This window comes from Abrus precatorius, unplaced genomic scaffold (genome assembly GCF_003935025.1).
Source record: "Abrus precatorius isolate BTA unplaced genomic scaffold, Abrus_2018 Scaffold10, whole genome shotgun sequence".
NCBI lineage: Eukaryota > Viridiplantae > Streptophyta > Magnoliopsida > Fabales > Fabaceae > Abrus > Abrus precatorius.
Window position 1 is genome coordinate 9,789,675 of NW_020874292.1, and position 144,179 is coordinate 9,933,853.

At 32.3% G+C, this 144,179-nt stretch overlaps 4 protein-coding genes and 1 pseudogene across 19 annotated transcripts; 2 read left to right on the forward strand and 3 right to left on the reverse strand.

Annotated features, from left to right (window-relative positions):
• Positions 1–4,308: 4,308 nt before the first annotated feature.
• On the reverse strand, positions 4,309–18,480 carry LOC113866261 (protein MICRORCHIDIA 6). Of its 8 annotated transcripts, XM_027501180.1 has the most exons (21): positions 18,048–18,358; positions 16,889–17,036; positions 16,661–16,816; positions 16,284–16,358; positions 16,140–16,174; positions 15,820–15,898; positions 15,590–15,679; positions 15,440–15,515; positions 14,886–14,964; positions 14,124–14,252; positions 8,377–8,475; positions 8,179–8,280; positions 7,957–8,103; positions 7,724–7,816; positions 6,533–6,584; positions 6,321–6,432; positions 5,933–6,135; positions 5,742–5,848; positions 5,293–5,372; positions 5,025–5,067; positions 4,309–4,635 (listed from the first exon to the last, which is right to left on the reverse strand). In XM_027501180.1, the coding sequence occupies exons 2-21, from the start codon at positions 17,025–17,027 to the stop codon at positions 4,537–4,539; spliced, it is 1,995 nt and encodes a 664-aa protein (XP_027356981.1). In that variant the 5' UTR covers positions 17,028–17,036; positions 18,048–18,358; the 3' UTR covers positions 4,309–4,536. The 8 variants fall into 8 exon arrangements, 7 of the variants coding, with proteins under 7 accessions (XP_027356981.1, XP_027356952.1, XP_027356960.1 ...); XM_027501151.1 differs by having other exon boundaries at positions 16,661–17,035; positions 18,286–18,480; XM_027501159.1 differs by having other exon boundaries at positions 16,661–17,035; positions 18,303–18,438.
• A 5,996-nt stretch (positions 18,481–24,476) lies between these two features.
• LOC113851200 lies at positions 24,477–32,588 on the reverse strand (annotated as a pseudogene).
• Positions 32,589–47,123: 14,535 nt separating this feature from the next.
• On the forward strand, positions 47,124–68,262 carry LOC113871970 (proteasome subunit alpha type-6). Of its 5 annotated transcripts, XM_027509103.1 has the most exons (12): positions 47,124–47,275; positions 47,675–47,722; positions 48,175–48,282; positions 49,761–49,857; positions 55,559–55,653; positions 55,732–55,813; positions 55,974–56,070; positions 56,733–56,791; positions 56,945–57,027; positions 66,205–66,300; positions 67,573–67,632; positions 67,875–68,262. In XM_027509103.1, exons 4-12 carry the CDS (start codon positions 49,782–49,784, stop codon positions 67,965–67,967), a joined length of 741 nt encoding a protein of 246 aa, XP_027364904.1. In that variant the 5' UTR covers positions 47,124–47,275; positions 47,675–47,722; positions 48,175–48,282; positions 49,761–49,781; the 3' UTR covers positions 67,968–68,262. The 5 variants fall into 5 exon arrangements, with proteins under 5 accessions (XP_027364904.1, XP_027364898.1, XP_027364879.1 ...); XM_027509097.1 differs by lacking the exon at positions 47,675–47,722 and having other exon boundaries at positions 47,148–47,275; XM_027509078.1 differs by lacking the exon at positions 47,675–47,722 and having other exon boundaries at positions 47,158–47,275; positions 66,205–66,303; positions 67,875–68,095.
• Positions 68,263–69,144: 882 nt separating this feature from the next.
• LOC113851211 (homeobox protein knotted-1-like 6) lies at positions 69,145–78,585 on the reverse strand. Its single transcript, XM_027481686.1, has 5 exons — positions 78,358–78,585; positions 77,731–77,844; positions 77,245–77,386; positions 69,519–69,757; positions 69,145–69,297 (listed from the first exon to the last, which is right to left on the reverse strand). Exons 1-5 carry the CDS (start codon positions 78,583–78,585, stop codon positions 69,145–69,147), a joined length of 876 nt encoding a protein of 291 aa, XP_027337487.1.
• A 22,342-nt stretch (positions 78,586–100,927) lies between these two features.
• Positions 100,928–109,388, forward strand: LOC113874415. 5 transcript variants are annotated; one of them, XM_027512648.1, is made up of 14 exons: positions 100,978–101,424; positions 101,885–102,017; positions 102,442–102,578; positions 102,979–103,180; positions 103,457–103,695; positions 103,791–103,902; positions 104,045–104,186; positions 104,396–104,538; positions 104,736–104,905; positions 105,620–105,916; positions 106,010–106,065; positions 106,699–106,913; positions 108,063–108,866; positions 109,005–109,388. In XM_027512648.1, the coding sequence occupies exons 1-14, from the start codon at positions 101,218–101,220 to the stop codon at positions 109,220–109,222; spliced, it is 3,075 nt and encodes a 1,024-aa protein (XP_027368449.1). In that variant the 5' UTR covers positions 100,978–101,217; the 3' UTR covers positions 109,223–109,388. The 5 variants fall into 5 exon arrangements, with proteins under 5 accessions (XP_027368441.1, XP_027368449.1, XP_027368454.1 ...); XM_027512640.1 differs by having other exon boundaries at positions 100,928–101,424; positions 108,063–109,380; XM_027512653.1 differs by lacking the exon at positions 102,442–102,578 and having other exon boundaries at positions 108,063–109,380.
• The last annotated feature ends 34,791 nt before the right edge of the window (positions 109,389–144,179 follow it).

Consider the following 144,179-nt stretch of genomic DNA (forward strand, 5'->3'; position numbering starts at 1 on the left):
ATTTTATATTTCTACAAATGTGGCATTAACTCAACCTAACGTAGCACATATCTTTTATTCTGCGGGCAGCTCGACCAACGTGCCCGGTCTGGACACCACCCTGCCCGTTGCCCGTAGTCACAGTCCCCTACCATAGCAAGTGGGCAAGTGGGTGTGGCAATGGCTCTAATGTTTAGCCCTAGAAACACCCTATAAAAAGCTCTCTTTCTCTTCTCATCTTCTGCTTCTGTTCTCTCTTTGTAGATACATCTTCAAGTTTATTCACAGAGTTCTTCTACATGTGATACTTTGCTTTCTTCACACATTTATTTGTTTTATTTTCTTAGCCAACAAGTGGTTGAACAAATTAAGTGATGGTTCTTCTTCGTTTAGCTATGGATCAATTAGTTATTTATATGTGTTGAAAAATGAAAATATGTGTATTTGTATATATGATTTCTTTTTTTTTTTATCTTCATTTTATTTTCTTCTGGTAGTGCAAAACACTTCCATCCGCATGCGATACATGGTGGGCATGACGGCCATATTTTGCACAGATCGATTGTTGAGAGCTTGAAAACACCAGTTGTGTGTTAAAAGCTGCTTCTATTAAGAGGTTTATGGGGTGTGGTTCTCTCCAAAGTTTGCATAAATCTCTTTGAAACTGGAAGCATACATTGTTTTGTTCTCTACCTCCAAATTCTTTGTTGTTAAATGAGGTTTCATTTGTATGAAAACTTGTATCTAGTTAGGCAGTTTAACGTAGGTAGGATTTCTGGTGAAAAATGCATAAAAAGTCTAATTGTTATGGCCGGCACCTTTTCTTAGTAAGCAAAAGGGCATAGATTTGACAATTGAAAAGGACCCAGAAAAGGAACAAAAAGTATATTCCATTATCTGTATTATAACTATTTTTATTGGTAGGTTATTTGATCAACGATAACGAAATTCATGCATCTGTATTTCTAGATTAAACATCTAGTTTTTAGTCTTTATAAAAACTAAGTGGGTGTATTATTTATTTATTTTTAATAAAGTATACCCTTTCAATCAACAATAAAAATAAAATATATTCTGCATTCTAGTGGACTCTTTCCGATTCTCTAATTAGATAAACCTCATTGAAGGTTTTGTAAAAGTAAAAACTATATGGGTGGATCCATATGTGCGATGGATATAAGATATCGGCCATGTTTCTAAAGCCCTAATTAATTGGACTCATCGGGTGAAGATTGACTAGTGAAATCCCATTTCAGCCTTAGACTAGGCAATTTTTAGCATAAAGTATTTCAGCTTAATAAATAAAAATTGTATTTTGGTGAATCAGCAGCTCCATTTGTTTGTTTCAATTACGATTAAAGAAAAGAGAGATCATAATAAAAAGATGGGATTTAATAATATTATTAAATTATTCAAATGATAGAAATAGTTATCCGTCCAAAAATCATTAATAATGCAAATCTGATATGATTGAATCTCGCTTTATAATTGAATAAAAGTTATATGTAATTTCAACATAATCAACATATTTTACAATCACCTTAAAAATTAAATTACATTTATAGAGACCGTGTGAAAATCGAATTTTACTTTTTGCTATATTGACGAGCGTTTGATGAGTTCCTCCCCATAGCACAGCGGTCCAGTAGTAACGCACCTCTTCATACTTATCAATTCTTTTTAATGTTTGTGTTAGGATCCAGTTTAAGTGTTCAAACTTCATTTTTTTTTAATAAAATTCACATTCTTGTTTTTTTCTTTTATTATTATTATTATTATTATTACATGAAAATTAGTTTTTATAAATAGAATAATATATATTAATATATTTTTATGTATTTTTTTACAATATTATTTAAAAATTATTTTAATTATAAATTATAAAGTAATTATTATTAAAGGTTTTAGATAACAGAGTTTTAGGTTATTGTTAGTTAGTAACGGATAACACTCTTTTACCATTAAGTTCACTCTCTTTCATATTTTTTGATGCAACTCAACTCATATTCAAATGAAACATAAGAGCATATATATTTTGAGTGAATTAACTTCATAAAATTTTATATTAAAAATAAGATTAATAAATACTTTATTGTATTACTTTATTTTAACTGATAATATATTTTTAAAATATGAGTAAATATTAAATTTTTGAATAACATATATACAAATGTTTAGAATTTTGATATACATGTTTATGAAAATAAATAAGATAATTAAATAGTTGGATTGATCAAACTTGCATTTTATAAAAATTTATAAGTAATATAAATATTAAATGTTTAATACCCAATACACCTTGTGCTCATGCATAAGTCATTACAAAATAATGACTTATATATAAATTTGAAGTAGTCTCACTCTTTATACAACATGTATTAAGAAAAATTGGACAAATTTCAAGGTTATTTAACAAATATATATATATATATATATATATATATATATATCCAAAATACTACATTGTATTTTATTTTATTTCTAAAAAAACTTCTTTCAATCAAATTAAATAAAAAAATTATACATCTACAACAACAAAAATACTAATCACACTCTTTATTATTAGTTAAAATTTATTAAAAGCTAAAAAGTATGAGAAAAAATTAATTTAAAAGTAAACAAGAGTAAAATTAATATTTTTTTTAGTTTTTAATAAAATTTATCCAATATTAAAAACTGTGTTACTAACATTACTTATGGACAAATCATCTCTATGCTTCTCAGCTTAGTTTAAATATTTAAATCATGACATTTTAAGACCATACCAATTTAAAATAAATTGAAATAGATAACAAAAGTTCATGGATTTAGCTTTTTTCTTTGAGGGACTGTTTACGGTGAAAATTGTAACTAATAAACAAATAAATTTAAGAATAATCTAGGACTGAATTTTAGATCTTTTTTGACTCATTTTAAGTGTGTTATTAATATGATAATAAAAGTAACAGCGTGCGGCAAGAAATTAAATAGAAGTAGAAGAATAATAAAGTAATGCTTAATTAAACTAAATATAAAAAGATTACAGAAGCAAACTTTACGTGAATTAAGTTGCAGAATTATAATTAAACAAACGAGATGGAAACTGGAAACAAATTGCAGAAAGTAACGTATGACTTTCGCAGTGAACAACAACAACTGTGAATCTCTTGGTAGCTAGTATTTGACTCGATGCAGAATTTCAGCGTGCAAATAATTTTAGGTGTAGTGTTTGAAGCAAAAAATTGTCCTTCGTAATGTAAAGTTTAGTATTATTTATAGGCAGATACATCTCAACTGCTCTTCTCCTTTTGTGGGTCTCTTGATAAGAGTTTTCTGCACATACTTGTCTTTAACCGCTACCGCTCATTATCCATAACTGCTCATGATCGTGCCTTCTCCATAACTGTTGTCGCCTACTATTGGTTCTCCATATTTCTGACCTTAAACTGGTGGTAACCGCTGGTAACTACTGCTTTGGTAATAGCTTTAAATCTTATAGTTCTTTTGATATGTCTCTTTACTTTTTGAGCTTCACCCTGTTTCTTGGAATTAAAATAAATTTTTTTGTCAATTTTTATTTCGACAAATTTTAAGGAAAATTTGTAAGCTCCACTCTGTCTTGTCTCTTGGACTTAGAATAATTTTTCTTGTAAATTCCTGTTTCGTGAACTTCATCTTTGTCTCGTGAACTTAAAAGAATTTTTTTTGTCAATTCTTTTTTTGACAAGTTTTAGAAAAAATCCGTAAGTTCCATTATATTTCGTAAACTTAAAATAATTTCTCTTATCAATTTCTATTTTAATAAGTTTTAAGAAAAATCTATAAACTTCATTTTCTTTTTTGACTAGTTCTAGATGTTTTCAATTTAAGAATCAAAAATCCTCAAAATACAATCCTTTTTTTTTTACAAAAATTAAGCTCCTCTTTCAATCCTTCAAAATTCCTCAAAATATAACCCTTTTTCTAACAAAAAAATGAAGTTCTTCTAATATCTTTATAAAAACATGTCAAAAAATAATTTCTTTGACAAAATCTTAAGACTTAGATATTTTCACAGGTTCATAACTCATCGTATACAAACCTGAGGTTTTCTTTGATTTTAATAAAAAAAAATGTCCATGTCACTGATTTTTCAGGTATATTTCTCCTCAAAAAGATATAATTTATCTCCTACTATGAAAGTCTAGTAAAGATCTTTGTAACTTTGAAAAATTTTCCTTTCCTCAGACTCGTGAGACATTTTGAAAGGCATCGTCCTGTAATCTTTGTGCCAGCTTTTGCTGGTAGTTAGAACACAACACGTACACGAGCACATTATAAAACAATTCAATAAAAAAGCCATAGATATTGACAACAAATGATGAATTTCTTATAGCTCATAATTCACAGAATTTTACATGTACAAAAGGAATATCTCAGCTGTGGCTCACTTCCATATAAATATAGGATAAATGAAAACCTTGGACTTCGACCTTATGATCCTTTATCCTGGTAAGCCGCAGACTGCAAGTGATTAAGCTATACATACAACATCGTTTCTACAAACGAAAGAATTGAGCAAGAGTTACAGCTACACAGCTACTCGTTTTTCACGTCCACGTCTAGGGACCTCAATTCAGCCAAAAGCCGATTATACTCGCGTTGAGTTTCTTGTATTTTACTTCTAAGATTCATCACCTGTACCAACACAATAATTTCTTTCAAATAGGTCACCAAGCACAAGAGAACAGATTCTCATCGAAGGTTATCTAACTTTCGGGATACAAATCCTTAACCATGCAATTTTCCAATAAAGGTTTTGGTTTCTATTTTCTTTTCTTTTGTTTTACTTTTGGGGATTTTGTCTTGGGGATAGTGGAAGTTATAATACTTTCATAGGTTTGGTTATCAAAGATATAAAGAAACGAGAAAAAAAAAAAGGCAATTAACTTTTAATGCCTCATACAACAATCCCGGAACTCAAATAATTATCATATGCAATAAATGCACAAAAACTGCTCTCTAAAACTTAGGCAATAGGAATATGCAAAGTAATTAACCAAGCTTTATCACTTCGTGCAAATTACCTTGACCTTAAGTTGTTCTTCTGTCTTTTCAAATTCTGAACACCTGAAGGGAAAAGAAGAGGACAAATACGAATAATTCAAAAGTGGAGGTAACAACTGAGTTTGGTAGATATTGACAAGATCAAAATGAGAAATAAAAACAATAAAACTTGCATATAATTTGTGTTTGCCAGCAAGAGTTGACCAAGATTGAAGCCAATCCAACTTGCTGAACGGCATTCCATACTATTAAAAAACATCAGTGGCAGCAAATTAGTAAAATACTCACTTTGCATGCAGTTTCTTGTTTTCTTGCATCAAGTTTGTAGTCTCTCGGTCTACCACTTGGTCTGCCTGATTTGCAATGGTCTACATAAAATTCAAGGGTGAAGGTGGCGTTAAAACACTTTCAATGATCTACAATGGCAGAATATGAAGTCCAGGAAATCAAATAAATTAATAGAATCATTAAATGAGTAGTTACTCCAGAATAGTAGAAAAATAAATCTCTAAACCAAACAATGATGGCAACAGGAAAAAATGGAGCAAATGTGTCACTGTTGGAAATAAATTTGACTAGAAATAAATGACTATTGTTTGATTATAAAGTTAATTTACAGAATCTTTGCTAAGCAAATTAACAACTAAAATGATTTAGAACACATTCATTGAAAAATATGCCAGGGAATGATATGTACGAACAAAATTTAACATAACGAACAAGAAACTTATACAGACTTGTTTATTCTGACTGAAACAAACACCAGTTACATTCTCTTCCCTTGCATGTTTTTTCATATTCTGAAGGTCTACCAGTTCATGTGTCTTCCTCTTACTATGAGAACCTGAACCACAATAAACAAACATTAGTTAGGTGAAATTGGTTTTGCTAATGAATAAAGATATTTTTTTATCACAAAAGCAGTTACCATGCTCAGATCTTATTTGCCGGTTTGCTGAGGGTTCAGAATTTACATATACTACTTTTCTATTGTCAACAGGGGATGAACTTTTGTTCAGTATGACTGGTTTTTCTATGCCAGGGGGTATCGGGAGTGATGGATGCAGTGGGGTAAATGGACCAGGAAGCTTCTTCTTTTCTTGATATCCGATTAATGTACAACGGCAATCCCTGCAGAAATTCAAAACGAATCCTAGACATGTCAGATATTAATGCTTAAAATCAAAAAATATTTTTAAATAATACATGTATCTTGCTTAGCACACTACTACTTAAAAATGCAAACCAAATATGCGCATGTTTCAAAAAGTAAAACAGGACAAACAAGAACGGAGATCGTAAAACTACAGATATACCAGTATTCCCATGTCATTTCCTTCAATCGCCCTTCAAGTTTTTGAAACAGGGAAGTTCTCTCAAAATCTTGTTTGTTATGAGTTGGCTCAACAAAATCTGCTTGCAGGATACCTAACACAATAGTAGCTGTTAGGCATCCAGAGTCTGCAGGCCCAGTATATCTCTAAAATATGAAACGGAACTTAACATCGCACAGTAACTTGTTACTCACCAACAACTCCTCTACCCCTACTGTCCAAATAGTTTACAACCTGCCAAAATGGCTGGCATATTGAAAAGGTAGCAACAGTGTTAGAGAGAAGAGGAAAAGATAGATGCACTTACATGGTAAATAAATGTTAAAGCAACTGAGAATAAACAAAAAATAACTTTAAATGTTTAATTAATATCTGATTCTGCAAACTTTTAGAAGAATTTATTCAAAATGAGAGAAGGCAATTATGAAGAGGATAAGGAATTCTCTAGAGGAGAAAAATCATAGAATATAGTAATTTCTGCAATTTGACAAACCTGAACTTTCCATTCTTGATAGCATAAATTTAATAAATTTTTATTATAATAAAATTCCTATAACAAGCTACATATGTCATAGAATAAAACCATTATGTACCGCATCAATGTTCACAAGGACAACAACATTCAACTAAATTGATACAGCTAAATTTAGATTCTCCTTGCCAAGTGCATGGCAAACACTAGTTCGTACTTCATAATAATATTTTACCAGGGATATGCTGAAACATATTGATTCATTTATCCAGTGCAATATCAAATAGATGAATTTTGCTGAGTCAGTTCACATTATGCAATAACACGAGATCAATTCCATTCTTTTTCCATGCCTAAAAAGGTAAACATATCAGACTACCTTCCTTGTCATTTTACTAATGTACTTGGGTAAGCAGTTGCAAACTTGATATTGAACGATCTTGATTTTGTAAAATTGATTTCAATTAACATTGACTTGGAAGCGAATTAATTTGTTTCAAAAGCAAGGTTTTGGTAAAGCCTTGGTATAAGATTCTCTCCCCCAGTGCAAAAATCACATTCTTTTGCTTCTACTCAAACTTAATTTCAGAAGAAAACTTGATTTTATTTTAAACAACCAAACTCAGAATCAGTCTTCAAACATGTTGGGGAGCTCAAATACTCCCCCAAAATGCTAGACATTGAGCAAGGTAAATGGAAAATTGGCAATCATATGAATACTTGATCCACCACCCCTCCCTCTTTCCCAACCCTAGAAATGAAAACAAAGGAAAGGTATCTGCTTTACACAAAACATAAAATTTTACCCGGCCAAAAGTTTCAATTTTCAACAGAATTAACCAATTAATAAATCATAATATAATAAAAAAAAAATTGCCTCCAACTAGGAATATTAGAGTATTTGGGTAATAACCAGTATAAGCCGATTTTTGTGATATAGGTTGAAACCATGGATATTGACATGAGGAGCTTCCTTAAGAAATCCAATTGTTGTCACAACTGTTGCCTGCAAGGATAATCCAAATAAAATAAAAAAAGTGGGAGAACTATGTATGGCTAGCAGAACATAAATTTTCTCTATAGACAAGATAAAAATTTCAGTCACTTGATATATAATTAAAAATATTTCAAAAGTTAGACAACAACCTCTACAGATCTGCCAGCTTGTGGTTTATACAAAATATATTCAGGATACTTAAGATCATCAGCAATATTGTGTGGTTTCACAACTTGCCCTCGCAATATAATTTGAAAATTTTCTGGTACACGCAAGTACAATATGGACAAATAAACCTGGAAACATGAAAATATTAGACTATAGAAAATTCAACCTTTTACAGTCACCATAATTTTCTAAATCAAGCATACATGTAAAGAGTAACGAAACCGATTAGCAATGTGCTCCTCATTGACTTTCTTCCAGCCCTGTTTTGAATCAATCTTTGTGATATCCCCCGCAATACGAATATCCTACAAATAAGAAGATACCCCTCATAAGCAACAAAGCATGATTTCAGAACAGAGTAAAGTAAAAAAAGGAAAACCAATCAAAATAAAAAATACAACCTGAGGATCTGTATCAAAGTCTAATTCCAAATTCCCATCATCATTGCACCACAAATTATATATAATAACTTTAGTACCGTGAGGTCCAATATCCTCAAACTGCAAGGGACAAAATATTTGAAGGGAGTAAGAAAAAGCTATCAACACATCAAGATAGCAATTAATATTATGAAAAAATTAGTACACTATACTGATTATTACCTATCACCTCTCAGCACAATGATAAAAATATCAGGTTAGCTAGCAGATAAAATCCACAGAAAGAATTAGTAACTTGATTATAGGGTCAGGCCCTCCAAGTCTCAAGGATGTATATGATATGAGGAGGTTACTATAAAGACCAAAAGAAACCTCAACCATACTGATACATGACACATTTAACACCCACCCACACACATACAAACGAGAGACTGAATTAAAGATCAAATTATCTCAGTATTATGGGACACTAATTGTAATGGAGTAGGGTGTAATATTTCATAGATCTTAGGTAACTATTATTCATGGCTATTAGCATTGCTAAGTTGTTACACAATGGTCTAGGGCTCTAGGGTTTTATTGAGCAAGGGTTAATGTTATTTAGGTGTTAACAGGCTTTATTTCAATGTCCAAATTTCCAAATACTTTTTAGCAGCAGCAGTCTCAATCCTCAAAGGATTAGGATGTTTTTCCAGAAATGTAATATAAGGTTGTAATGTTTCTTTTGCATAGTTGTTGGTCTTATGAATTATGGAAGCAGATTGCTCTATTCTGGGTTTGAATGCAATCAAACCCTAGTTATGCTTGCATTATTTTTCTTAACTGCCCAGAGGAAAGATTTCTTTAGAAGAGATCAGTAAAATGTCACCCCGTGACAGCCCCAAGTGATTATTGCTTCAATTTTCCCTAATACCCACCTTATCTCACATTCTAGTTTTATACATACTGTTCCCAGCACCCAAACAGCCAAGATACATATTGATCCCTTCACTATGTTATATAACCTTAACCTGTATTGCCTTTATCCAAAAAGAGTAGCTTTCTAATTCTCTAATGTCTACCCCTAACCTATAAAACCCCAATGGTTCCAGTGTCCTACATCAGTTGTGCTGTAGGCATCATGCATATGCCTCCATATTACCCACGTTGTTTGTTTGGTCCTCTATCCATCTCAACCCAGAGAAATAATTTCAAATCAAGGATGCAAGGAGCACTCATAAGTCATGACCATTAAAATAGAAGGCTTGTGAATCAGAAGTGACACTGCCCTAATAAAGCTACCGTTGAGGAATGGAACCATGGAACTAATGACAACCACCTTAATGCTATTTATAACTAAAGAAACCATGTATTATCATTTGAGTATGGCAAGTTCATTTCAGCGGGGGTTGGGATGCTAATAAGAGGGGTGAGAAATAAGAGAAGGGAATTAGTTGTGAATGTTACTATTTTTTTTTTTAGCAGGGCAATTGGCAAAAGGGACACTAACATCAGAGAGCCTAAAAAATTTCTTGTACTGGTTGGCCGTCTCCAGGTAGAGAATCAGTTCAAAGTCCCTTCAACAAAATGGATTAGTGGAGAGGAATATAAACACTTGGAGTTCATAGCTACTCGAGCTCCTCAAAATGGATACATGACAATATGCATTAGAGGAGCAAATGGCAAAACTTTCCATTACAGTTCGTGGTTCAAAGAAGGGATCAATCTCAGAGATTGTAGTTGGAATTCAGAGGACAAATCAGAATCATGATAAGGGGGACCCATGGACCCAAAATGGAATTTTATACTTCTAACAACACTAACAATCCTTCAAGGTGGCTTAAACGATGTGACAAATCTTTCCTTCATCAAAGAAAACTGAAGTAGGCAAAGTAGGCTTAGCCACTTTTCATCTTTAGAGTGAGGTGCAACTATGGTCTCATCAGATGGTGTAAGAGACGAAACTTGAGTAAGAGACAAAACTTGAGTGAGAGCGTTTTAAGAAGTGTTGTAATGTCAAATTTGGACCACCATCACCATTAGATAGTTTAAGGAGTATCAGTGTGACTTATAGTCACTCCTGGCCAATGTTGTTAAAATCACAATTTAAATTTTACGATCTCAAACCCTTTGCACGATCTTAATCGGATTTGGGATCGCTAATATGCAAGATCGGATGAGATCCTGATCTTTTCTCTCAGGATCGCAAGATCGGCGATCCGATCCGATCACAGGCGCATGTTTTTTGGGTCGATTTCTGGGTTGGGCTTCTAGGGGTTGGATTTCCAAGTCGAGTTTTTCTGACCCGGTTTTAAAAAACCTATCTAGGTTATTTTTCCCCAAATTTTTTCCCACTCTCTTCTTCTCTCGTCCGCGTGTGACCCAATCTCTCTTCCGTGACACCCATCCTTTCATTTTGTCAACATTTAACCGTGCTACCACTGGAAAACTTCTCGACACCCAATCTCTCATCTTCTCTATATTTGGGTTTTGATTTTGCAACGTCTACATTCTCTAGGCGTTGTGTTCGCGTTCCTTGGGCGTGGGTATTCTCTATGTTGGTGGTTCGCATTTTCTATTTTGGTGTTTCTTGAGCTGCTGTTTGCCTGTTTCAATTGGTGGTTCATATTTTCTGGGTGTTTTCAGTTTTGTTTCGCATTTGGCAGTAGAGATGAATTTTTATGTCTTGTTATTAATACACCTTTCAATATAAATCTGTGAGTGAGGTTAATTTAAATAAACATTTTAATAGTTTTATTACCTAAAAATAATTTTATTAAAATTAATTTTCAACTTTATTAATAATATATTATATTATATATTAAAATAAAATAGTGTAATAAGACATTAACTTATATGTAAAATGGTATAAAATTAATTTTTCTAATAATTTTTTAAAAATTAATGAATATCATATTTTATAAAAAAACCTATTAAATATTATAAGCATCTAAGTTTCACCTATTTAACTATAAATCCAAACACTGTTAACTAGAGTTAATACTTTAGTATTATTTATTGCAAAGTATTATAAGTTGGATAACTTGTTGATCTTTTTAATTTTTAAAAGAATGTTCTTCTATTTATTTTCTATTATGTGTTCTCTCACCTCAGCATGGATATTTTAACTAATTATGTGTTATATTGAATCTTAAATCTAAGACTTTTTAAGTTTATATTTAACTAAATTAGGTAATTTAGACATTAACTTTTTATCTATGTAATTTTCTCTGTTTATATATATGTTTTAAGTATAATTTTACACATTTAGAAGGATCTTATGATCTCACGATTTACGATTTTTTACCCCTCTTCCGATCCTAAGTAAGATCCCGATCTTGACAACATTGCTCCTGGCAAACTTTTAATCTTAAACCTCACCAACTAGTGGACCTCTTTTACTAGGTTGGTAGAAGAGATTAGAATTGACATTGAGCTGCATCAGCCAAGGAACCTCAAAATAGCTATGATAATGGTTCAAGCATTATAACACAAATCAAGGGTTTCTCAAGAAACCCTAACCTTGCTAACCACCAAAACGAATAGCAATATTCATTTTTCAGCTAACAAGACTTCCAGTTCTAATATGAAGGAAGGCAGCCAGACAACAAAATCAATTGGGAGTAGCAATGGAGTAGCCTCTTCCACATCATTTTTCAAATCACAAAGGTGAAAATGGCAAAAAGGAGGGGTAAAGGACTATGCTATAACTATGATGAATCCTATTCAGTTGGACACAAATGTAGAAGATTGTTATGGATAGAAGTTCCTGGTGATGAGAGTGAATTCCAAGAAAGTAAGACATGAGTGAATCAGAAGCATATCCAGAATTTGAGCTTAAGGACAAGCTCAAAGTTGGGCAGGGTAGTGATGATGTGGACGCATTTGTAGTTCAGAAACGATAAAAGCATTATAACAAGAATAAATGAAACATAATTAGAAGTTTAGTTGTTTCATTTCTTAGTTGAGATCATATCATTAAAGATTCTTATCACAATTTGGGATTCATTTCCTTTTATTAGATAAGATCATATCATTACTATGATCTAGGATGTATTTCCTTTTATTAGCTATATCATTTAGATTTATTTTCTTTGTATAACAGTCTTCTAAGGGAACTGACAATCTCAATAAAAGACAAGCAATTATACTCAAAATTAGTTACTTCAAAAGAGGCTCTATCAAGGACAAGTTTATTTCCCCAAATTTCATATTCACTATAAGTCGAAAGAAGAATTCTTCGGCGTCTAGACCTAGGACTAGGTCCTAGTGAAGTTCATAACAAGTGCGGTTTTAGTTCCTGGAATATTGTAATTTTGATAAGTAAATATTTGGAAGTTGTAAACATCATGTGTCTTCAAGAAACTAAATGGGTTAGAGAAAAAACTAAAGAGCTAAACATTACAAGTTTTAAGCTTTGGTACATAGGGAAAGTTAGATGAAAGAACAGCGTGTTATTGTGGGATAAGAATTAAAAGAAAAGCATTTTCTACAATACCTATGTCTAAGCTATTCACACTGCCCAGCCCACACCTTGCAAAATGTAGACAAAATGCCAAACCTAAAAAAGGCCCACAAAATGTGCAACTAGAAAAAAAAATCAGAACAAAGATGCATGATAATAAATAAAACAGAGTCAAAATACAAGTGAGAATGGAGAGAGAGGGGTTCATATTCAAACACCCAGCACCCATTTGCAAGATGAACTCACAGGCACAGCAACCACCAACCAGGAGCAATTCAAACTTACAGGTGCAACAACAACCAACACTGAAGAAATAGAGGCACATAAGAGAACCCAGTACCCAGCCAGTCACACTCGTGAAGATTTGAAGGAGAAAGTGTAAAGAAAAGGAGAGAAATGTTGCAGGAAAATAGCCTAGACATGCAGGTCTTAGGTTATATAAACCAGGTCATAAGAATGTCAGGTGGGTCAATCGGGTTATTTTACGAAAAAATTAATTTTTTTTTAAAAATCAGGTTCATTTTCAGAACGCTGGAATTGCACAATTCCACAATTTTACGGGTATGATCATGTGATCCCAATGATCATACAAAACTACGTCAAATCCTAGGATCAGGATCACCCGGCAAGGAGAAAATTGCAAAATTGTACAACCTTACAAGTATAACTGTGATTTTGACTACCATAAAACAACCACCACCAAGCCTTATCTCACAAGTATAATTGCAATTTTGAATGTGATTTTGACTACCATGATCTCAACAAATAAATTTACATATAACAACAGAACAGTTGCAACTTGGCATTCTATAGCAGTCCCAAGACACACCTGATTTGAGGGAACAGGAAAAAAGACAAAAAAGAGAAGCCTAATGTTAGGCACGCAGCCGAAGTAGAGGAGAATGGGGAGCGGAAGGTGTGGAGAGTTTATTCCAGAAGGAATAGATGCAGCTAGAATAGATATTATAAATAGATAAGAAAAGAGATCAGAAAGGTGTGCTGTTAGGGAGAGGACCCTGCATTCTGCAAGGTGACTGATCTACTTGTATTCTTTCTCACTGTTGTGATTGAATAACAGAATTCTTGCTCTTCTTCCCTAATTCTTTTCCTTCGACTGTCATTCCATCACTTGGTTATCTCACCTAATCTTCCAAAGAACCTCACCAAGGACCCTAACAAAAAACAGGTCTCAAAACAAACTATCATGATACTAGGACATATTCTCTACAACAGGTGAAAGAAGACTATATATGCCAATCATTTGGTATATGCTGAAAAAGTCAGTCAATTATCATGGATAAAAAGGGAAGATGTAGAAACTGACTTGTTTCAGAAGATCTGCTTCCGATGTATATGGTGACCAAGTCAACAACAAGGATAAATTAGCCACAAAATGCTCATTGCCATTTAATATTTCCAATGATTCAGTTGATGTATTAAACTCATAATTCACCTGAAATTCAAAAGATTAGTTAAATTGAAACTACTAGAACCTTCACTTCAGAAAAGTTATCAGGAGATGGAGAGTATAAACGGTGTATTGAATCATCATTGTCAAATGTCAAGGAGCAACTCTTCCAAAAGCTTAAGCTGTTAAGTGAAGGCTCATAATGGTTCATATATCTAACATGCTGCCTCACATATTTGGGCTAGAAGCATGAAGCCATGAGCAATCCACCAGGCCCACCATCTTATTGTGCTAAAATTCAACTTCATTTAGAAGAATGAGGGCATCAAGGATCAAATTCTTAACCACTTGGTCTTCAAGGGTTTAATACCATGTCATGAAGATATGCTAAGATATCTAGCACAACATTGATATGTTGATAATATAAAAATTAACAAAAAGAAATGCAGAAATCTACTGCCAATCAAAAGAGAAGGAAAACTAATCACATGATAATTGCCTATTATCAATTCTCTAGAACCACCATACCAGTAAGAATTTCAAGTTTTATGGAATCAAATTAGCAGAGAAGAAAAGTAGCAATTGAAGTCACTGCACAAAGTTGGGTGACAATATCCGGAGAAGTAGCATTTAAACCATAAAACTTTCATGTAGTTAAAAAAGAGAGACGCCACTTACCATGGGCACTACTATTCTGTCAAGATGTGTTCGTGTCAAATACGTATATGACAGAAGTCCAATACTTTGAGTCAAAATCCTGATCAAGATACAAAAGTAAGGAACACAAAAAAGAATAACAATTTCACTTTTCCCCAATAACTTCACATATTGTTGGCTTGTCAGAAAACCTCCCTACATTACTGTCATGTGAATAAAGGGAGCAACAGTTGCTAGAAACTATAATGTATAAAAAGGTATCAGCTTTATGGTAATTTTCTGGGTTTTCATCATGACCCGCCATCCACCATTGATAACATTGGTTCTATCACATTTCTCCAAGGCTATTAAAAAGAAATGGGAAGTTATTCAGTTATTCCTATCAGAAAATCAATGTAAAAATTAAGTTCCAAATTAACATTAACAAAATAAATACGTTTGAGTGGATATGGCCTTCAGAATATAATTTAATAATCACACCTAAGAGGATAAAACAGTGATTGTCAATACAGCAGGAGACTCATTGCTTTAACCAACTTCAGTACCCAGTCATATATTCAAATGTTGACCCATACCGATTATTCAAATGGCGACTGAACACTATGACATCTGCACCAAGCCTCATACTACTGGTTTTGAAGCCATTTCCATCTGGAACACCAAATTAAAATATAAATATGAAAGGGAATACCAAAATGATAGAAGAAGAAAGTCACAATCCATACACCGTCCAATAGCAAACTGTGACTTCTTATCTGAAAATCCAAAACTCATGCAACGACGCATTGCCTCTGGATCCATTCCACCACCATCATCTGATTCCCAAGTGTCAATACCAATAAAAATATTGAATCATTGTATACAGTGCAAATATGTTCCCATACAAGATTCAGGCTAGGAATTTACAACAACAACTATCAACTACCAATATTTATGAGTTCCAGAATCACTATACCTTGAATCAACAATGCTGGACTTCCATCCCTTGGATTTGAAGTTTTATCTACAATGACAAATGTAGCCCCATTTTGGATCTATCCTAAGAACAAATGTCAACAATGCAATACAAAATAGGAACAAAAATCAAAAGTAAAATATGAATTCATGGCTTCAAAGATGGAAAGAGAATAAAACAGTAGTGAAAATAGACATTAATGTTTTATGACCATGTATAGTTGGTAATAGAATAGCTTAGAATGCTGCAGATAAAGAAATAAAATGGCAGTCTCATATTATATTTTAAAAATCATGTACTTCAAAATCTGAAATAATCACCTCATCAACTGCATTATCCAGAAGCTCAGCTACGGCTGCAAACAGAAACAAAGAACAAGATCATCTCATGAAAATTATCACAATGACAGTCAATTAAAGTAGTCATAAAGAAGAGGCAAGATTATATAGATGATAAGAACATACCACCAAATGCCCACTTATGTGATGTGGCATTTGAGTGAAGGAACATGGGGTGTACATGTAGATAGTTTTTAGCATCTGCAACCCAAGAAGAATTACAGAGATAAGAAGTCCAGAATGGACAAAATTCTTTGTCCCTACAGGCTACAAGCTGAGTATCTAGCGTGTGAGATCTGAAAACTATAAACTTTTCAAAAGACAGGTGAGAAGAAAAATCTTTTAACATTCAAGATGTATTTATATAAACATGTTTATTATCAAAAAAGGAATAAAAAACCTTGTTTATAGAACATTGTGTAGGGCATTTACAACCATAGAAACAATTTATTAAGTTATATTAATTTCACAATACACACATATATATGAATAGATTGGATTACTTTGGACTGTGACTTTAGAACCAAGCCTGTCATCATAGTTTCCAGCTTTCCAAAACTGCCTACAAATGGGTGCTGCACATATGGGTGAGGCGTATGAAATGCCCGTGTCATCAATTGGCGACAATCCCTGCTCCAACACACTGGAGTTACTATGACCTGTACTTGGACCAGTAGAACTTATATTTTCTTCAGAATCTGGTCCAGTAGCATGACTTCGAGATCTCTTCCGCTTGGCTAGTTGACCTTTGTGAGTCTCATTATGTTGCTCTGAATCCATAATAAAATCTGCCTCCAACTTAACAGGTTTGAAACCACCTTTTTCACTTTCATCATCACTAGATAAATCCACAATTTCTGTAGGACCCATATTTAAACCTATAATCAGAGTAAATTATAAAATTGGGTTAACATGATGAATCATGAAACAATAATGCAACAAAAAGCAACTAAAAAGAGCAAGCTGATTCAAACAATAACACATAAACTACATGTTTAGTACACACAAGACTTTAGGCACAGCTTGAGGTTGAAAAGGAACTCATGTCACCAGACAATATTTAGAAGCCTAGACACGATCCGTAAATGGTATGCAGACATGCATTTTAAAACAAGCATGAAGGAAAAGGGATTCATACATCATAGATATGTAACTACAACGCTTGCCTTCATCATATTTTGATATAGGAATGCAATGCTCATCAATCGACAACACCCAACATCATCATATCGAGATCCCACAAATATTACAGAGTGAACCCAAAATAATGAGAATATCCAGAAATCTTACATAGTTATTATAAGCAAGAAATTGAATGCAAAATATCTATCATTTTCATATTCAATAAAAAATTTATTATTATACTTTTTTTTCCAAAAATCATTGAAAAATTAAAAGGTGGCAATCTCAAATCCCTAGTATAGCATGCCTATACATCTTCCAGCCATGTTATATATGAACATTTCATTTTAGTACAAGAGTAAGTTCGGTTCAGTTACAAAGGTTAAGTCAAGTGTTAAAAAAAGAAACTAGTCCAGCAAATTAAGCTAGCTTAATTCTTCAAACTAAATTGCTAATTTAAGTGTCAAACAGATGTGATTATAAACAGAAAAACAAAACAGTTAACCCAATTATCTTTTCTTATCTTGAGAAAAAAATCATAAAATTAATTAATTAATTAGCACCAAACATGCACCCGAGAGATCATTTCTAATGGCAACGGCAATTTTCTGACGCTCTCATTACAAAATCACCAACACATCGCTCCAATACGTAAGGAAATGGGGAAAATGAACACCAAGAAAGAATGGTAGCAACAACCAAGAAAGAATGGTAGCAACAACTAAGGAGAAAAATACAATAAATAAATGCCTGAACTACGGTGATTACGGGCTTAAAGAGTCCTAAATGACAAGGAGCAGAGAGTGCATGATGGAATGAAAGACGCTGCTCGAGGGTTAGGGTTTTGCAGCAAAACGCAGAGCAACGTTCGTGGCATACCAGAAACAAAAAAAGAAAAGAAAAAAAAGTAAGGGAGAGGGGGAACAATTAGAATGATGATTGGAGTGGCAGAAAGGAAGAGTGTAGAAAATGAAGAAATAAACAAGTTGGAGTGTGTGTCAGCAACCTCTCCCTCTACCCTACCGATTCCGATGGACCTTTCTTTTTTTACTTGGTAAAACGAATAAAAGATGCTTTGAGCGTGTGTAGTCTGGATCGCTAGCTAGCAGAGAGTAGAGGGCAGGGTCTATGAAGTTGTTTATGTATCCATGGTCAGGTTAATGATATTTTCTGCCATTTCTAAAACTTAATGTTAAGCACTAACAAAATAGATGGGTTCAAAATCATATATAGTTTAGGCTCTGGTAGCAAATGTAAATAAAAAAGTAATCAAACAAGATGAAATTATAATATTAAAGATAAATAAAAATACTAATAATAATTTATAATAGGATTTTAAGATTACTTGTCGAAAATGTAGTCGTTATATTTGATTTTTGAATTTTATGTGTAAGTCATATACCCTAGGTATAACTCTCAAGGTAAATTGTGAAGTTAATTACATAATATTCACATACTATAAAGGAGATTTAATCAAATATTAATCCTAATTCCTTTTTATTATGGCTTTTAGGTTAAGTCTTACACTTTTTTTTAAGTAGATCAATATTAAGTGTCCAAAATTTATTAACAATTAATCATATTATTAGTGGTATTAAGTATCTTCAAATGAATCATAACATTAATTCATTTTAAATAAAAAAAAATTACATTTGATTGTAACCTATAATAATTTATAAAAACATTCTAACAAAGCATGCTTAGCCATATGTTGATAGTAGAGTCTCTTAGGGTTATTTAAAAAGAGGAGTTTTAGGAAAAGAGATGGAAGGTCAAATAGCGATTCACATCAAATCTACCAAATATTACTTGTTCTACGATAAAATTCATCGAAGATTTAGTTCTACAACAAAGTTTTTCCTAAGATATTATCAACTATCTATAAGAAAAAGAAAAAGAAGAGAAACAAACGGTAAATATAACTTCAAACTTCTAGAAACTTACTTCAGATCCTTCAAAATAGACGTATAATCTCAGATCTGATGAGAAATTTAAATTTATGAGGGTTTAGTATGAGAGAAAATTGTGATATATGACCTTGAATCTTTCTAGAATCTTTGAGAAGTGTAAAGAAATAAAATTTTCATGAAAGGCCCTCTATTTATAGGCAAAATTCAAAAAAAAATTTGTTACTGTTCACCGCCTTATTGTTCACATCAGATTTACTGTTCACTTTTTTTAAAAAAATAATTTCAAACTCTATATAAATCTATTCTAATACCAAATAATCTTTCAATTAATATTTAAGAAGTACAAAATATTACAGATCACTCAATAATAAATTACAGGCTTGACAATCATAACTAAATAAAAATATAAATGAAACACAATAAATAAAAGAACTAATTTCAAATTTTCACTATTTTGTTAGGTCTTATAATTCTTTGATTTTATTATATTAAAAATCTCCTTTAAAATTCTTAGAATTTTAAATTTTTTAAAATTTAATATCCAAACTATAAATTTTAACCCATAGAATTGTAAATTCTTTTAAAAAATGAATTACTCACTTAAAATATCTCATCTAAATACACTTTTAGTGTTTTGGTGGGTCTTTATTTTGTTTGTACTTTGGTTGTGTTTTGATATCTTAAATGATTTTAAATGTTAATGACATGAATTTGTTTTGTTGATAATAAATTGGTTGTTATTAATGAACATACTTGGTCATGTAAGTATACTTCAGCTTTTTTAATTTTGATATTAGATATTGCTTGTTACAATTTAGTCATGAAATTTGATGCCACAAAGGGCTTGGAAAATTTTGATGAGAAATATTTTATGCAAACAACTTGGTTAGTGAATCTTGCCTTCTCTTCCTTATTTTGGCATCTACTTCTTTCAAAGAAATATTTAAAATTTTAAATAGTAAGGTTTCTGTTGATTTTCTAATCAAGATATAATGCTTATAAGAAAAATAATCTTTATGGAAGAAAATGAGAAAATGATTCTGACTTAACAAATTTTCTTACACAAGTTACACATAGCTTTTGGAATCACTCTAATATTTAAAAAATATAATTTCATTGTATATGTATCTATATGTGTAATAATATTTGTTTTTTCACTTAATTTATTGAAGTCATTCACGGTAAAAAAAAAATCATATTTTTTTAATAAATTACAAATTATACCTTTAGAGTCATTTTATAAAGAATTTATTAACTATTAGTATGTGATAAGATTGTTGGCTAGGGCTTTGAGTAAGCCTAAGTTGTGAATTAGATTTTGGATGCAATATCTGTTATGAACATGCATTGAAAATTGAAAAATATTAAAATTACAAGGAAAACACTATATGCTTTTAGCAAAGAATAAGAAGACAATAGTAAAAGTTAGAGTTAGAACTTAAAGAGATTGGACTTAATAATTTTAGTATAAAATACACATTGTATACACAATAATTATGATAATAAGTGATTGTCGCAACCGGGCGATCGCAACGGTACGACGAATGACAAACTTGTTCCAAAATATCAGAGGAGTCGCCACCAAAGTTTATTTTTAAGAAAAACCTTGGAAAAACTTAAATATAATACGATCTTTGAAACCAAAAAATGAGTTCGGAAGTCATTTACGTGTAGGGAAAGTATTAGCACCCTACAACGTCCGTTTAAAAAACGGTTACCTAAAATTAATTGTACAAAATTATTCTAATTTTGAAAAATATTTATTTAACCCCTAAACATTAATTATTTTATTTTAGAAGAAGAAATATTATTTATTGAAATATTATTCGGGTTATTTTAAAAAATATTTTGACTTGACGGGTACGGTTCCCGCTCCTACGTATCCCCGGATGCAATGGGGAACTCAAAGCCACGTAGTTCTATCTAAAAATTATGAAATTAGTTGATTATAATTAAGTTTAGTAAAAGAAAAATTTATTTTAGAATTAAAATCATTTTTCAAAAAAATTATAATGTTTAGGATACAAGATAATGCAATTATACATGTACCCTACGAAAAAACAATACAGAAAGTGAAGGAAGATCACACAACTATACTGCAAATCATTAAGAAATATTTTATTCGTAAATGGAGTATTTGAATTTTAATTTTGATTATGATTAATATTGAAAGAAATTTAAGATAGCGTAAGCTATACATAAACTTCTTATAATTTATTAGACTATCGAAGGCAATGTAAATTACACATCGATATTATAAAAATTTATAAAATGAATAAATTATAGTAATTTAATTTATCAAAATTTGAAACATGACTTAAAAAAATAAAATAAAAATTTTATTTGAATTGATTAAAGAAGATACTCATTTAATAAAAAACATTAAAAATTTTATTTGATAGATTTATATTATATAAAACCTAAGGTAACGTTGTTACACATAGATTTTGACAATTTATAACGCATAAAGGTAGAGTCGCTACACATTAGCATTATAAATTATTTCTTAATAAAATAATTTAGATTTAAATTAGTTGATTGATTTGTAAATTAGTATTTAGAAGAGAAATACATCTTGCGTTATTATTAAAGTGATTAACTAATTAATTAATGACAATATGTGATAAGTTAATATTGCATAAAGTCTTGGTAACGTAGGTACACATAGACTTTATCAATTTATAATACATGACGATAGAGAAGCTATACGTTAGTATTATAAATTGATACAATTATATTATTATTTATTAATTAATTATAAAAAAAAATAAGTAATTTAGTATTCACAATATAAAATAAAATAATCATAAATATAAAATTAAATCGCATTAATATGATACAAATATACAATAAATAAAATAAAAGATAACGATCCTAAAAAAGAAGATATAAATAATGAAATATAAAAAAGGAACTAATTTAAAAAAAATCAACTCATATAGGATATTGTAAAGTAAACGGTATCAAGAGATTTTAAATAAATAAAATAAAATAAAATAATTTAAACAAAGTTAACATAAAAAAATAAAATAAATAATAAAAACTCATTCATTAAATAAATTAATAATTATCATAATAACAAATAATAATGATGATGAATAAATAAATAAAACTAAAACAATAAATTATATGTTGAACTAAATAATGATAAAAATAAAATAAATAACAAAATTTGGACAAAAAAATAATAAAAAAATAAAAAAAAGGATAAAATGGTCTCAAATTTTAAATTTTCAGATTTGAGATGGAAGGACTTTAGGGTTAGGGGTGTGCTTTTCTCCAAGAAAAACAAAAAAAAGGTTATGAAAGGGTGGAGGTGAGGTTAATGGAGGCCATGGTTTTGAGTGGTGAAGGTTATTGAGAGTAAAAGGAAGAGGAATGAGACAATGTAGGGAAAGAGTTTTTTTTTATGGTGAGTTTTGTGTTTGTGGATGATAATAGATGGAGGAATGGGTGGAGAGGTGGTGAGACATGGATATTTGAAATGGTGGTTTAAAATATTTTTTTATCATTTGAGATTGATTTGATATAGGAAATGTTTATTCAAAATATAAATATATATAAAGAAGAAAAATGTGTAAAATGTATGATGAAGCTTACTTGATGTTCTTGAAAATTTTTGCTTACCTCTTGTTCTTCCTCCTTTCCACTAACCTTTCTTTCTCTCTATTTTCTCTTTTTCTCTCCCCGTTTTAGAATGCCTCCTCTCAAAAAATTTTTAGCCTCCTCTCATGTCTCCTTCTGCTCCATGGTCCTTTTTTCCTTTTATTGTTAGGGTTTTCACCAAAAGGCCCAAAATTCTGAATTTTTCCTTTTTTATGTATAAAGTAACATTGGTTCAAGAATTTAATTATTTGTCATATTCTATTTTCCTTTTAAAAATTAATTCTGAAATTTTTCTATTTTATTAAGACAAATTTTTGTTTTTTTTTTTTAAACCTTTTGATTCCATTCTTCTTTTGTAATATTAAAATTCAATTTTTTTTATTTTTTATTTTTTCATTTTTATTTTTATTTAAAAAATAATAATAAAAATTTAAATCAAAATTTTAGTGTTCACAGTTGCCCCTCTTTACTCAGTTTTTATCAAAAAATATGTATGAACAAGTTTCATATTAAAGTGATAAAAATTGAGTAAAGAAGTTAACTAATTTTGGTTTAAAAATGATAAGATACATAAAAAAAGAGTCAACATCAGAAGCTATTAGAGAAATCATGATTTTTGATGGTTTGTGCTTAACAAATAATAACAAGAATTATGAGACAACATTATGCTTTGACTAAAAACTAAGATTGCCCGGCAGATAATGGACTTTAGCCAAAAATAAAAGTTGCACGTAAAGTAAATCAAGTTCTAAACTTTTTACAATAAAGTAAAAAGAACCAGCCAGGTTCTGGGGTTTTGACAAAGAAGTGAAATGTGCTAGTTAGATGCTGAGTTTTTTGAGAGAAAAGTAAAATGTGTCATTTAGGTTCTGGACTTTGATAGAAAAGTGAAAGGTGTCAGTCAAGTTCTGAGACTTTAACAGAAAAGTGAAATGTGCCAGACAGGTTCTGGGCTTTGACAGAAGAGTGAAATGTACTAGGCAGGTTCTAGGCTTTGACAGAAAAGTAAAATGTGCCAGTCAGGTTCTGGGTGTTGACAGAAAAGTGAAAAATGTGCCAGTCAGGTTCTTGGCTTTGACAGAAAATAAAATGTGCCAGTCAGGTTCTGGACGTTGACAGAAAAGCGAAAAATGCCAATCAGATTCTGGGCTTTGACAGAAAAGTAAAATGTGCCAGTCAGGTTCTGGGCTTTGAGAGAATGCGAAAGATGCTGTCAAGTTTTAGGCTTCGATAAAAACATAAAGGGACCAGGACAAGAAAGGTAAAAACAAAGACAGAAAAATAAAAGGTTGATCATGTTCTGGATTGCAAAAGAAAATAAAAGGATAGTCATCATCTGAACTTTAATAGTAAGAGTAAGACAGAAAAATAAAGACATCAATCAACTTCTGAATTTTGATGAAAAGTAAAGAACTCAGTTATATCATAGTCTTGGACTGCACATAAAGATTGTAAAGCAGATAATGAATTTAAATTAAACTTCACAAGGTGATAATAGATAAAAACAAATGCATGCTAATGTAATGATGCGATTGCATAAACTGGATGAATGTTAACAGTTGGAATGAAATTTATTGAATGATGAGGTCCAACGCAATAATAAGACTTATTAAATCAAAACAAGCTTTGTCCTTTTTATTTTATTTTATTATTTTTATTTTTATTTTTTTTCGGGGATGATAATTCTTCCAACCTTATCGAAACATGCACATCAAGGTTCATGAATGAGTAACTTCTTTAGTCAGGATCAATTCTTTCATGAAATTTGAGCTAGGTAAGACATCAATCAAATTGAACTGCCATCTATTTTTGCATCGTCAAGAGGAGTCAACTTCTTCTGTCATGCTAAACTTATCAGGAGATTCATCAAACTTATTGTGTGAATTTTTAAGCTTCCAACTGTAATCATATTTTCTTATTACCCTTTTAACAATTTGCATGTTTCCTTTTAGTATATAATTATTGGAATGACAATAAAAATTCTATTGAAGAAGTTGAGTAAACAAAGTGGTGTATATAAGCTGAATGGAAGGTGACTAAAGACAAAGATAAATATTTTTGGAACATAGGAATGACTGTAATAAAGAAATGGTGAATTTACAAAGAAGACTTATGACATGAGTAACGAAAAAATACATCAAAGGATCGAAATGACTATGAAAATAGTGAAATATTATGCCGATTAAGTGACGTCTTCCATATGAATAGTGCTAATCTCTCATGTAAATTGATCATCCATTAACAAAACTGCCAAAATGAAATTACCCCAGTAAGGTATTTTGAATCCATCTTTCGTTTGACTCAACTTTAACCTCTCAAAATTTGCCCCAGTTTAGTATTTCAGTCGATCATATTTCTCGATTTGAAGCCCTTTCTTGCGACTGAAGTTAGTGCCCCTCTGAACCGCCCTTTTAGGTTTTCAGTTCAGTGTAGTATTTATTTGACCTTAACTTTTGCCTGAGCCGCTCTTTCGAGTTTTCAGCTCACCAGGTCGCTCTAACTTTTGCCTAGGTCGCCCTTTCGGATTTTCAACCTAGCGAGCTCTTTTCTTTTCTTTTTTTTTAAATTATTTTTTCCTCTTTTTTAATTATTATATATATATATTTTAAGCATAGTATTTTTTTACAGCATCAGAATTGATGGGGTTTGGAAGATCTTGTCCATCCATGTTTGTGAGGATTAGAGCCCCTCCTGAGAAAGTCTTTTTCACCACATATGGTCCTTCATAATTCGGGGACCACTTGCCACGATAATCTTTATGCGTTGGCAAAATCTTTTTAACTACCATATCTCCCTCACTGAATTCTCTCGGGCGAACCTTTTTATCGAAAGCCTTCTTCATCCTCCTCTGGTATAGTTGACCGTGACATAACGCATTCAAGCGTTTTCCTTCAATGAGATTCAATTGATCAAAACGAGATTGCACCCATTCTGCTTCTTCCAATTTGGTCTCCATTATTATCCTTAAAGAGGGAATTTCGACTTCAATAGGAAGTACTGCTTCCATTCCATATACCAAAGAGTATGGAGTTGCCCCAGTTGAAGTACGAACCGAAGTTCGGTATCCATGCAAGGCAAATGGCAGCATTTCATGCCAATCCCTGTATGTCACTACCATCTTTTGGATGATCTTTTTAATATTTTTATTGGCTGCTTCAACTGCTCCATTCATCTTTGGGCGATAGGGAGAGGAATTATGATGTCGAATCTTGAAGTTGTCACACAATTCTTTCATCATTTTGTTGTTCAAATTAGTGCCATTGTCTGTTATCAACTTGCTTGGGAGGCCATACCGACAGATCAAATCCTTTTTAATGAATCTCACCACCATATTTCGGGTCACACTAGCATACGAGGCAGCCTCAACCTATTTTGTGAAATAGTCAATAGCAACTAAAATGAAGCGGTGACCATTAGAGGCTTTAGGCTCAATGGGTCCAATTACATCAATTCCCCATATTGAAAAAGGCCAGGGCGATGATAAGACATTCAAATTTGTTGGAGGAACATTAATATTGTCAGCATATGTCTGACATTTATGACATGTCTTTACATAACGAAAGCAATCGGCCTCCATTGTCAACCAGTAATATCCCGCTCGTAGAATCTTCTTTGCCATAGCATGTCCATTGGCATGAGTCCCAAATGAGCCCTCATGAATCTCTTCCATGATCTTTTGTGCCTCTGAAGCATCTACACATCTAAGAAGAACCATATCATGATTCCTTTTGTAGAGCACATCTCTGTTTAGAAAGAAACTCATTGTTAACCTCCTCAACGTCTTTTTGTCATTTTCAGCAGCATTTAATGGATATTCTTGGTGTTTGAGGAAATTTTTAATGTCATTATACCAAGGTTTACCATCAGGTTCTTCTTCAACCATTTGACAATAGGCAGGATGATCAAGCTGTTGCATCTTTATGAATGACATGTCTTCCTTTTGACTTACTACAAACATTGATGACAAAGTGGCTAAAGCATCGGCTAATTGATTCTCCTCACGAGGAATATGTTGGAAAGTAATTTCGTCGAAATACTCCACCAATTCCTTGATATAGGCTTGATAAGGGATCAATTTGGCATCTCGGGTTTCCCATTCACCTTTCAGCTGGTGAATAACCAAAGCTGAGTCACCATATACCTCGAGAATTTTAATCTTTGACTCTATAGCTGCTTGAATTCCCATAGCACATGCTTCATATTCAGCTACATTATTCGTACAATCAAGTAATAATCTAGCCGTGACTGGGATATATTGCCTCTCTGGGGAAATCAGTATAGCACCAATCCCGTGTCCGAGTGCATTAGAAGCACCATCAAACATCATAACCCATTCGCCTTTTACTGAAGATTCTTTCTCGTTAAACAGCGTCATTATATTTTCATCAGGAAATTCATACTGTATTGACTGGTAATTATTCACCGGTTGATGAGCTAGAAAATCTGCGAGAGCACTGCCTTTGATTGTCTTTTGAGTAACATACAAAATATCATATTCTAACAATAGGACCTGCCAACAAGCAATCCTTCCAGTAAGGGCTGGTTTCTCAAAGATGTATTTGATTGGGTCCATTTTTTACACCAACCAAGTAGTGTGACTCAACATATATTGCCTCAATCTACGAGCTACCCAAGCCAAGGCACAACAAGTTCACTCTAACAAAGAGTATCTAGCTTCATAATCGGTGAATTTTTTGCTCAAGTAATAAATGGCGTCCTCTTTCCGACCCGATTCATCATGTTGACCTAAAACACATCCCATGGATGCTTCTAACACTGTCAAATACATAATGAGCGGCCTCCCTGACACTAGCGGCACTAATATCGGAGGATTTTGTAAATACTGCTTTATCTTCTCAAAAGCTTCTTGACAATCTTCATTCCATTCCATCGGCTAATTTTTCCGTAGCAACTTAAAAATTGGTTCACAAGTGGCAGTTAGTTGGCATATGAATCGAGCAATATAATTCATTCTCCTCAAAAATCCGCAAACCTCCTTTTCAGTGCTAGGAGGCGGCATTTCCATGATTGCTTTTGCCTTGTCAGGATCAACCTCTATTCCCTTTTGACTTACTATGAATCCCAACAATTTGCCTGATTTCACCCCAAAGGTACATTTGGCAGGGTTCAAGCGTAATTTGAATTTCCTCAACCGCTCAAACAACTTGTGTAAATTCATAACATGGTCTTCTTCGGTTCTTGATTTGGCAATCATATCATCCACATAGACTTCAACCTCCTTATGCATCATATCATGAAATAATGTCACCATCGCCCTTTGATATGTTGCCCCGGCATTTTTCAAACCGAAAGGCATGACCTTGTAGCAAAAGGTGCCCCAAGGTGTAATGAATGTGGTTTTCTCCATATCCTCTTCAGCCATTTTGATCTGATTATAACCCGAGTAACCATCCATAAAAGAGAAAAATGAATGTTGAGCTGTATTATCTACTAGCATATCAATGTGAGGCAATGGAAAATCATCTTTAGGGCTGGCTCTATTTAGATCCCGATAGTCAACACACATCCGAACCTTTCCATCTTTCTTGGGAACTGGCACAATGTTAGCAACCCATTGAGGGTATTTGGCCACAGCAAGAAAACCTGCATCAAATTGCTTCTTGACCTCCTCTCTAATCTTCAATGACATCTCAGGCTTCATTCTCTTTAATTTCTGCTTAACTGGGAAACACTCTGGTTTTAGTGGCAATTTATGCTCGACTATGTCAACATCTAGACCTGGCATATCTTGATAAGACCATGCAAAGACATCATTATAATCATGCAAGAGTTTAATCAGCTTGTCGTGCTCTTGTATTTTCATGAGGGTGCCTATTTTGATTTCTCTCTTATCATCCTCAGTCCCTAAATTGATTGTCTCAGTGGGTTCATCATGAGGTTGGATCTCTTTCACTTCTTGATCAACCAATCTTAGAAATTCTGAGGGTAAATCAACATCACTATCATCTTCGACAACTTGATTAATGGGACAATCAAAATTAGTGGATGAGATATTAGCACTGTTACTTTCAGACATGTCACTTTCGAATCTGCATTGTGCGAGAGTTGAGACAGAAAAAAAATAAACGACAAGATTCAACTGATAAAGAGAAAGACACGAAAGATTACTGAGAATTCAAATCGCATTTCATTTAAATATACTTAAAAGGAAACATGTGTCCTAATTTACAAAAAGAAATCATATATCAGCGTTTTCAAAAAGTAATGATATCCTAAAGCTTTGAAACAAAACAATAGGATTAACTTCAAGGATTACTTTGAATAGCTATTAAAAATCACAGGTAAATCAATGATCTCCCAATTGCCAACTTCTGTGTTTGGCGGGCAAGTACGGACTAGGTCCACAACCTCTTCTTCAGGTGTATCCACATCAGCAGCAGCAGCCACTGAGTTTTGAAACTCAAATCCAGCACTATAGAAGCTTTTCAGAAGATCACAAATGGGGACCCCTTCAGTCTTAGGCTCTCTACCTTCCAACCTGGATAATCTTCTTTCTTTCTTTTCCTCCATGACTCTTCTCTTATCAGCTTTAGTGGGCATGTATCCCAACCCAAATCTATCCTTATTCTCATGGAGCTGTAACCAGTTTGTTGCTTTCGATATGACTTGCCCTAAAATGTATCCATACTGACAACCTCCATCGAGCATGACTTTAGCAGTCATTATGGATGTATTAGACAATCAAGGTTTTAAGATTGGAGCTCCTTCTCCAACATAAGTAGCATTTGCAATCTCTAAAGCCTGAAAAGAGGTCTCAGAGCTTCTTCAGCAGCTTCAATATAAGGAGTGGACGAAGACTTACTCACCAACACATCTTCTTCACCAGAGACAATCACCAACTTATTATCAATGATAAACTTCAGTTTCTGATGCAATGTGGATGGTACAACTCCTGCAGAATGAATCCAATGCCTCCCCAAAAGACAGCTGTAAGCTGGCGCGATGTCCATTACTTGAAACAAAATCTGAAAAGTGCAAGGACCGATTTGGATTGGGATTTCAATTTCTCCAATGACCTCTCTTCTTGTTCCATCAAAAGCTCTTACTATCATGGCATTGGGTTTCATATGCGACCCATCATAAGGTAATTTTGACAATGTTGCTTTTGGCATCACATTCAGAGAAGACCCATTGTCAATAAGCACTCTAGCAATAATGTGATCTCGACATTTCACAGAAATATGCAGTGCTTTATTGTGCCCCATTCCTTCGGCAGGTACTTCATCATCAGCGAAGGTGAGATAATTGTTTGAAACAATATTACCAACAATGCCTCCAAACTTGTCGGTAGTGATATCATGGCTGACATGAGCCTCATTCAACACTTTCAAAAGAGTCCTCCTATGTGGCTCAGAGTTCAACAACAGCGATAAAAGAGATATCCGTGCTGGAGTTCTGTTTAATTGTTCCACAACTTGATATTCACTTTGCCGAATAAATTTCAAAAACTCACAAGCTTCTTCATCTGACACCGTTTTCTTTATTTCAGGCATTTTCTCTTCGTCGGCGTCTTCAAACTCGCCCACTTTGGCTTTCCCTTTTGAGGATCTCTCTATCTCTTTTGTTCGTTCCTTTCTCAGCTCCTCAGGTGTGTAAATACGACCGCTACGGGTCATCCCACCAACACCAGCAATGTTTGAGACGGCGACAGTATCAGAATTGACACCTTGTGTTTGGTTTTCCTTAAAATTGCCAACGTAAACCCCTGCATCATACTTCCATGGTATTGCTTTGTTGTCCTTGTAAGTGAATGGAGCCGGTACTTGTATAGTGATGGGTCTAGGTCCGTTGGTAGTTGGGGTATTCATACATTTGGTGTAATGAATGACCAAAGGTTTCGGGAAAGCTGAGGATTGCCCATCGACAGTCAAAACTTCATTTTTTTCTTTAGGGTGTCCAATTTGGACCAGATGCTTGTCCATCAAGATTTGTAGAACATGCTTGAATTCTTCACAATCTTCAATGGAGTGGTCTGCATCAGGGTGCAAATCACATATATTTCCTTCATGTACAAAACCCTTGATTAAGTCAGTCTTGCACAGCTCATCAACAATAATCTTAAGAGGAGTGGTAACCTTTTCAACTTTCCTCTTTGAAACATATGTAGACTCTTCCTCGACGGCATTTACCGATGATCCTCCATGCCTGGGTAGGGGATTACTCCTAATGTTAGGATTATCCTCCTTGAAATTTAGCCATTTGGCATTAATTAGGTCTTGCACTTTGAACTTTAATGCCCTACAATTCTCTGTTGAATGACCAATGCCACCAGCATGATACTCGCACTTAGCGTTTGGGTCATACCCTCTTGGATAGGGCGGTTCTACAGGTTTCATTGGGCAGGGTACAACTAATGAACTTTGGAATAGGCGAGGTAGTAACTCAGTGTAGGACATGGGGATTGGGTCGAATTGAACTTGCTTCCTTTCCTGATTGTTTTGGGGTCTTATTTGGTTGGGATTTGGATTTTGGTTCCAATGCTGGGGTGGTCTCATGGTGGTGCTATGGGAAAAGTAGGCAGAGCAGGTTGGTAGGGTCGCGGCTGATAAGATTGGAGACTTGGATTTTGTGAAACAACATTGACATATGGGTAAGACATTTGAGGGACAGGAAATGTGGGTTGGAATTGGAAAGGTGCAGGATTAGGTCTGATGAAAGGAACTTCTCTTGGGTGAAAGGCTATAGCATTAGTCTCTCCCTCCTTCTTTCTTCCTGGACCATTTGTAAATTTCTTCAAACTGGAGGGTCCGCCCGAATTGTGAAATATCTTACCACTCCTCATTCCTCCTTCCACTCTTTCTCTGATAATCACAATATCAGAGAAGTTTGACGAAACACTTCCAATCATTCTATCATAGAAAGGTGATTGAACAGTATCAATAAACATAGCCACCATTTCTTTTTCAGACAAAGGGGACTCCACTTGAGCTGCAACTTCTCTCCATCTCTGGGCATATTCTTTAAAAGTCTCATCCTCCTTCTTTAACATATTCTGCAGTTGTAATCTATCAGGAGCCATATCAATGTTGTACTTATATTGCTTTAGGAAAGCATCAGCCAAGTCTTTCCAACTACGAATACAAGTACGCTCAAGATGCATATACCAACTCAAAGCTCCTCCAATTAAACTGTCTTGAAAAAAATGAATTAGCAGCTTATCATCATGGGCATGTGATGCCATCTTTCTACAGTACATGATTAGATGATTCTTTGGGCATGTTGTTCCTTTGTACTTATCAAAATCAGGTACTTTGAATTTTGGAGGAACTATCACATCTGGGACTAAACAAAGATCTGCAGCTTCCCCAATGCCATAGCTGCTCCCCTCGATAGCTCTCAATCTTTCTTCCAATATTTGTAATTTTTCTCTGGATTGGAAGTGCTTCTCTGAGTAATTGGGCTGGGGTTCTTCTAAGGTCTTATGGGAATGGAATGGTGATATGGCTGGGTTTCCATTAAGGCTAGGATTAGTGATTTGTGGTTGGTGGTGGATCGGTTGGTTTGGGGTAGGTATAATGTGGGGTATATGAGCTTCTTGGGGATGGGTATTTTGAGGGTAAGCATATGATGGGATGGATGTTTGGGTTGGTTGGATTTGTGGATCTGAAGGTTGTGCAGGATTGGGTTGATTTAATGGTTGGCCAGTGTTTTGTGGGTTCTCAGCTATTGGTGGCGTATAACCTTGGGGAAGGCCATATGGGGGAAATTGGACATCTTGTTGATTAAAAGCTTGTTGTGGAGGCCTTTCTACATGCAAGGTCAAAGGCACCATTGTTTCATGAGGAGGAAAATTTTGGGACGGTCCTTGTGTAGGGGTAAAACCTGGTGGTTAGGTAGGAGTGGGTTGTGCTGGAGGTGCTTGAATAGGGGTCCCCTCTGTGGTTCTTCTCTCTAAAGACTTCAGTGCCTCTAGGATTTGTGCCATTTGTTCTTTCAACTGATTAACATCGTTCCTCAGTTCTTCATTGTGCTCCTCTAACTCATCCATGATCCTTGCTTGAGCGCGAGTTCTATAAGGATGCTTTAGAAAACGTTTCCCCGTTATATTTGTTTAATTTTTTGATATAGTTTGTAGTCAAAAAAAGAATTAATCAAAATGAAAAATGCACTAAAAAAAAAAAAACCAAAGATTAAAGAATCATCACAGTTGTTGAGCGTCTTCAAGTCTTTAATGGAAATTAATGTAGGATCCTCGTCAAATGAAACACACCAAAATATAATCCATAATCAAAGTACATCAGAATTTGATTCAAAATACATCTTCTTTTTCCTACCCATACATAGTCTACCCATACCCCAAATCATTACATCACCCCTTCCTAGCCCTAGCTATCATTCCTTTCATCTCTGAGACCAACCAGTTGCAATGGCTAAGGAAATCTTTAATTTCTTGAGGTATCGTGTAGAAAAAAGTAGCTGTCTCAGCCTTTGACAACATATACGGGACATCATCAATCGCGGCATTAGCTAATGATGAAAGTTGTATGAAGCGCTTGATCCAATACTCAATGAGCTTATCTCCTTCTTCTATCTGACCATCTTTCACTTTCACAATAGCTTCATACTCTTTCATGATTCTGATCACTTCCCATTTTTCAGCATTAATTTCAGCCTCGCATGCCATGACAATTTCCTTTATCTGTTCTTCCATATTTTGCACTCGTGTTTGGAGTTCATTGGCTTGAGTCAAAGCTTCTTCTCGATCTCTTTTTGCTTTGTACAATGTACCTTTCAATTGTCGTTTCTCATATAAAGCTGCATTTCGCTCCTTCACCCTCAATCCCAATTCCTTGCTTGCAGCCTCAAGGCAACGTTGAACTTTGGCTGCATGGCTTTGCACAGACTTCTGCTTCTTACAAACCTCTTCATAGGCTTGCTATTTTTCACTATTTTCTCTTTTCAAAATGGTGCAAGTTTGGCGGCTCTCTCGAAGCTCCCTTTCTACCCTCACATTCTTCTCAATCATTTTAGCCAGTCTTACCTTTAATTCTTTTACTTCTTCATTCTCAAAGGGTTCTGGATTAGATGGCTCACTTTCTTGGGAGGTACCTGGATCTTTGAATGGTAACTTAATCTCTTGGACTCTTTCTTTAACCCATTGACGGTAACTTGCTTTCGCTGCACAACTTCTCACGCCTAGCTCTTTTCCTTTTCGAACAATTCTTGCCCAAGCATTCCTTGCTTTTTGGATAAGCTCCGTGAAATTTCCATCTTCATAATAGACAACAAAAGGAACCAATAATTCCTCAGCAGGTGGTCCCATCATAGGATAAGCAAGCTGACGTTGCCCCATAATTGGATTATAATTTATACAACCCCGAGTACCCATAAGAGGAACATTTGGATAATTGCCGCAATGATAAATAATGGCCGTCGACTGTTGCCATGGAGTGTGCCACCTGATGTGTCCTTCATTCAAACTAGCTAGGTGATTAGCCCACTCTTGACCATTTTTTTGCCCAATTTGAAATCTCAGCAAATCAGCGATCGGACACTTGATCTCACTTGGCCTTTTAAAGACATGAGCTGTGAGCCATATATAAAGCATAGGTAGACAACATATAATCTTCTTTCCTTTCCTTTCATGGCAGAAACTCAGTGTACAATAAACATCAGCTAGTATTGCAGAAACAAGATTTTCAGATCGATTTTTGCATGCAAGAAACACATCTATCGCTGCTAAATCCACAAAGTTGTCATGCCTTGGAAAGAGGACAATGCCATAAATGGTGAGTGCTAGGACATCCATGAAAGTTTCCCAATGTTCTTTTTCTACCAAATTATGCATGTGTCGTTCAAGAAAATCTCTTGTGAATCCCCTATTCTGATGTCTTTCTTGATAAGCTTGTTGCAACTCTGCTGGATGGATCCTTAAGACATTGGCAATAGTTGGTAGAGATGCATGATGTTCCATAGGGCGATATGGCTGTTGACCCTCCAAAGGCAAGTCTAGAATTTGCTCAAATTCCTCTAAGGTCGGAGCTAACTGAAAATCCTGAAAAGTGAAGCACCTCAATGGGGAATCATAATACTGGGCTAAAGCTGTTATGGCATCTTCTTGCACATTCACTTCCATCAATCTCAAAATATTTCCATATCTCCTCACTAAAGTAAGTTGTTGGACTGTCTTCAGCTTCTTTCCTAACCCTCTCAGACTAGCCGTGTCAGCCATTTTAACTCTCAGATGCAATTTCCTCCTCAGCTCAACTGATCTCACATCACTGCTACTTGATCCCACATTAATTTGCATTTTCTTGAATACTCAAACAATTTTGTGATTCTCAACCTATGAATAAAAAGAAAATGATGAGAAATTATTTCAAATTTTGTATTTGTTTCATTAACATAGGATCCTAGTAGCCATAAGGATTAATATTGATTCTAAACAGATAAATGTCCATATAAGAATCAACATTAATCCTAAATGAATCAATAATCTACTAGGATTTTTATTAATGAAACAAATATGTGATGACTATGATAATGCGAGAACAATATGAATCACCACCCTTTTTAAGTTTTTTTTTTTTAGTTTTTTCTCTTGATAAATCTAAATTGATACTTATAAGGGTAATGCTTCACATGACAATGCAATTATGTAAGAAATTATGCAAATTGTCATCCTTAACCTTATTTCAAAATTGATTTTAAATTTATTACAAGTGTCGCAAGGATGGCAATAAGCATGATATTCAAATAAATGATATGCAATGATAAATGAAATGATGATGATGTAAGAAAAAATTAATTAAGAGAATCATGTGAATTACTAGTCCTTATATTATTCCAAAAAAAAAAATCTTCTCCTTTTTTATTTAAAAACTTTAAGGCACTAATAATTCACATAATTTCTAAAAGAATAAATAAGGAAAGAATACCCCCTTTTGTGTCCTATTTCAGGTCACCTAAAGGGTCTAACTTAAAGATCTACAACTTTCTTTTACGTGTAAAAACTCACAAAAGGTGGCTTGTAATCCTAAAAGGTCACTAGAGTTAAGATCCAATCCTTGATGTTGACCACAACAGTAGGGAGTCTACTAGATGCGGGACATCAAGAAAAGGTCAAACTCTAGCTAGGGTTTTCACAATAGCCAAATAGGACGTGAATCCAAAATGACACCGCTACATAACCCCTCTAATCCTAAGCATACTCAGACCCGGGTATAGGGCCCCGCTCAAAGTGTGTGATAAATGTGTAAGTGGTAGTGTATGAGGGAGCATACAAACCTTATCAACTCAACAAAAATAAAAAGTTGCAAAAATTAAACAACACAAGAATATACAAATTATCAATAGTCATCTACCCTAGGATTAATAACAATATCAATATGAGCATACAATGAGATTACGCAATTCATACACGAAATACATGCACGAATAAAAGAAACACCACAATTGACTCAAATAAATAAAAAAGAAAGGGATTAAACAAATAGAAACAAAATAAGACAAATTCGCACGATCAATTATCAAAGGCTTGACTCTCTAAAATATTTCTCCAGTGGAGTCGCCATCTGTCGCAACCGGGCGATCGCAACGGTACGACGGATGACAAACTTGCTCCAAGATATCAGAGGAGTCGCCACCAAAGTTTATTTTTAAGAAAAACCTTGGAAAAACTTAAATATAATACGATCTTTGAAACCAAAAAATGAGTTCGGAAGTCATTTACGTGTAGGGAAGGTATTAGCACCCTACAATGTCCGTTTAAAAAACGGTTACCTAAAATTAATTGTACAAAATTATTCTAATTTTGAAAAATATTTATTTAACCCCTAAACATTAATTATTTTATTTTAGAAGAAGAAATATTATTTATTGAAATATTATTCGGGTTATTTTAAAAAATATTTTGACTTGACAGGTACGGTTCCCGCTCCTACGTATCCCCGGATGCAATGAGGAACTCAAAGTCACGTAGTTCTATCTAAAAATTATGAAATTAGTTGATTATAATTAAGTTTAGTAAAAGCAAAATTTATTTTAGAATTAAAATCATTTTTCGTAAAAATTATAATGTTTAGGATACAAGATAATGCAGTTATACATGTACCCTACGAGAAAACAATACAGAAAGTGAAGGAAGATCACACAACTATACTGCAAATCATTAAGAAATATTTTATTCGTAAATGGAGTATTTGAATTTTAATTTTGATTATGATTAATATTGAAAGAAATTTAAGATAGCGTAAGCTATACATAAACTTCTTATAATTTATTAGACTATCGAAGGCAATGTAAATTACACATCAATATTATAAAAATTTATAAAATGAATAAATTATAGTAATTTAATTTATAAAAATTTGAAACATGACTTAAGAAAATATAAAAAAAATAATTTTATTTGAATTGATTAAAGAAGATACTCATTTAATAAAAAACATTAAAAATTTTATTTGATAGATTTATATTATATAAAACCTAAGGTAACGTTGGTACACATAGATTTTGACAATTTATAACGCATAAAGGTAGAGTCGGTACACATTAGCATTATAAATTATTTCTTAATAAAATAATTTAGATTTAAATTAGTTGATTGATTTGTAAATTAGTATTTAGAAGAGAAATACATCTTGCGTGATTATTAAAGTGATTAACTAATTAATTAATGACAATATGTGATAAGTTAATATTGCATAAAGTCTTGGTAACGTAAGTACACATAGACTTTATCAATTTATAATACATGACGATAGAGAAGCTATACGTTAGTATTATAAATTGATACAATTATATTATTATTTATTAATTAATTATAAAAAAATAAGTAATTTAGTATTCACAATATAAAATAAAATAATCATAAATATAAAATTAAATCGAATTAATATGATACAAATATACAATAAATAAAATAAAAGATAACGATCCTAAAAATGAAGATATAAATAATGAAATATAAAAAAGTAAATAATTTAAAAAAAATCAACTCAGATATGATATTGTAAAGTAAATGGTATCAAGAGATTTTAAATAAATAAAATAAAATAAAATAATTTAAACAAAGTTAACATAAAAAAAATAAAAAAAATAATAAAAACTCATTCATTAAATAAATTAATAATTATCATAATAACAAATAATAATGATGATGAATAAATAAATAAAACTAAAACAATAAATTATATGTTGAACTAAATAATGATAAAAATAAAATAAATAAAAAAATTCGGACAAAAAAATAATAAAAAAATAAAAAAAGGATAAAATGGTCTCAAATTTTAAATTTTCAGATTTGAGATGGAAGGACTTTAGGGTTAGGGGTGTGCTTTTCTCCAAGAAAAATAAAAAAAAGGTTATGAAAGGGTGGAGGTGAGGTTAATGGAGGCCATGGTTTTGAGTGGTGAAGGTTATTGAGAGCAAAAGGAAGAGGAATGAGACAATGTAGGGAAAGAGTTTTTTTTTATGGTGAGTTTTGTGTTTGTGGATGATGATAGATAGAGGAATGGGTGGAGAGGTGGTGAGACATGGATATTTGAAATAGTGGTTTAAAATATTTTTTTATCATTTGAGATTGATTTGATATAGGAAATGTTTATTCAAAATATAAATATGTATAAAGAAGAAAAATGTGTAAAATGTATGATGAAGCTTACTTGATGTTCTTGAAAATTTTTGCTTGCCTCTTGTTCTTCCTCCTTTCCACTAACCTTTCTTTCTCTCTATTTTCTCTTTTTCTCTCCCCGTTTTAGAATGCCTCCTCTCAAAAATTTTTTAGCCTCCTCTCATGTCTCCCCCTGCTCCATGGTCCTTTTTTCCTTTTATTGTTAGGGTTTTCACCAAAAGGCCCAAAATTTTGAATTTTTCCTTTTTTATGTATAAAGTAACATTGGTTTAAGAATTTAATTATTTGTCATATTCTATTTTCCTTTTAAAAATTAATTCTGAAATTTTTCTATTTTATTAAGACAAATTTTTGTTTTTTTTTGTTTTTTTTTTAAACCTTTTGATTCCATTCTTCTTTTGTAATATTAAAATTCAGTTTTTTTTATTTTTTATTTTTTCATTTTTATTTTTATTTAAAAAAATAATAATAAAAATTTAAATCAAAATTTTAGTGTTCACAGTTGCCCCTCTTTACTCAGTTTTTATCAAAAAATATATATGAACAAGTTTCATATTAAAGTGATAAAAATTGAGTAAAGAAGTGAACTAATTTTGGTTTAAAAATGATAAGATACATAAAAAAAGAGTCAACATCAGAAGCTATTAGAGAAATCATGATTTTTGATGGTTTGTACTTAACAAATAATAACAAGAATTATGAGACAACATTATGCTTTGACTAAAAACTAAGATTGCCCGGCACTTACCTTATGATATTAAAAAATCATAAGAGTTAGCTCAATAGTTTAGAGTTGTAAAATATGTAGATTAAGTATAGGGATTGTGAATGACTTAAGGTAATTCTTTTGCAGTTGAGATTCTCACAATTGAATTTGATTACTTAGACTAGACCCTAAAGGTTATCTTAGTTAATATAACTTGTTTAATGTTGATATTAACTACTATCCATTTTAAGATATAAATGGGTTCACATGCAAAGCATAAGCCTTTAGAAATAAAGTAAGTTGATTAAATTTAAGTTACATCATGCATAACATGTATGTTATTCTTAATAAGTGGTGTTGGAAAAATTAATAATTTTTATAACTTTATATTAATTTATCTCCTTTTTCATGTCTTTTCTATATGATATGTATTTCACTTCTTTAGTGAATGACTGAAATGATGACATGTCATTATTTTAGCTTGAGGCCAGTTGTCAAATTTGTTAAAGATAACTGTTATTGTATACCTCGATAAAACAATCAAGCTCCTTTGCATGCAATATCACCTTTTCATTGCCTAGAAACAAAATTGGACCACAAACATTCCTACTTATGATTCCTATAAAATATACATTTGTTGTATTGAGGGACTTGATTACTAAACTTATGGCTTCTCTGACTTTGTTGTCATCATTTTTTTCTAGAACTCTAGTGTCATCTTTTGCCTTGAGGGGAAGAATGGTTACTCCCCAATCTTGGTCTCCTCCAAGCTCTTCTAAGTGGAATGTAAAAAATTAGCTTTAAGTTTTAAGGAAGACAATCTCCTTCTCTTATTGGTTGGTAAGTGCTTATGATAAACGATGATTCCTTTTTTACTGTAACTAAAAGACTAAGAAAGAGTCACTTTTTTCCCTTATAAAGTTATCTTATATGAACTTAAGGGTGGGTGTATTATAATTGTGCTTTGTTTTATAGGTCTAATTTTATATCTTCTTCAACTTTGATGATGTATTTTTTAACCGCATATTTGATGATCAATTGAGTATTCCTTTATTCGAGTATATTTCAAAGCAAAAAAAAACCATTTGCTTCTCTTCATTTGACAATCCAAAAGTGTCATTAAAGAAATATTTTTCTTTTGATAATTACTTTAGTATAATAACAATTATCACCCATTTGAATCAAATAACCATGAAATGAAATGAACACATTCAAATAACTACAAAATAAACATATTTAAAATAGGACATATTAATTCAACTTGAACATTTAGAAAAATCATAGTTAACATGGCATTTAATCTTAACTTAGTTGTTGTATAATATCAATAACTCCATTGATTGGTTTTCAATTTGTTGGAAGACTATAACTAGGGGTGTCAATGGGACTAACCAAGTACTTATAGCTTAAGTTTGACTTAAAAAAAAAAATAATGCTCAAACTTCACTCATTTACTTAACACAAGTTAAATTTAAGGTTTGAACTTATAAAGTTTTAAAGTTTAGTCTTTATTTCATTATCTTGTTGATTTTTTACAAGTTTTGAATTTTTTATTAATTTAATGTTTAATAAATATTTTTATGCTAAAAAATAAATTAGTAATAAAATATAATTTTATCTATATAAAAATGACTTAAGGTTAAAAATAAAATATTGTTTGTCATGAAATTAGTATATTTTTTAAAAAAACATATGGTCACTTGTTAAAAATACAACTTTTAAAAATTTAAATTAAGCAACATGTATATGTACGTGTGCAACTGTATACATTAAAGATAACAATGTATTTGTTGGACATGAAGTATAACTTTTCTAAAAAGTCTTATGATAATTGCAATGCTTTTCTGCTTTGTCAAAAGTGTTTTCTAAGCTCTTTATTTTGTTTGTTTGTTTTATTTTTTTACTAAAATTGCACTTGGTGTATAAAATGTGTAGAAAGGTATTTTTGTATCTTTATATAAGCTATAATGCAATATATACATTTTAAACATCTATATATTTGTTGAACACAATGTATGTGGCACTCTTAATATATTATTCAATTATTTGTAATTTATATCTAATTTAAAAATTTAAATAAATTTCTTTGCAATTATAATATGAAAATTTCAACAAAAATTTAAAACTTTCACTCATATTATTAAATTTATAAAAATTCAATAATATTAAAATATATATATATATAAATAAATATTTACTACCATATGTAACTTGTTAAGTAAAATTACACTAGAACAGTAAAAAAAATATATGTATAGAATATCATTCGAAATACAAAAGTTTAATATTTACAAACCATAATCTAAAAAACAAAAATTTACGTTAGGACTTCATTTAAATAATTATAAAATCAAAATACTCTAAGTCTTAATGAGTAATCTATCTTCATATCAAAATATTGATAATACAATCTTGGTCGATATTCTCAAATCAGCCTTCTATCTCTTCTATTTGTTGGTGTCAAGTCTTCATCAAAGAAATCTCCGGCATCTGCAACAAGGTTGTCATTTATTCTCAGGTAAAACGTGTAACATCCTTTTTTTATTCAAATAATTTCCTAATTTAAATATACAAATGTCAATACAATGAAATTAAAATAAGTGAAAAATATAGATAATTTTGAAAATATTTTTTTTGTATGTAAAATCTAAATCAATGAAAATGAGTAAAATTTAAAATTTCTTATATGTAAATCTTGTTCATAGTAGAATCAAAAATATATTTTTGAGATTTCAAATTTACAATTAAAGTAAAGCTAAAATTTCATATTAACGATTAATTACTAAAACACTGCACATGTATTTTGAATCATCATTTAAAATAATTACACATTATAATTAACTTTGAATAGAAATTCAATCAATATTATTACAATCTTCCCAATAAATTAAATTCTTTAGAGCAGTTTCTTTCCTACAATCCATTGCGAGTATGATCCTATGACAGATTAATCTTCTTTATCTCTTCATTTTTATCACTTAAAAATATTAGTAAGGGTGAGAGTATCCTCTGCTCCATTAAACTTTCATTTAATTAAAATAGTTGAAATAATATAAAAGATTATTATTTCATATAACATACATCAAGATAAAACAAATTTATAAAACAATACTAAGCAGATAGAGATCATTCATACATATCATTTCACAATCAAGCATTTAATCTTTTGAATTCTTGTCACTTTGTTCATTTCAATTTTTAATTATTCACCAAATAAGAGTACTCTATATACTCATAGACTCCTAAATCGCTATCAACATACTTTTTCTAGTTATGATGGACTTACGCTAGCATGGATAGTCGCCGTTAACTACCATACATGGATATAACGTGTGCTTTATTAGGCATTCATAACAAAGATATAATCCTGAGTTTAGGTCAAAAATAAATGTGAAGCCTATAAATGCTTTCGCTACCAATTATGTATACATAAGCTATTAGCATTCATTATCCTCATTTTCCAAATCACATCCTGACTCTATACCTCCAGTGTATCTATAAATTATTCATACAAAAACTTAACAGTGGCACACACAAAGGTCATACTATTTACACTAATTAATATTGTCCTAATACCTATATTATAATCACACTAATCAATATATCATAACATGTGTATTGTAATTGCATCCATCGTCGATGTATTACAACACATATACTTTAACACACTAATTTTTTTCTTTACTTTTCACTTATAACATATTTTCCTTCATCTCTTTCTCATCATTCTATTAAATAAGACCTGTCTAAATATACACACATTCAAACTTACTCCAATTCATACATATGTAATAAAATATCTTATATCATTCAAACATAGTCAAACCATTTGCATCAATCTTATACAACAATCAACCTTCTTAATTCAACTTACAATTATAAAACATAAAACATATCAACACAAACCCAATACAATGCACTGAGGTCGAACACTTGCAGACTTAGATCAATTGTGCATTTTATAAATAGTTTGCCAGAGATTGTACTCTCTTAGTCTTAATAAAAATCATTTATCTTGAGGTTTAATCTTTTTCCTAACACACTTATTATTCTCAATAATAATTCACACTCAAACTGTTTATGCATAATAATCACTAATAAAGTTATAGAACTTCTTAAAAATTGGTTTTCTTCATAATTCTTATTATGAAACTTTACTCAGGTAGTAATGAAAATACATGTAAGTTTTACATCTTCATAAATCCATTTTTCCACTATAAACTTCAAGAAAATATTATAGATCCGTCATCTAAGTAAGAGAATTTAAATTTCTAAGTCAAAAACCTATAAATAGTAATTAGGGTTTGGGATCAACTCTCCTTACCTGGAAATAAATCTCTGAAACTAAGTTCTTTATGAGCTCTAAAGAAAAGCTCCAAGTTTTATCAGAGGCACTACCTAAAGACTATCGTTCTTCCTAACATCACATAGTAGAGTACTATTATAAAAGAGAGAATAGGGAAATGAGAGCGAGATTTGAGAACTAAACTCTGGAAACTTACTTAGATTTGAGTGAAATCAACGTTCAAGCTCAAATATGAGAGAGATTCAGGGTTAAAGGAGGCTTTCTCTAAGAAAGGAGAGGGAGAAAACGAAGAGAATAAAGAGGGAGAGATGATTTTAGTGAAAAATAAAATTTCTTAACATGAACTCTCTTAAATACCCTCCAAACCTGCGCTTTCTCGCTTAAGTGAGTAGACTCTCGCTTGAGCGAACTCCTCCTTACTTGAGCAAGAAAAATAGATAATATTTTTCTAACCTTTTTCAAATATTCTTACTTAGGTGAGCGGTATTCTCGCTTAAGCGAGAATAGGTCCAGAGAGCTGTGAGACATATTTTTCACTTGAGCAAGAAAGTCTATACCAAAATTCTTATTTTTTCAAAAATAAAGAAAATAAAAATAAGGGTGTTATAAAACAAATTGATTTTTCAAGATGATCGTGATCGTGGAAAGAATAAACAAAATTTATAGCATTTGGCATTTGGATTGTCCCTTAATATATGTACAGGCCAGGGTGTGGTGGATTCTACCACTAATAAGGTATGAAAAGAGAATATTGTACCCTATAGTGATTTTTATTGTAATAACATTACAGTTCCAAATTTATTATCTCTTACAAATTTATAGTGGCAAATTCCTTACCCCTCACTAAATACATAATTTAACCTACTTTTTATAGTGTACTCAGTTAATTTAAAAGGTGTCTTAGAAGTGTTCATCCTTGTTCTTTGAAAATATTAGTAAGGATGATCTTTCTTCTCACCACTAAAACATAATTAATTCAATAATTTCATAACACACATGCTTAAGGTAACACATCAATCAACTTATAATAACAATCACATCAATAATATTTTCATATGTATACAATACAACATTTTTCGTATATTGTGATTACATTCGTTAATACTCCTAGTATTCTTGGGCCATTATCTCAATCATTTACTACCCCTGGGACCCCTTGAGGTCTTCTACATGTATAGATAGTCGCTAATTAGCCGTAATAACTTAGATACAACGTGTGTCAACACAGCCTCTTTAAGCAAAAATATGGTCAGAAGTTTAGGTCAGGAAATAAGTGTGAAGAATGTGATGTTTTTGTATTCATTAATTATTATGCGCAACCAACAAAAATATTCACCATCCTGAATTTCTCCAAGAATTCCAAAATCGCCTATCTTTCACACTCCGATGTATTTCTATAACTATCCATTTATGTTCTTATTATTTTTCATAATAACACAATTTTCATCCTTTTCCTTGCTTAGCATAAAATCATTCAATCATGCCGAAGGTCAAACACTTTGGATTCAATTCAAATCGTATATTTTCAATATAGCATATATTTCATGTCAAGCAAGAACAATGAAAACATACTTCATCCACTTCAACTTAAATATTTTACCAACAATCTCATTTAAAAATATATTTCAAAACAAAAGAGCATATAATCACACACATGAACCCAAAAATATTTTCAATAATTCATGTAGAAGTGTACTACACACCTTCATGAGCACAATATATATATATATAACGTTTTAATGATGGAATAAAGCTCTCATTACCTTGATGAGAAGATTTTGTAAAGAGTTTTGTGAAAGATATCGTTCAACGACCAAGTTCTTTCTATATATTTAAAGTAGAGCAAATTTAAGAAGAGAGAAAATAGAGAAATAGAATTAAAGAAAATTGAGCTCTAAGGAACTTATTAGAAGTCAAACGAGAAAGATGTTTGAGCTCGAATTCAAAGTTCAAGAGAGATTTCTTTAAGAAAGGAAAGAGAGAGTTCAGAGAGAAAAGTGAGAAGTGTTTGCTTGAATTATAATGCAAGTTTTAGAACATAAATTTTCTTAAATACCATTTTTGGTATGTAAATTCTCGTTTAAGTGAGTGAACTCTCGATTGAGCAAGACACACTCTCACTTAGGCAAGAACACTAGACCTAAATTTTTATACAAGTTTATGATAATCTTGTTAGTGAGATCCCTTCTCGCCTTAGCAAAATATGATCTAGAGAGCTCCTCACTTTCTTGGGCCTTCTCGCTTAAGTGTGAAGATAATTGAGGCGATATTATCCATTTTTGCTTATGTGAGACTCATCTCGCCTGAGTGAAAATGTCTTAAAATATCTGATTCAAAAAATTCAGTCTCGTTTGAGTAAAACATATCTTGTTTGTGTGAGATCTCCCTGCAACTTTTAAGGTTTAAATTTTTTTATTTTAAAAGCAAAATGTAAGAAATTGCAATAATAATAATAATAATAATAATAATAATAATAATAATAATAATAATAAGGGTGTTACAATGTATAACATTTTAAAAAGTCTTATGATAAACACAATGCTTTTACTTCGACAAAAGTATTTTTTAAGCTCATCCTTCCGTTTCTTTACCAAAATTGTGTTTGACGTATAAAATGTGTAAAAATATACATTTGTCTTGTCAAAGAGGTATGATTTTATAATCTATATATAATTTTTTTCTTTAATTAACAAATACTTTAGTACAAATTGTCTATGAGAACTCTTTGCTATTATTTTATATAGATTGTTGGTTCTTTTGCATTGTCTTTCAAATTAGGAGATATTTTATCTGAAACACTTGATAAATTAAACTAATCAAATAATAATACAAAATTTATCCAAAGTTTAATAATTTTCACATGTTAAAAATTTATAAACATTTGTATAAGATTTTAATTGTCATGGTTATGACAAATAATAATAATGGACTCAAGGAATAAGTTTTGTGAACTTTGTTTTAAAAGTTTTTACTAACATTAAATTTTATTAATCTAATTATTAATATAATATTAATACATGTTAGATTTTAGAAAAAAAAAGATTTTAAGTATGTAATTATACAACTTACATTTATTAAATTAAGTTGCTTGGTGGAATTTAATCTACTTATTAAATTTTTTTAAACTAATGATTAAATTAATAAAATTAATTATTTATAAAAAATTATCAAATAAATTAAGTTAAAAAGTGAAAAAACTACACTCTTAAAGTAAGTAATCACTTTCTTATTATTAAAATATAAGATTGAACAATAAATAATATAGTTTTATTAATTTCAACTTTTATTACTTAGTTTAAGCATATAAAAATAATTTTTATTAAAAAAATATTTCTTACATGATAAATATAAAAATGTATTAAATATTTTTGTAATAAAAGTTTATTATTGGTAGATACTGAAATTTAATCTTTAAGTTAACATTTTACAAATATAAAATATTTACAACTAAACATAAAATTGTTTTATTTTATTTATATATTTTAATAATACAATTTTTTAATAAAAAATTACTTTTACAAGCTTAAAATCGTTTATAATTTTATATTAGAATTTTTTAGTCCATTTTTCTTATATTAGATTAAGTATCTTTTTTGTTTAATAGTTTTATATTAATTTTTTTGTTACAAAAATTTAAGCAAATTAAGTTTTGAGAACTTGTCACTCGAAGTCTTCGTAGGTAGAAATTTTTTCATATTAGATTGTAAATATAAAAATTTGCAATCTGTTTTTCTTTTGAAATTGTAAGTTAATAAACCCCGTTTCCCCCATAACCCTTTGTTCTGCGTTGAACTCTGTCTCTGAGACTCTCCCTACCTTCGTCGCTTTCACTTGGAGCATATACCTGTTCGGCTAGAGCAACAAGATCCGAAGGTTCTCATCCCCTCTCCTTTTCTTGCTTTTACTATTGAATCCAATGATAGGCTTTGATGCTGAAATCGTTGTCTTTTGGTAGTTTTTTTTATGGTATAATTACATCTTTCTCTTGCCTCAGTCTTCTGGTCATATACTGGGATTGGAAAATATGTCAAAGTATTGCTGTGTGTTACTCGTATTAGTATTTTATATTAATTTGTCTCTTTTATAGATTTTCCATTTCTTAAAATATTGAGATCTAATTTTTAAGTTTTACTTGTTGCTGCCATATGCAGAAGCTTGTGTAATTATCCACTTATATTGTACATTAGATGGCTAGGTTTGTATTTTCTCCTCCATTTTCACTCTTATAGGTTTTGTGCTTTTATTTTCTAAATATTATATTTTTTTTTACAGTTGTGGTCTCATTTCTCACCTTTGAAGTCTCTTTGGTTGTTTGTTTCTGTAAGTATGGTTATTAGTCCCATTGTTGTTCATTTTAACCGGATTGCTGAGCTCAATTCTATCCTATCCAAACCCAAATTGAAAACTGGATTTTAAAGCCGGATTACTGCACTGGCAATTCATCTTGTTAACCAGTTTGTATTTCTTGTTTTGTTTTCAAATGGATGGATGACCCAAGAATCCGGTTTAAATCCAAATGACTATCATTTGAATCCTCCTTTCTCTAATCTGCATGACTGTTGACTAACATCCGAATTGTGAAACCTAATTACCAAATCTCTGCCTCTGTATTACTGCTGCTCTCAGCATTCGTGAACCCTAATCCTCAATCTGTCATCTCTCTGTTTTGCTTATTTGTTCGTTGTTCTTTCTCTGATTCTCTCTTTTTCTCTGCATTTGGAGATGGAGATGTATAGTAATGTGAATGGCTCTAATTCTTTTTCCTTACTCAGATCTGTTGTCATTTTCTTTGCGGAGAGGTCAAGCATAGCATATTAAATTTAAGTATACTCCAGTCGTGAGTTTGGGTTCATTTTCAAAGATAATCTTCATTGCACGAGGTAACATAACTATTATAATCTTCTCTATTTTATTTGGTTAATACTACTCTGTTCATATGGTCTGAATCTGCTTTATATTTTCTCCGTTCAATTTGCTGCTTTCCATCTCCCACAGAAACTCAGTTTTATTTAGCCTGCAGAAAGAAATTTTCACTTGGATTTTGAGTACTCTGGAACTTGTGTTTGAATCCTATTGAAAAGGGGAGGTAATAAAAAATTGTAATATAAAGGATTTGGTGCTAGTATCATACAGCTTGGATAATTTCTACATAATTTCATGGGTTCAATAGTGGTGCTACTTGGAGATGTTATTGCAGCTGTCAGATACAACAATATTTCATGATCAAGCAAACAATAGTATCAAACATGAACATATCTTCTAGCTTCCCCAAAGCCTCCAAATTAATAAATGATCTAAATAAACATAGAACTTGTTCAGACTTCAGAGTACATTGTGTGCTTCCATTAGAAAACAAAGCCCAGTACTACAATAAAAGATAACTGCTACGCCAATAATAGAAGAATTTGTATAAAATTGGCTTTTCCAGAAAAGGATTTATGACTCTAAATTTTGCCTAAATTAAATATTAGGATTCACTTAATAACAATTTTGATAATTCACCTAATAGAGCTTAAACTTCCTATTAGGTAAGTATTGAAGCTTTCTCGAGCACATGGAGTAAATTTTGAAGATTCTTGAAGAAGCCATTCTGCATAAATAGTCCTGTGCCTAAATTTACCAGTAAACCAAATGAAAGAATATGTATTACTTGTTTGATTTTTCTGTTTAATGCTAGCAATTCAGCAGAAACATTTGAAGACAAAGCTCTAGCCTCAATTAGATATAAACTGCTTCCTGGAGACTCTAGAGGTGTCCTAATATTAACCCATGGAATTAAAGATTATCTTTCAGCCACTTAAAAACACCATTTGCTATGGGCCTGCAAGTTCAGCATTGGTGAGGGCTAAAACATTAACCAATCCCTTGACTTGTTACTTGTTGTAATTATTTCCAAATCTTGTAATTTGGTATTCATTGTTTAGTTTCTGCTTGCTCAGTATATGATAACTAATATGTAGATCTGTTCTTTGTTTTTACTCTTGCATATGTAATTCTTCTTACTGGTTTGCTTGTGCTAATTGCTGTACAGCCTGTACTACTATACTTTGTGTCCCAGTGCTTAATCTGCAGGCTTTATTGTTTTAAATCTGCAATTTTTGACATGCATATCTAATTCATTTAGCTTGATTTTGTACTTATTCTAATTATCTTCAAGTCTTGTAATTTGCTATTCATTGTTTAGTTTTTGTTTGCTCAGTGTATAATAACTAACATGTAATCTGTTATCTGTATTTTACTCTTGCATATATTATTCTTCTGACTTGATTTGCTTGTGATAATTGCTGTACTGCTGTGCTTTCTGTGTCTCTGCTTAATCTGCAAGCTATGTTGTTCTAAATCTGCATGCTTGCTTTAGTCCATCAGCCATTGAGAAAAGATGAGTCGAGGAAGTGGAGGTGGATACGATCGTCACATCACTATTTTCTCCCCAGAGGGGCGTCTCTTTCAAGTGGGTATGTAACTCAGATTTCCACTTTTAGTGTAACCCTCTCACAATGGTGACATTTTATTTAATCAGTCAAATACGGTCTAGATCTTTTACATTCTGGACCGACCCAGCTTGATTAACATTTTAGTATGACAAAAAAACTAAGTATTGTTAGTTTTTGTTCTTACAAAAAAAATATAAATATTCAAGATATTGTTGCTATGGAAATTTGATAACCCAACTGGGCTAGTGGTATTGTTCGTAATCTAATTTGGTCGAGTTTTTTTTTTTTTTTCCTTGTTGGATTGGGCATTAGGAAGGTGGAAATCAGAAAAGTTCAGGACACGTTAACATGAATCTAAATTATGTCACTTAAGTAGTGTAGCATTTAGCATGCAAACTAAATGGAATGGGAAAGTGATAGAACTAGGTACAAAAAGAATGCAATATTATTGAATTTCTGGAACAACAGAATACATGCACTAATGTTCTGAGCATTATTCGAGTAGTTCTCAGTCTACTCCCAAGGTTACTTTTTACAAAAAAACAAGATCCCCTGATTATCTTTATTTCTTCTATTTATAATGTCCTAAGTTGTAACGGTTTTTAGTTGAAAACTATCCAACTGTCTCTTGGGCTCTTGGGTTCTGCTCCCCTACAACTGATCCCTTCCTTCTCCTATACACCTTCAAGGGATGATCTCTAACAATACTCCCCCCTAGGACTTGCACCTTGTCCTCAAGGTGGGTAACAGAAAAATTCTCCTTAATGCTTTGCCAACTTTCCCAGCTATTTTCAAATTCAGGAAGCCCCTGCCATGTGATTAAAACTTGCCACAAGTCTGACTTCAGGCAACGAACATCTAGAACATCTTCAGGTTGAGTTATCAATTCATAATCCGCTTGAAGCATAGTAGGAAGAGGATGGGCTTGTGCTGGAGGTGTGACCGCTTTTTTAAGGAGAGAAATGTGAAACATAGGATGAACCTTACTCCCATCTGGTAATTCCAATCTATACGCCACAGCACCAATTCGATCCAAAACCTTAAAAGGGCCATAATAACGAGGGCTCAATTTCTGATTCACCTTGGTAGCCAAAGATTTCATCTTATATGGTTGAATTTTCAGATAAACAAAATCACCAATCTGAAATTCAAGGAACCGTCTGTGCTTATTGGCTTGAGAACGCGTATAATCTTGGGCTTTCAACAAATTAGCTCGTAACTCACTCAATAATTCATCTCTGTCTTGAGTCATTTGATTAACCTCTTCCACTCTCGAAGGAATAGTGGTACCCTTCCACAAGATAGGAGGATCTTGGCCATATAAAGCTTTAAAAGGTGTCATTCTAGTGGAAGCATTGTAATTTGTGTTAAACCAGTATTCTGCCCAACTGAGAAAATCTGGCCATTGTTTTGGTTTATGGCCTGTCATACATCTCAGGTAAGTTTCAATACACCTATTCATCACTTCCGTTTGACCATCCGATTGCGGATGGTACGCTGTGCTAAATCGGAGCTGAGTTCCAACACTCTTAAACAACTCTTTCCAAAACTGACTCATGAACAATTGGTCCCTATCTGACGCAACAGAGCTAGGAAAGTCATGCAGCTTCACCACTCCTGTCATAAAGACAACAACGACATACTGAGCTGTATAAGGGTGACCAAGGGGAAAAAAATGAGAAAATTTAGTAAGCCTATCAACCACCACAAAGATAGTGTCTTTCCCTTTTGATTTTGGTAACCCGCTGATAAAATCCATTGAAATATCAGAACAAACCTGTGTAGGGACAGGTAACGGTTGAAGTAAACCTGCTGGAGATAAGGCCTCATACTTATTCCTTTGACAAACATCACAAGCTGTCACAAAATCCTTTATATCCTTGCGCATCCCTTCCCAATAAACCACTGTCGCCAACCTTTTGTAGGTACGAAAATAGCCCGAATGACCACTTACTGCCGACGCATGAAAGTCAGCTAGAAGTTGTGGAATCTCTGTTGACCCTTTTGGTAACCACCAATCTGCCCTGAAAATAAAGTCTTCCTCCTCTTAGTTCATACCCCTTGTGCGAATTAGGATCAACTATCAAATCATGCCGAAGCTGTTGTAGTTTTGCATCTTGTAATATCTCTGCGTCCCAATCCTCCAACTCCTGAAATTGTAAGACAGTCACAGCAGCAAAATATGTTTGTCGGGACAGGGCGTCCGCTGCTGCATTTTCCTTGCCAGGCCTATACTGGATTTCGAAATCATAACCAATGAGCTTAGAAACCCATTTAAATTGCTCTTCACTCATAAGTCGCTGCTTTGTCAAAAAACTTTAAACTCCGCTGATCCGATTGGATGACGAAATGGCTTCCTAACAAATAATGTCTCCATCGTTGCACAGCCTGTACTACTGCCATTAACTCTCTTTCATATACTGACTTTTGTTTGCTTCGTGCAGATAAAGCCTTGCTCCAATAAGCAAGAGGACGACCCTCTTGAAGTAAGACAGCTCCTAAACCACGGCTAGAGGCATCAGTCTCCACCACAAAAGTTTTAGTAAAATCTGGAACAGCCAATATAGGTAAAGAAGTAAGAGCTTGTTTCAGGTCGTCAAAGGCAGTTTGAGCTTCTGCATTCCAAGAAAAACCACCCTTTTGAAGCAGCTGGGTTAGGGATTTAATACGTCTACCATATCCCTGCACAAACCATCTATAATAACCCGTAAGCCCCAAAAATCCACGTAACTCCTTCACATCTTTAGGAACTGGCCATTCCTGCATAGCGGCAATTTTCTTAGGATCTGCTGCCACTCCCTGTCCAGAAATCACATGTCCTAGATACTCTAGGCTGGTTTGGCCAAAAGAACACTTCTCCTTATTAACCTTCAAAGAATGCTCCTGTAGTATGCGTAACACTTGCCTAGTGTGATCGATATGGCATTCCAAACTTGGGCTGTAGATGAGAATATCATCAAAAAATACCAATACAAATCTGTGTTAAAAAGGCTTCAGTACCTCATTCATCAAGGCTTGAAATGTGGAAGGAGCATTAGTTAATCCGAATGGCATCACAAGGAATTCATAATGGCCTTCATGAGTCCTAAAAGCTGATTTTTCAATATCTTCTTCCCGCATTTGAATTTGATGATATCCCGACTTTAAGTCCAACTTAGTGAAAATAGTAGCACCACCCAGTTCATCTAATAATTCCTCAATAATAGGAATCGGAAATTTGTTGGGAGTAGTTATCTTGTTGAGGGCCCGATAATCCACACAAAATCTACAACTGCCATTCTTCTTCCGTACCAATATGATGGGACTAGAATAAGGACTAATACTAGGCCTTATAACCCCTGCTGTCAACATTTCATTTACCAACTTTTCAATCTCCGTTTTTTGGTAATGAGGATATTTATAAGGTCTGATATTCGGAATCACAGATCCTTCCTTTAAATGAATAGCATGATCTTGTCTTCTAAATGGTGGTAAACCTACTGGAGTTTCAAAAATAGTTGGAAATTGATGTAAAAGTTGTAAACATTTCTATAGGAATCTCATTGCTATCCTGAACTGTTTGTTCCAGTGAAAAGCAATCCACCAAAAACCCTTCTTCTTCTTGCTGCAATAATCGAAACATAGTCTTGGAAGATGCTGATGATCGGCATAAAGTTGGATCTCCCTTCAAAATTTTTTCCTCACCGTCTACCTTAAACCTGTAGAAAGTTCTTCAAAGTTAGCTTTAATGTCTCCCAAACCGGCCAACCAATCTAACCCCAGCACCAAATCCGCTCCTCCTAAACCAAACACATAGAATTTTTGTTTGATCTCCATATCCGCCAATTTGAGCAACAATCCTTCACATACTCCTTGACATTTAATTCTGTGGCCATCTCCAACTTCCACGAAATAAGAAGAAGTTTCAGTGACTACTAAATTCAATTCCTGCACTAATTGGGTAGATACAAAATTGTGGAAAGCTCCACAATCTATCAGAATTACCACCTGTTTTTCTTTTACTGTGCCCGTATCTTTAGAGATCTCTTAGTTGTTAACCCCACTATGCTATGCAGGGACAGTTGAATATCTTGCTCATCAACCAGGGTGTTACCCTCATTGGGAGCATCTTCTTAGGGTCCTCGATCCTCCTCCAATATCATCATTTGAAATTGTTTATTTTTACAAATGTGATTAGGCCCGAATTTTTCATCACATTTGAAACATTCCCCTTTCTTCAACTTTTCTTGCATTTCAGCATCAGTTAATCGTTTGAATCCCCTTGTTCTAACTCGTCCTTCTCCCCCTTAATTACTACCACTATTGCTCACAGCCCCTTCATTGCCTCTGCCTTGAATCCTGGACCCTTGAGCTATTGCAAATGACCCTCCTGATCCCAAGCTTCGATAGGAATTTGCAGTCTTACTCCCACTTAAAAACCCTGTTCTTCCCAATGCTGAGTTCTTCTCTTCCACCAACATGGCTTTCTTGATGATTGCTGATAACGATTGCGGCTCATATAACTTCACCTCTGCACTGACATCCCCACGCATGCCATTCAAGAAAACTTCCATCAAATAATTTTCATCCATACCTGTCATTGCTCCCGCATATCTCTCAAATTGACTTACAAATTCTGCAATTGATCCCTCTTGTTTCAGTCGCAATAAGGCTGCGAACGGATTCGGAGCTGTGGTAGGTTGAAATCGCTCCATTACTGAGTTACGAAATTGATCCCATCCGGGGTTAGGGTTACACCCTTCCCACCAATGGAACCAACTAAGAGCGTCATTTTCTAATGCCAAAACCACCATATTCATGCGATCTACTGCACCCACTTCTCGAATTCGAAAATACCTTTCTATTTTTTGGATCCACCCGTACACGTCCTCACCCACAAATAGAGGAACGTCAATTGTGCGCCAATTTGCACTTGTCCTGCCAACGCTATTCCCTTGCTCACCTTCCGATCTTGAACAGCGCGACATTCCTTCCTCTTCTTGTCTAGGTTCTGAACGCTGCAATAGCGTATTCAACATTTTTTCCAATCTTTGAAATCGCAAATCTTGTGCTTCTAAACGTTTCTCCAATGTCTCAAATTTCTGAGCTTGCATTTGCAAATCCCCTTCTCTTTGCGATATTATTGTTTTCTCCAAGGCGTCGATCCTACTATCCATTCTTGTATTTGCCATTATTCAATTCCCACGGCACTTGGATGTTGCTCTGGATACCAATTGACAGAACTAGGTACAGAAAGAATGCAATATTATTGAATTTCTGGAACAACAGAATACATGCACTAATGTTCTGAGAATTATTCGAGTAGTTCTCAGTCTACTCCCAAGGTTACTTTTTACAAAAAAACAAGATCCCTTGATTATCTTTATTTCTTCTATTTATAATGTCCTAAGTTGTAACGGTTTTTAGTTGAAAACTATCCAACTGTCTCTTGGGCTCTTGGGTTTTGCTCCCCTACAACTGATCCCTTCCTTCTCTTATACACCTTCAAGGGACGATCTCTAACAGAAAGACTCTTTGTTCTACATGTAAATGAACCACTTTTTTAACCTGTCTACCAAACCCTGCCTTATCCTTGGCCCACTCCTCCCCTCCAAATAAAAAGTGATATGCCTTGATCATTGTACCCTAAATTTCCTTGGAGTTGTTTCACTTGTTTGGAAATGAGTTCACTAGTGTTTTAGGTTGTAGTGTATTAAGTTGTGGATTTTTTTAATGCACACAGAGTATGCTTTCAAGGCTGTTAAGGCTGCTGGGATCACCTCCATTGGTGTTCGAGGAAAGGATTCTATTTGTGTTGTTACTCAGAAAAAGGTTCCGGTGAGTACTGAAAGTTGGTTCTTTGATTTTTTTTCTTGTACTTTGTGCTGGCTGTTTAAGTTGGGATGTTTAATGCAGGATAAGCTTCTGGATCAGACAAGTGTTACACATCTCTTTCCCATCACAAAGTATCTTGGTTTATTGGCGACTGGCATGACGGGTATGTTTTTTGTTGCATCTCTTCATGATTTCTTTGTTGTAGATGTTTGTGAAATTTAATTTTATACCTTTTTAGTCAAGATATACTGCTGTTTTATAACTAAACTATCTTGACACTATAAATTCAACTTGCTTTATCCCATTGGAATACCTCTTTCCAGCTGATGCTAGGACACTGGTTCAACAAGCAAGAAATGAAGCTGCAGAGTTTCGCTTTACGTATGGATATGAGATGCCTGTGGATGTATTGGCTAAATGGTAAGTGATTCAGTTTTTAAAAGCTATGTTACCTCTGCAATTATTACTAGCTGCTTATTACTGTTTCATTTGTTTTTTGGTTTCAATTTCATTATTGGGTGTGGATGCAATATCTTATCTCTGGGTAATGTGTTCTGTTTGTTAGAATTCAGTTCTACAATCTTTGAAAGCATTGTTGGACAGTCATTACAACTTTACTAGCTCAAACATTCTAAATTGTGATGTTATTTTTGTCGATGTTATATGTTTTTGTTTTGAAGTAGCTAGTAATTAATATGGGTTCCGTGAGAAAATAACTTCTGGCATGTTTTGTTTGATGTACAAGAGTAGAGAGCTTAGTTCATTGCTGTATTAGTTTTCTTAATGCTTATTGTGTAATGTTTTTGAGACAGGTCCCCCTCCTCAAAAGGAAAATAAAGCCACCAAATCCCGGTGGCAAAGTAGGACATATTGCCTACAATTGAGCACCGTGAATGTGCTCCTAGGCCACTTCCATGACACATTATCTTTGTTTGCAATAACCTCATTATAATAATTCATTGTTGAATCTGACTGTAATTTTGACTTTTATCAAAGGCTACATTTGGCTTAAAATAATTTAGGCTTTTACAATTTGTCAATAACATCTTGTGTCTGACTTCTGTTATCTTTTACACTGACAGGATTGCAGACAAATCACAAGTCTATACTCAACATGCTTATATGCGACCACTTGGAGTTGGTATGTTTCTTATTTAGCCTTTTCACTGCTTAAAAGATCACGTAATTAGTTTTATATGATAAAACAATATTTCCTATTTCAATTGCTTTTTTTTTTTTTAATTATTGATGGTTTTTCCTCTTTCTATGATTTCAAATCTATGGCGCTGTTAAGTTGCTATGGTTTTGGGTATTGATGATGAATATGGGCCTCAGCTTTACAAATGTGATCCGGCTGGTCATTACTTTGGTCACAAGGTACACAGAAGATGCTCTCTGACCTTGGTTGAATTTATATTTCTGCAGTGACTAGTGTCTGATATTTAATATTAGAAGATGAAGGCATGTGATAAATTCAATTCTGTAAAAATTTAATATGTTATGCAATGAAAGGTATTATCTGTCATCATAAAATAATAGAGGAGGTTGGGGATGACCAAAGCAAGATTGTCTGCTTTTACTTTGTGTAAGTGGTTTATTTTGTTTTTTTTAATTACTAGAGTAAGATTGTATGCTTTGAGCTAACTGAGATAAATTATTATAATATTATTGATTGATGGGAGAAATAATGTTTATCCCTTGTTAAAAGGGGGAAATTGCTATAAGGGGTTGAATTTTGGTGGGGATTGGGGATGATGGAGATAGTTGGATCTAACTTTTTATCATTTTTGAAATTGATAGCAGCCTTGAAGTCAAGGTAGTCAAAATTGAGATCCTATACGCATTAGGCTGCAACATGCAATGACCTATGGAGTTGGTTGTCCCATCTTTTATCAATGACATTCCATAGATGGAGATAACTAATCGATAAAAAAATTAAATTAATTTTCAAACAAAGATAAGCAAAATTATAAATTCAATTTAACTTCATAATCTATTTACTTTTTTTTTTTTAACTGTCATTGGAGGCCTTTGCTATCTTCTCTTTAGCTCGGTTCATTTCCTCATAAATAAACCTCATAGCTAGTATCTGATCCAAATCAACCAACCGTATAACTTTGATTAGAGGATAAACACCCTTTAAGCAAACAGTGCCTTTCTAGAAATTTTTATCCATAATCACATCTTCAATAAACTTTCCATCTGTCGATTTAGCAAACTGGCTAATCTTTTGTTGATTAAATGTGAATATTATAACCAATGCTTCCTTATGCTCTTGAAGGCATCACAAAGTAAGGTATGATGTGGCAAAGTAAGTGATGATTGATCTCTCTTTCCTTTGTAAAGTATTGTAATAAAGAAATTAGAGAAGTCCTTGAGTAAATGTAAGTAGTAATTTTTTCCCCTTTGAGATTGTCTGTTGATGTATGGGTAACTTTGTCAAATCCTCCAATATCAAATCTATGTAGTGAGCAGCACATTGTGTCTAATACAATTTTTTCTTTTTTTCCATCAACAGTTCACCTGCAGCCTTGTTTGCTGCATTGTCTTTAACAATTTCGACCACATTATCTTCACCAACCTCCTCTTCAATGTCATCCATTATCTTAAACAGTTTGTCAAATGTTTTAAATATATGAGATGCATCAATTGAAGTAAAAAAAACTGTACCCATAGAATGGTTCAACAAAAAATTCAATATAGTTCTCTTTTTGTTGGTCCAGCCATCTGTCATTATTGTGCATCTTATATTCCTCCTTTGTTCTCCTGTCACATGATGCTTTAAATTCTTAAACTTTGATTTCATGATAGGAAGGTTGCTTGAATTCAACACAATATTTTGCAACAAATTCCAACATCTTATGAAATTTCTCACTCCTTCTCACATTGGATGATATGACGTTGTTGTAGGAAAAAGAAGCAATATCTTGACATGCTTCCTCTTTCAAATTCTTTGAATATGTTATTGAGAGTGACTTGATTACTTACTCCTTTCTTCTTAAAAATATTCCACTGCTCTCAGCTTCAATCCTTTTTCTTTTTTCATCATCATCACCTTCTACAAGCTCTTTGAGGTTGCTGTTTGATTTCTTGATTAATTTTTCCTGTAATGAGGACAAAACTGGCCACATTTCTTTCTTCACTTGATCACTAATAGAAGTACAAGCACCCATATCTTTTTGTGTTTCAACCAAATGATGTTTCAAACGATAAACCCTACCACTTATGATTTTTCAACAATATTTGCATTGTATTTTTGTGCATCTCCATCCATTGATATTCCATGCTGCAACGCCTCATCACTCTTAATTCAAGGTGCATTTTTTTGCACAATAGAACTTGTAACAACCGCACCAATAGGGTTGCTTACTGAAATAGTAGAAGCACTACCAATGGTTGGACTTGGAACCACTCTCCTTTCCAGTTGTCCTCTCCTGCTTGTAGGTACACCTCTCCCACTTGTAGACATTTTGAAGGAAGACAAAAGGAACAAAACAAGAATGCTTCTATTGAAACAGAGGCTGAGGAAGCAACACAACTAACTCCACTATTCAATAACCACCTAGTTGTGGTCATGTCAAAAAATGATGGAGAAAGAGGCAATTTGAAGGAGAAAATGGCACAAAAAGAGAATGGACTTGTGCAGTGCCGAGGACAAAGTCAAAGTGATAGGAGTTAGGGTCCTAACCCTAATATCTTTGTAAATACTAACTCAGAAAAGGCCAAGCCTTGGCTGGTTTACTCTAGGAAAAAGAAAGCAGTTAATAATGACAGCTAGCAATTAGGAGTTATTTTTTGGTTTCAAGCCCCAGCTATAAATAGTAGCTGGGAGAGTTAGTCAGGGGTCTGTTTTGAAAGTTAGTTTCTAAACTTGGCAGGAAAATTCTGAGGAGCATTGCTCTGGGGTACAGGATTGTACACTGAAAATTCATTAATTCAATAAAGAATTAATAAAGATTGTATTTTCTTCCCTCTTTTCTTGTGAACATAACACTGATCTGACCTACCGGATTCGGTTGGGGAAGAAACAGAGAAGTGTGGATTAGCAAGAATTTCAAGATAATGAAGCGTGGTGCAAACGAAGGTCATCACAGTGACGTTTTTGAGGAAAAAATGAATTCCTTGGAGGAAAGATTAGATGTTTTCATGGAGACGATGATTGGGAGGATGGGAGGCCTTGAAGATTTGATACGAGACTATATTGCCAAACACGACGACTCGTTGGGTTGAAATTTGGGTCAGAACAATTCTTGCGCTGACGAACAGGAAGCATTGCATAACGTAGATGCAAACACGTTGACTGAGTTTCGCTTGATGGCAAAAAAGGTGGAACTGCCTTCGTTCAATGGGGTTGACCCAAGGGGATGGATCACAAGGGCTGATACCTATTTTGAGGTTTAAGGAATGTCAGACTCCAATAAGATGCTCACAAGATTGAGCATGGAGGGTGGAACGATCCACTGGTTCCAGACTTGGCTTGATTCCGAGGCTATTCCCAATTGGGAATCCTTCAAGAACGTACTGTGATTGCGTTTTAGAGGGGGGTGTTTGGATGATCCCTTTGAAGAACTCGCTGACTTGAAGTATAAAGGGTCTGTGGAAGAATACATCAAAGATTTTGAGTTTCTTGTATCCCAAGTGGGGCGCCTGCCTGAGAATCAGTTTGTGGGATTTTTCATGAAAGGACTAAAGGAGCAAATCAGATTGCGAGTCCGTACGCTTCAACCCAAGGATCGTTTGGATGCCATCCATATGGCTAGGTGCGTGGAGGCAAAAATTGCTGGGTCTATGGATATCTTAAATGTGCGCAGCAGATTATGGAATAATGGAGTTTTTTCTCGAGGATTCAGGGGAAACCTGGCACGTTCACAATATGACAATACCCAAGCACAGACTGAGACAAAATGTAAGGTAAACTTTGGAAGTGGTAAATCTTTATCCTCTGGAGAAAAGGGACCAGTAGCCTCGGTGGGATCCTCCACCTCTGTCAATCAGAAGTCTGCACATTCTACTTATGAAGATAGGGGAGTTAGACACCTGTCTAATAGGGAGATCTATGAAAGGAGAAATAAGGGATTATGTTTTAGGTGTGGAGACAAGTACCACCCTCTTCATGTTTGTGCTGATTGACAAGATAGGCAATTAAGGTTGGTGATTATAGGAGAGGATGAAGGAATTAGTGAGACAGGAGATTGTAAGGTTGGAAGTGGAATCCGATGAATCTGAAGAGGAACAACTAGATCGCACTTCAATGGATCTATTGGGATTGATTGGGAATTCCCAAAGTGATACTAATACAATGAAATTAGAAGGCAGGTTGGGAGAAGTACCAATAATCTTGCTAGTTGACAGTGAGGCCAATCACAACTTTATTTCTCTAAGAATGGTCCAAGCCTTGAGCCTAAAGGTGGGAGACAGAAGGTATTAGAGTGAAATTGGGAGATGGTCATAGAGTTCAAACTTTGGGGACTTGTCCCAAAGTTCATCTAAACCTTGTTGCTATTCAGGTTCAGATTGATGCACATGTACTTGAACTAGGGGGCCTGGACATGATCTTGGGAATTGCTTGGTTAAAGACACTAGGGAAGATGATAATTGATTGGAAGGATCTCTCTATGACTTTCCAAGTGCATGGTCGGCCAGTGGACCTGAAGGGCATTGGTGGTGGAAAAGGGAATGTTGTCCCTACCTTCAATGAGCTTTTAGATGGTCAACTTTGCAAAGTTGAAGGGCTAAATTGGAAAAAGGGAGTTCTGGAATTTTCTGCTGATGACAGTGAGTTGAAACCTCAGCAATTAGATGTGCTGCAGGGGTTATTGCAGCAGCATGCAATTATATTTGAAGAGCAAAAGGGATTACCTGCCAAGGGGGCCATTGAGCACTTTATTGTATTATACCTAGGTACTGGTCCAGTAAGTGTCAGACCATATAGATGCCCCACCATCACAAGGATGAGATAGGGAGGCAAGTGAAAGAAATGCTGAATGTTGGGGTAATAAGGCATAGCACCAACCCTTACTCTAGCCCAGTTATTTTGGTCAAGAAGAAAGATTCTTCATGGAGAATGTGTGTGGACTATAGGGAGTTAAATAAAGTCACAGTTCCAGACAAGTTCCCAATTCCATTGGTGGATGAGTTGCTTGATGAGTTACATGGAATGAGGTTTTTCTCTAAACTAGACTTACGTTCAGGTTATCATTAGATACGTGTTAAGGAGAAAGACATTGGTAAAACAGCCTTTAAAACTCATGAAGGTCATTATGAGTATCTAGTCATGTCTTTTGGCCTAATGAATGCACCAACCACCTTCCAATCTACTATGAATCAAGTTTTCAGACCTTTCCTTCGTCACTTTGTACTGGTTTTTTTTTATGACATATTAGTTTACAGTAGGGACTGGTTTGCACATATTTTGCATCTTTCTAAGGTTACGGAAGTCCTCAGGGAACATCAGTTTGTTGCTAATTTGAAAAAATGTAGTTTTGGTATAAGTCAAATTGAGTATCTTGGGCATGTGATTTTTGAAAATGAGGTGACAATGGATCCTGCTAAGGTCAGCAACATCTTAAACTGGCCAACCCTAAGAATGTGAAGGGGGTGAGAGGGTTCCTTGGGTTGACAGGGTGCTATAGGAAATTTGTTTTAAACTATAGGAAGATAGCTAAACTTCTCACTGAGTTAACTAAGAAGGAGGCCTTTGTGTGGAATCTAAGGGCTGAACAAGCCTTTCAGAAATTGAAGAAAGTAGTCAGTTCTGCTCTTGTGTTGAGGTTGCCTGATTTTTCACAAGAAATCCAGATTGAATATGATGCCTCAGGGAGTGGTATAGGAGCCGTTCTCATGCAATAGCAGCAACCTATTGCATTTTACAGCAAGGCTCTTTCTGCAGGTCAATTGTCTAAATCAGCTTATGAGAGGAAACTGATAGCTCTGGTCTTGTCCATCCAGCATTGACGTCATTATTTGATTGGGAGAAAGTTCACCATTTTTTCTGATTAGAAGAGTTTGAAGGAAGTGTTGCATCATCAGAAAATTACCACCTCTGCTCAGCAAAATTGGTTATCCAAGTTACTTAGATACCAATTCATAGAAGTTTACAAGGTTGGTACTGAAAATAAGGCAGCAGATGCCCTCTCACAAATCTACGAGGATGTTGAGCTAAATGGTATCTTGTCCTATCCTTTATGGCTGCAAGTTGAGGGACTTCAGAAGGAGATAAAGAAGGATGATTTTATTCAAAAGATGAAGACTGATTTACAGAAAAATTCCGAAAAAAGGGCAGGTTATTCTATTCAGAATGGGATCTTATTGCATAAAGGGAGCATAGTTATACCATCTACTTCCTCTTACGTTCCTCAATTACTGGAGGAATTCCATGCTTCTCTTAAGAGTGGGCATGAAAAGAGGGTCCTTGAATTTATCAAAAGTTGTGATGTCTGCCAAAGGCATAAGTATGCAGCCACTTCCCCAAGAGGTTTACTTCAACCCCTACCTATTCCTTGAATGGTATGAGATGACATTTCATTGGATTTCATTACAGGACTACCAAAATCTAAAGGCTATGAGGCAGTTTTGGTAGTAGTAGATATGGGCATTTCATACTGCTTAAACATCCCTATACAGCATGAACAGTAGCTGAGATTTTTGCTAAAGAAATAGTTCTTCTGCATGGCATTCCCTCTTCAATTGTGAGTGACAGGGATCCACTCTTTATCAGCTCTTTTTGGAAAGAGCTCTCCAGATTGCAGGGGACTAAGCTGAAAATGAGCTCCTCATATTATCCTGAAACAGATGGTCAGATAGAGGTTCTAAATAGGTGCCTTGAGACATACTTAAGGTGCTTTGCTTCAGAGCAGCCAAGGAACTGGTCCCTATGAGTGCATTGGGCTGAATTCTAGTATAACATATCCTTCCATACTACTACAACTGCTACTCCATTTGAAATTGTTTATGACATACCTCCTCCAAGACTTACCCGGTTCCTTCCTGGAGAAACCAAGGTACAAGCTGTAGCCAGTGATCTACTAGACCATGATGAAGCTCTATCTCAGTTGAAGTTTAACTTGCACAAGGCCGAGTATCAGATGAAGCATTTTGCTGACAAGAATAGAAGAACAATATCCTTTGAAGTTGGAGAGTTCGTTTTCTTAAAACTGCGTCCCCACAGGCAACAAACAGTGGCCAAAAGGATTAATCCTAAACTTGCTGCTAGGTTCTATGGGCCCTACAAGATTTTGCAAAGGATTGGTGAGGTAGCTAATAAGTTGCAGCTGCTTGAGACCTCAAGAGTGCATCGGGTATTTCATGTTTCTCAGTTAAAAAGGGCTGTTGGTAACTACACTACCTTTCCTGACCTACCTAGTGGATTTGAAGTCGAACTCAAAGCTACAGTTGAAGCTGAAGCTGCTCTAGTCCAAAGAGAAGTTATTAACAGTGGCACTCCTTGCAAGCAATGGCTGATCAAATGGAAGCACTGCCCTCTAGAGGACACCACATGGGAAGATGAATTTGTGTTGCTGAGCCAATTCCCTCACTTCAAACTTGAGGGCAAGTCTATTCTTCTAGAATGGGAGAATGATAGGAGTCAAGGTCCTAACCCTAATATCTTTGTAAATACTAACTCAAGCAAGGCCAAACTTTGGCTGGTTCTCTAGGAAAAAGAAAGCAGTTAATAATGACAGCTAGCAGTTAGGAGTTATTTTTTTGTATCAAGTTCCAGCTATAAATAGTAGCAGGGACAGTTAGCTAGGGGTCTATTTTGAAAGTTAGTTTCTAAACTTGGCAGAGAAAATTATCTGAGAAGCATTGCTTTGGGGTATAGGATTGTACATTGAAAATTCATCAATTCAATAAAGAATTAATAAAGATTTTATTTTCTTCCCTCTTTTCTTGTGAACATAACACAAAGACAATCACAAGGTGTTGAGAGGTGACAACTGAAAAAAAACCCTACACATTTGGATAATATAAGTCTAGTAAAAATTTTGGATGGATCAAATGGGTTCAATTGGTTTTTTTTTTTTTTTGAAAAAACGGGTTGAATATGAATATGCCCAGGATTGCATGATTTCACGAGGAAGATCGTGCAATCCCACCAAAATGAGCCACAGTCCAGAATTGGGATCACTCCACATGTGGTGAATCGTAAGATCGTCATCTTATGTGTAAACTCACGATCATGGTAGTCAAAATTGCAAGTTAACACGTAAAATCGTATGATTTTATTATCTGCTGCAGGTTCAATGATCCCGATCTTGGGCTGGAACTCGTTTTGGTGGGATCGCACAATCTTCATCGTGAAATTGTGGAATCTACGATCTTGGGCGAGTTGCTTCTGCCCCATTTTTAGGGTTTTTTTTTTCTTTTTCAATCTTCTCTCCAATCTCTTGCCTCTTTGCAACCTGCGAGGCGCACTTCTCTTCTTCCTCAGCACAGCGAATCTATTCATTCCATTCTCTACCCCTTCTCCTTCAAATTGCCTCTTTCTCCATCATTTTTGGACGCGACCAGGACTTTGCGACTGCATTCTTCTGTTCTGTGATCCCTATAGCTTTCGCTTTGATGACTATGTCTGCTCCGGTGACCTTCTCTGTGCCAGCGACTCTGCTCAGCGCCGTCAACTTGTCATAGCGGAACGTTTTGCCGTGGTGGCCATCACAGCTGTATTTGCAGCCAACGTAGCCTAATATACAGTGTGGCTGGAGTAAAAGTTATTAAGTTTCCCTTTCTATCCCTTGAATGAAGCAGATTTTAGGGTTTTTTAAGGGTAAAAAAAAGACTTCTCATCATTTAAAAATAATCTAACTTTCCCTTTTTACCCTTAAAGTGGCTCTGTCTTAAGTTTCTTTAAGGATAAACTAGTCTTTTATCAGAATACAATACTTAATCTATCTTTTCCCTCTCTGTTTCTGTTCTTAGTATCTCTGTTTTGAGATGGGGTGGCTCACTTCTCTCATTTGTCCTCTGGTATTTATATTTATACAATTTTACATGTATTTATACAATTTTGTAGGATCTTACGATTCGTGTTACGATCCTACGAGTTATGATTTTTCATCCCCACTTCGATTTTACTTAGAATCTCGATTTTGACTATCTTGCTCTCGATTTTGACTACCATGCCTTGAACTCATCATAAGAAGTTTTTGAAATTTATGTAATGTTTATCATTTTCATGTACAGCTGTTATAAGTATGTAATCATCTGTTGAAGTTTATGAGCCCCCAGGTATCTTGAATTTTTCCTTTCTCCCCTGCTTTGTTTGGGTTCAATATCCCTTTCTAGAACTAGAAACATGAGAAGTCATGCATCTCTGATCAGTGCTTTGAGATTTTGAATTTTTTTTTTAAATTATAAAACTGTTTTCTTTGCTCTTCTGACTACTTTTTAATATTTTCATGTTCACTCTAAGGCGTCATGGATAATTTAACTTTAAAAATGTCTCAGTAAGGAATTGTGTTTTATCATTACATCATGCATTCATAATCTGTTTGTAATTAATTTTATGCACCTGTAGACAGAAATTAAAGTGTAGAATTATCATGATGTACGCAGGCCACAAGTGCTGGATTGAAGGACCAAGAAGCAATTAATTTCTTGGAAAAGAAGATGAAGAATGATCCTTCATTTACCTATGAGGAGACAGTTCAGGTAGTGCTACTCTTTCTTTTCCCCTGTCTAGCTTGAGAAATTGACTGTCCTTTTATCTGGCTGTTGTTGGTACGGAAAGTGAAGACTATCCATGTTGTCACTGAGAACTTGTGTACTGTAAAGTATATTTCAACATTTTGGATTTTCCTCCTTGAGATAAACACAGGATTCGGTTGATCCCTTTTCATTTTCTGGTAGCACTCGACTTTTCTTACTCGATAAATATTTACTAGGCTATTATATTTTATAATTATAAGTTGGTTTAAATAGATTTTTAGTACCTTTAATTTACCTCAATTTTGGTTTTGGTCCCATTACTTTAAAAATTTATTTTTTTGGTCCTTATAGTTTTATTTCATTTAGGTTTTGGTCCTTATAATTTTATTCTATTTAGGTTTTGGTCCCTCTAGTATACTTAGATTGTTCCAAACAATTGTATCTTGCAAGGTGTGTTTTGACATATTGCTAGTAATTGGGACCAAAACCAAAATTTTTAAGACTATAGGGACATTTAAAGTATAGGGGTCAAAATCAAAAGTGATGTAAATTATAGGGACTAAAAATGTATTTAAACCTTATTAGTGATCTATTGATTAATAATATTTCTGAAAAATTTGGCTTTTGACCAAGTTTAATAACGCTGTGTAATCCATGTAACCGAGTTCATCTAGTGGGATAGCCTAGTTGCTGATGAAAGTTATTGGACAAAATATTGAATGTATTTGGATGCTGAAGATTGGCTGTGTTTGATCGAAAGCTGAAAAGCCTGAAAAATCTGAGTGGAATTTGACTTAAATGATCCCAGTTTTGGATTTCCTCACTGGAGATATAATGGCTGATTATCTTTTATATTTCTGAGTGCTGAAGGAGGCAACAAAGATATATCCCTGTCAGTCAGATAATGCAATAAAAAAAAAACTTTTATGTCCTCCTAGAAACTGAAACTTATTTCATTAGTTATTGGCATTAATGCATAATCGTTAGGTTTCATGAAGACTACATATGAGCCTTTGCTTTAGCTTAAACCTTCAAATATCCATTAAGCAGTTTGTTGCCCTTTTTTCTTTCATTCTTGTGGGGGATAATTTCTTATCTGGGTTATCTTGTAGTGGTAATTGGCTTTCGTTCGTGAGAGTTCAAAATATGCTAATGCTATATTGCAATTAAAGACACAAGAAATTAAAAGCGTTTTTTTTTTTTTTTTTTGCCAATTTTCTTACACGGTTATCCTATCATGCTATGATGTAATTCATGACCTTGCTTCTTTTTCAGACTGCCATTTCTGCCTTGCAATCAGTTCTTCAGGAGGATTTTAAGGCCACTGAGATTGAGGTAGAACTTTATTTTTAACGGTTTTATTAATGCCAATCCTTAGGATTGGTTTTAAATATCCAAAAATAATACGTTTTTATTGAAAATAAAAATATTACATGCTCTAAATAAGAAAATTGTAAATTTTTGAGGGATTGAAAGCTTAATCAAGCCTCTTTTTGTTTTTGGTTTATTACCATCAAGCAAATTTTTCTTCACTGATTGATTGCATATGATTGTTTTTTTTTTTTGGCGTTTTCTAGGTTGGAGTGGTGGGCAAGGAGAATCCAGAATTCCGAGTTTTATCCACCGAGGAGATTGATGAGCATTTGACTGCAATAAGTGAGCGAGACTGAGTTCTTGATAAGGATGTGACTATTCAAACTTTCTGATGCTAGATTAAATTATGTACTTTTTTCTGCGATCGTGGAACTGGTCTCCTTATGATATTTGAGTACAAGTTACACAAGAACGTTAAAGAATCTACTTGCTTTCTTATTACATATTTATTTGTTGGGACCACATTTTACGTTCTGCCCAATCTCACCGTAGACTCTTAAACAAGAATTGTTGGGGATTTGAGCTTCGGCGCAGCATGTTCTGATGATATCTTTTTCTTTATTATAACTAAATGACTATTCTACGATAATTGCATATAAATGTCCAAATAAAATTAAATGAGAATTTAAATTGATATGTAAAGAAACTTTCCTTTCGATGTATAAAAAAAAGAAGAAAAACAAACTCTTTCCTTTTGGTGAGTTTGACATACGATTAAATTTAAACAAACTGCAGAATACTAATGAAGAACAAGCAAAAATATTTGACACGGTAAATAATTAGGTTTAGGAATTTAGTTAGGTTAATTTAGGGTCATATATGTATGGAATGTTAAAATCTGTTTAAAATTGTGAATTGAATTTTTTTTTTAAATATTTGAAAAATTCTTAGTTTGCTGTGAAAAATACGTATGCTTTTATTTAAGGGTGTATACGAATAAAGAATTTAATTAAACGTTTATTGAATAATTTTTCTTAAGAAAATGAAAAATTCATAGTTTGGTGTAAAAATATATCTGCTTTTATTTGAGCGTATGCGGATACATAATTTAATTTTGTTTATTTAATGGGTTTTTTTTTTTACATAATATATGTTATACATTTGACTGCGAAACTGTTCAAAGAGTTTAAAAAAGTTGCAAATCATTTTTATAAGTTTAAAAAACTTTTGTACATGTTAAAATCCTCATTAATTATTTGTAAAAATAATTTTTTCTACGATAAAAACTCCATTTTTCGGTAACATATTTGGCATGTTAAATTGAAATATGTCCATTATTTTTTTTAAAGCTATTTTTCCTCAACTATTTTTGGCATCCACCATGCCTGCAATCCACTGAACTCTTGGCACATCTTGAACTGACAACAAAAACAATAAAGCAAAAGTGGTTCGTGGCCACAAAAGTCTTAATTTATTATGATAAATCATCACTTATTTGATGTTAATGGAGGAGGCGATCTCCACCTTTGTGACTCACTGATGTGGAGGTCCATAGAGACCATTCAAAATGATAGCTTGCATTTCCTCCGTAGATTTCCAATGGCGTTTTCTTTGGTTTACAAACCAATTATTTACTTGCTTCTGGTCCAGACCAGTCCATTCAGCTAGGGCAACCTTGTCCGCATCCTGCACAAACCAGACCATAGTTTAAACTTCAAACCTACTGCGTTCATGGGCAAAAACTTTGCTATATAATGTCTTTTTTTATTTGTACTATGTTATTTTTCTTGTCTTTTTTATTTACTTTTTTTCTAATTCATAATCAAATTAATAAACCTTAATCTGCTTCAATATTTTATGATCAACGCGAAAAAGTAACATGAAACTTTTAAGAGATGTTTAATTACCGTGGGGTATGGCCATTTAAAGTGAACATTCCACCATGCAAGTAAGATTTGCTTTGCTTGTTTTGGTAGTTTTTCTTTCTTCTTCTTTTTGGAGAATTCGTGCTTCAGATTAGTAATGTAGCCGCTATATCTATGTAGAAGACCATCCTTGAACTCTTGAACTTCATTTCTCCTCCCTTCCACAGTTGCCTCTTTCTCCACTGTACTAAAATCCTTTTCAGATGATCCACCAACTTCATCTATCAAGTGAAGACAAAATTAAGTATTGATAATGAGTCTCAACCCACAAAATTCATTTGGTGTGGGGCACACCATATAATTTTATTTTTTAAAGTGCACCTTCATGGGGTTAATTGTACAAATTAACAAGGAAAAATGAAACAAATAGTGTCCTCATACACACACAACAATAAGCATATGTTCAAATTGATATATGGACTACGTTTTGGAAAATTAATAAACCTTTATAGAGTTTTGGTGGGAATTTTTTTTAACTTAATTAAAAAATTTAAGTTGAAAATGTTATTCTCATGTTCAGTTTGAGTGTTTTAAAAAATTATTCTAAAAAAATTAACATTTCTATGGATGTTTTTCTTAATTACATTTTTTAACAAAAGATTTTTATACGAGCCATGATAATTTAAGATTCATATAAAGGCGAGAAAATGTTATGCAAACTCATGATAATATTTTTAAGAAAGAATCTCTTAAATATACTAAACTATTTATAACATTTTCAGAAGTCATGATTCCCATTAAACACAATTTTTTAAGTGTAAAAGATGATTCTATGCACCAAATTCTCTTTAAAATCTAAATACCGTATAATCAATAATCATATGCTTCGTTCCCTAGCTTATTCCCATAATATATAAACGCAGAATACTTATGAACAAGGCAACTATTGTGAACATAAATTTTAGAGTGCTATTTGGAAGTGTGGGATTCTAAAAAAAAACAATCCAGCCAGAGAGTGCTAAGAAGATAGAAACGGGATAGATATTGATCAGTTGGGAAAAAGCAAAAGATGTTCATATCGAAGCATTGAGATACAGTGGAAACCCAAATAAGAGTAACCAAATTAATCACCGTGATTCAGTTTCGAACAGCTTAGAGAAACATCGAAGAGAAAGTGAGGAGATGTTTACAATAGATCATTGGGAATTTAAGAAAATAATTTGAAATTTTTATATTTTTAATCTTATTTTAATAAATTTTTATATAATATATTAGAATAAATTATTTTTAATTTATTTTAGTATGTTTCATTACAGTTAAATTTATAATATAAATCATATGTAATAATAATTTATTAAATAAAAATTTAATTAAATTGTGTATTTCATGAATTATGTGCACCATTTAGATTATACAGTATCAGAAAGTAGGACTATGTAATAGATTAATTAAAAATGGCACATTCCAAAAACAAAATGAATCAGTTATGACACATCCTAAATTAAGATAGAGTACGAAATATGTCATACACCCCAAAAGACCGTAATGTAGATGAAGCAATGAGAGCATTAGAATAACCTCAACAATAATGTTCTACCAAACTTTTCAATATATATATATATATATCACAATAAATACATTATGACATTAAGAACAGGGCCAATCTCAGATATAGAATTATTCCTAAATTCTCACCTGGCCTTTAAAAATACAATCAATCATGAATAATATTAATTTTTATGTTATTTTTTTTAATTAAGTCTATTTTTAAAATTAATCAAATCTCGTTCCCACATCAATTTTTTTATTTAGAACTTTGAAATTTTTATTTTATCAAAACATTTGAGGGCTCATGATGAATTTAGGATATAAAATTATTTTAAAAAAAGTTAGTAGAAATGTTATAAAATTTAAAGTATTTTATAAGATATGAGATTAAGGTTGAGGATGATTTTTTTTTTTTGTAAGATTTGCTATTTTAATTGAGAAATTTTGAGCAGATAATTTATTTGATTTACTTTGTAAAGATTTTGAGTAATAATAATAAAAAAGAGAATTTAAGGCTTTTCTTTATCGTTTTTACTAAATTTTATAAAAATAGGAAGCAAAGTGAAAATAAGGTAATGCTTTAATTTGTAATCTAAAAAATAAAAAAATATTTTGAAAAAACAAATCGCTATATTTGAAGAAGAATTAAAATAATACTTGTTTTTTCTTTTAATTAGAAACTAAAATTTAAAGTTTTCTTTTGCTAAAAGAGAAGACAACTTGCTTGATTTGAATATTTACTTTTTTTTATTAGTGAAATGAAACAAAACAAGCGGGGATGAGTGGAAAAGAAAAAGGAAGAAAGAATAAAAATTGAACATTTGAGGGAGACAAGAAAGTGAATAAATCATTTTGTGTTTCTTTTCCTTTCGTATCATTTTTAAATTTCCCAAAAGGGCACTGTTTTCCGTTCCTTTTTCCTGCCTCTTATCCACTCATCTCATCAATTACTTGCCATCGCAACAATTCAGAATAAAAAGCATAACTATTTACCAGCCAGGCAATATGATCTAAAAATTGCTTGCTATTTGAAAAACATCTTATAAAAATTTTTATTATAAAAGATAAATAATTTTTTATAAGTTAGAAACAATTTGTCTTCTCAAATTTTAAAGAAATTATATAAAAAATTTTCTAAAAAAACAGAGAAATCTAAATTATTTTAACTTATGAAAGAAATTTTTATATAATTTTTTTTATGATAACTTTTATAAAAATTTATCCAAATTCAACCTAAAAGTATCAGCAAAAGTTAAATATAAAAACTACCCAACGTTTCTATGGAAGCATAAATAAGTGTGATGGTTGAGTTGCAGATGCCTAATTGCCATTCTCCCTTAAGCACCCAACAAAGATGTTCAGAATTCCTTTGAGTATTTGACCCTAAATAGCAGATACGAACCAAATGTACATTCATGCTTATTAGTATTTCTTAGAACTTTTCGATCATATATCTATCCTGTCATGTTGCAATTAATAAGAAGAATATCAATTAAAATATAGGTTTAGTTGTGTTATAATTGGCTTTTCGTTTATGAATTGATTTATGCATTTTAAAAGTTATGCTTTTATCTTTATATAAGCATTTCATTATAATTTATTTTTACTATAATTGGCCATTTTAACACTTTGATAACAGTGTTATAAAATGATAGATTATATAATTAGGACTAAAATATAATGAAAACGTTTATAAATCAACTAATAACAATTTTTTAGGTATATAAACTAATTTGTAAGAAAAAAACTATCCTAGGAATCACATATGTATTTTCATATTTTAATCAAGAATATTTAAATAACCTAGACAAGCATGCAAATGACAGAAAAAGCATCTCTACATAAAAGCCTCATGTGCGTGCATTTCATAATTGGATGATCCAGAGAACTAGTTATAGCTATATTTGTTTCATGTTTAAGGATCTTATTTTCCACCAAATCCATAATCTTCAGATCCATTGCAATGCGCAGATTAAAGAAAGCAGCTTTATCCGGAACTAGAACATGTTACCCAAAATAGCCAACGAATGAACATAGAGTCTATCCTCGATTGCAAGAAGGTATTACTATAATAAAATTTTCTACGATTCCGAACACGAGTCAAGTACAAAATGTATATGGATAACCTCAAAAGTAGAAACGATTAAATTAAAAGAAAGAGAAAGCAATAGTGGATTTCTAAGGAAAGGATGAGATCAGTGTACAATTAACACATGCAACCACACTACTACTTGGAACATAATCTTAATTAATGATAAAGATCAAAGACAATGCACATCTGGCTCCAGTTCAGGGTTTATTATACACATAATTATAGCTTTTTGAACTTGACTGCAAATTAAATTACTTCCAGTAGAGTACTTTAAACAATAACTTTTTCCTCCAGTGTTGAAAGATCTATAATTATTTTATTCAAGAGAAAAGTTTGTGACAGACCATCCTAGGAGGAGATTGGATCATTGATTTCCGTAAGTAAAAAAGCAGGGAGGAATAGCTAAAGTAATCAACGGTGATGGCTGAAACATTGGGAGCTATGTGAGGGAGAAGTGTATTTCTATAGACCACTGTGACATTTTTTTTTCTTTTAATAAAAACCTTAAGATGGAAGAAAAAAAACGATATATGTGATGAATTATGTGCTGAGAAAAACTTTAAGATGTAAAGCAATATAAAATGAATTTAAAAATTACTGTGTATTTTTTTTAATTTAAATTGTTACTTAATCATATCAGAACGTTTGAAAGAAAAACATATGAAAATAGTTATCTTTTCATAAGCTTTTTGATTAAAATCATGTCACAAGCTCTCATAAAAAAATTATTAAATTGAAATTTAATTAAACATTTTACTCAAACACACCTATATCCCCTATTACACGCCATTATATAAATATCATAACATACAGTTAGCACAAACAACTCCTCATTAATCTGACTCGTCTGAGGTACAAATGGATTTGCTGCTGCCTATAATAAATGGAAACGGGATATATACTAGGACTAGATAGCAGAGTTTGGCACACTATGAAATGAATCAATATAATCCCAATAACTATCTCAAATGTTAGAAATGAAAAAACACTCAATTTATATATCACATGCCTCTTAATCTCATAAATCTTTAAATTTTTTAGCAATTTTCTATTTATGTGTCTTCTCGTTTTAAAACTTAATAGCTTTAAAGAGTTTAAATTTTGAGAAGTTTTAATGCATAAATTTATTGTATTACTTATTGTAACATGAGGAGTCAAATACTGTTACATAAAAAAGTCTTAATGTACTAATACATTTACAAATAAGCCAAAAAAATCAATCCAAGTAAATTCCTTGAGAGTTTGTCAATGTCCTCCCATCTCTACCTTATTTTATTTTCTTCATCAAAACATATAATCCATTTCCAAGTACTATTTTCTGTCTATTAATTAGCTTTTTTTTTTCTCATTTGCAATTATACTAGTCAGTAACTGATTGATTGAATGACATGCAATGATTAGTTTCGCATAGAAGTTTAACAAAATGAATTATAAGTCTGCAGCATAGATTTCTTAGGGTCTCAGTGTAATAATTTTGTAACATGCAAAAATATGTTCATCGATATTTACTAACACTAAAATAAAATAAAGCAATTACAATAGGCATAAAATTTGTAATTTTTTTTATTAGACAAATCAAATTATGCTATCAATATTCTTAATTGACTATGTATTTATACAATTTTATATCATCTGTGCATTGCACGCTAATATTAAATTTAAAATATAAAATATGTTAAATTATATATTTTAAATTTACTAAAAATTATATTATTATTATTATTATTAAAAATTTAATAAAATAAAAAAATGTGTTTATAATAGAAAAAAGTATTTATAAATAAATATTAATTGTTAACATACAATATAAGAGTCTTATTACACTATTTATACATTTTAATTAGTTTGTAATATGCATTTTCACATTAAATCATGAGATATGACATTTTACTGATTATGAATTATACATTTAATTAATATGTTCAACTTTTATCCATTTCTTTACTTATTTAGGTTAATGAAAAATTATTATTTAATATTGATCGCTGAATAATTAATGACATTATTTTTCTTAAGTGTTTATTAATAAAAGAATATAAGCACAGGCACCTTGCGAAAGACATAAACTCTATTATAAAATTATAAGAAATGTATTAGTCATCATATTGTTTGTCAAAAATGAGTTTACATTCCGAATGGATAAATGGTTCATACCTTTTTGACTTATTCCATTGCCCTTAAATCTTAGTAAATTCGAAATAGAATCAGTCCAATTTTTTCTAGCTATATATAGCAAAAAATATGAAGGCATAAAGGAGCCAAATGTTATGTATGAAGGCCCTTTAAGTTTTATGAAATATATGTAAATTATGAATATAGGCTGGGTTACCTCTTATAACCTTTTAGTAGGTTTCTTTTGGTTGATAATAATAGAAAATGAAATCAAAATAAATCTCAGCGAAAGGGTGTAAAAAATATTAAATAAACTAGTCTATAAATATCCTGAAGAAGTTCATTCATGTTTCTTCTTAGTATATAGTACTGATCCTCAGGCGTTAAACTACTGCGTTAACAAGAAAACAAAATGCTCAACCGAAATTCGCAAAACGCACCATTTCTTAATGGTTTGGCGTATGTATTGATGGAAATTAAGACATTTGAGGCATAACTCCTTCGCTGAATGAATGATTATATATTTATACAGCTAGGACTACACTTTTGCATACGTAGTTAAGACATATGAACTAGTCTTAAGACATATGAAGCATAGCTCCTTCACCAAATGATGAAGTACCCTTGGTTGAATGAATGATTATATATTTATATAGCTGATAGGACTTCACTTTTGAGTAGTTAATTAATGGCATCAATCTCATTAAAATGTTTCTTCTTATAAAAAGAAAGTTTTTTCTAATCTTAAAGGTTTGATCAGGAGTTAGTTTTTGAGAAAAAAAAGGAAAGAAAAAGTAAACTTATTTGATTACACATGTTTAAGAAATTTTATATGAGAATGGAAGAATTTATAAATATTTTAAAACCCTTTTAAGTTTCTTTAATTTGAAGAATTTTTTATTAACCTGGTTTCTTCCTTCCTTCTTTCTTCTCTTTTACTACTTTAAACTCTTTTTTTTCCCTTTCCTATCCTCCCACACTCTCAAATAAAACCTAAAAAGAGTCATTTAAATTTGTACATTTGCTTCTTCTTCTTCTTCTTTTTTTTTTTGCAGTATCAATCTTTTTTCTCTGTCATTCTTGGTTACATCTTATCTATCTCATGTTTTTCTCTTTTATATATTAATACAATCACTCATCTAAAACTTTATTGTAGGACTAAGTTGTAATGATTTGTTTAGATTAAAGTAAAGAAAATAAAGGGAGGAAAAAAATTGAAGAGAAAATGAAATGAGACAGATATATATATGCTTTGAGTTAATTTTTTTTCTTCATTTTTTTTCAACCAAACAAAAAAAAACATTGTTATCTTTGTTTTTCTTTTCTTTTTTTCTCATCCAAACATAATCTACCTGCTTTATGCACTAGAAATTTTTTTTATTTATTAACAAATAAAAATTATTAACCATTAAAATAATCAGTTAGTATAGTCTTGAAATTGTTAGTACAAATTTTAAAAGATTATATTAACAAATAATTCATTATACCAGCATTTAATGTATTGATAGTATATATTAATATTTTTACAAATGATATTGTAAAGTAGTAATGTTTATATTAGCAGTTTAATTTCTGTTAGAAGAAACGCATATTAACTAAGGCTAATCTAATATTAAATTTATAAAAAAAAAATTATAGTATGCACGCTTGTCAGTCAACTGGTCCTCAGCTGTAAATAAGATACTGGTTTAGCAGAGTACATACAATATCCTCAAAGGGGTAGGTCTTATATCCTTATTAAGAAAGCGGGGAACAGGTACGTATAATATGGATCCCAAAGCAAACAAAAACCACATGACTACAGTGTTTACATGTGAGCTAGCCAGTTCCTCAAACGTGCATGCTTTAAACCTTAATTTCATATTATTTATGACTATTTTCCATATTATTTTATTTGGTGCAAACCTTATTATTAGCTATATACTTATATGTCTCCTCATTTCAAAATTCAGAGAAAGCATTTGAATTGCACTAAAAGCAATTAGTAGCTAGCAAGAGGAAGAGAAAGAGGGAGACCAGTTTGAGGAGTGTTGTTTGTGGCAGCAGGGTGGCAAATAGAGTGAAGTTGAGTTTCCATGTGGTTGAGGAACGCAGTTGCCTCGTCATAGGGCCTTGAAAGATCCCATTTGTACTTCACCAATAAATCACAGTACATTTCCTTCGATGCAACAACCAAAATATAAGCTGAGATGTAAATAAATATACTAATAATCATCATCCACTTGATACTTAACTCTCTTCAATCATATTACATTATACCATATATTTATATTTCTGGTTTGTAAACACTTCAACAGTATCAATATTCATTTAACATTTTTTTATCTCTTTATATACGATATTATATCACTTATGATACCTATTATTTATCTCACTCCTCTTCCTCTCTCCGGATGTTGTGTCTATCAAATATCTTTCATTAAGAAATGCGTAAGAACTTAGGGTTTATGATCTTGAAGAGCAAATTAATAATAATTTACGAAGGAAGAAAGAGATATACACCATGAAAAGGTCCAGATCGGGATCAGCACCTGAGAAGCCAGATATGTGACATACACCACTGTTCTCTCCTCTCATTCCATCAAAAACTTGCGCCATCTCTGGCGGCGCTCCCACCTGAAAATTGAAACATGCCAAATTAACTTCAATCCACGATTAATAATTTCTTAAATAAAACAAATTGAAAGAGAGGTTGGTAATTTGGTCCCACCCTGAATCTATATATGTTATATAGTTGAATATTGGAAACTTAATTATCGTTCAAAATTCTAATACAAGTCCACACTTTAGGTTGGGTTCCTCCATGTCATATCATGTAAATTAATTAATTAACGACAATAAACTTAAAAAAGTTCGAAGCAAACTAAATCAAGCAAGCTAACTAGGAAAAGCGTGAGACAGAAAGAAAAAGTTTTGGATGAGAGAACGTGGAAAAAAGTCTGAAAACACAAGGAAAAATGATGAGGGTCTCTTGTGTGTTGTCTTCCCTTTTTAGCCTGTGGAAAACAAGTAACACGATCGTAGATCACAAAACAAAGAGGAATGTAAGAAATAAGACATAAGAAGGGAGAAAACAGAAAATTAAGGTTGTATGGTTGAAGACAAAACCCATGTATATGTCATCATTACCTTGTGGCAATCGATGTGGGCTTGGAGGAGCTGAGGAAAAAGAGGATGAGAAGCAACTTTAGTTTGAAGTGCTTTTATAGAATCATCCGATGAAGAAGAACTGGACTGAACGAATGTCCTAATGGATGAAATTGCGTTCAGTGCCGGTGGAGGCTGTGAAGGTGGAGGAGCCATGGATGGCTGCTCTGAGTAACTAGATGAAAAGTGAAAATTGTACAGGTTCTCCATCTCTTTATTTTCAGAGCAAAATTATGTTAATAAAGGATTAGATAGTGTCATGGCCATAGTTCACATCTACACACTGAGGGGAGTGAGTTAAGTGTTATTTTAAATAAGTAAATGTTAACTATCATATTAGACTTTCTTTAAAAGTTTAAAACAAAATAAAATAAAATCGTTTAAAATGTAAAAGAAGAAAAGAAAATGAAGGAGAAAAAGAATTTAATACAAGATCCTCAAATTTCAAAAATTTTAAAATATGAGATTAGAAGATTTTTAAAATATTTATAAACTAATCGTATTCTAATCTAATATCAACTAAGTTTTTTCCTCCTCTTATTTTCTTAAAAAAATAACTTTAAAATAAAGCTTCTGGAGACTGATCAAAAATCAAAAAGAAAAAAATGATACAAAAATATTAATATTTTTTTATAATAATATATTTTAACAACTTTTAATAAAACTTTAAAATTAATTTTAATACATTCTCAATCAATAAAAAATACATTATAAACATAACTTTTAAATTAATGTTATAAAAATCAATAATAATCAGAGATGCATTAATCTATAATTCGACAGTAGTATAAATTTTTTTACATTGCAAATATATTTTACATTAATTCTAAAAAAAATTATTTTTAATTTCAAAACTATTAAATGTGATAAATATATTTTTATTAAAAAATTATTATTTTAAATACTTAAAATTAATCTTAAAATTGAATATTTTAATAAAAAATATAAAAAGTATTTTAAAACTTATTGATGTATGTATTATGATTTTCACATTTTTTTTTATATCTACGGACAATATGTTAACTAGTAACTAAGTGTATTATTAAAGTGTAACATGACATGAAACTTTTACGTGGAAAAAATTAAGTAGCACTTGGATTTTATTAATAAATTCATTTATCTAATAAAATATTTAATGATTCTTAGGGGGTGGAATCGATCATGGATATATATATATATGAAAGGCGTGACAGTGATACAAGAGTTCCAAAGCAAAGCTTCTGCTGTCTGCAAAAACCAAAAAGATAAAAAGAAAAACAAAACAAAATTTTATGATATCGAACATCAATCTGCAGAGGATTTCACCATTAGATCTCTGTAATTTATTTTTAAAAAAACTATAAACACGATTCATAAACCTTGCAATTAAAACTGTAAAATGAATTAAAGGCTAAAAAGTTTATGAGACCAAAAAGTTCTATAAAAAATTTCATAAAATTAAAAAAACTCACATAATTTAATATGTTAAAGATTGATTCCTAAATGCATAAATCAACTATCTTAAAAATTTATTATAATTTATTGAAAAAATTTATTTTATATAATATTTTTTATTAAAACTTATAGACAAATAAAATTACTTTAAAACAAATAAAAAATAATAAAATTTATATAATATTAAATATTTAGAATAATTTATTATTATTAAATAATATTAAATAAAATAAAATAAAATATTTTTTTATTTATATAATTTTATAAATGATTTTATAGTACATTATTTAATAATATTATTCGAATATAACTATTAAATTTTTTACGTTTTGATATTTTATATTATTATTTATATTTATTTTTATAAAATTATTTTAGGAACATTTTTAATAAATATTTTAAAAGTTACAATAGATACATAAAACTAAAAAAAAATAGCACGAGTTAAATTTGTTAAATTATCTATTATTAAAATATTTAAAATAATTTATTTAAATAAAATTTAATCTACTAAAAAAAACTTAACATAACTGCATTATCATAAAAAATCATACTTAATATTTTAAAAATCATAAACAAAAAAGTAATTTATAAATTTAACAAAAATTTAATAAATAATTAAAAATTTAAATTTTAACTCATTTTAATTTAATAAAATTTATTTTTAAAGTGAAGTAAGTTAATTTGATAAAAATTTTAATTCTAGAAAATATATTTTTATTTAAAATATTAATTTTTAAATAAATTAATTTAATAAAAATTTATAAATAAATACATATATTTTTATTAGAAAAATAAAATGATAGTTATTAATTATGCTTTAAGAAAAGTGGGTTAACCCATAACTCACTTTTTTTTAATATATTAGAGCTTAGTCATATTTAGTAAATTAAGTAAAGTGCACTGTGGACTATAGATGATATTGAGAGCTATACTAGTAAGTTGTAACCCGTGAATCTTGATTTCATGAACTGCACCGCGCCTGCAGTTGCCATGCAGAGGATCTGCTCCCCTCGAAATCTCACTTGATTGGCGGGTGAGGATTGTTATACCACAAATTTAATAAGGTCCTATTGATTTGTAAAAAACCACAAAAATTATTTATTTTTGTTAGATTTTAGAAGTTTCTATTTAATACGATAAACAATTAAGAAATTTGTTGATTATTTAATTAATTAAGGGATGATTTTTTGTCTTACGCGTGATATTATAATAAAAATAGATGTATCTAGTTCACATATTTATTACTTTAACTTTTCTCACATATTAAAATTATATTACTATCTTTAATGTATTATTAAGTTTATTATCATCATCACAATTATTATTGTATAAGCTTTAGCATCATTATTGTAACTACGCATGATATTATTGTCAGTGTTTCATAATTACTGTTGTCATTTCACTGCCACCACTCTTCGAATATAATTTTATTGTTTATATCAAATAGTAAAAGAGGTAGTGCAGAAATTTTTGTAAGTTTTATTTATTGTTTGTATGTAAAATATATAAAAATTGTTTTCTTTAAAAAGAATTTCATCAACTAAAAAATTATATCAATACAACTCAAACTCAAATTAACAAGGAAAAGTAAATAAAAATAACAGGAATAAGTAATATAATAACTGGGTAATTTAAAATCTAATGGCCTCTTTTTATTCATGAACTAAGATCACACATCTCGCATTCGAAAATAGATATTAAAAATAAATTACTGTCAAGTATCAAATACTAATAAATAAAGTATCATAAATTATATAATGTTTAAAGTGATATTATAAATTTAAAATTAATGAGTAAACTAAAATTGAATTAAATCTTATATTTTTTTAAAAAAATATAACAATAAATGGGATTTAGCTGGGGCAAACAATAACTCCATTGAATCAAAGATTAATTCATAGAGATGCCATATTTCACTAGCTAATCATTAGTGAAATCCACTATATACAGTAGCATTTGGATGAAATGCGTTAACACTATTCTAAATAAATGATAAACCAAGTTTAGAATTAGATTACAAATAATATTTTTAAGATCAATCATCTAAGCTAGATTAAAACCTTGTAAAATAGCAACTAATTCACCATTCATAATGATGGAAATGCCATAAGACCTTAAGAAGCCCACAATATATTCTTTAGTAGAATTTTCAATCATGCCTCTGTACCCAACACAACCCAAATTTTAAATAGGATTACCATCTTTGTTTAATTTAAATAAACTTGGTTCTTCTAGTGGTTTTCAAGGAAAAAAATTGCTATACTTTTTGGACTCTCGATGTGACAAAAGCTTTCTGAATATCTTGGTGAAGAGTATTGATATGATTCAAAACTTACCCCTCTTGCCAAACAATAATATTAAAGATACTTTTGTACTCTTTGTTTTTCAAATGATCTAAGTAAGTAAGGCAAAAAAAAATTGTATTACAAGAACAAATAATACAAAGTTTGATATATAAAAGCATAAGAATATAAGAAAGAGTGTCATTAGAAAAATAAAGTAGCTCTCAGATCACAGATGCTCTAGATAAGGTACACGCTGTTGGCGGTAAAAAAGTTCGCTTTTTCCTTTTTTCACTAGAGCCAAATCAGATTGCATTCCTAGCTTTATCAAGTCAAGTCTTGTATTGACGTCATCTTTCTTTTTTCTCATGATGTTTAATAACGTACCAATCACACTTTCACAAATATTTTTTTCAACATGCATAACATCAATAAAGTGTTTTATGTATAAAGATTTTCAATAGGGTAACTGAAAGAAAATTGACATCTTCTTTTAACTTGCCGTTGAAATTTATTTGGCAAAAAGTTTTCTAAATGTTGTTCTTACATACTTAACCTCATCAAAGATTTCTTCTCCATTTTTCAAGTAAGGACATTGTCGTTCTTCACAACTTCTATTAAAAGTTTTTTTCATTTTTCTGAAAGGATGATTTCGTGCCAACCACCTACGATGCCCCATAAAACATTCTTGTAATAGTGCTTTAGTCTTATATAATCTGTTTTTTTCTCACATATTGAACATGCACATTGACTTTTTATGCTGTAACCATAAAGATTTTCATATGCAAGAAAATCATTAATTGTTCCATACAACACTGCTTTGATCGTGAAAGATTCATATCTAAACTTGTCATATACTTCTATGCCAATATCCCACAACAACTTCAAATCTTCAATTAAAGGAGACAAGTACACATCAATGTCATTTTCAGGTTGTTTAGGACCAAAGATTAACAAAGAAAGCATCATATATTTCTTCTTCATGCAAAGCAATAGAGGTAAGTTATACATTATTAAAATATGGGCCATGTACTATGGGTGCTACTTTGCATGCCATGGGGATTCATTCTATCGGTTGCTAACACAACATATATTCCTTAGTTTAGTTGCAAACTCTTCATATTTGTCATCAAATTTTTTACACTGCAGAGAATCTATTGGATGTCTAAGCTTTCCATCACTAATTCTACCTTTAGCATGTTAAGTCATCTGCTTTGCATTTTCTGCACTGCGAAATAGACGTCTTAATCTGGGTATTACTAAAAAATACCACACGACCTTCGCAAGTATTGATTCTTTCTTTAGGTATCTAATAAATTACACTTTGGATATTGACTTAGTGATGCATATTCATTTTAGAACAAAATGCAATTATTAGAACAAACATGTATCTTTTCATGATCAATCCAATGGAAGCAAATACTTGTTTAGCATCATATGTTCTCTTTGGTAGCACATTATTCTCTGGTAGCATCTCATGTAATAAACTTAACAAGTCTGTGAAGCTCTTATCAGTCCATCCATTCGAAGCTTTTAAGTTATAAAGCTTTAAAATAGAACTCAATCTTGTGAACTTTGTGGATCCATTATACAATGGTGTTTTTGCATCATCTTTCAACCTTTCAAACACCTTTGGACAATCTCTAAGATCTTCTTTAACAATATTTGAAATTTGTTTAGCATGATCACTCTCATTTGTTCTAAATGCCTCTGAGTAATTGACACTTAATTCCATGTTAGTTGATGTACTTCTACCTTATATCTCACCGTGCTTTATTCAACAAGTATATTTCTCATCTATCTCATTGTACATTAAATATTCTTCCAATTCTTCCACATTTACTTGTAACATATTCAAATAACACCAACAAGGACAAGGAATAAGGTTGACATTAGTTGCATGCTTAATCGTAAATATGATAAACTCATTGACTCCGTCTTCGTATTCTTCACTTAAATGATCAGCTACCATCCAACTTGGATCTATATTTGCTCCAACTATGGTTACAATAATTACAAATATGAATGTCTTATTAACTCTCACATGGTAGGGCCCTATCCCATTTGAGAACAAACTTTTTCATACCTTAATTAACAATTGCTACTTAAATGTTGTATTTTTTACTTGACAAAATTTGGGCAGCATTTCGTATTAGTTTCCTAGTACACAACTTGAATATGAGATGATTTACCTCAATCAAGCATGCACCAAGAGACAATGAGAAATGCTCTAAACTCAAATTTTGTTTAGTATTAAATACAACATTATGAGAAGCAAATGCTAACCAATGAATGAATAAGTTTTTTCACAAACTGTCCAACTTGGACAATTTGAGATTAATAATAATAATGATTAATAAATTATTATTTTCAATCTCAAACGAGGAACTAAGATTTCACTCAAGTTTAGATTTCAAATCATACACTATAAAGTTTAATCACTAATAATAATCATGCATTTATAACATTCTAGAAGACAGAACATCAATTTCATTCATACACAGAGCAAATATACATAATGGGGGCAAAACAAATAACAATATCTTGTTCAATACATAAACTTAATTCAATTCCTAGAACAACATAACAGCATGTTCCCTGCTTTCTGTTTATATTGGAACAATAACAAAAAAACACAATAGAACATCAATTTCCATAACAATCAAATGCATTTATTAATCACCTGCATTACAGTCAACCAGTATCCAAATATCATATTCAGCAAACCCTAAATAACTATTCCAACAATATCACATATTACATTTTCACATTAATCTCTTGCATTACAATCATGTAATGTCCTAATATCATGTTCAACAAATCCTAAATAACCATTCTAACAATATTTCAGAGGTTAATTAACCTAAGGTTAAACCTTTTCAAATCAACTTTTACAAAATAAAAACTAATTTCATGCTCTCTATCACGCAGTAATGGTCAACATTTGAATATAATCAGTTCATATAAACACAACAGTACTAACCTGGAATGAAAGAAGTTTCACTAATTTGTCACAGTTCACCTAAAGCCACGTATGCAGAAGGGACGTTTGTAACTGTTCAACATCAATAATACAGGTGCATTTCAATGAACAGAGAGAATAAGAGAGTGCGAATGTCTAAACATAGCCAAAAAACAAAGAAACAATTATAAATATACCTTAAAATTGCGAATGCGATGTCAATGGTGCTTGTTCTTCTGCAAAAACTTATCAAAAAAACTAAACACAGACAAATTTGAGGTACAAACTTGGCGCGGGGACAAGGATAACCAGATTTAGGGTTTAGGGTTTAATTTGAAATACAACATTCAAGAGCGGTTAAAAAATTTTAAACCGCTCTCTAATCTACACCTTTCAAAGCAATTCCACATGTCAAATGCTCTGTAAAGTTCTAAGAGCAGTTCCATGTGTGAACTGCTTTCTAAAGTATAACACTTCTAAGAGTGGTTATTTAACAACTGCTTTCCAAAATACACTTATGAAAACAGTTCCAGATGAACTGCTCTCAGAAGTACATATTAGAGAGCTATTCCAAATGAACCGCTCTCAGAAATATATATTAGAGAGCGGTTATGGTAGAACCCCTCTCTTATTGTTTTATACAAAACGATTTTTACTAACCGCTATCTAAGTTGACGCTCCAAAAGTCAATTTTTGGCATAATGACTCAAAGCACTAATCGCCCTCCTTAAAGATATCTTACACTTAAAGATTAATATTATTAATATACATACACAAAAAGAGATCAAGTTATATATACATTCATCATTTATTCATCTGTCGTATCATAATAATATATTGATCATTCCTCTCTAACTGAAAACTGAAGACACCTTTAAAATAAAATGTGAATTAAATGATGAAATTTCAATTATAAAAAGTGTGTTATTTGGAAGTATTATAAGGAATATGAAAATAATGAAAATATTTATCTCATAGAAATTTAGTTCATAACTTATTTTCACGGTAAATCATATAACACATGTTTTTGAAAAAAAAAGAAGAAAATGTTAGGACTTTGTTTGTTTCTCTTGAGATTCTTAATTTTTAAAGATTATATTTTAAAAAATTACTTTTAAGAAAAAAATATAAATAAAACATATGTTAACAAACAAATTTTAATTTGTTGCTTTTAAAAATAAAAAATTGTTTTTTTTTAAAAACAAGCTCTTAATTTTTCTTGTAGAATAAATGCCCAATCCTCCAAGCTATTTAGACCAAGTTATTATATCCTAGTTTAATTAAACTCTAAGATTGAGTACAAGTTGCATTTCACTTCTATATGAAATGTCAAATAATAGCATTAATTATGTTACAAACTCCTTTTGGTATCCACAAGTTTTTGTATGAAATAGATTGATAACTAAATAGATTTAGTTAGAGTAACTCTCCCTCAATTCAAGAGTTAGTCATTCCATTCTACAAGCCAAGAATTAATTCAATCAATAATGAATGAGAAATCTTTGTTTCTTTACCTACCTATTAACAACAAAAAATTGAGGTACTTGTGTTGAGAACAAACAAGAAATAAAGATGAAGGAGGGAAACAAAGAGATTGATGTCAGATCAGTGTATTTATCATTCCAATTGAATTGTGCTGAGTATGCTTAAAGTGTATGAATTATCCATATATATTGGAATGTGAATGTAAAAGCTGTATGATTGTCGTGTGATGAGCTGTATATATATTTTTGAATGCTGTATTATGATGCCGTCGAGTGTGATGAATAGACAGTTAGAAATTAGTTGTTGTGTGTTATACATGAGATAAGCTTGGGAGTATGATCGAGAATCAATATAATCTCATCTAAGATAAAGATTAAGAGTTCTAAGTGTAGGGTGCTCGCTCAAGCGAGAAGTTGTCGCGTAAAATTAGGAATCCTAGAGTGTTCTCGCTTAAGCGAGAGTAGATAGGATCACCCCAACTGTCCTCTCGCCAGGCGAGAAGGAATCTCGCTCAAGCGAGAGGTGACCTCGCTCAAGCGATAGAAGATCACTCAGGCGAGGAGTCGCAAGAAAATTTGGTAGTTCTCTGGATCTAATCTCGCCCAGGCAAAAATGCTTCTCGCCCAAGTGAGATGCATCTCGCTTAAGCGACGTGTTTCTCGCTCAAGCGAGAATATCATAAAATTTAGAGGTTCCACTATCTAGTTTTCTCACCCAGGCGAGAGAAGATCTCGCTCAAGTGAGAGAGCATGGGCTGGAGGGGCATTTAAGGGGCTTCAACGCTCAGAAACTTCATTTTCTTACCAGACAACTTCTTTCTTTCTCTTTTTCTCTATTCTCTCTCCTATTACTCATAGAGAAAACTTCCTCAAAACTGAATTCCTTCTCGATCAAAGCGAGGTCTTCCATCTAATCGAGGTCTAGGTGAGTTCTCGGAGCTTAGTTCTCATTTTTTATCTTGTTTCTTCTCTCTCTTTCTCAAGGAACTTAAATAGGGTTATTTTGAGTAGATCTAAGCCAATCAAGCTGTATTCCACACCTAAAACGGTCGATTTCTCTACGGAACTCACTAGGAGTATTATTTGGAACTCATTCCAGGTGAGGGGAGCTTACTTTATTTGATCTAGTTCATTTAATAGAAATCGTGATGTGTATATAAGTTATTTCATTCTAGCTAAGAATAATGGGTTGTATGAGTTAACTTTGGACTAAAATCTAGATTTTGTGTAGTTAAGTAGATTCCTCTGCTGTTTGATGATTGTTTAGAAAATCGTACTGGAATACAATATGCTGGAATACCGTGATATACTAGTCGAGAGTGTTAATATGTGCTGGAATATTTAGTTATTATTTTGAGCTGGTTAGTCTTATTGGGTATTATGTACTGAAATGCTTGGTATTGCTGTTAGAATATGTATATAGTTGAGTTGTTGAAGCTGGGTGAAATAATATGTCTGATTGAAATTGTTGAAATTGAAAAGATAAAAATGTATTTATTGTTGTATTGCTGAGGCTGAAAACAAATATTTTGCTGTGCTGTAATATGCTGATTTAGCTGTGTTACATCCTATTCATTATCATCATTTAGAGCTGATTAGGATGCTGAGATGTGCTGTGTCTGGATACAGATATTGGGATGGGTCACTCCCAAACCAGAAAACAGTTCCTTTAGATTACTTAAGCTGTGAAACCAGATAGAAACTGAATCGCTGCATTTGCATTAGATGGGCTGAAAATGCTGCATTATTGTATTGAAACTGTGTAATGCTGTGTGCTAGCTAATATGAGCTGTTTAAATGATTTTACCTATATTTCATTAATAATGTAGTCGATTATATAAGCTAACCCTTGCATTTTGTTGTGTTAGTATGCGTGTGCTGCAATAATCGTACGATGATATGTGAGCAGAAAGTATAAGGAATGCATATACTTCTCAAGCTGAAAGGTTTGGCTGAGAGATTTTGGAGTTAGTATTTTGGAAGAGCATGAAGTGAACCATTTTGTTGGGTTAGATTTGAGTATTAGGCCTAGACTATTGGGTCACTAATTGGCCAAAAAATGTAATTACATTTTGAACTCTTGTATTTTGAGACCTTTACTGAATCATTATGTTGTAAATATATAAATTTTATGTAAATTTTGATATTACATGGAAATATTCAAGAAGTTTCGTTATTTTGTCAATGTGAAAACCGAAGTTCCATTTGCCATAAGGTTATGCTTTTAACCCATGTATATAAATTAAATAAATGAATTAAGAAAGGTAAGTAAAAATGTCACTAATTCTTTGTAAAAAAGGGGATCGTGACAATTGATCTCTTATAAGGGTTAGGAGGTCCTATGATTAGAACAAAAAGAAAGAAAGTAAAAAAAAAAAAAAAAAACTCTATATTAGATGGTAACAACTATGTTCAAAACATATAAGAACGTGAAAAGAAGAATGTAAAGTTAGAATATTGTGTTCTAATTAAATATTAGAGCATAAATAATTCATGTACTCTACATCATGTGGATGTTGATGCCTGATGAAGGGCATAAAAAAAGTATATATTTCATCTTGCATCGTTGTCCTCTCTCTCTCTCCACACACACATATATATACACCTCTTTCTATTATCATTAATTTTATATATATATTTAATAACTTTTCAATTGTTAGATTATTTGATTTATATGATTGAGATTTATATGTTTTGGCAAGTATCTATATCTCTTTAAGAATGAGACTTTTTTTCTTCTTGTATCTCTTTACTTTGCTCCTATGTGTTATTATACCCTATTTCTCTTTGCCTACTTTCTTTTTTTGTTCTCAATACACAAAATCAACTTCCTTAAAATGATTATTTAATTTTTTAAAATCATTATATGGTTTTTACATTTTAAATATAATAAGTTCTAACAATCAAATTTTTGTTCAATTTGAATAAACTTTTAGAAAAATTCTCATAAAAAAATTATATAAAATTAATAAAAATTATCTCGTAATTTAAAAATAAATTATACTTCTTTAAAAGTTTTGACAAATTTTTCATTTAATTTATATAAAATATGAAAAAATAAATTATTTTTAATTTATAAAAGAATTTTATTATTTTTTATACTAATTTTTTTTCTTATAAAGACTTTTTTAGAAGTTTATTCAAACTAACTCTCTATTCTAGTATTTTTACTATTTTTTTTTTCATTTGATATGTCTTTCAAACATGCACGATCAAATGACATTAATTATATTAAATTTAATAAAATAATTTCTTCAATTACTATTTATGAAAAATAAAATTTGATTAATTAATTGTTATTTAATAATATTATTATGTTGATCATAATATTTATTATATATGATTTAATAATATTTATTTATTTTTAAATAATGCAGGATGGTTTAGAATAAAGTAAAGTGATAAAATTGTAATTATTTCTTGAAATCATATAAGGTTTGTAAATTTAACTTATTTTATGAAAAATTAAATTATTAAATTTAACATCTGATATAATTTGATTGAATTCTTGTATATTCTGAAAACACAGCGGAGCTAGACATAGAAAATAAAGATAATTTGTATTCATATATAGCACTAAAAGAGGGCAGGTGCTACCTCTTGTTCAAGTATAACATGATTACTGAGGTTTAATCTGATTTATATAAAAATAAATGGAATATGATATCAGGAAGTTCTAAATTTATGAGAGCATAAGAATATCATCCACGAAAAGGATGTGAAGATGGAATATACATAAATATATTATACACTTACGATGTTGGACAGAAGTATACATAAATTAATCAAACTGCCGAATCATTGTCCACAAATGTGATTAAAACATAGAATAGTTGCTTTTCAAGAATAAAATAGATTCTCCACAAGCTTATGTCTCTTGCCCTAGATATCATGTATTTTCTTTCATGCCCTGAAAAGATGTCCCATTCAGTAAAGAATAATAATCATCTTTTGTTCTCTTTTGTGGTAATATATCATCGTTTGGCTTCTTTTAATTGGTAAGGATTGTAATTTGTGCTCACAATACTATTCTAATCCAGGCTCCAGGCCCACCAACAAAACAAAAGAATAAATGGACTGGGCCACACACAAGAGGCCTTTCCCATTGCAAACCCGTGATCTCTTGTCACATCAAACAAAAATTTGGCTTCCATGTATATTTTCATAGCTTGGTAGGTGTGTTTTTCTTTTAATATCAAATGTTTTTGGCCTATAAAATATTATATAAATAATTTCACCTTGTGTGTTTCTTCTGTTGTTTATTCCTATACCAGAAGAAGTCATAATGTCCCTTCTTCTCTGCAACCTCCATAGATAACAAAGGCCTGAGTCAAATGGCTCTCATGAAACCCTTCTTCCACTACACTTAAAAAGGCCAATGTTCTCCATTTCTAAGGATGTCACAATATTTGTTCTTCGGATGCATGGTGGCAGAGGCGTATGTATGATTTTGGTTTACGGTGGGGAGACAATGATAATTATTGCACAGTTGGGTTATTTTGTTTTTATCTCTGTTTTATGTTTTAAAATTTTAACTTCTTTGTTACGTTGTTATTGGTTGCTTCTAACATCTCATATTTAGTGTCGTGTCCACACAAATTTTACTCCTTGGATTGATAGTGAATCTTCTTTAGGATACAATAAAAATCTTTTATAGTTCACTTTTTCTAAACTTTAAGTAATGATAATAACAATAATAATGTTTAAATTTTTGAATGCAAGAAAAGAATAAATTTAAAGAGATGCAAATTAATTTTATTAAATGAAAAATCATATTATATTATTTTAAGTAGTTTTTATTTAATGAATAGTATATATTGATATTGTACTTGCCATCTTACATGTAGAGTTTTTTGCCAATATATAAATGAATTTCTTACTTAATCTCAGAAATTGTTAAGATTAAATGTTGTAAAATGACTTTGATGGTTTTTGAGAATATTTTTTGTTTATCAATTTATTCTTTTTGACCATTTACCATTAAAAAACAATAAGAAAATTTTAAAATATTATATTAAATTATGTGTTATTGATTGCATTTTAAATTATATTGTATATAGTGTGATATATATTTTTCTTTTGGTTCCTTATATTCTTATAACTTTTTATCTATCCATTTTTTCTTATCTATTCTATTTTAAAACTATCATCATTAGAAACTACCGCTATCAAAAATCATCATAACATCCTTCCTCTCTTTTCCAAATTTTCTAAAGCTTCTTTACTTTCACTAACAGATTCATCGTAAGGATCTACTCCTTCAAACTTGTACATGTGTTACTCTGACTAATTGCACTTATCTCAACTTCATAGGAACATGAGATTGATTAAGAACTTGCATTATTACCTGAAGTTTATAATAGTTTGTTTGAGCTGAGGTCCTTACCTATTAAGATGAAATAAAATTAATTTTAAAGATAGGAATTTTGATAATGGAAAGAGAAAAAAGAAAACCTAAAGAGAGAGAGAGAGGCCAATAAGAGAAAAAGGGTCATACAAGGTTATGATTGGTGAGTCAATTACAAAAACATGAACAAGAGACTTCCCTTGAATATATATATTTTTTTGTCAAAAGAAGGTGGTTGTTGCTGCTAATTTTTTTTACATCCTTGATTTTTTTCAATGTTGTTGTCGTTCTTCTTCTTTTGGCTTTAATTTTCAATTCATTATTTCCTTTTTCATTAAGTAGTTGCACTGGCTTCAACTTCATAAGAACATGAGATTGATTGGGAACTCACTATTACCAAGAGTAACAATCCTATGAGTTTGACTGGGGAACAAAGGAGGAGCACATTGCAAAGGTAAATATGATAATAAAAGCGAAGAAGCTCGAGAAGATTTAAAAATGAGAGGAAGTAATATTAAGAAAAAATGAATATAAATAAAATGTTTTAAGAATTTAGGAGAACAAAATGAAGAAAAAACTCATATAACATCATATACAACGTCATTATTGCTACACAATTTATTATATGTGTCACTTAACTTAACATCTTAATATTTTGTAATTAATTTTTAATGGTAAATGATGAAAATATTAAATTGATTATAAAAGGTAATCTTAGAAACTATCAAAGTTATTTTAAAATTTTAAGGATCAGAATGTTTGACCCTAATAATTTTAGAGAGTAAATAAAAAATTTACTTGTCAATATATTTTAATTCTTTTGTTAAAAATGTTAAATTTTTAAAATTTTTAAAAATTATTACATAATATGATTTTTTTATTTTATGCATTAAATAAAAAAAAGACTTATGCGATTAATGATTGTATATGTTAAATGACCACTATGAGTTTTTTTTAACTTCAAATTTTTTTTATATATATGAACCTTGAAATAATGAAAACAAATATGATGATTTCCTTGTGTAAAATGTTAAAAAATTGAATAAGAAAATTATTTATTTGATAATAGTAATTAATAAATAGAAGAAACTTTATTTATTTAATATATTAATTCCTTAAGATATTAAAATAAAAAATAAATTTTATTTTAATTTACTACTTAAAAAATAAGTATTTTAATATCATTTAAGAATATTATTATTATTATTATATTTTAAATAAATAGTAATATAAAATAAAAGATTCCATATTTTACGAACCTGTACACGGTACTTTAAATTAAACTAATACAAAATTTGAATTTAAATGAAGTAAAGCAACTCTTTAAATTAAATAAAATAACGTGTCTCTTCATGTTCCGATGATTTCACTCTGGAAAATATTACATGTACCACTGTCCTCACAAGGCTTTTCAATCTCACTTAAACAAATTTTGTACGTCTTTTTAATATATACCTTATTATATAATACAATCAATTATCCACTCGATTATAAAACGTTTAATTAATAATGTTGAGGTATATAACGGCGAGAAACTATAGAATTATCCGATTATATAATATCATTTAAAGAAATGCATCAGTATAATTGTTCTTATATTAATTAAACTTTGAGTAATTATGTTTCTTTTCCTTAAAAAAATTATATATTATGCTACATTCTATTTTATTATATAACTCTACTACGAAAAATATTAAATGAATTACAATTTATTTTATTTTATTTTTGTCAAATCACTGTTTGACAAATTTTTTATCAAAAGTATTTTTCTTATTAAGTTTTACACTTTTTTTTGTTAATATTTAAGAAAATTCAACGAGTTCAATATAGTTTTCATATAACAGTAAACGTTTGATATTTTTATAAAAGTTTTAAGAAATTGTCTCAACATTAAATAATGAAAATAAAACTCAAAATATATTCACTTTATATAAAAATATACAAAATATAAAAAATTCGCATATATTTCTTTTTTGATCTTGTTTTATTAAAAACTTAAAATGAATTAAATTGTGATGCATTTTAATTTTTTAGGAGAAGTTATATAATTTTAAAATGGAAAGGAGGGTGACATAGTATATACATTTTTTAGTGGTAGAGAACGTAATTTACTCAAAATTTTTAATTATCGTTAAGATTCACATACCTCTATAAGTATTGTTAATTTATTGATAAAATAGTGAATGAGTTTAATTTATATTTTGGGAGATAAAACCTTTTTATTGCATTGATGTTCTTATTAGCAAGGTTTAGAATTTAGGGTAGACATATTTTGTTTTTTTTTTTATTAAATGGATGATTATATATTGTATATATATATATATATATATATTTTATAATTTGAATATTTGTTTTAAATATTTAATGAAAAAGCTCAAATAAAAAAAAACTATGATACATTTTAAAGCGAAAAAAGCAAATAAGTGTTAAGGAAGTAGGGATAGAAATAGGTCAAACTGTTCAACATGAATTTACACTCTAATCATTTTAAAGCGTAATAATTTTATATTAATTTTATAACATAATATTGTATTAAATAAATTAAAATTTAAAATGAATAAAATCTTAAATTAAAAGAAAGAGTCTTGTTTGTTGGAAGTCTTTTACATGATTATTATTTGATCTATCTTGTATGAATAATATTGATTGTATTTGTGCGGTCTCAATTATATATTTAAATGAAATAAAATTTTGTAATTTTATTATACATATTTAAAGTGTTGAATTTTATTTTATATATTATTTATATATAAGTCTTATGACCTTTATAAGAACATATCTATTAGATGATTTAATAGCTTATTTATAAAAAAATTTAATAACTTAATAAAAGTTTCAATATAAAATAAGTCATTAAAAAGGTTAATAGGCCAAAACGTATTTTAATAAAATATTTATGATAGATAATAGTTTAAACTTTAAAATTATTAAATAAGTCAAACTTATTTATACAAAAATTAACTTAGCATATTTTCATTCTTTAAGACGGCAAATGAGAGAGCTTCAACATTTTTACTTTTTGAAGGCTTATTTTTAATATTTTAAGTATATCAGCTGAAACATTAAGATGAATAACGTAAACTTTCAATAGTAACATTTGATGAATTTTATGAGTTGTTCACTGCATGACTTTACAAATATGAGAATATATTATTTAGGTTAAAAATATTTTCAAGATCTACTATTGATTGATGTTAATAAGTATTCAATAATTTGTAAAATTAAATATAATAAAAAATAAAACGTGTTCAAATCCTAAAAAAATGTTTGATCATAAAAAATGTATGAATTAAAAAGAATAACTAATTATTAATTAATCATGTTTATATTATTTAAATTTTTTGACCTTCAGTATTAAAACAAATAAATAAAGAATTAATAAACAAATGAGACAATAATTAATCAAAAGTTTAATTCATCACTTTGTCGATATTGTAAATATGCTTTTACAAATAAGTCCGTTAAAGTCGTAAGAATTAAATTTAGCACAATTTTAAATAGAAAAATTTTCATAATTTATTTTGTTCAAAAGAAAAAGAGAAGGTAATATTTATCTTTAAACAATAATATGTATTCATAAATTAATAACAAAAATTTGAAATTGACACAGTAAACAACTATAGAATATTTTGAATATTCTAAATTTTTTAAAGAAACTAAAAAAATATAAGATAATTGATATGTATATTGTAACATCTTAATTTTTACTCCCTCCATATTCATGTGTGTTAGCACGATTTAATTTGTTTCAAAGGTAATTAAATGTATTTTTGCAAAATTTTACTATATTGGTAAAAGTATTTATTTTTATTTCGTTAAAATAATTCGTCTTTAAATATATGTTTGATTTATTTTTAAAAAATGAGATTTTTTAATACTTTGAATTATTTAGAATCCCTTAAGTATAATTGATTTCCAAATTTCTTATACACCAACAAAGGTGGTGTAGTGGTGTAAGGGCTGGTTTTTTACTTTGGACTTTGGGCCCCTGCATGATTTTAAACGTATGTGGCAATTCCTTGGTCTTCTTACGGACATCCTAATGTAGGTGGCAAAATCAAGTTATGCATGGTACATGTGGCAAAACCAAGTTATGCATTCTTTCTCCTTCTGCAAAGCTCTCTCACTCTCTCTCGGTTTGTCTTCTCTCTCCCTACCATTTTCTCTCATTTTGCAGCAAGCATTGTGCTAGAAACCAACCTCCTTCCATAGCCAAAAACCTTGAACACTCTCCCCTCCATTCTTTGAGCAAGATTTTCCTACTTTTCCTTCTACAAAACTTGAAATAGCAACCTCCATTGCACCAAGGAAACTCATTTCTTTTGCCCTTGCATGTTGAAAGGAGTGTGTTGATTGTTTTCTAAACATCCAAGCAAGGTAAAAACACTATTTCATCTTTCTTTCTCAATGTTTTCACCAATCAAAGAAAGGAGATGAAGATTTTGCACCTCCTCCATGAAAAAGCATGGATCTTTCTGCGTCCAGCCACTGAGTGAGTCAATTTTTACCATCTGAACGTATTTTGTTTGAGCTAACCTCTGCATATTTGGATTGTGCAGTGAAAGATCTTTCAAAAGCAATTGGTTTCACTCAAAACGGACACCAAAATCATAAGTTATAGTGAAAATGGTGAGATCACTCCTTGTTCTGCGTTTTCAGTGTTTCAGTAGCAAAGGAGACTGTTTTTCTCATTTCCGTGATCTCCAAAACCTGACATGCAACATCCTTATGTATTCTTTGAAGAATTATCTTTCTAACGGTGTATCTTGAGCTCGAATCCGACATCGTTTGCCCCCTCTATCGCATAGAATACGTTAGCACCTTCATTTCTACGTTTTCTGCAGAAATAGTGTAAAGAAATAATTTTTACGCCCTCTTTATTGATATGTTTCAACCTGAAAAATTAATTTTTGTAAACTAAATGAAAACAGCTTTCCAACGCATATTTTTATGTAAATTTTGAACTTCGTTTGAATACCTTACGAAATGAATTACAAAAAATGGTGCAAATCTGAAAAAACTACGTGAACAGAAGTGAAGTTTGATTTTTCTGCACTTTCCTGTGCATGAAAACTTAATTTTTAAAAGTTTATTTTTACCCTTAGGATCTTAGCTTTGTAACAAAATTTGCGGATCGTGATTTGGACATCGTTTGAATCCGTTACACTTAATTTTACAAACATTGCGCAAATCTGAAGTTTTTCTGGTTTTCTGCAATAAGTGCATGGCTGTTTCTAAATTTTTAAAAATACTAGCTCTTGACACCAGAAAGCCCAAGAAAAAGAACCTGCGAACTACCTCACTCACCGAGGTAAGGGGGAGGAGGTATTTCAAGTAAACAGCAAGAAAGGAAATGAATCAAAGAGGGTTGTCCCTTAACCCTGAGGTCTAGAACACATGTATTAGGAGACATGTGGTGTTGGAGTTACATGTTGACATTTTTATATTTACTTGAGACTTTTGATGTTTTAAAATATAATTATGAGTATATTTTGATTTTGACGAATTTTGATTTTTGGTTGAAAATTATTTTACACTTGATGTTTGAGTAAGTATTGCTTTGTGAAAATTGTAAATTATTTTAAGTGAACTATTTAGTCAAAGCTTGTCGAAAACCAAAGATCAATTAAATGAAATGTTTTATCGAAATGTCCAATATGAGTAATATCCCTGGTATATTTGAAAGGATATCTTATGTGTTGTGCTCTTTGAAAATATATGGTTTGGCGCATCTGTTGTGTGAAGCACTAAGAATATGCATATAGGCATATGCAGGGTGAGTGGACACCATTTGTGAACTTGAGCCCTTTGAGAGTGGAAAATGCGTAATGATACGCTGAGAGTAAATTGGTATGTAGGTATATGCGCTCTAAGGAGTTTGGCCATGGTTTCAGCTTTAACCATGGGTTCAATAATTGAATCCAATGACTAAAAGTAAACCTTTGTAAAAACTTTGTTTTCTTTCTTTTTTGAAAATAAATGAGTAGTGTAACTCTAGTCGGGTAATGGTTGGAACTCAAGGAAAGAGACGAAGCTAGTGAGCTTGGAACACTTAGAGAAAGTGCATTGAAGCACGGATATAAGTACTTGCCAAGTGAAACTCCAAAAGTGTGCATGACTATTCAGAAGGCAAATGTGTGCGAAATCACACTCCTCTGTGAAGGAAGTCACGAGGTTATTTTATAACTGCTGTTGGTGAAAGATAGGGAGGACCTCGACGTCTAGAAGATTTAATGGAGTTGGGTGACTTACCAATAGCCCTATGAGTGTCCTAGGCCCCGGAACTCTGGCTGGGAGTCTCCACGCGATGCTCCTTTATCCTGACCTTCTCCTGAGGCTTATCTTGTTGGTCGAGTTAGATCAGTCGGTGGAGCTTAGAGTGCGAAATGTAGGCTGACTAGTGAAACTCCTAACAACTTCCGAACAATAGGATTGTTATGGATCCAGAGTCGCATAAGCATGAAAATAAGATTTTGCCAAATCAAGAATTATCATTTGCATTAATCATGCATCATGTAATTAGACTTGCATTTTGTTAGATTGTAAAAGTTACAATTCTATTAATGTGATGTATGCTCGTACTTACTTTGTTTTATTTCTTTTCTGAAAAATATTTACTTGAAAATATATCTCACTCCTTCTTTTCTTTGTTGAAATATGTTGTGGTGTTGGACATTTTCTTTTAGTTGTCACAGATCTTGAGGATGACCTTTCTCCGTCTTATGCTCCACGTTGAGCTTAATTTGAAGAGGATCCTTCAGATACCAAGGAGATAGAAGAGGACCCTTCCAAGGAATCCTGATCGATGTTTTGTTATTTCTTTTGTTGTCGCTGCTAAGAGACTCCTCTTGTTGTACGGTGGAGAATTCGATACTTTATATTTTATTTAGTAGCTTGGGTGTAATGTACTTTGTTTTGATACTCTGATGTTTGTGGATTGTATTTTAAGATTCTTGGATAAATTGCGGTTACTTTTGATAATTATGAGATTATTTATATAACCAGGTTTATTTTATCAGTTATCTTTTGATTTTTATTTGGATGGAATTAAATAGGCAGAAAAATTGGTTCTTCAATGCATTCAGGTAATGAAGGTGAACTCTGTGGGTTTGTCCCATAAGAGAGTTCTAGTTGAAGTGATAAACCACATGTTGTATCTTATACTATTAGTAATTGGATCATGAGTAGATGAAAAAGATTGGAGTTCACTTGTATAGTTATGTCAATACATGGTATGACTATATTATTCAAGTGATACTTACTAATGTTATGATTTTCTAAACTATGAGTAAATGAAGAAAACAAAATCTCATAAGTAATTATTAGTAATAAGAGTATGACATGAATCTTTATAAACTATTGCTTATTAGGTGCATGAAGAATCAAGATCCATGTCGTGACTGCGTGTCATTTTAAATTATATCAGAAGCAAGTTTCTCAATACTCAAGAATGATAATGGCATCCATAAACCAGGTTGAATAATCCTATGCACTCATGTTTCAAAAAAAAAAAAAAATCCCATTTGGTCCAAGACTCTTAATAGCAATCTGTATACATTACACGTTAAGTTATTTAAAAGTAGTAGGATTGTCGGTCATGGTCGTCATCGCCATTACATATATCACTGAAAAAAAGAAAAATATGAGAAATAAGATAAAAATTCTTTATAATAATAAAGAAAAGTTAATTAATTAATCAACTACAAATGTGTTTAGTATATGGTCACTTCACTGATCACTAGCTATTAGTTAACATTAAACCTCCCTCTAATTACAATCATCTCAATGATCCATGAAAATTGATTTATAAGATGATGGATATGCAAGCATTTATCGTTTAACTAATTTTATAAGTTCTTTTATATAATTTTATTATAAAAGAGTTTTTAATTTATATATATATATATATATATATATATATATTAACATTTAAATAATTAAATATAAAAAAGAATCAAATGCTGAATTGAAACATAAAACAATTTATTTAAAAAAATTATAAAAAATCACACGTAGAATTTTCTTTTTCGGTTTTAGAATATCATAGGCTATATGAAAATGAAGTAAATGTTTGTCTTGCCTCAGAGAATATGCAGAATGAAGTGGTTTGAGGTCAGCAGTTGTAGCTTTCAGTGGTGTGGACTCATTCTCTTTCGTTTTCGATTATTTTATTTTATTTTTAATTTCGTAACCCCGTTTTCTAGTAATTATATAATACATGATGGGGGAGTGTAGAATTTTATGATAAGATTTAGAATGTAAGGGAATGAAAGATAACGTTTCTAAGGTTGAGCTTGGCAGACATTTTATCTCAAATTATATTGTCACTACGTGAATGAGAGAGAGAAGTTTCTAGTCTCCATTCACCTTTTGTCTTGCTTTCTGTACCATATCATGGGGCCCATCACAGAATTGAACCAATTTTTTTCTTTTCTCGTTTGTATTCGTTAATCGAAGTTCATACTAGGTTTAATTGATCTGCATTTATAGTTCTGCTTCACTCTTGTTCCCATTATTTGGTGCTAAAGTCCCTCCCTCATACGGTAAATGTTATTATGGATGATGTGATTTTAAACTGAAACAAAATTTAGGCGCAGAAATATATATAAGTTTTTATTTTTATTAAGTAAAAGTTTTGTTTTAATTATTCACATGGAAAAGATTGATGTTAAATTAAAGAATTATAGAAGTGAATATTTCATTTTAGTAACCACGATTGCAAGTGTAATTTCATGGTTTTTGACGTTTTAACAACTGTATTGTGGATTTGTCTGTTCTTTTTATATGCAATCTCGTAATTTTACCAAGTTTAAACCAAACAGTACGGTTAACAACTACAATACAGTACAGTTATCCAACTAACGAAATCTTGATTTTCTGCTAAAAACTAACGTTTGCTATATGCAAATATTGGTACAGATAAAGTAGGAGAACTTTTTAAAAGAAAATAATAACGATGGAATATTTTGAGTGATAGAAACAGTGGAAGTACGTTTCTGTACCCTTTTTTCACTCTCCTTTCTCGATCAATGCCATAATTACCCGTGACCGTTTTTTCACGTGCATTTTTTTCGTCAATTACAACCTCAAAGACCACGAAGTAGAGGATTGTACTGGACTCAAGATCATGCTCGCTTATCCTTAATACTTGCATCAATGGCCATTGTTTAAGACACTTTCTCAACACTTCCACTTCTGCAAATCTCTCTATCTCTATGAACGCTCTTGCATGCAAAAGCAGCCTTCACTCTCTTCAAACACTTTCTCCACAATAAACATCAAATGTCACTCTTTAACACTTAAGTAGCAAATTTCCTACTGTTTTCTAAGATGGGAGTCTTACGTTTGTTTTTACTCTTTTGGGTTTTGTCAACACTGTGTTCCACTATCAAATGTGGTGGTTCTGATTCTGATGTATATGTGAAATTCTTGAAGGCCCCTCATGCATTCTCTCACTTGAACTCAGCAACATTTGCTTTTGAAATTCTTAATTCTAGTCGTGGCAACCCTTGCTCAAATTGCAGCCTCACTTGCAAGGTTCGTGTGTGTGCTAATTAGTTTGGGAAGTTGGTAAATTAGTTATGGCCCTTAACTTCGCCAGTAACTGAATCATTTTTAATTGTGAGATGTTACTACTTCATGTTATTTGCTTTTATATTTATTTGATGTTCTTTACTAATTTCAAAGGGCTGACACGTTTTTATGCAAGACATACTAATCGAAACTCCACAAGAAATTAAATCACCAACTTTATTCATTTCTATATTAGTATAGCTTGGGTATGTGCAGTTGATTTTCTTAATCTTTATTGGAAATTTGTTTGGGGGGGGGGGGGGTTGGATTATTGATTATCATGTTGTAGCTGACTACTCTGCTATGCTTGTATGTAGCAGTAGAATTGAAGTGTTAGTTCAAGGTGTTAATTTCTATTTTTTTTTCATTGTGGGTGGGGGTTAACAAAAGCTATTCTGATAATTTTACAAAACCATGTATGCAGCTGGATGATGGGATCGCTTCAGTTTGTACAAATAGAAAAGTTACATACAGAAGCTTGCAGGATGGAAATCATACTTTTGAAGTCTGCACCAGACATCAAGGGCTTGGCTGTGCCACCTATGACTGGACTGTTGGTTAAGAAACCATACTTAATTCCTTATGCTTGTTATCAGTTAGTTATCCCTTATGAGATTTGGCCCCTTTTAATTGCTGATGTGTCGTTGATGAATCAAGTCACGGTCATGTGCCTTTGGAATGAAAAAGTTAAATGTAGAGTCTTTTGTGTAAATAATGAAGCATAGAACACAAGAACAAGAATAAAATGGCCTATGTCACAAATGTAATGGCCAAAATCAGTCTTGAGTTGAAAAATAACTGCACCTTAATGAATAACTAGTTTTTGTTAACATCTTGGTCACATCACATGGAAATGAGGGAAAGTACATGTATTGCTTCAAGTACATGTATTGCTTCAATATTCTATCTGAGGGAATTGAGATTCATATAAATTTGTTCATTGAATACATATTTAATGTATCACAGTATTACTTTTTTCAGATACAATTCCCCCAACAGCATATGTTACAGCCTCCACATCTTTCACAAGCTCTTTAAATGTGTCAGTCAACATATCTTTCACTGAACCCTGTATAGGTGGAGGAGGTTTTGGATGCAAATCTGTGAATGCCTGCAATGTAAGTAGGTGTCCGTCTAAAATCACTTAGCTCAAATTTTGATGTCTTTCTTATTATGCATCCATTGCATGATCAACTAAGACCTTTCATATGATTTCCCCCTCTCCCTAATGGAGAGTTGCCTATTCACTTCTGTATCTTGTTTCCTTCAATCGTCATAATTTGCCAAACAACAGATATATTAGGAGTTCTTACTGGCAAAATACATGGTGGGTTTTACACACATGTTTAATCAAAAAGAATTTCTTCCAAGCTGCTTCTGTTGTGATCGTTGAAAATGAAAATTTCTTATTTAGCCAGAAACAATAATATAATGTGGAGAGGGAGCCTGATAAAGTAGTATTGTGTTAACATAATACTGAATCAGTTTTTAACATTCTGCTACTGTATTTCTCTACAGCTTCTTGTCTATGGTGCTGGCCAGGTTGTACCATCTTCCTTTAGCATTTTGCAGCCAAACCTTGTGTATTCTCTTCTCGTTAGTTTGTCCTCTACCGTTCAATATGGCCGGGCAATCCTTGTAATGGATAGGAATTTCTGCACTGACATTGCTGGCAACAGCTTTACAAGAATGCCAAATTCAACTGTTTATATACATTTTGGTGAGTGTTTAACATTTATTATGTCATATTGGTAGATATCGCTTGCAATAACTGATGCATCATTTGTCTGATTACTTTATACACATACAAGTGCGTGTGGTCTTGAGATCGTGGCACAGCTTTGCATTCTTGATTTTTAATCCAATAGAATTTAACAGTGTTATCATGTGAAGATTTTTACGCCTCCAAACATAAGTAAACTTTACTAAGAACAAATTCTATATCAGTTTTTATGTTAAAAAACTTGATTTACTTCTATGGGGGTGTGATCCACAGACAGAAGAAAGGTTTACGTCAACATCAGGACTCGTGTACCAGAAAAGCTACTTCAACTTGACCGAGAAACTAGAACAGTACAAGCCACTAACGAATATAACAGACTAAAGATGTATTTGTACTTCTCAGCTCCAGTTCTAAATTCATCTACAGAAATTTTGAATTCTCTCAACATTAGTCAGGGTTCACTTCTTCCAACTGATATAAACAGTCTTGGAAATCGGAGATTTGGATTCATGGTTAGTTGATTCATGAATAAGATATGTTTTATATAAATACTTATTTCAAGTGTAACTCTTCTGCTTACACTTTTTTTGGCCAACTCTTATTTCAGCTTGTTAATATCTCCTCTACTGCTATAATCTCAGTTGACTTCAATTCAGAGTCTATAATAACCAGACAAGGGACTCAAGTTTCTCCAATTTCATCAGTAACCTTCCTTTATGGTACATGTTATCCACCAACCAACAAGAAAGCATTATTTATATTTATATGCTAATGTTAATATGTATTTGGTTTCATACACTCTTGTCTTGAGAATTTAGAGATTTCTTGCTCTCTGCTGACATAAACCTGTATGGAATTTAGATAATAAGAGGCCTTCCGTGATGTTGAGTACATATAGCATGAGGACAAGAGAACAAAATATCCAGATATTAATCAAATTTGTGAAGCCTGTTTTTGGCTTCAACACCTCTTGCATATCAATTTCTGGGGGATTGCTAAGAAGGTAAGTATTTTGTAGGCGTTCATATGTGAGATATTGTATAGTCTGTAACCATACTAGTGTTTCGATATGTCTGTACTTGTAAATATCTATTTCTCTCAACATGAACATACATCATTTAACAATGGAGTAGTTCACTGATGTTGAATTCTGAGAAAGCCAAATGCCAGCTGATAGTTGATCCTTTCTCTTGCAACTTTTTTTCTGTTTAGTTTCCACAAAATTAAATGGAGCACATACGTTGTTGAGTTACAAGCAGATGATGATCTAGTATTTGTTAGTGTACCTGAGAATGTAACCCGAGATGTTGCTGGAAACAAAAATCTAGCTTCCAATGTTCTACAAGTGAGGCACTGTAAGATATTTTTTATTTTTATTTATTATTTATTTTTGGCTATTGTGTTATTATTAGTACTAATTTATGCTTCTCTGATGATCATGCCTAATCCATATATTGTTTATATTGATTTTCTTTTATTGTTTATTGAATAAAATCGTTTAACAAAATTATTCATAATTGATAACATATTTATGCTTGCATGAATCGTGCAGACTCTGTACCTCTTATCTCTTCTGTGGTTTCTGCATTTGCAACTGCTTCTTTTGTGCTGACATCAATTGCTGCGGGTCTGCTTACCATCTCAACTGCGAGCCTTCAATCTGTCTGTACATTTATGAGATCGTCTTCTTTCTTGATCGTTGATCCATCACGGAATCTTTTTGTGAGATACCTAACTTCAACAAAATGCTAGTTATCACCCCACGAATCTGAGTGCAATTTCTTCATGTTTATGCATGGAGTTGTTTTTTGAATGGAAAAACAGCAATATACGTATAATTGAATATATTGGCTGATAAATATTTGATTTATATTAACTATTTAAATTTTCATTTTCTACGACTAAATAAACTGAAGGTTGCATATGAGACAGTCCTAGACGCCATGCTTATAATAAAGTAGCAAAGAGTATGGATAAGAACCTTGGTGTCGTGGTTAGAGAGCCCAAGCCTTATAAACCCCATATTGGAATCCAATACTTTTAATGTGAGACTCAAGTCTCCATACCTTACAATTGGATCCTAACATCCTACCACGCTCATGGTGGAAGTCTTTGATACCAGTTAATATGAACCTTGGAAGAATCACACCACAGAAGCTAGTTGTAGTTGGAGAGCACAAAGCCTTGCAATTGGATCCTAAGAGAGTATCATAGATTCTTCTTGAAAATTCTTAAATTCAAGGCTAGAGGTCAATGTTTCTTGTAGGAATAGACAGAATGTGCTTCAGAATTTACTTTTCTTGAATTTTGGTTAAAATTAAATTCTTTCTTCCAGTATCTTGACCATTTATGAAAATTACAAAAATACCTTATGTTCTTGTAGTGGTTATGGTGAGATTGGTAACATTGATGAGGTCAATTTTGTCAATCCTGCAGAGAATTATGAGTCATATTCAGGTCTTTGCACTATCTAGATGGTTAGCAGTTACGTTGCCGGTTGAATTTTATGAATTTGCTAGGCATTTGCAATGGACCATACCTTATTTTCCTGTGCCATGGGAAGCTGAACACATGAACTTGTTCATGGTAGGCTCTAGTCCTTTTGGGAGCTTTAACTTCATCACCAAAGCCTCAGCAACAATCCCAAACACACGGTTGAACAAGAATTTGAGTTTTGCTGCTTCAGTTTATGGATCACCACTTACTTCTTTAGAGTACCAGCAATATTTTGAGGTGAAAAAAAGTTAGTAGTGCATAGAAAGTTAATTTATTATCTACTGTGATGAAAAACAGTCAAAATCCTTAATTAAAAGTGCATATTTGCAGAGCCAAAATATGAAACCAGAAGCTGAATATATTTTGGATTCACAACACTACAGTGGGTAAGTTATACATGTTTTAATGCGTTACAATATTATATTTATGAAATTATAGTTTTCATACACCTTTTCTTTCACTCTTTTCAACATACTCTCTAATTAACATCTCTTTTATGCCGCTGTGCTTTCTTAATCTGTAATTTTAACTGAAAATTGTCAACTTAGCAGATGATGTTTTACTTGTCAGCGCATGCTTTACTAACTTTCAAAGAGAGGTGTGAGAACTGAGAAAGGAAGGTTAGAAAATATGTATTGCTGCAAAGACTGACCGATATTGTATGTTTAATAATTAGATTAAATCAGACATTACAAAAAAATGTTAAGTAAAAGAAATGCAAGATGCAGGAAAAAAATGTGATGAATTCATCATTAGTTTATTCATACAGTAATTCAAATTTTATTAAATAGTGTGCATATTGTTTTACATTATTGTGAACTTAATTTTTGTTTTTTATTTACTTAGTTTTTTTCATCTGTGAAAAATAATAGAATGGCATTCCATGAGATAAAATCATAACACGCCCCCCGGTATCAAACTATAATTAACTGGTTAATCTAATAATTCTATGTTCAAATGATTGAGCAATATTTGCTTGCTTATAATCTACTATCAGATTGGTTATTTTTTTCTTACAGATGGACAGAATTTTATAGAAGCATGTTTTGGTTAGCTGTAATCTGTGGTGGTTTACTGGTTCTGCATGCTTTTCTCCTCATAATCCTGAAGTTCGGGAAGAGAAATTCTGAGAAGCGTAGAATACATGGAGCACTCACATTCCCAAGATTTGAGATATTTCTTATATTTCTTGCTCTACCTTGTATTTGCAAGTCCTCTGCCGTCCTTATTCAAGGTAATTGAAATGTTATTATTTGTCACCTAACCATTTTTTTTTTTTTTTTTTGTGATCAATAGTATGTGAAACCAAAAATAAAAATGTGTCAGGTTATTAGACATATGCAGTATATATTAGTTGTTTCAAACCATTAGTGTGGTCAAAGCATGCTATTAGCTAGTTGAGTATTTAGTCTTTGTCCAAACCACCAGGTAGCGGGAGATATTCAGGAAAAATTCTGTTCCACATTCATTTTATCATCCTATTATTTCATCATGTAACCAGTAATTGGTGTTTTGATTATTGCACCATCTCATTATACAAGAGTTAAGTTTGACAAGCTCTCGTATGGATGCTTTTGTTATTGTTCAGTTTAAATTACTAGCTATGAAGAATGCTAGCAAAACAGTCTTTTGAAAACATTCATTGTGATTGATCTGTACTTTAAAAGTTCAAAGCACTTGCCTTGTAAATTGATAACTTTCTAAAAATTGCTTTGTGGTTTTAAAAAAAGAACCAATTAGAAAGAGTGTGTTACTAGCATTCCTCTGTACGATGACTGGGTTTTGAAGTTACCTTTTATTCTATTATATTAACAACAAAGTTTTCATGTGAAATAGACTAGAACTCAAATAGGTTGAAATGTTGAGTAAATCTTTAGTTAGTACTTTTTAAGAAGGAAATGTGTGGTGGAAAATTTAGAATATTACAGGCTTTTCACCATGGGATGACAAAGCATGTTTGTGATCTTGGCGATGCATGGAGAAAAGGTGCATTTTTTTTCCTTTTGAGAGAAAAAAATCTGAACTGATGACAGAAGAGTCTGTACTTCATGTTTTCCTTTGGTTGCGTTGCTGCCCATACTAAATATCTTCCCTTGTATGAGTTGAACCCAAAGATATTCCTATTATTAATCTAATCCTTTCTAATTTGACTACTGCTGGTCTAAATGTGTAGTTATTGACAATATATTTGCTTGTTTGTTGAAAGTCCTCCACACAAGAGAAGATGGGTCTTTATTCTCCATGTTGTGGAAAGGAAAATAGAAAATCTTAAAAACATATGCTTTTGGTCTTTATTGCATGGTTATTTTCATTATCAGAAGTTCAAGACCTCTTTGATGCAATGATTAGGTTGACTTTTTCTCTTTTGGTTGTATGGCCTTAGGGAGAGTTCCTTCAGGAGTGGCAGTTGGCATTCTACTGTTGGTTTTTGTGTGCATTGTGCTTCTAGCTTTGTTCTTGTTCCTCTCAGTTGGAATTACATTTGGAAAACTGCTTCAATACAAGGAAGTTCATCAAGAAGGTGAGACATATCACTGGTATCAAGAGCTTGTAAGAGTAACTCTGGGGCCAGGTAAAAGAGGCCAATGGACATGGAATGAGAAAACTAGGTCTGTTTATCTGACCATCTTTGGCCCACTGTTTGAAGACTTAAGAGGCCCTCCAAAGTACATGCTTTCACAGATATCTGGTGGTGGCATTGGCAATCTTCCAAGTCAAAGAGAGCGCATCATCGCTTCTGATGATGAAACAGAAGATGCAGAGGCACCTTTTATCCAAAAGCTGTTTGGTATTCTTAGAATATACTATGTGCTTCTTGAATCCATAAGGCGCGTCTCGCTCGGAATATTGGCAGGTGCCTTTGTTCAGACTCAATCTTCTAAGACTCCAGTGATCATTATGCTGTCTATGACCTCTTTTCAGCTATTCTTCATGGTGCTAAAGAAGCCATTTATAAAGAAAAAGGTTCAATTAGTTGAGATCATCTCACTCACCTGTGAAGTTGTCTTATTTGCTACTTGTTTGGTGCTTTTGAAGAAGGACTTTTCGGTGAGAACTGAGACTAAATTTGGGATTTTTATGCTAGTGCTGTTCCTAGTGGGGTATTGTGCACAGATCATTAATGAATGGTATGCTTTATATATACAAACAAAGATGCTGGACCATGAGAAAAACACACTTCTAAAAGGTTTGAAAATTGCTTCCATTGGGTTTCTTTTGTACTTCATCCCTCAAAAGTGCATCAAAAACTTGGAAAAGATGCTACCACAAGGGAATGAAGAAACTCAAGACACGTTTTCGAGTGCTGACAGATCCAGGAGCTCAGGTACACCTGATAGACCATGGTTGAAACAACTGAGGGAACTTGCAAAATCTAGCTTCGGTAGGGAAAGAGGTGGAGCTGTAAATGACCCTTCTACTAGTGGCACTACCAGATGGAGTGACTTCTGGGGAACCAAAAGGAGTGGAGGCTCATCTTCTGATTTCAAGTCAAAACCAAGTTCTTTGTACAATGATTTGGAAGCCATTTTTGCATCCAAGTGAAATTATTAAGTCGTAGTTCTGTTTATTATATCTAGATTATTTGTAATGTTTTTTTCAGTGTATTTGCACATTATGGTTGCTCATGCCTTATCATAAAATGTCATCACATTTAACAAATTGGATTTGGATCTTTTCCTTTTAATAAAAAGATATGGTTATATTAGAGAGAAAGACTTGAGTTTTATTGCACAAAAGTTCTTTAAGATATCCATACAAATGGACAAAAAATGAACTATTCCTCACGTCAAAGTGCTAGCTGCAGGAGGTGTATGCTCCTTACTCTTTCCACTCCCTTTGTAACGGTAAGAATTTTTGGAGAAACACTCTCTCTTGCATATTTAATAGGGAGCAGCTATTCGGTATGAATTTCTTTGCACCAAATGCGGTGAAATACTATTTGACCAATCACTAGAATGCAATCACCAAGGAAAGACCACAAATTTGCTTTTCAAATTTTGACCAAGCCCCTCGTTCAAGGAGTGTTTTAATATTATGTGACCTTGATTCGCCTTTGGACTGTCCCTTGACTTGGAAGAATTGAGCTCCACCTTCTAAGTTTACTGCCATTTTCACTTGCTAACTACCTATGAAGCATGTACATTAGTGATGAATGGTCTTCTTATAAGGAAGATGACGCTAGTAAAGCTAAATTTATGAAAGATATATTATTGAATGATATTTGGTGAAACAAAGTTATTATATATAATCTTTCACTAGTCTCATCTACGATGTTTTTAGAAAAATGGATAAGGAAGCTTCATTTTTCCATTTAATGTATGAAATATGGAATTCAATGATTGAAAAAGTCATATAAGAAAGACGGAAAGTAAAGAATCAAACTTTTATAACATTGTGCACTCCATATTAATTGAACGCTGGACAAAGAGTGACATACCTCTCCATTGTTTAGCTCATTCTTTAAACTCAAGGTAATAAATTATATTCATAAATAATATTTTTAATGCTTAAAATTCTTAGTTACATTTCTATAGGTTATTATAATCATTTTTTTTAATATTGTAGATATTATAGTCATGAATGGCTAAGTGAAGATTCTAATAGAGTGACTCTACATTAAGATATGGAACTTATTCATGAAAGGATGAAAATGCTTCAAAAGATGAGTTTGCAAACTTTTCGGATGCAAGAGAAGATTTTGATGATATTGATTCTTTAAGTGATCGAGGCAAGATGGATGCAAAATCTTGATGGCTTGTTCATGATGCTTATGCTCCAATACTTCAAAAGGTTTTTCTTAAACTACTTGAACAACCATATTCTTCTTCATGTTGTGAAAGAAATTAGAGCACTTACTATTTTATTCATTCAATGAAGATAAACAAGATGACACCACTTAGGGTAGAAGATCTAGTGTTTGTTCATAACAACCTCTATCTTCTTTCAAGAAATTCTCCACAATATTAATTGGATCACTAGATGAGGGTGAAATGCTTGAAGTTGCTAATTTGTCACTTGATGAACCATAGTTAGAGATTGTGTTTTTGAATTATGATGACCAAGGAGGTCACAATCCTTATGAGATTTGATTCATTTTATTTTGTGACTTTTTTTTTTTGTAAAGAGACAAATTTTTGCATTGTGAAATTATGCCTCTTAATTTTCTTTGTTAGGGTATCATATGAAAATTAGATTTTTGTCATGTTAATCATGTGTGTGTGTTTATATATATATATATATATATATATATCTATATATATATATAAGCAGTGTTCCAATGTCATATATTTTAGACATCAGCTGTGTGTCTTAGTGTCTGTGTCAAGTCCAAAGCACGTGTCAAAGTGAGTGCTTCGTAGCTAACTACTAACCTTGAGAGTATTGGAATCTTATGTTTCTTAAGAGTGCTTGATGTCTAATTTAAAAAGTTTAATTTTTTTTTCTAGTCGTTTAGGCAATTTTACTTGTTAGAACTTGAGCTTCTAACCTTTGCTTTTCAAATGCACTTGAGCATGAGGTCTAAACTTTACTTTCCAAATTCATTGTGTGACTTTCATTTGTCAACAACCAATCTTGCTAGCATTCTAACTTTATGCTTCCCAAATGTGCTTTAACTTGTGTTTTTGGCTTCAAAAGATCAAATTTTACTTAGTAAATCTTAAGCACCTCAATGTTTTCTTTTTTTGCCATGTCATTTTATCATCTTGATAAATCATGTAATAACAATAAGAACTAATAAGAAACAATGATAAAGAAAAAACAAAACAAAGAGACAAATCTCCTTCAAGGGTTTGGAAGTGCTATGATAAGATCAAAAAGAAAAGAAAATAAAAAAAAGTCTTAAATCAAATGGTGACAACTGTATTCAAAGCACCTCATGACATGAAAGAAGAACATAAGATTGGTCTCTTGCGTCCTAATTGAAGATTGTGAAAATTGAGTCTAATTTCAATTTATGTTAATCTAATCCTTATTTTCATTTGCATTTTAAGCCATAATTTTATATTTTATTTAACAATTAAATAATTTCTTATGTTTTAGATTAGAAGGTTAGACCACATTGGTTATTATTTTTTTTTTTAGGATTTTTATATTTTATGTTTAATGGATTTATTTATATTAGTAACTAAAGTCTCGTTTTTACTTATGTTACAGTAGTGAGTCTGGCTACAGTGGTTACCAAGCTTTTTAAGATTTTACTTTTTATTATAAATACTTATGTAAAATTCTTTTAAGAAATAACTTTAATTTTGAATAAGAATTATATATTAATTCTTAGAGAGAGCTTTTGTGCCTCTTATGATTTTTGAAAAGAATAATTATTTAGATCTTACAAGGGTTTCTTTCACTATATTAATTCTATATTTAGCTTATCATTTTGTGTTCTCTATTAAATTGAGTTTATGACACTTTCTCTTTTTTCTTTTTTTTTCATCATTTTGGTTCTTTTTATTTGTTTGCATTCATAATTGAAATTTTTGTTCAAATTATCATGTGATCATAACTCACAATTTATAAATCTTTTTACATTGTTTTTCATCCTATTTTTTGCTTTAAAATGTCATCTTCTATTTCATTTTAAAAATGTTAAAATCCAATTTTTTTTAGAAAAAGATATACTTTTATTTCAACACAACTTAGTTTTCTTATCTAATTAGACCAACTCAATTTTTTTTTATTAATTCATATAAAATAATATTCATCATCCTTGATCATCCATGCTAATTAATCAAGAAGTTGTCTTAATTAGTAAATTAATCAATAAAAATAAAAATATTTTAGTAACAAATCTTAAATAAGAGAGCATTCAATTAAGAAAGTGTTCCTATAATAGAAGCAACATAGCATCCTCATACTGTAACACTCTTTTTTTATTTACCTACTATTTAATAATTGTTTTAATATTGGGTGGTATTGAGGTATGTTATAAACTGATTGCATAAGTGTTTAGTAGAGTTATAGTATAGGGAGTCTCACTTAAGCGAGACTGAATGCCTAGAACCACATCTTTTCAAGGCAATCTCGCTCAGGTGAGATGAGTCTTGCTCAAGCGAGATAGGATAAATTAAACTCAATTATTACCTTGTCCAAGCGAGAGGTAATCTTACTCAGATGAGCAGTGATCTCGCTCGGACGATAAATTGCTCAGGCGAGGACTCTTAGAAAAAAATGTTCAACCCTCTGGATGTTATCTTACTCAAATAAGCATGACCTCGCTCAAGCAAGAATATCAAAAAATGCTTGGCGAGGCTATTATCTGATGTTCTTGCTCAGGCGAGAATCACGTCGCTCAAGTAAGAAGTTCCTCACTCAAACAAGAGCGCGTAGGACTAAGGGATATTTAAGAGATTTCCAGTATTAAAATTTTATTTTATTCCAAACCTCACATCCCCTCTCAACTTTCTCTAAACTCTCACTTCTTTTTCTCTGATAAAATCCCTCCAAACTCTTATCACTCTGATGATAAGTTTTTTTTTTTGAGGTGTTTAAAAGATTTGTCGCAAATCCTCATCAAAATTTAAACAAATTAATGTAGTACTAGGGTTATCCCAGATTGTCTCCCGTGAACATTGACTATTAATCTTCATTAAACATGTTGAAGGCATTAATTGAACAAACAATTAAAAGGGGGGGTTGTGGTTTCAAATCAAAATAAAGAACAATGAGCAAACAAGTTTAATTAATTCAAACAATAGAAAACAACAATCCTTAATTCATCCACAAAGATTCTATCCTCATTCCACTTAAGATTTAACATTCATCCTCTCTCCCATGAATTAGGTTAATTTAACAAGCGAAAATCAACCTTATGGTCCTAACGAAATTATGCAATTTGTTAGGCTCTAATCTCTCATCCCAAAGTTACGCAACCTTAGAATTAAACCTAGGATTAAACAATCCCTAGTTTAGAATCTCCTTAAAATGAATTAGGGTTAATTAAGCAATCTCTCCCTCATTGACCATTAATTCAATTCAAGAGACAAGGAAGAAGTAATTCATGAGAAGAAAGGAATTATATTATCATTAAAATCAAGGAACTCAAGAATCCATGTGAACTCACCAAGGATTACACAAAATTTAGCCCTCCATAGAAATGGGGGTAAAAAACGAAAGTTGGAAATGCAGAAAACTCATTAACATTAATGTAAAAGCAAGAGAAATGAGAAACCAAACCCTAGGTTGGATCCTTGGCTGTCACCCAAGGTTGCCCTAAGCTCTGAAAAATCGTCCCAATTAAGTAAGGAAGAGAAAAGGTACAAAAAGTGTAAGAACTCCCCACCCTAATTTGGCAAAAATCTATTTATACTAAAACTGGCGCCGCCCAAAGTAATTACTTTCGTTCTTTCATAGTAAACACGCGCAACATCAGTTGGGTTTTTCCTCTCTGGAGTGATTACTATGAATATTCATAGTAACTACGCGCAGCACTGGGACATTTTGGACTCTCTGGAGTTGTCACTATGAATTTTGATAGTAACTACGCGCAACACCTTCAATTCTGCATGCTCTGAAGTGATTACTATGAAAGATCATAGTAACCACGCGCAGGTTTAGTGGATTCTGGGCTGCTGTAGTTGTCACTTTAAGCTTTGAAAGTGATCACTTTGGTCCTTTTGCTGGAAATGACTTGCTGTAGTTGTCACTATCAATCTTGAAAGTAGTTACTTTTACCTCAAATTCCTCAAAATCCAATAATTCTTCCAAATAAGCTTGGGGATTCCTGCCACATTATTCAAATGATCAAAACATGTAAAATAAACTATCTAAATCAATGTAAATTAACCAAAAACTAAGAAACCTATATTATTTAGCCTAATTGGAATATTCATCTTATTTACATTATCTAAGTCTATTCTTTTCTATAAAAAGTAATAAATGATGTATAAAAATTTTGTAAAATGTGGATTCATCACAACCTCAAACTTAAACTCTCACTTGTCCTCAAGCAAACCAAAATTCAAAGACTAAAGTAAAAAGGGTTGGACATATCCAAAAAAAATTTTCTCAAAATTTTTCTGTTCCAATCTTTCAACTCTAATATGCACTTTCTTCATTTCAAAATCATGGAGTCATTCAACAAAGAAAGCACACTCATATCAATTAATTTTATGCAAAGTCTCATACAAGTGAAACAAAAATTCAACAAGGTTCATCATACTTCACACAATGCAAAGAAATTATCTAGCTCACAAGGTGGTGTTTCACTCTTCACTCGTTGATGAATCCACATTTTATCATGTTTTTACTTGTCTTTTTAGTTTTCCTTAATAGAAAAATTAGACTTATATAGTGTAAATAGTACAAAAATTACATTTTGAGTAAAAATCATAGGTTTATTGATTTTTAGTTAATTTGCATTTAATTACATAGATATAGATTGCAATTTTAATTTTCTTAATAATTTTGCAGAGTCCCCAAGTTAATTTTTGAGAAATCTTGGCCTTTGGATGAAGGTTGGCTTCAAAGTAGCCACTTTCAAGAGCAAAAGTGGCAACTACAGCAAGTTTGGAAATTGAAGGACCCAAAGTAGCCACTATTGCCTCTCATAGTGACCACTCCAGGGAGCTCCAAGACGCCGTTTGGGAAGCATTTCTGCGTGTGGACACTATTGGCTCTCATAGTGGCCACGCGCACCAGAGTAGCCACTTTCAGCACAAAAAGTGGCAACTCCAGAGAAGTGGCAAACCTTTCGTCCTGCGCGTGGACACTCTTTTGGCCCAAAGTGGAAACTTTCAAAGCAAAAAGTGGACACTTTGCTGACATGACATCTAATATAAATAGGTTTTAGGAATTAGGGTACGGGACTTTTTACACCTTACACATTTTTCCTTTGTCAAATTGAGACAATTTTCCAGAACATTGGAGTCTTGGGTGACAGCCAAGGGTCCTCTATAGGTTTTAATTTCTAATTTCCCTTTTGATTTTTGTTGAATTTACATTAATGCTGCTTATGTTTTTGCATTTCTTTCTTTCATTTGTGAAGCCTATCCACATGGATGGCTAAACTTCCTTGTAATTCCTAGTCAATGCACATGAATCTTGAATTCTTGGGATTAATTGCAATACAAATCTTTCTTTCCTTGAATTTATTGACCCCAATCTTTGAATGAAATAGAATTTGCATGAAGGAAACATTGCTTAATGAACCCTAAATTACCCAACAAAATTCTAATTCAAAATTGCTTAATTTTGATTAATCTTTGAGGTTGCTTAATCTTAGGGATAGTGATTGGAGCCCATTAAGATGCTTAATTTTAATTGAGATGTTAAAGTTAATTTTCGCTTGTTAGATTAACTTAATTCAAGGGAAAGAAAGGGGATTATTGAATCATTTGAAAGAATAATGATGGCACTCATTGATTGACTAGGGATTACTCATTTTAATTGATTGAATTTCATTAATTCACATTTCGTTCTTGATTTAAATCTGGAAATTAACAAAAATTCCCCCATTTTACTTGCTTTAAAATCCATGTTTACACTTGTTCGATTTATGTTCCCAACCAAAAATTTCCTGGAGACAACCTAGGATAACACCCTAGTATTGCATTCATTTCTTGCATATTTGATGAGGATTAACGACAATCTTTTGCATAACGAGTAGCTAAATTCAATTGGCGCTGTTGCTGGAGAATTTTTGGTGCTGAACTTATGTTAAACATGCTTGGTACTCTGTTTTTGTGTCTTGCATGTTAGTGTGTTTGTTTCATTTTGAGTTTTTGTGTTGTGTTGAAAGTCATACGAATTTTGTGATCTGTTTCTGCATTGTTGTTGCAAGATTTTCTGCATCATTTTCTTCATTCAAGTGCTGCAATTTTTCAATTACTCACTTTCAATTTTCTGCACTCATTTTGCTGCATATTACTCTGTTTTTCTGCACTTTTGCTGCATAATTCTGTAGAGAGATTTCAAACTGTTCTTGTTATTTCATTTACTCAATTTGCTTTCAATTTAGTTAGTTGATATCTAGTGCATGACCTGATCAAACCCTAGGGATTTGTATCCATTAGACCAGGAGATTGATACTTTCCATAGGAACATTAGGACACATAAGGATCACTCTGAACACTTTGAACCATCATCATCTCCTACTGCATCTTTGCAATCCATGACACCAATTTCTGTTTACTCTTCTACATTTTCACTTGACTCTAGTTTTGGAGCAATGACAGGTGATGAGAGGACTCTTAAGGAGCTAGCTGCACCGGATGTCACATACCAAACATTGTGCATCCAATATCCAGATGTGGACGCCCCTTTTGTTTTGAAAACTGGATTAATTCACCTTCTAACTAAATTCCATGGTTTTGCAGGTGAAGACCCTCACAAACACTTGAAGGAATTTCACATTGTATGTTCCACCATGAGACCTCAAGGTGTTCCGGAGGAGCATGTCAAATTAAAGGCTTTTCCTTTCTCATTAATGGATACTGCGAAGGATTGGCTCTACTACCTTTCTCCCGGATCTATTACAAGTTGGGACAACCTCAAAAGACTCTTTCTAGAGAAGTTCTTTCCAACCTCCCAAGCTGCATCCATAAGAAAGGAAATTTGTGGAATTAGACAGCTAGAAAGAGAAACTCTCTATGAATACTGGGAGAGGTTTAAAAGACTATGTGCCAGCTGCCCCCACCACCAAATTAACGATCAATTGCTGATCCAATACTTTTATGAGGGATTACACCCAATGGATAGGAGTATGATCGATGCAGCGAGTGGAGGAGCCTTGGTAGACAAGACCCCTGTGGCAGCCAGGAACTTGATAGAAAACATGGCTGCCAACTCCTAGCAATTTGCAACTAGACAGAATTCTTGTGTTACTAGAGGTGTGCATGAAGTTCAAGCTACAGAACCAAATAAATTGGAACACAAGATTGATGAGCTAGCCTCCATGGTAAAGCAATTAGCTGCAATGCAAAAGAGTGTTGTCTCTGCAACACCTCCACCACTAATTCCAGCTACGCTTTGCGGAATATGCTCAGCTTCGGATCATTACACAGACAGCTGCCCTACATTGCAGGAGTCAGACACTCCTGAAGGTAACCCCCAAGCCTATGCTGCAAATATTTACACTAACAAATTTCCTTTTCAGCAACCGCAGCAACAACCAAACTGGGATCTTTCTTCAAACCGGTATAACCCGGACTGGAGAAATCATCCAAACTTGAGGTGGGGAGGAAATTCCAACCAGCAAAATCAGCAAAGCAACAACTACCAAGCTGGTCAAGGCAGGCCACATCAGCCACGCCAATGGAATGATCAACAACATGGACAACAACCACACCAACAGCAGCAAGCGTCCTCATCCCAAGCCTCTTCCTGTCAGAAGAATGAGCCTTCATTGGAGGAGCTTGTGAAGCAGATGGCCATGAGCAACATTAATTTTCAACAGTGAACAGAGGCCAGTATCAGAACAATTGAGAACTAGATGGGACAGTTGACTTCCTCTATAAATTAAATTCAGTCCCAAGGTTCAGGCAACCTCGCAGCACAGACAGTCACAAACCCAAAGAATGTCAGTGCAATTACTCTGCAGTCTGGGAAGGTAATGTAAGAGCCTAAAATGCCTAGGGAAAAGGAGATCCCACGCCCCTTGGTTGATGAAAGGGAGGAAGAAAATGCACCCACCACTCAAGAAGTGGTAGAAGAAGCTGAAAGGGCAATTCCACCACCGTTTCCTCAAAGGGTTATGGTCACCAAACCAAGTAAGAAAGCTAAGGAGAGTGACAAAGAAATCTTGGACACCTTCAGAAAGGTTGAGGTAAACATACCCTTGCTGGAGGCAATTAAACAAATACCCAAGTACGCCAAGTTCTTAAAAGATTTGTGTACACATAGAAGGCGTCTGAAGGGTAATGAGAGGGTCAACATAGGTAGGAATGTTTCTGCACTTTTTGAGAAACAGAGAATCACAATGCCTGAGAAGTGTAAAGACCCAGGAACATTTACTATTCCAGGCATCATTGGTAATAATAGGATAGACAATGTAATGTTAGATCTAGGAGCATCCATTAATGTTATGCCATTGTCTATTTTTTCTTCTCTATCTCTTGGTCCCTTGCAGCCCACAGGTGTAGTAATTCAGTTGGCCAATAGAAGCACAACACATCCAGTTGGACTTGTTGAAGATGTGTTAGTGAAGGTGAATGACCTCATATTCCCAGCTGACTTCTACATCCTTGACATGCAAGAAGAAGAGTCACTCAAAAATTCTGCACCGATCATTTTGGGAAGACCGTTCTTGAAGATTGCAAGAACGAAGATTGATGTACATGCCGGTTCACTCACCATGGAATTCGGGGAGAACATTGTGCACTTCAACATATTGGATGCCATGAAACATCCGATTGAAGAACATTCTGTCTTCCATATTGATGTATTTGATGCATTAGTGGATGAGAGTTGGACCAAAATTTTGAGAAATTCTTTCCTTAATTTTTCCCATTGTGTAGATGTTTTTGTTTGTGAATCATATGAAAATTCTTTGTATGATACTTGTGCTGAAAATTCTGATTATTTGAATGAAAGTTCTGAAATTTTTAGTGTTGATGAAGTTGATAATTCCATAGGGGTAGAATGTGAAGTATTGGATTTAGCAAATACAGTTGAATCTAACCCCTTTGATTTGAATGCTGCAGAAATTTTGTCAAATGAAAATGCTAAATCACTTCCCTCTATAGAGCAACCTCCCACATTGGAGTTAAAGCCTCTACCGGAGCATCTGAAATATGTTTATTTGGAACCAAATGAGAAGCTCCCAGTTATCATCTCCACCAAGCTTGATAGTGATCAAGAGGAGAAGTTGCTAGAAGTGATCAAGAAGCACAAAAGAGCCATTGGTTGGACACTTGCTGATATACTAGGAATTAGCCCCTCCATGTGCATGCATAGAATTTTGTTGGAAGAGGATGCTAAACCGGTGAGACAACCTCAAAAGAGGGTGAATCCCATCATCCTAGATGTGGTGAAGAAGGAAGTCACCAAGTTGCTTCAAGCTGGGATCATATACCCAATCTCTGATAGCACCTAGGTTAGCCCTGTGCAAGTGGTCCTAAAGAAATCTGGACTTACTGTTGTCAGGAATGAGAAGAATGAAATGATACCTAACAGAGTCCAGAACAGTTGGAGAGTCTGCATAGACTACAGGTGGCTGAACCAAGCAACAAGGAAAGACTACTTCCCACTACCCTTCATTGATCAAATGCTTGAAAGATTGGCAGGTAAATCCCACTACTGCTTTTTAGATGGTTACTCTGGTTGATAAGTCTATATTTTAGCATGCCTTTGTAGCCTAATTTTATGAACTTGTTCCTTATTTAAATAAATTTTATAATAATTATTCTATTGATTTTCACAATTTAACATGTTAAGAGCTCTAATAGATTATTAAGGTGTTTTGGACATGAATTGATGAAAAATAGGGCAATCACACCCATGCTTCAGCAGTTATCACGTCAATACTTTGAGTATATATGCACGGTTATGCATGTTGGTGAACACGGTCATGCTCCTTTTCTGGTGTTTCCAACGTGGAAATTTTTTAAGGGACCTACAAAAAAAGAATTTGAATTTTAAATTGAAAAATCATATCTTTCTTGATATGTCATATCTTTATTAGAGATAAAAACATATCTCTTAGAGGCAACAGCTATCATATATTATAGATTCTAAACCCTATTTAAGGAACCTCAGGGGTAATGACTTAGGCATCTCTTTGACATCTTCGATCTTGATTTTCGGCAGTCACTAACGAGTATTGAAGCTTGAGGAGTGCATCATGGGATCAAGAGCTCTTTTCGTCTCTTCTTTATTAGAGAATCTTCTAGTTTGCATTTACTTTTTAAATAAATATCAATTGATTTATTGTTGTTTTTGTTTTCTATTATACTATATCTAGCTAAGTTTATAACTAGGGCTATGATGAATCATTTGCATAACTTTTTGGGATCTTTGTGATTAATGATAATTTCATGTTTCCTTTCATGATGTGTTTATCCTACTGCGCTATATTTGTATGCTCAAAATTAATAACTCTTAAACATACCATAATTAATTATATTGTAGGCAACCATACCACATATAATTAATAGATCTAGAGGATAAAATAAGATAAAGGATTAGGAAGACTAAACTTAGTTCTTCTTTTTCAATTGTTATTAAATCAATAGCTTATAGACATTTTCTGCTTTTTTCCCCTTTTACCTTGCATAATCATTAGGGATAATAGCTTAGGGAAAAGACTGTTAACATTGCAAGATTATTAGGTGTTAATATATTTAGTATGAGTAGTTAGCAATAATAAGAAAACTGAAATTAGAATTAATCTAAAAGTGATCATAAAGAAGTGAAAATATGAAACGATAAGCCTTAGGTTTTTCTCGATTAGTTTATTGTCAGAGATTATGTTATTTTAATTTTTTAATTACTTTTATAATTTCAATCCTTATTTTAATTAATTTTGGATCTTTTAAGTTTAAACAATTTAATTAAGATATTCTCAGTACTTGGAAACAATCTTTATGATATGATATTTTAGAAACTTATTTTATGATCTCTTTATTTCTTTTTGATAGTACACTTACCTATGAACAACGACATTAGTGTTCAGGGAAACCATAAGAATAGGAAGGGAATGGGTGCAAAACAATTCCTTGTATGTTGAGGCAGTAATGGAAAGGATTAAAGTGTGAAGAGCACTGATAAATGGAGGATCATGCATGAACATCATGCCCACGTCCATGTTTTTGCCTTTGGAGAAAAGTAAATATAGACTAATAAAGTCACGATGCATGATGGCCACATTTCATGGGGTGCATGTCGCCTTGAAGATAAGGTAACACTAAACGTAGAAGTCGGCCCTATTAAAACAGTGAATATAATTCAAGTAGTGGATGGAGAGCCTAACTACCATATCTTACTAGGTCAGCCATGGATGATGGCCACATTTCATGGGGTGCATAAATGTGTAAAATCTAACTACCAAGGGGAAAGAAATCGAGATACCATGGCTAAGGCACTGTTTAAAGCAATGAAAACATACAAAGTGAATGCATCTTACTTCGACGAGTTGGCACCCCTAGGGATCAATATGCTTATCCCTTGAACAATGCTAAGCCTAACTAAACGAGAAAATGGAGGGAAGCGACACAGGAAAGACTAAGGCGAAAGTATTAAGGGTAAAGGGGAGGTAAAGCCCATGGTGGTAAGCGAGTGCTTGGCTAATGGGAAGCGAGCCTAAAGGATATTATAGGAAGGAGGGGTGGTTAAATTGGGACAAAAATTTTACCAATTAGTCCCGAATACTTGGGAGAACTTTAGACTAAGCCTGCGCAAGATTTCGCAATCCATTCGAAACCGGAGAAACTAAACATCCAAAACTGGAAGTCAGGTGGGTTAATGTGTAATGAGTTAATTGAATGTTATTTTTCAATTATAAATGGATTGAGCCGGTCAGATATGGGTGATAATTTTATTAACCAACTTTATCTGACCTGATCAAATAAATACTATAATTTTACTAGAACTGACCAACCCATCACAAAATTAGCCCATCACAAAATCTACTATTGCCCAACCTAAAATTCCCAACCCGGTTTATGTTACCCTAAAAATGAAAGAAAGAAACGCTACTTAGAAACAAGCTTCTTTCTACGCCACTGTGGTTCCAAAATCATTTTCTTCCAAAAACCTTCTCTTTGTCTTCTCTGTTGGATTTATGCAACAACTACACTTTTCTCTTCCAAAACCCATCTCTTGTTGTCTTCTTTCTTACATTGCAACTATGCCATTCTCTTCCAAAAACCTTCTTCTTCCTTTTTCACCGATGCTTCTACTAATTAGGTCCCATCTTAGATCGCCTTTCCATTTATTATCATATTACACGTATGCTCAAATGAAGGATTTTGGAGATTTGTATATTCTAGGTTAAGTAAGAAATAGTATTTTTTTTCTAGGTTGACTTGTCTTCTGTGTTATTTGTTAGTTATTAAATGTTGCTTCGACATCATCTTATTCTTGTCATGGTTATATGTTCTTTTGTTCATTATGTATGACTATTTGAGTGTGTTATTATTGAACAAGTGTAAATGTCAAGGTGACTTATCTTTTGGGTGTTCTTAGTTTTTGTGGGTTTTACTTTCTCTTAGAGGCAAGTAAGTTTATTTTGACTAATAAGTGTTGTGATTTTTCTGTTTCTCTTTTATTATTCTTCAATTTTTTGTTGTTTTACTTTTTAGGACAATAAGACGTTCCCTTAGTATATTGTTTGTTCTACGTCTTCTTTGTTCCTCTTTGATGGATATATTATAGGTTCAAGAAATGACATTACTATCTTCTATTAAATAATATCCCAAATATAGTTATTTAAGTTTATTGTACACTTATGAAACTATATTGCTTTTGTTAACACTGGCATTTAAGATTGATTTTAAGCATGCAAAATTAGTAAATTTTTGTTGGAAAAAATTAAACTTATTTTACTTTTGCACTTTCAATGCAATAAATACTAATTTTTTAAATAAAATTTTATTTGGTATAGATGCTTAACATCATATCTAAGTACTTATGTTGAATATTTTTTCAACTTTTATTTGCTTCTGGAAGTATATATTTGTTTCTAGTGAGTACGAGTTTCATTAGCAGTTTGTGACCATTTGATCTTTTTGTATCTTCTTTAGACATTTATTTACAAAAAATAATATGTCAATATAGGTAAGAATTTCCTAATTGTCTGTTTTTAAGGACACAGAATCTAATTTGGGTGAATTTTGTTATACTTGATTCTTTTGCCCTTTTAATGTTTAGGATGCCCATGGTTGGATAATGTCTTCGTGACTTTTTCCTTTTCCATCTTGTGTAATCTGTATCTATGTTTGATTAAATTCTTTTTTTTAATGATTTTTCTTGAAGATATAATAGTAATTACCTTGGTGATTATAAATAAAAAATTTTCTTTCCATAGAGACATGTTCAGGGATTTTGAACAATATTGAGTTAAATAAGATGCAAATAAAGAAAAATATTTTTATTTATTTTATATCAATTTATTCTGTATATAGATTTGCAATAATGTTGTTTTCTTATGATTAATGGTTTTGTATTTTGAATCTTATTAGTTGGTTAATGGTTGATGTTATAGGAAACTTGAGGCTAGCAAAATAGGAAGCAAATAAGAAGAGGAAGGAGCTGCATATCACTTGACATATGAATTATTGTTGACAAAGATTAAGGTTCTATTTTATTATATTTTTTTATGTTATAATTCAGAATTTAATTTTCATATATCAAATTTTTAAAATTTTATTAATTGTTAATGTGTTTTTTTTATCTTATTAATTAGGTAGGATTAAATATGTTTATGAATTTTATAAATATATTAAATTTAATTTTGGTATGGTTTGTGTATTGTATTGTTTGTTTTCTTGTTTTGTGAAACTTTATGTCTAAGTTGTATGTTTAAAGAATATACATATCTTTTATTTGTATGTTAATCTGCTATTAAATATAAAATGAACTCCTATTCATTATTTTTCTTAAGTTTCTTAGCAGACTAACTATATATTCATCTTATTATACTATTATTCGAAGTAATTCACATTCATATATTTACTAAACATAAACAGAAGCATACTAATTGTTTGTGTATTGTTTGTTTATTGTCTTGTTTTGTGTAATTAAGTATAAAACTTATTAATAAACAATAGAACTAAATAAACAATCCAAGACCATTTTATATAAGCATAAACTTAAAGTTTAATAAATAAAATAAAATATGAATTAACAGTTCTATAAGACTTTTAAGATATGGAAGTAAGCATAAAACTTATGCATAAGATTCCCTTGTTTACTATAGTTGAAGCATAAGATATTGAGCAATGTGTTCAGAGGGCAAGTGTACCCATCGAGAAATAATAAAAGATTCTAAAATAAGTTCCCAAGATATCATCCCACAAAGATTGATTTTCAATTGCTAAGAATTTTTTAATTCAATTGTTTGAGACTAAAAGATATGAAATTAAGTAAGAACTAAAATTTAATTATAAAATTAATTAAGAATAAAAGCAAATAACACAACACACGTCTTGATTGAATTTAAAGGAGAAAAACCTAGGGCATATGAGTTTTCTCATTCAATTCTTTATGTTATTTTTCTATTTAATTCTAAATTTGATTTCCTTGTGATCACCGATCATTTATACAAATACTATTAATACCTAATGTACTAATATTCATTTCTCTAAATTAATATCCCCAATTAAAGAAAGCATAAAGCACATATGAACTTGTTAATTTAATAACGATTGTAGGAGAAAGATTAGTTTGATCCACCTAATCTTTTGTCTTGTTTTATCCTATAGATCTATTAACTAATCCAGGTATGATTGCTTGACGATATAATTAATTAGGATTAAAATAGTATAAAAGCTAATAATGAATGGAAACCAAATATAAATTCAAACTTCAAAATCTCATAAATTCATAAACAATAGTTCTCATAGCCCTAGTTATGGACTTAGTTACTCATATTAAAGAGAAGAAGTAAAACAACAATAAACAAAGCCATAGAGAAAAGTAAACTAGAAATAGCTGATTTTTCGGTCTTCAAGTACGGTGTTCGAAGCTCCAAGTCCCACTAAGAGTATGCTAATGATCTCGTGCAAAAGAGACAAGATGAAAGATGTCTTGACGAGTGAAAGACAAGATGACAAGCTTAGTGCTTGAGGTCTATCTTTAATATGGTTTGAAAACTCTAGAAGTTCTTCATTAATTGGGCTCGAAGCACTCTCATGCTTATTAAAAGAGTCTAGGCGTGCTGACTACTACAAAGCCCTAATTTTCCATCAGTTTAGGCCCAAAACGCATCCAAAATCTACTTGTGGCCTTTTTATACTAAACTGCACAATTAATATATAAATCAGTGTAAAATTCAAATAAAATAAAGGCCAAACATAAATATATGGATCGTAAAAGAGGGTCTAATTACAAACTTATCACAGTGTCATAATCTTACCAAAATGCATATATGTATACATTAAAACTAATTTTCATTAATCACACAAGTTGATCGCATATTGTACATTGGATTAGTGATGCAACAGTTCAATGAAAATGTTTTAAATCTAGAGATACCAACTTCACACACTACTCAAAGGGTTACTGCTATAATTCCTACCGATGCTGCCCCATAGCAGTTACTGGTGGTGAAAGCTAGCCCATTGATCAAGTTCAGATTACATCTGCAAATGCAGCACTTAATTCATCACAATCTCGTCCAAAACCTATTAGAAAATAGAAAGTTATGGTAGTGGTGCACATAAATCCTCCTCTGCATGGGATCATTTTATTAAAATTCTAGTAGTAAAGGAAAAAAATCATCGAGCTGCTAGCAAATATTGGGCATATCAAGACATGAAATAATTTTCCATATGCTATTGCAAGTGATCCAAATCTATCTGTACTCTCTTTTGCTCCTAGTTGTAGTCAATTAATAGTAGCTAGTCATAGGTTTGATAAGAATGTGTGTAGGAAGGTGATGATGCAATAAAGTTCATTGCTAACCCTCATCAAAATATGCAAAAAATTTAATATAGTCTAGGATGCAAGCCTAGGTTGTCTCCAGTGACATTGGATGGGAAATATACATCAAACATGTTGTAAACATTAACTCAAAAAGCAAGTAAAAAAAGGGGGGGGTTTGGTTCCAAGCACAAGTTACTCAATCAGAGAATTAAATTGTAGAGTTCAATTAATAGAATATAATAACCCCTAGTTTGTCCATATATATTCTATCTCAATTCCTCTTAAGATTTAATACTTTACCTTTTTTCCTAAATTAGGTCAATTTAACAAGCAAAAATTAACCTTAAATTATCATACAAAATTAAGCAAATTAATGGGCTCCAATCTCTAATCCTTAGAATTAAGTAACGTTAGAATTAAACCTGGAATTAAGCAAACTAACTTTAGAACCTCCATTAAAAATGAATTAGAAGTTGATTAAGCAACACCCTCTCATTCAATTCTTAACTTAGTTCAAGAGATTGGGGAAAGAAGAAATTCATGAAGAAGGGTTTGCATTAACATTAAAGGCCCAGGAATTCAAGAATCAATATGAACTCACTAGGTATTAACAAGAAAATTAGCCCTTCGTAAGGATGAGTCTCACTATTACAAGATAGAATCAAGACAAATCAATGGTATCAAAGTAAAAATCAAAAGAAAACAAGAAGAAATGAAAATTAAACCCTAAATGTAGCCTTGGCTGTCACCTAAGGCTGACCTAAACTCTGTAAAAGTGTCCCAAAATGGAAAAGAATCTAAAGTGGTAAGAAGATCCTAACCCTAAATGGTAAAAATCTATTTATAGTAAACTTGACGTCCTCCATAGTAGTTAGTATCGTTGATGATAGTAAACACACGCAACGTCCATGAAATCCTCCTTTTCTGTAGTGATTACTATTGTAAATGAAAGTAATTACGTGCAACACACGTAATTACTATGGTGGACAATAGTAAGCACGCACAACATGCATCATTTTGGAGTTCTCTATAGTGTTCACTATCGTTCATGATAGTAAACACGCACAAGTCTGCACCTCTCCTCGGATCTATAGTGATCACTATTACTTCTGAAAGTGGTTACTTTGGCCTATCTCTTGGAATTAACTTGTTGTAGTGATTACTATGGTATTTAAAAGTAGTTACTTTTACCTCATATTTTCTCAAGAGCCAAAAATCCATAAAATTTGTCTGAAAATTCCTACATAATTATTCAAGTGATCAAAATTGCATATTATATTTGCAGAAATTAGTGTAAATTAAATAAAAATTAAGAAAGCATGAAATTTGTCCTAAATGAAATTTTTATACTATTTATAATTTCTAAGTTCATTTTTCTATTAAAATCTATAAAAAAGATAAAACAAAATATCTATAAAATGTAGATTCATCAAAAGGTTGTTGCTATGTTCATTATCATAGATAAACAACATTTTATGGTAGCTGATGGGGATCGATTTAGCCATCTTTGTAAGCAATTACAACAACAATTTAGTGTTCCTTCAAGACATACAGTAGCAAGAGATCTGTATAGAACTTGAACTACTTAGCTCTCACAGCTCACTATATTGACAATGATTGGAAGTACCACAAAAGGGTAATAAATATTTTTGTAGTAGAAAATCATAAAGGTGAGACATTGGGAAGCATGTAGAAGAAGTTTTACAAGACTGGAGATTTAAGAATATCTCTACAATCACTGTTAATAATGCTTTAGCAAATGATGTGGCCATGACATGTTTAAAAAATAGGTTGAAGAATATAGCTGGACTAGTTTTAGATAGAGAATTTTTTCACATGAGGTGTTGTAGTCATAAACTAAATTTGGTGGTGATGATGGACTAAAAGATCTTAATACCTTAATTTCCAGCATATGCAATGCTGTTTGATTTGTTAGATCATCCCCTCAAACTGTTGTGTAAGTTTAAGGACTATGTAGAGTTTACTAGAATTTTGAGTAAAAAACTAGTATGTCTAGATGTTCTCACTAGGTGGAATTCTACATACTCCATGTTGGATAGTGCAAAAAATTTGAAGCTGCTTTTGAGAGACTCAAGTTTAAGGATCCCAATTTTTTAGACTATTTTGGATCAACTAAAGCACTTACATGTATTGATTAGGCAAATTCTAGAGTGTTTGTCAATTTTTTGAAAATATTTTATGATGCTACAAAGGTTTTTTCAACTTCTAACACTGTTAGTGTCCATGTTGCATCTCATTTATTATGAAATCAATTCTACAATTATGAACATGGACCCTATCTTAAGTCATATGAGCTTGGATATGAAAAAAAAATGATAAATATTAGGGCAGCTCTCTCCAAATCAATCACTTGCTATACTTTGGTGTGGTATTTGATCCTCGGTATAAATTAAAATATGTGGAGTGGTCTTTTGATGACATGCATCCAGATAATCACCACCTTTCTGTTGAACTAGCAACAAGTGTGAAAATCAACCTATCAAGAATGTATAGTTGGTATTCCACATCATAAGAGATCCCAAATTGGTAATGTTCCTTTGGTAGTTACTGCAGTTGTTGAAACAGTTAACAATGTTAAAATTGCTACCTATATGGCAAGGGTAGATGCATTTAAGTAACATTTAAAGGAAAAAAGCTTGGTTGATAAAAAAAAATGAGCTAAAACCTCACTTAACTGAACTTTGTATAGATAGAGATGACAAATTTGACATATTAATATGGTGGAATCATACATCAAGGTTTCCTATACTTTCCTGCATGGTAAATGATGTCTTAGGCTCTCCAGTTTCAACAGTGGCATCAGAATCTGTTTTTAGCACTGGGGGTAGAGTCTTAGACACATATAGGAGCTCTCTAAATTCAGATATGGCTGAGGCTCTTATTTGTACACAAAATTGGTTAAGGTCAACAATAACCCAATTCAAAGAACTCAATGTGAGTGATAAACTAGAGATGTTTGACAACATTGTTGCAAGTATGTCACTTTTACTTTCTTTTTATTTAATATATTTCATTTATTCTTACTTTTTGTTTATATTATTAATTGTACCACATATTTGTCTCTTTTTATTTGTCTAAACTCTGCCAAGAAATGAAGGGAAAAAAAATCAGCAATGAGGCAAACAAGGGGGACCATTAGCTAGAGCAGCAACTACATTCATAGCTGCACCACTTGCTGCATCATAAGCATAACATATATGTTGTTGTACAAATCTTTTTAAGTTGTTTAAATAATTTTATAATGTAATTATTAATTATTGATAATGAAATAGATTATTTCTCTTCTAATTTTGCAATTCATATATTTTTTGAGGATCATTGATAACAAATGACCATTTTGTATATGTGTGTGTACTTTAGGGGGTCATTGACATGCAAAGACCTTTTTCCAGTTATTCTATTCAACACTTAGCTCACATCTTTTTTTGGGTTAGGTTTCTACTATCCTACCTATTTTATTATATTTTACTTTTTTTATTTAGTTTGTAATTTAAATGCCTCATATTTTCTTGTAACAATTGTGTTATTACTCATTTGTGCTTTATGATAGATTGACAGACATCTCAACTGACTGCTATCTTTTGTGAGTGGTCTGTTTTCTTTTCCTTTTTATTTATGTCCATTAAAATTAATTCATGCTAATGTGTATTAATTTTCTCTACTTGTAAGGCTGAAAATTGTTAGAGTTTGACGTTGATAAGATTTCAATGTAATGAGAACATAATCATTATTTCTCTTTTGGGTTAGTGAATTAGTGAATATTTCTTTCTTGATTTATTTTTAGGTAAGGCTAGATTCATTTATTAATTTCAATACTTTTTGTTTACAATGTAATATAAGTGTATGGGATTCATGTGACTTCAACACTTAGTTTCCTCTCTTGTGTTAGTGTTGGTAATTTTTTTTTAATAAATATGAATTCAAATTATAGAAACTTATTTTATTCTTATTTCAATTTTTATTTTACTAATATTTCTATTTTTTGTTTACAGGAGTTTAATTTTTATGTGATGTTTAATTTTAACTTATTCTAGTTCTCACACTTCAAACATGAACTCTTCAACAATATAACTTTTTATTATATATTTATTGGTTTGTTTGGTTTATATATTCATTTACAAAATAATAGTAAATGATCAAATCGTTAAAAAATTTAGATAGAGTGAATTATATATATTATGGTTACTAATAATGTAAAGTTTAGCTATTTCACCATTGCATTGAAATTTTAGACATACTGTTTGTATTAAAAATTTGGACAAATTGCATGCATTGAAATTTGGACATATTGAGTTACACATTATATAGCCCAATAATTTTACAAATTTTATTTTAAATATTAGCTTCACATTATTTTTTAACTATATGATAAATTTGTCATTAAAAACTTAAAATAGGTTGGATAATATTATAAGTATTTATTAAAAATATTAATGTTATTTAAACTTTTCTTACGTAAAAATTTACTGAAATTCAATGACAATCACGTCGTAATAGTTTCAAACATAACTAGATTCCTCAGATAATTTTGCAGTATAGGGAGCTAACCTAGGTCATCTCACAAGGACACAAATTCATTCAGTTTCCTATAACATCCTCGTTTTTATATTAATTATTATAGCATTGAATGTTGATTGTATTTGTGAAGTTATTTGAATTTTAGAGAGTTTAAATGATGTAAGTTGTAGGATCTCTTGTTGTGGCAAGATATCTCTCGCTGTGACGAGATATCTCTCGCTATGGCGAGATAGAGCATCTAGAAATCAGGCTCTCTGATGCTCTCTCGCTATAGCTAGAATGACAAACAACAAAGTGCAATTTTGTCTTGTTTTTTCACTACAGCAAGATAAGGGCTCGCTGTAGCTAGAATATCACGAGTCAAGCGATATTTAAGGGTTTTCAAGTTAGAAAACTTGGATTATAATTCATATTTCAAGCTCTTCTCTATCCTCTCGACCTCTAACCCTCTCTTCTCAGAAAATCTTCCTAAATTGCAACTATTCTTCAAAATCCAAGCTTAGAAACTACACCAATCAACTCCAAGTAAGTTCTTGGAGCTTTATTTTCTCTTTTTCGTTGTTTTCTAAGTTTCTCCTTTCTCAAAATATTTTCTCTTTTGTGATATCTAGGAAGATCTTGGTTCTTTCACCAAAATCCTTCACAAACTCTCTTTCAAAACTTCATTTCAAGGTAAAGAGGGCTTTATTTTGTGATTTTAAGCATAATAAATATTTTGTAACTATGAGAGTACTTTATGTATGTGTTTTTGTATGATTCTTATGATTAATTGACGTTGGATTGTTATGAAGGATATGTTTTTGGAACTTAGTTTGGAAGTGCTTTACTAAGCACGATCTTTTCTGTGTGACAAATTTAGTACAAAAGGGAGTATGGAATAAGTGTAAAAAGCTGAATGGATCTAGTGTGAATAGTTACAAAGATACATTAGGGGTATAGAGTCTGGAGACGATAGGAAATATGGGGGATAGAGTGGTGAGCAACATTCGCGCATGTGTACATATTCTTTCTGAGAGCAAATATGCCACATGGCCTCACACTCGTTTCTTGACTAGACTTCTGACTATACCTTTGCTAAGGGGCCCATTATTGTATACGTTGTATCCGTATGAATGGGCTAACCAGCGACTATTTACCTAGTTGTGTAAGACCTCAAGAACTACTGGAGACATCGTATATCTATGATCACATTGCACTAGGAGTGCATATCTGAAAAAAAGGAATGTAATGAGTTGTGATGGAATATATGTATATGTCATATATATTGCTTTGAGATTCATGTTATTATGATTCCTTACCTTGTGTTCCATGATTGTGATTGTGTTGTGATGTTGGTCTTTAAATTAATATTATATTTAAATGATAAAATAGAAGCTCATCCTTACTAACATTTTTAGGGAACAATGATGAAGGAGTATCAGGAAAGAATTAGATTAATAAATAGTTCTGTATATAATAGACTTAACTATGTATTTAGTGAATATCAAAGATATGCTACTTTAGGATTGCTATACATATTGACGATGAGCCTAGGAATATCATTATGATGGAGATGGAACTATATTATAGTATTCTTTTTGATTTCCTTGTAAGTAGAATACATCACACCCTCTGTGTATATATATTCCCTAGTACCGTTAGAACTCTAACAGTTGTGACTTATTTGTTTACTTATCACGATCATGACCATCTCGGAAGACCATTCAGATGGACTTTTGAATGAGTTACTGGTACTGAAGTCACAGTTGATCCAGACGATCTTTATCTTGGATCAAACGACGATCTTGATTTTGAAGACCTAGCAAAGATAGAAAGTTGGCATCAAATCAATTAGTACTGGGTTCTCAACATTGGAATATATTTTGGGGCTGCTCTGGGACTTAAATTGCTTTTGAGATGTAATTATTTTGGTCATCTACATATTATTTTGAGTCCCACTTGTTTTAGTAAACAATTTGTAAATTATTATATGAAACATGTATTACTGCAGGTTTTGTACCAATGTTGTAAAAATTTATTTCAGGCAATTATGATTTATGTTTATTGCTATTTATTTCATAATTTCTGTATTGGCAAACCTTGTAAACAACCTTAATTACAAATAGGTATTTTATCTATTTATACTTACAATATTTTCCATATATGAAATATTTATACAGTATACTGAGTTGTATAAATGGAATAAGCAGTTTAAATTTTTTTTTAACAATTTAGGACGTTACATTTCCAATTCTAAACATGCAACAACGGTTAGATTGGGGATTTTGTGGTTTTTAAAAATTTAAACAGAAATGTAAATTGGAATTCAATTGAATTAAACGAAAATGAAATATGAATGGATAACAGAAAAATGAAAACAAAAATGAAAAATAATTTTACCTAGAAAAATGAAATCAAGCGAATGGAAAACGATAACGAATTGGAAAATGAAACCCCAAAAAATGAATTAAATTGGTAAATTGAAACCTGAAAATGAATTGAAAATGAAAACAAACGCATATTAAAATGAATGCAGATCAAAACAAATGCAATAACGCAAACGTACACAAATTAAAAGCAAACAAATTACAAGCAAAATGAAAGGCAAAACAAAAGCAATTAAAATGAAAGCGAATTAAAACCACAAATCATAGACACAAACAAGGATTACTATACTAAGTTTATCTAAATCTCAAATGCAAAAGAAATCAATCAATCAATCTTACACTTTAGAACAAAAACCAAATTCAATTGAATTATGCATGCACTAATCTTAATTAAGAATTACGAGAAAGTAAAAAGACAAACTGAGAGTGATCAATCGATCTTGTAATCCACGCTTGAGACGAGATGATTCGTGAGAAAAGAATAATTGAGAACGTAACAGAATTTGAAAAGAGGCTAGTGAATGAAACAAAAAAGGTTTTCTCTCAAAAGCGAGAAAAAGTCCTATCACGACCCCTTTTATAAGGAACCGAGAACATTGTTTCTACACCACATACTTATTTAAGATAAATAAATAATAGAGAATATAAGTATAAAATTCACTTCTCATTCAAAATAAAACAAAGTTCCTTATAATAAATATCCAACAGAATAATATAATATTATATTTAGTTCATAATACTAAAAAATATACAAAATTTTTACTACATCATTCCCTCTATATGAGGTCTCAAAATATAATGAAAAGGACTTTAATGCAAAATTACTTGACTCCAGCTTTCTAACGCTTCTCCACTGGCTCCTCAGCTTGTGAAGTAGATGCAACACCTACTATATCTGCTCATGTACCACCATACGATCATCACAGTACATACGTACACAACAGCATAGACAAAAATGCAAGGTGAGCTTACGAAAAATAAAATAAAATCATATATATAGAGCAAAATATTTCTCAGAGCAATAGCCCCATGCATTTCCAACCCATCTAATGCACAACATGAAAACGGCTTCCAACTGGTTTCACAGCCTAAGTAATCTAGAAAGAACTGAACTAGTCCAGAAGCAACCCATTCCGATATCTGGATTCAGACAGCACAACACAGCTCAGCATGCTCTACCGTTACACATCTACCCACCTAAACGTGTAACTTGGCTCTATAATGATGCAAGACATATATCTCAGCATGATGCAGCACGGCTAAAATCATTTCAACAATTCAGCTAAGACAAGTTTATAATAAATCAGCCAAATCTCAGTATTATTAAATCAGTTATCAGCAGCTACAGCATAGAAAAATAACTTTCAAGTATTAAATCCTTTATATCTTAGTTTTTACCAAAGAGATCTAACAAAACTGACTCAAACCTTTCTTTAATAGCATATCAAATTGTTCAAAACATAGTAAGCTCCCCTTACCTTGGAATGGTGATTCACTCTAGATCTACCGAATATTACTTGTTTTATCGTAAGATTCACCGAAGATTTGGCTTTAGAACAAAGTTTTTCCTAAGAACACCATGAACTTCTATGAGAAAGAGAATGATGAGAAAAATGAATGGTGAATCTAACATTAAACTTAAAGAAACTTACTTCAAATCCTTTAAAACGGACGCAAAATCACAGATCTGGAAAGAAATCTAAGTTTAGGAGGTTTAATATGAGAGAAAATGGTGGTATATGGCCTTGGAACCTTTGAGAACCTTCGATAAGAGTGAAGAAATGAAAATTTTGTGTGAACACTGTCACGACCACCTTTTGTAAGGAACCGAGAACATTGTTTGTACATCACATACTTATTTAAGATAAATCAATAAAAGAGAATATAAGTATGAAATTCTCTTCTCAATTAAAATGAAACGAAGTTTCTTACAACAAATATCCAACAGAACAACATAATATTACATTTAGTTCATAATATTCAAAATAACCAAAATTATACTAAATAGTTCCCTTTACATAAGGTCTCAAAATATAAGGAAAAAAGGACTTTGATGCAATATTACTCGACTCCAGTTTCTAACATTTCTTCATTGGCCCCTCAGCCTGTGAAGTAGATGCAACACCTGCTACATCTGCTCACGTACCACCGTACGATCATCGCAGTACACACGTACACAACGACATAGAAAGAAATGCAAGGGTGAGCTTACAAAAATAAAATAAAATCATATATATAGAGCAAAATATTTCTCACAGCAATAGCCCCATGCATTTCCAGCCCATCTAATGCACAACATGAAAACGGTTTCCAACTGGTTTCACAGCCTAAGTAATCCAGAAGGAACCGAGCCGGTCCGGGAGTGACCCATTCCGGTATCTGGATACAGACAGCACAGCACAGCAGCTCAGTATGAACTTACCGTTACACGTCTACCCACCTAAACATGTAACTCGACTCTATAATGATGCAAAACATATATCTCAGCATGATGCACACCGCTAAAATTATTTTGAACAGCTCAGCTAAGGCAAGTTTAAGATAGATCAGTCAAAATCTCAGCATTCTAAATCAATTAACAGCAGTTACAGCTTAGAAAATAGCTTTTATTCAATAGATCTAACAAAATCATATCAAAACATCTTGAAATAGCATATTAAACCGTTCAAAACGTAGTTCATAGGTTAAAGTAAACTCTTCTTACCTCAGAAAGATGATTCACACTAGATCTACCGAATATTACTTGTTTTAATGCAAGATTCACTGAAGATTCGGCTTTAGAAAGAAGTTTCTGTTCAAATCCTTCAGAATAGACGTAGAATCTCAGATCTGGCGAAAACTTTAAGTTTATGAGGGTTTAGTATGAGAGAAAATGGTGGTATTTGGCCTTAGAACCATTGAGAACCTTGAAGAGGAATGAAGAAATGAAAATTTCGTGTGAAGCCACCTTTTTATAGAAATTTTTTGAAATTTACTGTTCACTGCCGAAATTTACTGTTCACCACCGGAAACACTGTTCACCGCCTTACTGTTCAAGCCGGAAACACTGTTCAGGGCACTATTCACGCTTGAAAATACTGTGCACGCACTGTACGCGTATGTGACGTCAGCAGTCATTGTACATACGCAGTTTTTACTGTTGATAGACGGTTTGTACTGTTCATACGCGGTTTGTACGCGGGTTTACTGTTGATAGACGAGTTTACTGTTCATACGCAGTTTTTTTTTTTTTTTAATAATTTCAAACTCTATCTAAATCTATTCCAGTACCAAATAATCCTTCAATTAACATTGAACAAGTATAAAATATTATAGATTACTCAATTGATAAATCACAAGCCTGACAATTCTCCCCCCGAAAATAAATTTTCGTCCTAAAAAATTTCATCGCTCAGAGAAAAGATGAGGGTACAACTCTCTCATTCTTTCCTCTAACTCCCATGTGGCATCACCAGTTACTGGGTCCCAAACAACCTTTACTAACCAAATAGACTTGCCTCTAAGTTCCTTAACTCTAGTATCCTCGATACGAGCAGCTGGGACCTCCACAGACAAATCATCTCGTAACTCCACAACATCAGGCTCAATTACATGAGACGAATCAGGAACATACTTTCTTAGCTGCGACACATGGAAAACATTATGTAATCCTGACAACTGAGGTGGTAGCGCTAATTCATAGGTTACTGGTCCTCTACGATGTAATATCTGATATGGTCCTATGAATTTAGGTGTTAACTTCTTAGCTCTTAAGGCTCGCCCCACACCTGTAGTGCGTGATACTCTCAGGAATACGTGATCACCAACCTCAAATTCTAGGGATCTTCTGCGTCGGTCAGCATAAGATTTCTGTCGACTCTGGGTAGCTCTAAGCTTTTCTCTAATAAGTTCAACTTTCTCCTTAGTTTCTTGCAGCATTTCAGGCCCAACCATTAAATGTACTCCATCTTGGAACCAACAGATAGGGGTTCTACACCTTCTGCCATACAGAGCTTCAAATGGTGCCATATTTATACTCGAATGGTAGCTATTATTATAAGTGAATTCTACCAAAGGAAGCATATTCTCCCAATTACTCTTCTGCTCTACAATATAAGTCCGTAATAAGTCCTCTAAGGTCTGAATAGTACGCTTAGATTGACCATCTGTCTGCGGATGATATGCAGAACTCAACCTCAACTGTGTGCCCATAGCTTCTTGGAAACTCTGCCAAAACTGGGAAGTGAATCGAGGATCCTTATCAGAGATAATACTAGAAGGTACTCCGTGTAACCTGACAATCTCTCTAATGTACAATTCTGCTAATTTCTCCAAGCTAAAGGTCATGTTAATTGGCAAGAAATGCGCACTCTTGGTTAGCCTATCAACTATGACCCATACGGCATCATGATTTTTAACTGTTCTAGGTAGATGAGACACAAAGTCCATAGTCACATGGTCCCACTTCCACTCTGGAATTTCCATCGTCTGCAACTCTCCTGGAGGGCTCTGGTGCTCCGCCTTTGCCTTCTGGCAAGTCAAACAAGCTTTAACAAATTCAGCTATCTCTCGCTTCATGCCTGGCCACCGAAACATCTGCTTTAAATCTTGATACATCTTGGTAACACCAGGATGAATGTTGAGATTACCCTTATGTCCTTCTTCTAATATTGCTCTCTTTAATTCAGTATCTCTAGGGACACAAACTCGACCTTGGCATTTGAGAATACCATCAGCACCTTTACTAAAACCCTTTGTCTTATCTGTCCCTAAGAGAAATACAATCTGACATAACATCGGATCCCACAGTTGTTTGTCTTTAATTTCCTGTAAGAAATTATTAGTCACCACAATTCAGCTACAACTAATCTTTTCAGGTGATAAGTCTACATGTATGTTTAGGTCTTGGAATTGTTCTACCAAAATAGTTTCACTAACTCTTAAGGATAATGCCTGAACCACGTTCCTACTTAATGCATCGGCCACCACGTTAGCTTTTCCTGGATGGTATTGGAGCTGAAAATCATAATCCTTAAGGAATTCCACCCAGCGTCTTTGCCTCATATTTAACTCTCGCTGATCAAATAAATATTTCAGACTCTTGTGATCACTATACACATCAAACTGAGCTCCATAAAGATAGTGCCGCCACACCTTCAGAGCAAAGATTACAGCAGCTAACTCAAGGTCGTGAATCGGGTAATTTCGCTCATGAGTTCGCAATTGGCGAGATGCATAAGCTACCACTCTCTTATCTTGCATTAACACACATCCCAATCCCTGATGGGAAGCATCACGACCCCCTTTTTGTAAGGAACCGAGAACATTGTTTGTACATCATATACTTATTTAAGATAAATAAATAAAAGAGAATATAAGTATGAAATTCTCTTTTCAATTAAAATAAAACAAAGTTTCTTACAACAAATATCCAACATAACAACATAATATTACATTTAGTTCATAATATTCAAAATACCCAAAATTATACTAAATAGTTCCCTCTACATGAGGTCTCAAAATATAAGGGAAAAAGGACTTTGATGCAATATTACTTGACCCCAGCTTCTAACATTTCTTCACTGGCCCCTCAGCCTGTGAAGTAGATGCAACACCTGCTACATCTGCTCACGTACCACCGTACGATCATCGCAGTACATACGCACACAACGACATAGAAAGAAATGCAAGGGTGAGCTTACAAAAATAAAATAAAATCATATATATAGAGCAAAATATTTCTCACAGCAATAGCCCTATGCATTTCCAGCCCAAACGTGAGCCTCCTCTTTAACTCCTCAAATGCCTCCTTACATGAATCAGAAAATATGAATGGCACATCCTTTTACAAAAGACTGGACAGTGGTAGGGCGATCTTACTGAAATGTCTAATGAATCTCCTGTAAAAACCTGCATGTCCAAGAAAAGAATACACCTCTCGCACAAACGTGAGGAAAGATAGAGAGGTAATAACATCAATTTTAGCTTTATCAACCTGTATTTCTCTCTCAGAAACAAGATGTCCTAAGACTACACCCTCTGTTACCATAAAATGACATTTTTCATAATTAAGCACAAGGTTATTCTCAACACATCTCTCTAAAACTCTGGTCAAACTATGCAAGCATGAATTAAATGCGGAACCATAAACTGTAAAACATCCATAAACACCTCCATGTAATTTTCAATCAAATCAGAAAACATACTCAACATACACCGTTGAAAAGTAGCAAGTGCATTGCACAAACTAAAAGGCATTCTTTTATATGTAAAAGTGCCAAAAGGGCAGGTGAATATGGTTTTGTGTTGGTCCTCAGGAGCAATGTGTATTTGTATATAACTAGAAAAGCCATCTAGAAAACAGTAGTAAGATTTACCTGCCAACCTCTCTATGACCTGATCAATGAATGGGAGGGGGAAGTGGTCCTTCCTGGTAGCTTGGTTGAGCCACTTATAATCAATACATACTCTCCATTTGTTGACAACTCTGGTGGAAACCAACTCATTCTCCTAGTTCTGCACAATAGTTATCCTAGACTTCTTAGGCATTACTTGCACAGGTAAGACCCGTGTGCTATCCGAAATGGCGTAGATGATTCTAGCTATCAGTAGCTTGGTCACCTCCTTCTTCACTATATTAAGAATGGTGGGATTAAGTCTTCTTTGGGGCTATCTCACAGGTTTAGACTCATCCTCTAACAAAATCTTGTGCATGCATATTGCTGGGCTGATTCCAGGGATATCAGCCAAAGTCCAGCCAATGGCTTTCTTGTGCACTCTCAAAACATTTAGCAGCTTCTCCTCCTGGTCTTTATGAAGGCTGTTGGAAATGATTACTAGAAGCCTATGCTCTGTATCCAACTAGGCATACTTGAGGTGGTCTAGCAAAACGTTCAGCTCTAGTGGTAGCTGCTGCTATGTGGATGATGAAGAAAACTGCGAAACTTCAGCAACCATGGAAATACCAGAATCTGCACCTACAAAGGAAGGAGAAACAGAGAATATAGCAGTATCAATCTCAACACAAATGGCACATACGCCACTGTCACAGGTGCAGCTCGAAAATGCATCAATGTCTAAATAAGAAAACTGTAAAAATTGTAAAAACTCAAAGTCTATGTCTACATCTACTCCTACTCCTACGTCTAACTCTATACACACATCAATATTTTTATTATTTTCTGCAACATCAATCAAAAAAATAGAATGATCAACAATCATGGAATGCTCTTCAGCTGGGTGTCTCATGGCTTCAAAAATGTTGAAGTGAACTGTGTCATCTCCAAATTCCATGGACAATGTGCCTGTAAGAACATCAATCTTGGTCCCTGCAGTCATTAAAAATGGCCTTCCCATAATCAATATAGAATTCTCATCCTGCATATCAAGAATATAGAAGTCAGCTGAAAAAATTAACTGGTTGACTTTTACCAACACATCTTCAAGCACTCCTAAAGGCTGAGCTATGCTGCAGTTTGCCAATTGAATGATCACACTGGTTGGCTTCAAGTCTCCCAATTAGCATTTTATACATGGCTGATGGCATGACATTAATGGAAGCTCCCAAGTCCAACAAGGCATTAGTAAAGGTTGCTTCTTCAATAGTGCAGGATGAAGAATGTGCCTGGATCATCACATTTCTGTGGAAGGCTAGATTGAGACAGGGATGAGACTATTTGGACCGCCCTTTTCTTCAAATTTATCTTGTATGTACATAGCTCCTTCAGAAATTTTGCATACATAAGAATTTTTTTAATGGCATCTAACAGCGGTATATTTATCTCCACATTTTTTAAAGTATCCAGCAGCTATTGATTAGACTCCACTCTCTTTAATGTAGAAGCTCTGGATGGAAATGGAAGGGGATCTATTGCTGGTGCTGTTATGCAAACTTCTATGTGACATCTGCACTGGACTAGGCTGGTTTGGGCTGCACTAGGATGCTATCCAACTCCTTGCCACTTCTCAACGTGATAGCACTCACATTACCTTTAGGATTCACCACAAGTTGAGAAGGTAATGTTCCAGACCCTTGCTATTGTAGATTGTTCACTGAGGTAGCTAGTTGCCCAATATGGGTCTACAAATCTTGTATAGTGGCTGAAACATTTTGCTGGAATTGCAGACTTTGTATAGCCATCTGGTTCATCAATTCTTCTAAGGAAGGTCCAGAATTAGGTTGTTGCAAGGGTGGCTACTGTGGAGCTTGCTGTCTAAGAGGAGGGGAGTATATTTTGGTTGCTGTTGCTAATATGCTGGCTGGTGGTGGGCGGGATGCTGTATAGGTTGTCACTGCTGGTAATTATACCTCTGCTGATGTTGTGCTGGGCTTAGACCATATTGCAGATTAGGATGATTCCTCCACCCTGGATTATATGTAGGTGAAAATGGATTATACTACTGTTGGTGGTGCTGCTGGTATGGAGGATGTATACCTACCACCACATGGGAAGGTGCACTGGATGTCTCTTGCAATTGAGGACAAGCATCTATGTAATGATCACCTGAGCATATACCACATGTTTGGGGCGTCTATGGCACTGCTTGTCCCATTGCTAGTTGCCTCACCAATGAAGTTAACTCCATAAGCTTATTTTCCAGCCTCTGATTGTCAACTGCAGCCACATTACTAGTTGTTGTTTCATGTATAGATTTGGTCATACTCCTAGAACTAAACTGCTGTGAGTTCTCTGCCATGTTGGATATTAGATACCTTGCAGCTGCAGGGGTCTTGTCCATCAAAGCTCCTCCACTAGCTGCATCAATCATGCTCCTCTCCATAAGAAGTAGACCTTCATAAAAATACTTGATCAACAGCTGCTCATTGATTTGGTGATTTGGACAGGTTGTACAAAGTTTGTTAAACCTCTCCCAATACTCATACAAAGTCTCTCCTTGCAATTGCCTGATCTCACTTATTTCTTTTCTGATTGCTGCAATTTTGGAGGCAGGAAAGAACTTCTCTAAGAATCTCCTCTTCATATCATTCCAGGTAGTAATTGGTGTTGGCTGCAAGTAAAGCCAATCGTTGGTCACATCACAAAGTGAGAATGGAAATACCTTCATCTTCACAAAGTCTTTAGGCACATCTATTGGTTGTATGGTAAAGCAAACTACATGCAACTCCATCAAGTGTTTGTGTGGATCTTTTCTTACTCCATCAAGTGTTTGTGTGGATCTTTTCTTACCAGTCCATGAAATTTGGGCAGCAAATATATCAAACCAAACTTCAATTCATAGGTGCCTGTGCCTTCTTGTAACTGAGGCAGTTGGATGCAAAGTGGTTGGTGGCCAACATCAGGGACAGTCAATTCCTTCAAGGTTCTCTTTTGGTTGTTTGCAGTCATCTGTCTTGTACTGTGTTCTCTTTGTAATATCTGAAGCCGTGAACGTGTCCTCTCAATCTTAGGATCTAATGGATATAGTGTACCTGCTCTAGACTTGGTCATGCACGGTTAGAATCGCCAAGAACATCCTGCACTTAATAAGCACTTACTAAGTGAACAGTGTCAGTTTGCAAAGCATCTACCATGAAAATATGAGATATGGATGATGTGAAGCCTTGATAAATCTCTTTATAAGAAAACACCACAAAAATTTTTAAAACTTTTTTAAATGCACAACTATGTAAATAAGATGCCTAAAATTAGGAAAAATAGGTCAATAAATGGTAGAAAATAAAAAAATTTAGAAAATAGGTAATTTTTGAAAATATAGGAAACCTCAACCAACAAAGTAAGTTACAGTGGATAGGAAATTTTTTTTTACCCCAAATGCATATGCAATAATGTCAATTCTGAGTTTTCTAGCCAAAGTTATGCCTGTTTTAAGTTTTCATAATTTTATCTTTGTTACTCACTTGTATATTTTTTTCTATGACTATTTTTGCAAATCTGCCAACTCTACTATCTAAAAGACACTAAAAAAAATGTGGACACAAAAATTCAACTTAAAATTCAATCTCTAACTATTTTATTTGATTTTTCTAAAATTGGGTGAATAGTAAGTGAATAGTAACCTATAGTGACGACAACTTTTGAGTCCAAATACTCTGTTTTTCACACCTACTACACCTTTGTTTTGAGCATGCAATTGTTCTGTTATGAGTTACAAGGCACAAATTGTTCTCTAATTGAATCGACAATGCAGGATACCACACGCACAAACAAATCACACAAAAAGCAACACAAATGAACGAACTACACAGGGAATTAAACAAAATAGTTAACGCACACAATAAAATCAAAACAAAATGACTTGTATCCCCAGCAACGACGCTATTTTGACAACCATGTCGTAATGGTTTCAAACATAACTAGATTCCTAAGATAATTTTGCAATATAGGGAGCAAACTTAGGTCATCTCACAAGAACACAAATTCATTTTGTTTCCAATTTTAAACATGTAACCATGGTAAGATTGGGGGTTTCATGGTTTTTAAGAATTTAAACAGAAATGTAAATTGGAATTAAATTGAATCAAATGAAAATGAAATATGAATGGATAACAAAAAAAGAATATGAAAATGAATTTTACCCAGAAAAATGAAACAAAACAAAACAAAAACGAAAAATAATTTTACCCAGAAAAACAAAATGAAGCAAAATAAAAAAAAATAATAATTTTACCCAAAAATGAAACAAAGCGAATGGAAAACGATAAATGAATTGGAAAATGAAACCCAGAAAAAATGAATTAAATTGGTAATTTGAAACCTGAAAACAAATTGAAAACAAAATCGAACGCAAATTAAAATGAATGCAATAACGCAAACGAACACAAATTAAAAGCAAATGAATTAAAAAAAAAGGCAAAACAAAAGTAATTAACAAAAACGAATAAAAATCATGAATCACAAGCATGAACTAGGATTACTATACCGAATTTATCTAAATCTCAAATGCAAAAGAAATCAATTGATCAATCTTGCAGTCAAGAACAAAAACAAAATTCAATCAAATTATACATGCACCAATCTTAATTAAGAATTGCGAGAATGTAAAAAGACAAACTCAGAGCAATCAATTAATCTTTCAATTCACGTTTGAGACAAGATGATTCGCGAGAAAAGAATAATTGAGAATGTAACAGAATC

Bases quoted from the DNA above. Each gene is read 5' to 3' on its own strand.
- LOC113866261 (XM_027501151.1), bottom strand. From the start codon at position 17,027: ATGGGTCCTACAGAAATTGTGGATTTATCTAGTGATGATGAAAGTGAA. The intron at 16,175-16,283 runs GTATGTTCTTAT...TTCTGTTTGCAG, and splicing joins ACATAAGTGGGCATTTGGTG to CCGTAGCTGAGCTTCTGGAT. The intron at 5,849-5,932 runs GTAACTGCTTTT...ATTGTGGTTCAG, and splicing joins GCAAATAAGATCTGAGCATG to GTTCTCATAGTAAGAGGAAG.
- LOC113871970 (XM_027509078.1), top strand. From the start codon at position 49,782: ATGAGTCGAGGAAGTGGAGGTGGATACGATCGTCACATCACTATTTTC. The intron at 49,858-55,558 runs GTATGTAACTCA...TAATGCACACAG, and splicing joins GGGGCGTCTCTTTCAAGTGG to AGTATGCTTTCAAGGCTGTT. The intron at 55,654-55,731 runs GTGAGTACTGAA...TGTTTAATGCAG, and splicing joins TTACTCAGAAAAAGGTTCCG to GATAAGCTTCTGGATCAGAC.
- LOC113851211 (XM_027481686.1), bottom strand. From the start codon at position 78,585: ATGGAGAACCTGTACAATTTTCACTTTTCATCTAGTTACTCAGAGCAG. The intron at 77,845-78,357 runs GTAATGATGACA...TTCAATTTTCAG, and splicing joins CCCACATCGATTGCCACAAG to GTGGGAGCGCCGCCAGAGAT. The intron at 77,387-77,730 runs GTGTATATCTCT...GTTGCATCGAAG, and splicing joins CCGATCTGGACCTTTTCATG to GAAATGTACTGTGATTTATT.
- LOC113874415 (XM_027512640.1), top strand. From the start codon at position 101,218: ATGGGAGTCTTACGTTTGTTTTTACTCTTTTGGGTTTTGTCAACACTG. The intron at 103,903-104,044 runs GTACATGTTATC...TATGGAATTTAG, and splicing joins ATCAGTAACCTTCCTTTATG to ATAATAAGAGGCCTTCCGTG. The intron at 106,066-106,698 runs GTAAGTTATACA...TTTTTCTTACAG, and splicing joins GATTCACAACACTACAGTGG to ATGGACAGAATTTTATAGAA.